Genomic DNA, 144,179 nt, shown 5'->3' with positions numbered 1-144,179 from the left:
GTTAAGGCCAATTGGCCTCTTGTTTCATATGGTTGACCGTTTGTTAGATATATATAAAGCACAGAGAAATTCACTTTTGTTGGAGCTTCACCTTCCGCCCATGACGAACGGAACCTATATCTATATCATTCACTATGGGCAGGTATATGTCCATTTGAGAGTTATTGCAATGTTTGTGCTCATTATATAAGTGTATCTATGCAATGTGTATCGTTCCGATCCTCTCAAATTGTCGTTTAACTGTATTCCACCTGTTCCTTAAAAGATGGTGAAATGATCTTCAAGCATAAATTATATGGATAAGGAATGAGGATCTCAAAAGTTATCAAAATATACAGTGTATCATCATTTCCTATTTCATAAAAGTAGAGGGGGTGAAAGACAAACCCTGGGGATCATGTAATTTACACCATTTGATGCATCATAATTACATTAGAAGATATTTTGTATTTTTCTGTTTCATGGGGTCAGAACAATCCCATAGGGTCATGGCCTACATCGTATTTGATGCATTATAATACATTAAGAAAGAAAGACCCCTTCCTTCCTATTATAACTCATATAAAAATGATACATCTCTACACTTACTTATACATTTAATACACTAATTTAATACGAAATTGTTACAGGGGTCAACTCAATAGTGTTAGTCTGACAAATAAATAACTTTTCCAATTAAAATGACAGAAACTTTACAAATGCTATAGGATAGGTAACGATGATAAGCTTATTTAAATATTAAAGATGATGATACAGTATGCTTGCAAAGGGAGATCCCTTATCTAGAACGTGAAAGTAATACTTATTTACTTATAACAGTGTGCTACTATAATACTCACTATACATGTATTATGCTGACCTATATTGGTCAACATCAAAACGATAATCCAATTAGAGCACAATATGAATCCTTTAGCTGATTATCACAAAAGAAATGTTTCTGCATGTTAAATAATCCTTTTTTGCATATGGAAAATACATACATGTATGTATACACCACTTGAAACCTATCTAATCGAAGTGCTTGGTAAACCTAGTACCCGCTATTCAGACCTGTAGACCTGTGTTGTGTACGTAACTTCAGACAAAGATCAGTTACTTGTAACGTGCATGTTTTTATGACCTATTCTTCAAATTTATCAGGTAAATAACAGCTTTAAGGTGGTGCAGGACACCTGCATATTGTGAGGTATACTTCCTATTGAAATAAACAATACAATATAAATATAATATTTTCCCCCAAAATAATGTTACCTAACATTGAAGCGCAATGGGTTAGAGCAATTACATATCTGTAAGGTCATTGGCGTCCGAGGTGTATTTTTAGTAATTTTACTATTGATATAAATGAATTTTCATGGGAGGGGGGTCTGGAATCCTTACTTCCACCCCTTCTCTAAGCCGTGCACACGATTATGTACATGTAGGCACAGAGAAGCAAATCTAAAGCTGGCAACCGCCGCGGAGAGGGAGCATAATTCAACTTTGTTTGTAATAATTATATAGACCATTATACTTTCTATGACATGAAATGTTAAGATTATTGATTAACTTAAAATTCACATGCAAACAGTTCAACCCAAAATTGTACATTAGGTGCTGCTCATGTGTATTATCATATGGGAAGGGATCTCATCCTTCAGTTATGAAAATTATAATTTTCAAATGCATTACGGGAACTTGCATGTGGCCTTCATTTTTAATTAAACTGGTACAAAACAGTGTTATTTTAGGGCAAACACTTGGTGCGGGTGTCACTGTCTATTGACAGCATCTAGTATTATTTTATTTGCAAAATGGATTCATTTTCTGATTTCTGAATTGTTACCAGTATCGTGAAAAATAATATTTCCCAAATTTAATTTTTTTCAGCACTTCCGAGAAAAGTACACATCTATAATCGCATATTGCATGATATGGTTCATGATTTTTGTTGTCTCTTTCTACGTATTTTTAAATCCAAATTTAGAGCAATGTTACATATTGCGTTAAATGGATCAGAAAAGAATCATTCAAAAAAAAAGTTGATTCTTAGTAAGACTGACATGAAAGGGAAACAGCAGCTGTTTCCTTTATATAAATTAACTTAGATGAAGGTTTAACACATGTGCTAAAAGTTTCTAATTTTATACGTCAACTACATCGTTTTTTGCAATTCTTATTAAAATATGATTTATTAAAAAACTTTTTAAAATGATAGATTAAAAGACTCTGGTCTCAACTTGACTTTTATTGTTTGCGTTAGTGTTTTAAACATCTCATATACTGGTATGGAAAATCATTAAGAACATTTGTAATTTTAAGATAGATCAATTTGATGTTTGAAAACCATCCGTGATGCTACATTACTAAAAGTAACTGTTAAAAACTGTGGGTTACCACTGTTTCTATTTATAAAAAAGAAGAATGTTGTAAAATTCGAATGTCGGTATTTATGGTATAATGTGATGTACATTTAAATCAAACAATACGTACATTTTTAATAATACGCTGTTTCTTTTACAAAGATGTGGAATTTCAAGCTTCAACACAAACAATTGTTCAACGCCTGTACGTAAATTCATGATTAAATTGCTAGTAATTTTCTTCGTGCCGATAGATTGTCCAAAGATTGCAGGTTTGTTTACGTTCGGGTTGCGGTGATCGCCTTTTTAAAAAAAATATTAAATAGCCTTTTAATTGTTTAAAGAATTGAAATATTTCACGATTTACACCCATATAGGTTTAACATTTGCAGTATATTTTGAGTTTAATATCTTTATGTATTTTTATTCCACTTTTTAAAATATTAAAATAAACATCTTATTAGATAAAATATCAAACTGAAACTTTCCTACATAAATTTTGTAGTGAAACATGTCCAAATAAAACATCCATAAAAACGCCATTATTTACACATTTTCCTTGTTAAGTTTTTTTTGTCGGTTGTTTTTTTTTTAATTTGCATAAGGCTTGACATCAAAATTAATCTAATTAATTAATACATTTTTATTAACCATTTTACTACGCAGTGACAAATGTTATACTACATTGTTTCTGAGAGCATTTGTGAATGTTTTAAACACTATCTCACTACGAAAATTCTTAGAAGTAAAATAAAAGGAGGCTGTTTGGATTTGGTGCAGCGGTTCCAGAGTTAACGAAATGTAAAGGACATCGCAATTGATGATGACAACAAAAATGACTGAACCAATTGGATAAGGAAAGGGTATGTGGACCTTTTGATAAGTAACGCTAAAATAGAAAATGGATTTTCATTGGTTTAATACGTCCTCTGACAAATCAAGATTTGAATATGTTACATGGGTTGCTTATAGATATAAATGTGGATCAGGATGAAATATCAAATTATTACAGTTTACTAGCCGAAATGGTCGTCCTAAAAGTTCTTCTACCTTTGATTGCTGTCCTCGGAACATTCAAACAAGTAAGATATAAATATATATTTGTGGGGTTTTATATTGTTTTACAAATCATACTTTGCAAAATTCAGATCACTTTGGACAAAAAGTTTTTTTTAAATTCAGATAACATCGATACAAAAAACAAACTTTCAATGTAAGACAATTTTGTAAAAATACCTGTCACTGGTTGTACAATTAGCTAACCATTGATAAGTTCATATTTTCCAAAAAAGAAAACATGCTCCTTACTGTTAAGTATTGGCAGAGCCTTTTCACTTATCTTTTGTAGTCCTTCTAGGACCTCCTCTTGAATGAAACTTCTAAATATTGTTTTTGGTCTTATAAATCAAGCACATTTTAATATAAAAAGATAAATTCTATAACGGAATCACGAACAGTAAGACTTAACTTTTATTGATTAGAATATAGTTTTGGAACTTTAGAACTGATTCCTTTATTAATGACCTTTATCTTGATCAAGTCTCTTAAAAACGACAATTGTTGTTTTTAGATTTCTGGCGCTTCATTCATTTGGTACCATTACATGACTGGTCAACCATTAGACCAAGATCATGTAATCTTACATTACACCGAAGTTGGATTGGAAGGGGGAATCCGCATGTTTGAAAAAACATATGACGGGTAAAAAGTTCTTTATCTCTACATGGTATATATTTATATATCTTTAAATTCCATTTTTGGATTAACGTTAGCCGTTTTTGACAGGTCGCAGTGTTACACCGATTCTAATTATTCGTTGAAAGTGGTAGATGGTGATCCAAATTACACTTTGGAAAAATCGATGAACAACTGTGAGTGTTTCAACATTTTTCAATATATTTGAATTGATTTAAATTACCAACGTTTGTTTGTTTGAAATATATGTATAACTGTTAAGGAAACAATATTACAAGTGTCATAACAGACTTGATAAATAACTTCACAGATTAATTCTTTTAAATCGAACATATCTATGTATTGATGAGCAGACGCCTGTTATAGCATTTCAATATACACTTGTACTTTTAAAAATACCCACATGTATCGAAATTTCTATGTGTAATACAATATCAGAAGATACAATGTATGTTTTATGTTTATGCAACAATTGATACATTTATGTGTTTGTCTAATATTGTGATTTTAAGGAATGGTGTGTGATAAGATATAATATGATAAAATAAATTAACAACTAAAACTTCTTCATTTGAAATCAGTTTTTAATGAAATTATTATTGCAGATCTTATTTGTGCATTTTGAACCCATTCACACTTTTTTATTTGTAGATTATGCAACATTTTAAGATTTATTACAACTAAGTATGCTCCAATTATGTTCTAATGTATTTAAGATAGAACGAGCTAAAACTATGCTACTTTGAAATGTTGTACCTATATCTTCACTTTTGAATTGTAGGTAAACTATATCGCATAGTCGTATTTCATAATGAAACCAACGAGGAACCTTATAAAATCGTCAATGTGAATGTCTCAAACACCTTCAATTTTAAATCGAACGAATGTATTTCCGCTTCCGGTACCTATCACGTGGTGATGACCAAGACTCGGAACCCATCTGTTGAAGATCAACAGAAAATATCGGAAGATCTGGAAAATCTTGGCGTAAACGAACTCAAACTGACAGACCTTTCAGGTTGAAGGACAATTTGACTAAATACCTATTATGTTGTTCTCCATTTATCATCATACATATTTTGTTTTTAACTTGTAAAAATAACTAAAATAATTATTCAATGCATAAATGGTTTTTTTTTTTTTACAAAAATGCAATAAGGATCAATTTTTCTAATAATTGTTTTCTGTTTCAGTTTGTCCTGACCCAGTCTGAATTGAGCAGTCCAAAGAAACTGTCTGTAAATTGAATAAAATTACCAAAAAATTGTACAACAATGTTGCAAGTATTTGGTTATCATCATAAATAAATATGACACTACCTTTGACAAGACAACACTTTTTTATTATCATAAAGTGAAACAGAGAAGAAAATTCACTTGTGCAATTAAAAAAAAACAACGATTAAAGCTTGGCGGAATAGAATGGTACACCTTATGTTGAAGTTACAGAGCGGTTGGAAATTTGAAAACAAAGCGATTAAAAGTTGAGTTAGAGTCTACTTTGACAAATTGCGATTGTAATTTTCAAGAACGCCTCGTTTCGATGTCGATCCATAAACATTATTCTGCTTACAGACATATTTAACATGAATCTTTTTATAGTTTATCCCCCACAATTAATGTTATATTTTATTAAGAAAATGAATGTATAAAACTTCGTATCATAAAATACAGATGGGCTAATTTTTTTATGCCAAAATTAAGTTTTCATTTCGATATCTACGTTGCGTGTTTCAGCACAAATCGATTAGTTTGAGCACATAGAAAAAAAACTGATCTAGATTATTTAGATTATTCATGCACTCCTTTGACCTCTTGACCGATAGTGATGTTCACAGGGCAAAAAACAAGCTTTAAGCAAGTTCTTAACGGTTACCTGAGGGTGGCGTAAAGGTTGCTTAAATGATATACAATCTTTAAGCCACCTTTAAGTCACATTTATGCTGAGCTTATTTAATAAACTCATAATAATTTTGGTCGGGGCATGATCAAATCCAATAAAGCCCGAAGGGCTTTATGATAGATTTGATCACGCTCGGACCGAAATTATCACTTCATAATATTCAAAGAATGATTCCTTATTTCTTATATTTATATAATTTTATGCCATTGTACGATTAAATATTTAAATATAAATAAGCAAACCCCGCTGGCGTCTCAATTATGCGTCATTTGAAGTTATGGGTTTTATAGTACAAAATCGATACGTAGTGTTATCACAGACAAAGACACTGGGAAATGTAAATATAGGTCTGTAATGTCCAAACTTCTTTAAGCCTTAAGCCACCTTTAAGTGCCTTTAAGTGGCATTTACTGTCCCTTTAAGTTGTCTTTACACCATCTTTAAGTTCCTTTTAAGTCAAGTTAAATCAAGCTAAACAGATTCATCTTGAATACATAAATTAAATACAAAAGTCATTATATAGGGATGGGAGGGAGTGATCCGAGTGATTAATAATTTCCAAGGAAGGAGGGGGGTGTTCCAGGCGGCTTTAATTGTCGCTCCATTATAACTATAACCACTATAAAATTCTTTTTTATTTCTTTTTTGTTTTTTGGTTTCAAAATTATTGTAGGCGCGAGCGCAGTCTCTGTATCTAAATCTGCGCATGAAATTATATTAAGGACGTTGTTTACTCAGGGTTTGAGTTCTCAAATTCGGATTGCTATAAAGTTCAATGCCATGATTAAAATTTGTTCTAAACAGTAACGATATTTATTATAAATGGATTATTATTGATAAACCATTCGATATTTTTACTATTTTATGGAAGTAGGCTCAAAATTGGACTTTTAGCCAAACAGAGGAAATTCGGACTAAAATTTTCAGATTTTGTTTTTCACTGAAATATTTTTGGTAGTACTGTAATATTCAAAGTTATGATTTATTTGTTAGTGAACACAATTTTGCACATTTTCTGTTGGTTTTATCTCATTTTTTCGTTCATATATTCGAATGGCACACACTACAAAAATATTGAAAAATGCTTAAAAACGAAAAAAGACACCATATCTCAAAATCTTGATCATCGACCTCACATAACTTTTATGCCAGCAGAGTAAGGTCAATATGCCTACTTTAATGCTATAAATGTTTTAGTATTATCATCATTCAATTTTTTGTAAAATTGAATCAAAAAAGGGTAGGAATTTGAAAACTGATAGAGGAAATTCGGACTGGAATATTCATAAAATTTGTGAATGAAAACTTGCTTTGTGTTTATTAAGTGTCACTGCCATTCATAATCTGTATTTCATTTTAAAAGAGTATAGCAATTTGTATTATTTTCACAATCAAGAAAATTTCAATCATAGTGTAAAATTCTAGGGATTTTTCTTAAATTTTTCAAAAAATATTCAGTGGCCATAATCTCAAAAATAGGTCATTGACCTACTTTTATGAAAGTGAAAATAGCACTACAATGATAGGTCTATAATACACAATTGATAGATTTTCATTATCATCAGTGGAATTTTTTTCCATTCTGAGTAAACGTTTACCTAAAAGTATGTTTGTTTCCTATTATAAATTAAGCAGTGAAATCTCTCTCTCTCTCTCTCTCTCTCTCTCTCTCTCTCTCTCTCTCTCTCTCTCTCTCTCTCGTTCATCCGATTATTAAAAATTATTTCTAGGTCTAATTCTAGATCTGCTAGATACATGTTAGAGATGAAGAGACTCTCAATTGCCTTTGTTATATAGGGCGGGATATTACTGCTTTTTTGTCTAGACAGAGTTTTGTTCGTGTGTGTATAATACAGTATCTAATTAGAATGTATTGTTTGTCCAACTTAAGAAAACCCCTCGAACTAACACAGAATATACAAGATATGCACAACAAGTGTGTCGTGTGCCCAGGTGCACGTCAGGGTTTCTAAAGGCGTTATCATGTTCGTGTATACGATAAGTCCAGTGAATGAAAGTTTATTTACATTTGTAATTCATTCTCAAAGTATTATTTCCTAACTTTGGGTTTTAGAAATATGAATGTATATAAGAGTAAAATATAGAGACTAATTAATTATTGTTCGGTGATCATAAATGGTAGTTAATTATTTAAATATATGTATAAGGGTAAATATGTCACATACCCGGCCGGGTACATCATACAATTGTTAATGCTGGAATGGTGCCGTTATCGCGAAAACCGGGAGATTGCGTAGAACTAATACCCTAATAGTTTCAATGCATTTAAAAATAGTTTCATCTTCTTCCTTGCGTTTCATTTACATGTAGTTATGAAATAGGTGAACGTACCCGGTTTAAATTTATTAACTAAGTACTAGTAAGCCTAACAGTTTCCATTCAGGTATAATATATTTTTTTCACTGAAGACCAAGTACCGTATTTCATTCTAAATACATGCATGCATGTAATTTATAAAGGACTATATATGATATGGGCCTAAAATGGCCCCCTTAAATGAACATCATCATTTTACTGTAATTATTTGTTTTCTTTATACAGATATATATGTGATGTTTTTACATTATGTTCATTTTGATTCAAGTGTCCACAATTTAGAAATATGATATCATAGAGACAACCTTTTCCCGCCATTTTTACAATTTTAGCATAAAACGGCTTGTTTTCAAGCAGTTTTTCTTTCAGAAAACATAGAGCACATGCTTGAACAAACAAAATATTTTAGTTAGAGATGTAACTACCCAAGACTAATAACTGACAAAAAAATTTTCCTTGTTCAAGCATGCGCTCTATATTTCCCATTCGTTAAAAGATGGGGAAAATGTCAATTTTTGACTGAACTTGATTGAATTATAGAAATAGCGTCACTTCTGACGTCATATACTGCAAGTGAGTGCAAATAATTCAAACAAATAGGCGAAAAATATATTTCATATCAACTCTTCTAAAAATTAACATAACATTTTATAGTTCCCGAAACACTTTAAAAAATTGCGAATTATGGGGGCCAAATTCAACTCATATCATATATAGTTCTTAGATATAATTGATTGTTACAAACTGAATGGAAGTCAAAATCTTTTCAAGTAAAAAATACACACTCATTACATTGAATCAATAGCCACCAATTTATAGGACATAAAAACCATTTAAGATTAAAGATATTAGTAGCTGTGGCGCAGATGGAGTGAGTTGATACTTGTAAACGAAGGGCTCTGGGTTCAATCCTCGTCTTGGGCGTTTTGAATTTTTTTTCCATTTTTTTTTCTATTGCAAAACCCGTTTTAAAAACCTTTTCTATCTTGCCATTTTTGAAACTTGCGACTTAATATACATTATTTACTTATCTACCATACATGTTCATGTATAATCGATTTCTCTTGTTAAAATCGCTGCGTTGTGTGTCTAGAAATGTTTTTTTTCTTAGTGTTTATCTAATTAAAATCAGGGTTTTTTTTCCAGACGCAAGGCCATGCTTTTTTATAATAAAGACTTCGCATATAGGTTGAATATATTTGTACATTGAACACAGCTGATTAAATTGTCATAAATGTAGTATATTTTGTTGGTAAATTAAGCACAATATTGAATTAGAAGATTTTTAATGGCATAAAGGTGGCTTAATGAAGTTTGGACATTAAGGATCTATAAGTTGTCCTTAAAGGTGGCTTAAAGATAGTCTTTAAGCTGCCTTTAAGCACCTTTTAACCATCTTTACGCTTTCTTTAAGCCCCCTTTAAGCCACCTTGAACCACCTTTAATAGCTTAAAGGTGGCTTAAAGATCGTCTTTAAGCTACCTTTAAGCACCTTTAAGCTATTTTAAAGGAGAACTTAAAGATGGTCAGTCATCAGTATTGGATTATCATAGGCTGAAACAAATTATATATGATGAAAATTAAAAACATCTTCTGGACGGCAGTCGGCAGAAGGAAAAGGGGCAAGCCAAACTCAATATGGCAAAGAACAGTAGAGAAGTGATCTAAAAAATAGATACTTCTGGACGGCCGTCGGCAGAAGGAAAAGGGGCAAGCCAAAATCAATTATGCAAAGAACAGTAGAGAAGTGATCTAAAAAAAGATAAAGTTCTCGTGGTAAACAGTGATGGCAAAAACAAAAGATCGGACTGGGTGAAAAGATTGTGTGGCTGTCCTATTTGCCATCTGGCATGAGGAGGCCGAAGTATGATTGTAAGTAATAAAGTATAATTATATACATCATGCAAGCATGCGCTTGATGTTTTTCAGCCAAAAAACCATTAAAAACACATATTTTTGCATGTTATAACTATAAAATGACGTTAATAGGTTAACACCTTTTACATACGTATTTTAACTATAATTACCAATAACTTCAATCATATTTTTAAAGCTTTTTATCAAACATAAATTTTGGGGAAGGATATGCATATTACTGCATGTAATCCTTTGCATTTGTATACCACTGTGACTTTTCAAAAGACGACAAACGTTTAATAATGAATATGTCAAAAGACATACACTTGTTTCATGCTAAACTATAATAAAACAATAAGTCCCAATTAAGAGGTGTTTGATTCGATTGGTCGATAAATGACTTTTGTTATTTCCGGCTTCATGACCTTTTTCAAGCAGTTTTGTTCGGAAAGATACCAGTTTCCAAATAAGATAATACAAGACATTGGCGGCCAGCGAACAGTCTAAAACGAAACGAAAAATCTAAAACAGGAGCAGTTCTAACACCAACATAGAGGTAGGATCATGTGCCATGGAGCCATGGAGGAGTAAGCATCCTTTGTTGACCGGTCACATCTGCCGCGTGCTCGTATGCTTTGCTTTGCCTTGGTCGGAAAACGAGGAAAACGGGAACAATTAGGTGATTATATTGTGGTCTGACAAGAAGTATGAAAAACGCCAGTCAGCATGCGACCCAGCGGAAGATAGTTCTATCATATAATTGTGAAAAAATGAGAATGTATTAACATATCCAAAGTTGGAAATATGTCTAAAACTAAAGCACCTTGTTCCAGACGCTTTGTATGGAAAGCATTTCCAACTATAGACGAAAAGAATTAAACGCTGAGGTTTGTAGTGTACCCAACGTTTCTAGCGTATCTCTACAAACTAAACAAAGAAGAAATATCAGCGTAATAACCCATATAGAACGAGGAGGACATCGTCCTGAAAAAAGCATATGAAGGTTCGATAATAGTATTGATGAATAAAAACAAATACCTTGCTGAATCATACAGACAATTATCAGATGAACGTTTTTACCAAAAGCTTGACGCTGATCCTACAGATAACATCTCAGATACTATTACCAAAACACTACATACTATGTTTAAAATTAATGAAATTGGTAATAATGTATATTGAAAACCTCTTTCTACTAAATGTAAGACCAGCCAATTTCATGTGATTCCGAGAATTCACAAATAAGGATTGCCAGGACGTCCCAGAGTAAGTGCCATTAGATATTTCACTGAAAAAAACCCCAGAATTCATTGACCTCGACCTCCGTCCACATGTTGAAAACTTACCATCACGTCTAAAAGACAAAGCAGATTATCTTAACAAAACACCATCTTCAATTAAAATCTAGTATGCGAAACAATTCTTATAACAATGGATGTTACATCTCTGAACACTAACATCCCGCATGACGAAGGTATTGAAACCTGTATTGCAATCTGTAAAGGAGTATAGTTCAATTGAATTTCTCATCAAGCTCCAAGGACATGTCCTGAAATTCAAAAAATTTATGTTAAATGGAGAACATTATCTTCAAATCAATCGCAATGCTATCCTATGTTAATACCGGTATATTCATGAGTAATCTAGAGCGCGACCTACTAACAAAGTCACCTTTCAAACCTCCTAGTTGTATGACATTGAAACGAAGTGGCAAACTCGATTTCAATCTTCATACCAAACCTACATTAATCAAAATGTTTTATTAAAATAACGTTAACCATGTTGTCGAACTTGCTAGTTCAGCATAAGTAGCACGGCAATGTTTATTATTCATCGGCGCTCGGTTTAGTTAATATCGAATAAAAATAACAGCAACTGCATGGCTCACAACAGTTAACCAAGGTAAAAGGTAAATCAATCTAATAAAGATTAGATATTAGATCCGCTCACGTACGATCGCCACATATGTGTAGCGTATCACAGAGAAAAGGATTTATACGTGTTAATTTTAATTAGGTTGAAGGTAAATCAACCTGCAGGGAGAAAGTTCAACCATCCGTCTGGTAGTGATGAATATACAGACCTACTATAAACTAATTTGCGTGCACATTGTTGGTTGTCTAGGGTAACTATACGGGCTCATGGAGCTTTCATTTGTCAAAGTGACATTTAACAGTAGTCTTCCTAACTGTTTTTCTCGCCATTTTCTCATTTTTAGCTTAAAATGGGTCGTTTTTAAGCCGTTTTTCTTTAAGATAACACTGAGCGATTACTTGAACAAACACAATATTTTCACCAAAGATGTATCTATTCAGTACTTATAAGCGACGAAAAGTTTGTTCTTGTTCAAAGCGTCGCTCTATATTTCTCATTCTAAAAAAGATAAGAAAAATGTCAATAAATGAATGATTCTGATTGATTTATAAAAAAGCGTCACTTCTGATGTCATATACGGCCAATAAGTGCAAAAACTGAAATAATTAAGTGAAAAATATATTTTATATCAAATCTTCTAGAAAATAACAAAACAATTAAACGTTCCTGAAACGCTTTAAAAATTTGCGAAATACGGGGGCCAAATTTGACTAATTTCATATACAGCTGCTGTATCGCCTTGCTATCAATTATAGCCAGGGTAAATATAGTTATGTGATAAATCATTACACATAACTACGAATAGAATTATTGTTAAATTATCAGATTTACAAAATCATATATCTATAAAATGCAAGGGGGTGTGTACTCCACTTAGGCACCTAATCCCATTCTTATATTTTTTCGAGGTCCATGCTTGCTGTGCTTTGAATTTGTTTTTCGCTATATAGTTTTTTCATATGGTTGACTGTTTGTTATTGTTATACTCGCACTTTCTAAAGAAAGTTACGGTATATTGTTGTTATCCTGTTCCGTCGGTCCGTCCGTTTGTCACGTTATACTTTCTCAAACGGCTCTTACATCTTATAAACCAGCAAACTGAACTCTTGAAGTTTGATTTGGGGTGTCACGTTGTTTTGTAAAAAGGTTTCAAAAATTCTCTGTTAGTCCTGGGGGCCAAATAATTGGTAAAAAATGACGTTTTCTCACAAAAAACCTTCTTTCTCGAACTCCTCCTACATTTTCAACAGTAGACAAATCATCTCTTGGAATATGTTTTAGGGTATCCTATAGATGCGCAATAAGGTTTCGGAAATTTAAATTTTGTCCTGGGGGTCATTTAATGGCTGAAAAATGAAGTTTGTTTTTTTTTTTTTACAGAAAAACTGGTTTAAAAAACGTAATTTTTTTTGGCAGTAGCTTAATGATCTTCTAGAAAATTATTGGGGGTGTCATATTGAAGTGTGATCAAGTTTCAGATTTTTTTTTCATAAGAGGATCAGTGGGCAACAAAACATTACGGTTTTTTTGGCCAAAAAAGTATGGTTCCCATAACTCCTCTTACAACTTTTGGAGTAGCTACGTCCTCTCTTGGTATATAATTGGGGCTGTCCTATGGATGTGCAATAGGGTTTTAAAAATTTAAATTTCATCCAGGGAGTCAAATAGTAGCAGAAAATTGACGTTAATCGCTAAAAAAAACCCATAGATTCAAGAGTTTCTCTTATGATTTAATGGATATACACATCATATCTTGGGATATAATAGAGACTATTCTATAGATGTGCAGTAAGGTTTTAAAAATTTAAATTTCATCCAGGGAGTCATAAAGTAGCAGAATATTGACGTTTTTCACTTCAAAAAAACATAGATCCTAGAACTCCTTTCATGATTTAATGGATAAACACATCATATCTTAGGATATGAGAGGAACTGTTCCATAGATGTGTGTTTTGAAAAATTAAATTTAACCCTGAGGCCCATTACCTGCATACCTTTTGGTGCCCCTTAAGGATCAATAATATATATGGTTAAGGGGTGGGGATCTCAACCGTTTTCGAGATATTCGTGCACTTCCTGTCCGAGGGGCCCTTGACCTACATACTGTTTGATGCCTCTTGACCCAACGAACAAGAATATATATATATGGTTTGAGGGTTGGGATCTTAACTGTTTTGAAGATATTAAGGGGCCTGCTGTTTGAGTGGGTCAGGACCACCCACAAGGTCCATAACCTACATAACATCAGAAACATGAATATATATGGTTTAGTGGTCATGATTATATATGGTAATTTCAAATTCCTGGGTGGTGGGGATGACCCCAGGGGTCAGATCTAATAAACCCTATATATTGCCAGTAACAGTCAATATATGGTTACAAAAAACCCTATATTGTTATCTTTGTCCGTTTTCAAGTTACCATTTACAATAGAGTCTACGATTCTTCCTACAAAGTTCAATGTTAGACCCCACACTCTTTTGTCCCCCCCCCCCCCCTCCCCGAAAAGTGGTTGTCTAACCCAAAAGGAGAAAAATCAAACCAAGGTGCACAACTAGATATGCAGGCCTATCATATCCTAGAGTTTTGTACAATTCTGTTCAGCCATCTCTGGGAAACAAGTTAAATTCAGAGCGGGAAAGAAGAAAAAGAAGTAGAAGAATAATACATGTATTAAGAACCGTACAAAAACAATAAGTCTCCAAATTTCATTTGAGAGACTTAATGATAAAGATTAAATAGAGATAGAATCATCAAACATCAATAATTTAAAGATAATTGACAATTTCTGATTCTAAGGGGGTCAGGATGACCCCTTAGGGTCATGACTTACATGTCATAATGATCTGATGCGCCATGAGCTAAGGAGGAATAATATCTTTGGATTAAGGTGGGGATTACAATGGTTTTTATGGTATTTGATAATTTCAGGAAGAGCACTTGGGATCATGACATACATACCATCTGAAATGCCTTGAACAAAGAAACAATAATATAATATGTACATGATATATGATTTAATTTAAGAACCCAGATATAGATCAATCATCTATGTTTTGTAATACTTCCTATGTATATATACATGTATTAGTTTGTGTTTTGTTCTATACTATTCATGTTCATGACTGTAGTATGGCTTAGTCTTATTTTAAATTACATTAAAAAAATTGTCAAATATATGACTTGGAACCCCCATCCCCAAACAAACCCAAATATAAACTGTTCTCCCCTCCCCCTTAATTGTCGAATTATCTATTAAAATCAAAATATAATTTGGGTGTCTAAAAACTTTTATTAACTGGAAAAAATGTTATTCTTAAAAACAATTACATTACACCTTGCAAAATTGACAAATGATCTATTGAGATATGATCAGAGGGGGTTAAACATAACACCTGGGGGTCATTAATGTACTTAGCACACTTTGATGCATGATAATGACATTAGAAGATATTTTGTATTTTCTTGTTTCGTGGGGCCAGAACAGTCCCATAAGGTCATGACCTACATTGTATTTGATGCATTGTAATACATTAAGAAAGCAATACTCCTTTCTTCCTATTATAACTCATATAAAAATGATAAGTGTCTACACTTACTTACATGTAATACACAAATTTAATACGAAATTGTTTATACAGGGTCAAGATGGGGTCAACTCAAGAGAGTAAGTCTAACAAATGAATGAAAAAAATAACTTTTGCAATTAAAATGACAGAAACTTTACAAATGCGATAGGATAGGTAACGATGATACGATTATTTAAATATTAAAAGATGATGATACAGTATGCTGTCAAAGGGAGATCACATTCAGAAAGTGAAAGTAAAACTTATGTATGCTGGCATCTCATTATACTGTGCTACTGCTACTACATGTATTATGCTCACCTATATTGGTCAACATCATAATGATAATCCAATTAAAACACAATAATGAATTCCTTAATCTTAACTAATCCTTTTCTGCATATGGAAAACACATACATGTATGTATACACGTGAAACCATCTAATCGAAGAGCTGGGTAAAACTAGTACCTGCTATTGAGACCTGCAGACCTGTGTTGTGTACGTAACTTCAGACAAAGATAAGTTATTAGTAAAATGAATGTATTTTTATGACCTATTCTTCAAATCTACTTGCACTATTTTATTAGGTTAATAACAGCTTTAAGGTGGTGCAGGACACCTTCATATTGTGATGTATACTTCCTATTGAGATAAACAATAAAGTATCAATATTAATTAAATATTTACCCCCCAAATAATGTTACCTAACATTGAAGCGCAATGGGTCAGAGCGATTACATGTCTGTAAGAGCATTGGGGTCCAAGGTGTATTTTTGGTTATTTTACTATTGATATAAATGAATTTTAATGGGGAGGGGGGGGGGTCTGGACCCCTCACTCCCACCCCTTTTCTAAATCTGTGCACACAATGATGTACATGTAGGCACACAGAAGCAAATCTAAAACCGGCAATCGCCACATAGAGGGGGCATAATTTAATTTTTAATTTTGTTTATAATAATCATATAGACCATTATACTTTCTATAACATGAACTGTTAAGATTATTGATTAACTTTAAATTCACTGCAAACAGTTCAACCTCAAATTGCACATAAAGTGCTGCTCGTGTATATTATCATATGGGAAGGGATCTCATCCTTCAGGTATGAAAATTATAATTTTTAAATGTATTACAGGAGCTTGCATGTAGCCTTCATTTTTAATTAAACTGGTACAATACAGTGTTATTCAGGGGCAAACAGTTGGTGCGGGTATTACTGTCTATTGACAGCATCTAGTTATATTTTATTTGCAAAATGGATTCATTTTCTGATTTTTATTTGTTACCAACATCGTAAAATATAATATTTTCCAGATTCGATTTTTTCAGCACTTCCGATAAAAGCACACATCTATGGTCGCATATTGCATGATATGGTCCATGATTTTTGTTGTCTCTTTCTACGTATTTTAAAATCCAAATTTAGAGCAATGTTACATATTACGTTAAATGGATCAGAAAAGAATCATTCAAAGGAAAAGTTGATTCTTAGTAAGACTGACATGAAAGGGAAACAGCAGCTGTTTTCTTTTTATAGATTAACTTCGAAGAAAGTTTAACACATGTGCTGAAAATTTCTAATTTTATACGTCAACTATATCGTTTTCTTGCAATTCTTTTTTATAATATGACTCATTAAAATCTTTTAAAAATAATAGACTAAAAGACTCTGGTCTAAGCTTGACTTTTATTGCTTGCAACGGTGTTTTTAACATCTCATATACTGGTATGGAAAATCAATAAGAACATTTGTAATTTTAAAATAGATTAATTTGATATATGAAAAGCATAAGTGATGTTATATTACTAAAAGTAACTGTTAACAACTGTGGATTACTACTGTTTCTATCTATAAAAAAGAAGTATGTTGTAAAGTTCGAATGTCGGTATTTATGGTATAATGTAATGTAGATTTACATCAAACAACAAATACAATTTTAATAATACGCTGTTTCTTTTCTGGAATTTCAAGCTTCAACACAAACAATTTTTCGCGCCTGTACATAAATTCATGATTAAATTGCAACTTATTTTGTTCTTGCCGTACAAAGTGTCCAAAGATTGCATGTTTGTTTACGTTTAGGTTGCAGTGATCGCCTTTTTTAAATATTAAATAGCCTTATAATTGTTTAAAAAATTGAAATATTTCACGACTTACACCCATATAGGTTTAACATTTGCTGTATATTTTGAGTTTATGAAACGTCAAAATAAAACACCCATAAAAACGCCATTATTTTCACATTTTCCTTTGTTTAGGTTTGGGTTTTTTTTATTTTGCATAAGGCTTGACATCAAAATTAATCTAATTAATTAATACATTTTTATTAACCAGTTTTACTACGCAGTGACAAATGTTATACTACATTGTTTCTGAGAGCATTTGTTAATGTTTTAAACACTATCTCACTACGAAAATTCTTAGAAGTAAAATAGAAGGAGGCTGTTTGGATTTGGTGCAGCGGTTCCAGAGTAAACGAAATTTAAAGGACATCGCAATTGATGACGACAACAAAAACGACTGAAGCAATTGGTTAAGGAAAGGGTGTGTGGGCCTTTTGATAAGTAAAGCTAAAAAAGAAAATGGATTTTCATTGGTTTAATACGGTCTCTGACAAATCAAGATTTAAATATGTTACATGGGTTGCCTGTAGATATAAATGTAGATCAGGATGAAATATCCAATTATTAAGTTTACTAGCCGAAATGGTCGTCCTAAAAGTTCTTCTACCTTTGATTTCTGTCCTTGGAGCATTCAAACAAGTAAGATATAAATATATATTTGTGGGGTTTTATATTGTTTTACAGATCATACTTTGCAAAATTCAGATCACTTTAGACAAAGTTTCTTTTTAAAATTAAGATAACATCAATACAAATAAAAACTTTTAATGTAAGACAATTTTGTAAAAATACCTGTCACTGGTTGTACAATCAACTAAACATTGATAAGTTCATATTTTCCAAATAAGAGAACATGTTCCTTACTTTTAAGTAATGGCAGAGCTTTTTCACTTACCTTTTGTAGTCCTTAGCATCTCTACTTGAATGAAACTTCTCAATATTGTTTTTGGTCTTATGAATCAAGCACATTTTATTATAAAAAGATAAATTCTATAATGGAATCACGAACAGTAGGACTTTACTTTTATTTATGAGAATATAGTTTTGGAACTTTAGAACTGATTCCTTTATTAACGACCTATATCTTGATCAAGTCTCTTAAAAACGACACTTGTTGTTTTTAGATTTCTGGCGCTTCAATCATTTGGTACCATTACATGACTGGTCAACCATTAGACCAAGATCATGTAATCTTACATTACACCGAAGTTGGATTGGAAGGGGGAATCCGCATGTTTGAAAAAACATATGACGGGTAAACAGTTCTTTATCTCTACATCGTATATATTTATATATCTTTAAATTCCATTTTTGGATTAACGTTAGCCGTTTTTGACAGGTCGCAGTGTTACACCGATTCTAATTATTCGTTGAAAGTAGTAGATGGTGAACCAAATTACACTTTGGAAAAATCGATGAACAACTGTGAGTGTTTCAACTTTTTTCAATATATTTGAATTGATTTAAATTACCAAAGTTGTGGTTTAAAATATATGTATAACTGTTATATTACCAGTGTCATAACAGACTTAACAAATAACTAAACAGATTATTTCTTAAAATATGAACATATCTATGTAATGATGGGGAGACGCCTGTTATAGCATTTCAATATACACTTTTACTTTAGAAAATACTCCCATTTATCGAACGTTTTATGTGTAATATCATATCAAAAGATACAATGTATGTTTATGCAATAATTGTTACATTTATGGGTTTGTTGTTTGTCTATAGCTAATTTTGTGATTTCCATTTTATGTAATAGTGTGTGATAAGATATATTGTTATAAAAGAAATTAACAAGTAACACTTCTGCATTTGAAATCAAGTTTTAATGAAATTATCATTGCAGATCTTATTTGTGCACTTTGAACCCATTCACACATATTTTGTTTGTAGATTATGCACCATTTTAAGATTCATTACAACTAAGTTACTCCAATTATGTTCTAATGCATTTAATATAGAACGAGCTAAAACTATGCTACTTAGAAATGTTGTCCCTATATCTTCACGTTTGAATTGTAGGTAAACTATATCGCATAGTCGTATTTCATAATGAAACCAACGAAGAACCTTATAAAATCGTCAATGTGATTGTCTCAAATACCTTCAATCTTAAATCGAGCGAATGTATTACCACTTCCGGTACCTATCACGTGGTGATGACCAAGACTCGGAACCCATCTGTTGAAGATCAACAGAAAATATCGGAAGATCTGGAAAATCTTGGCATAAACGGACTCAAACTGACAGACCTTTCAGGTTGAAGGACAATTTGATTAAATATTTATTATGTTGTTCTTTATTTATCATCACATAAATTTTGTTTTTAACTTGTAAAAATAACTAAAATTATTATTCAATGCACAAATGGTTTTTTTTATAAAAATTGCAATTAGGATCAATTTTTCTAATAATTGTTTTCTGTTTCAGTTTGTCCTGACCCAGTCTGAATTGAGCAATCCAGAGAAATCGCTGTAAATTAAATAAATCTTACCAAAAAATAGTACAACAATGTTGCAAGTATTTTGTTATTATCATAAATAAATATGACACTACCTTTGACAAGACAACACTTTTTTATTATCATAACGTGAAACAGAAGAAATTTCACTTGTACAATTGAAAACAAAAACCCATTAAAGCTTGGCGGAATGGAATAGTACGCCTTCTGTTGAAGTAGCAAAGCGGTTGGAAATTTAAAAAACATTGGAAGTTGAGCTAGAGTCTACTTTGACAAATTGCGATTGTATTTTTCAAGAACTTCTCGTTACTATGTCGATCCATAAACATTATTTTGTTTACAGGATATTATTATGAATTATTTTATAGTTTATCCCCCGCAATTAATGTTATATTTTATTAAGAAAATCAATGTACAAAACTTTTGTTAAAACTAATGTTTCACATTACGATATCTAAGTTGCGTGTTTCAGCACAAGTCGATTTGTTTGAGCACATAGAAAAATTAGTGATCTAGATTATTCATGCACTACTTTGACCTCTTGACCCATTATGATGTTATGCAGGAATATTAGTGGGTTGCGCAAACAGTGTGTATAAGGGAAAACAATTGCAAGTCTAAATATACCTAGATCTCGTTACGAGTAAAGACTAGGTCTTCCGTCCGCTTTGTTGTATGTGGTACGATGAAATATCGATACTCTCTGCCAAATCTGAGATCCTGTTGAAACTAGGTTTTTTTATCTTGAGAACGGACACGGAAGAACGGAAGCGATTAATTAAAAAAAGCTAGTGGTTCTTGTACATTTGCCTAGTGAACATCACTGTTTATCATATGAGATGAAACACGTAAGAAACCCTGTTTTTGTTAAAAACATGAATTGTTTGAACCCTCCCGGTGAGCACCGAAAGTGACGATTGACAAAACAAAACAATCAATCAATCAATTGCCTATCATTCATAGAAGTTTCATGTCTCGATAACTTACAGTGACTAAAATCTCGCAGGTATTTGTAAAAAGAATAGGTACGTAAGATATTTGATATAACTCTCCGGAAGTAGAATATGTTTGCTAATTTAACAATGTATAGTTAACATATATAAGATCGTGCACTGATATACTTATTCCATGTAAAATATACAAAATAAGAAAAAAAATATTTAAGTGCTTCTCGTGACGAATGGGAGTGACGACCAATCTAACAAAATAAAGTTAACACAGATACATACATAGGGCTATTATCCAACAAAGTTTGATTGTTCAAGTCGTCATCGTTTTTCAGATATCGTGAAGTCATTGTTTTTTATCCTTGACAGGAAATGGACAAACGGAAATGATCAGTGAAAATAAAAGTTAGTATTTCTTAAAAAATGAGACAATTGTACTTTATTGTTAATTAATTTTACTAAGATTGTCAAAGAAAAACAGTTTAACTTTCAAACAGCTTGATTTGTTTAAACTCTTCCGATGAGGATCGGCAGTGACGGTTTACAAAATGAAAGTGGTTTAACACATTTTCTATCAAATGTCTATCATCTATCTTAGTTAAGGTCTTCTGTTTCCAACGGAAGACCTTATAGTTTTCGTACAGTTTCTTCTTATTATTTTTTTTCCACAAATTTTGTGCACGTGATTTCTCGGAAACTATCCAACCGATTTAAACCATTTTTTCTCAGATGATTGAAAGTGATCTGAATTTATTTTGTTTTTTAATATTTTTGCCGTTGTCACTTCCGGTACCGATTTATCGCTGGTTTTGTAACTTTTACGATCCATTTGGTCGCTTCTTCTCAAAAAGTATCAGAGATATGAATATGAAATTTTCAGTATAGGTAGACCATAGTCTGAAGCTGTGCCTATTGTTTTGGTTTTACGCCAGTGGCGCCATTCTTAAGTATTACGTTAACTCAGGGTTTGAGATTTAAAAAAATATTTTTACAAAGTTTAATATCTGAAGTCCAAAGTTGTTTTAAAAAACAAAATAACAACGTTATTAACAAATCTCGATTTTGATATCCATGATTTGTTTATTTGAGGAAGATATGTTTCGACAAAGGTAGATTAAAATTGAAACAGAGGAAATTCGGACTAATAATTTAATTTTCTTATTTTCTCTTAAAAGCTTTCTGTTGCAGTGTAATTGCAAAAGTTAAGTTTTTATACGTTTTTTCATATACATCATACATATTTTATGGTTGTATTTACTCGTCTTTAAATTCATATTATTGGCTGGCACGCGATTGGAAAAATCTTTAAAATTCATAAAATCGATTCAAGATAAAATATCTCGAAATTTTGAACATTGACCTTATATAATGTTAATGACAACATAATACAGACAATAAAAACAGTATTAGGCAATCAATGGTTTGGAGCTCCTATTAGTCAGTTTTTTTGTAAAACTCGACCAAAAAATGGGTATAATTTTGGAAATTGATAGAGGAAATTCGGACTAAATTAAATTAAAATATAAGCTTAAAACGATTGATTTCAATATGAAATTAGTAAAGATATTCGTATTTTATCATTTCCGAACCTACAAATTGTTTTATTATTTTTAATGATTAAAAAATAAAGAAAACCTTGAAAATGGTGGACAATTTTGACAATTTTTTCAAAAAAAACATTTAGAGGTCACTAGCAGAAAAATTAAGTCATTGACCTAGTTATTTGAAAGTGAAAAATACCACCACAATAGTGGAGCTACAATGAACAATAAGTAGTTTTTCGTTCCTTATAGAGGATTTTTTTTCGCCCTTGAGTAAACGTAATCCTTAAGGGCTCACTATGGCTCGAAAGTTGGGTACAAATTTTGTCCCCTTTTTTTACACACGATTTTTCTGAGAGGACTCGATAGATTTTCTTGAAATTTTCTCGAGTATTCATTTTCATTTTTTCAAAGTTCATTTCCTGTTGTCCGTTTCCTGTCCCGCAACAAAAAGCTTGTGACATTGAGATCTAAAAAATGATGAGGATTTGAGCATTCACACTTCATAGGATTATAGACCTATACTTGTAGATGTCTTTAAACTATTTTGTTTTGTCCGTCATAACTTCTGGTCGTCACCGAAAGCACTTCAAAAAATTTTTTTTTTTGCATTTAATTTGTTTCATATAGAAATGAAATATAAGTAATAATCCTTATATATGTCATGTATCCGATGTTAAATAAAAACAAAAAATTATACTTCCGGTGAGATATTTAAAACATTTGAAAAATCGTTTTTTGAATAAATGTTTTACCCACAAGATCTCAGAAAGTCAAGTGATCAATACACGAAACTGATATAGATAATAGACATTCAATAGAAAATGCGTTTAATCGCTTTCATTTTGTCAACCTTCATTTCCGGTCCTCACCGGAATGGTTCAAACAAATCAAGCTGTTTGAAAGTTTAACTGTTTTTCTTTGATAATTTTAGTAAAATTGATCAACAATAAAGCACAAGTGTCTTATGTTCAAGAAATATTAATTTTTTTTGTTTTCACTGAGCATTTCCGTTTGTCCGTTTCCTCTCAAGAGACAAAAAAAAAAATGACTCCACGAGATCTCAAAAACTGTGATGACTTGAACAACCAAACCAACCTAGCCCTTAGTATGTATCCGTGTTTACATTATTTTGTTTGAATCGTCGTCACTGCCGGTCGTCACCGGAAGCACTTAAAATTGTTTCCTTAATTTTTTTTTTACATGGAATGAATACCGGTATATCATTACACGATCTTATATATGTTAAATAAGCAAACATATTCTACTTTTAGTGAGTTATATCATATATCTTAGGTACCTATCCTTTTTACAAACTTGATACCCGCGAGATTTTAGTCACTGTAAGTGATTGAAACACAAACTTTTATGAATGATGACAATTGATTGAAGATGTAAATAACGGGTTTTATTTTGTCAACCGACACTTCCGGTACTCACCAGAAGAGTTCAAACAATTCATGTTTTTAACAAATTTAATCGATTGACTTTTGTGTTTCATCTAGCATGATAAACAGTGACGTAAACTAGGAAAATGAATATTTAAAAAAACCTTTATTTTCATCAATCACTTTCATTCGTCCGTTTCCGGTCTCGAGACAAAAAACCTAGTTTCACCAGGATCTCAGATTTGGCAGAGAGTATTGATATTTCATTGTATCATATAGAACAAATCGGACAGAAGATCTACTCGTTACTCGTAACGAGATCTAGTTTTGTGTATTATTCCCTTGACTTTCTGAGATCTTGTGGGTAAAACATTTATTTAAAAAGACTATCTAAGAAATTTGAAACATAACACCCGAATTTTTTTTAAATTTATTTAACATCGGATAAATGCTATATGTAAGGATTAATACTTTAATTCAATTCTTTACAAAACAAATCTTATGCAAAAAAAAATATTTTTGAAGTGTTTCCGGTGACGACCGGAAGTTATGACGAACAAAACAAAATAGTTTAAGGTATACGTTTACTCAGAAGGAAAAAAAATTCCACTTATGATAGTGAAAAATCATATATTGTGTGTTAAAGTCCTATTATGGTAGTGCTATTTTTCACTTTCAAAAAAGTAGGTTAATGACCTACTTTCTGAGATAATGGCCATTGAATATTTTTTCAAAATTCAAGAAAAGTCCCTAAAAATTTTACACTATGATTGAGATTTTCTGAATTGTGAAAATAATACAAATTGCTAAACTCTTTTATAAATGAAATACAGTTTATGAATGGCAGTGACACTAAACGGACATAAAACATTAAGTTTTCATTCACAATTTTTATAAATATTCCACTCCGAATTTCCTCTGTTAGTTTTTTCAAATTCCTACCCTTTATTGATTCAATTTAACAAAAAAACTGAATGATGATAATACTTAAAGATTTTTTGCATTAAACTAGGTATATTGACCTTACTCTGCAGGCATAAAACTTATAAGAGGTCAATGATCAAAATTTTGAGATATGGCGTCTTTTATCGTTTTTAAGCATTTTTCAATGTTTTTGTAATGCTTGTAATTCGATTATCTAAACGAAAAAATGAGATAAAACCAACAGAAATATGCACAATTATGTTGACTACAAAGTTGGGGTCAATTAATTTGAAAAGTGATTAATTACTTTCAAATAAATTGACAATTTTATCAATTACTTGCAATTACATGTACAATTACATTGATTTTTCAAAATGTAATTAATTACTCTCAATTACTTTGATAAATGTAATTAATTACATTTCAAATACTTAAGTTTTATTTTTTTTAATCTTGAGATCATATACATATATTAACAGCATTAAGATATACAGAGCTTTATATACGGTAATGTTTTGAAAGGTTGTATAGTTCAGTACAGATCAGATTTCTTAAAAATTTCTAGAAAAATTTTCTTTAACATTAAATTCATTAAGTACCATTGAGTTCATTTTTGGTTCTGAATAATATTTTCTCTATAGTGAATTAATTTTTATTCACATATTAAAACTATGTTTATTCAGAAAGTACAACTTTCGGCAGTACAGCATATCAGTATATAAATAATAATGGCTATAATTCACAAGAATGAGACATTTTGACTTCCTTAAGTCTAAAATCAATGGAGGTTCTTGGGTATTAGAGGAGTTCACACCTCCACAAAATTAGATCTTTACCTATCGCCCTGGGCAGTTTGTTATGCTGTATAAACATATGAAACATTATGGGACATTTAATTATTGTATAAACAAAAGTCCATGCCAAACCTGTATAAAATCTATTTATCATTATAAGACACCTTTTTTATATTTTAAACTTGGAAAAAAAGTAATTGAGATGCAATTGAAAATACACAATATTTTTGGAATGTATTTAAATACATTCAATTACTTGTAATTGAAGACAGACTCAATTACAAATTACTTTCAATTACTTTGAAAAATGTGATTAATTACATTCAATTACAAATACTTTTTTCAATTACCCCATCCCTGGTTGACTAACAAATAAATTCTTAACTTTGAATATTGCAGTACTACCAAAAATATTTCAGTGAAAAACAAAATCTAAAATTTCAATCCGAATTTCCTCTGTTTTGCTAAAAGTCCAACTTTGTTTGAGCCTAATTCCATAATATAGTAAAAATATCGAATGGTTTGTCAATAAATTTTTACTTCATGAATACTTTTAGTGTTTAGAACAAATTTTACTCATGACAATGAACTATATAAGAATCCGAATTTGAGAACTCAAACCCTGAGTAAACAACGTCCTTAAAGACACCAACAACTATAGATCTAAAATCCTACAAAGTCTGAATATTCAAGTCATTATTGAGATCTCAATGTCACAAGCTTTTTGTCGCGGGATAGGAAACGGGCGACAGGAAAGGAAATGCACTTTGGAAAAAATGAAATAAATTTCTGAGGATATAGTTTTGTTCTATCACTCCTGCAAATTTCAAGAAATCTATCAAGCCATCTCTGAGAAATTTTGTGGACAAAAAAAGGGGGGGGGGGATTCATACCCAATTTTCGAGCCGAGGTGAGCTCTTAAGAATGGCGCCACTTGTGTAAAACCAAAACAATAGGCTCAACTTCAGAATATGGTCTACCTATCCTGAAAATGTCATATCCATGTTTCTGATAGTTTCAGAGTTTTAGTGTGCACAAAATAGGTCGTAAAAATAAACGAAATTAATTCGGTACCGGAAGTAACGACAAAAAAAATAACACAACTGTATTAAGTTCATATCAAGTGTAATCATCTGTGAAAAAATTGTGTAAATCGGTTAGGTAGTTTCATAGAAATTGCGTGCACAAAATTTGTGGAAAAAAATAACTAGATTCTCGTTACGAGTAACGAGTAGGTCTTCCGTCCGATTCGTTTTATGCAATACAATGAAATATCGACACTCTCTGCCAAATCTTATATCTTGTTGAAACTAGTTTTTTTTGTCTCGGTACCGGAAACGGACGAACGGAAGTGAATAATGGAAATAAAAGCATTTCTTGTACGTTTGCTTAGTGTATATCACTGTTTATCACGATAGATAAAACACCCAAGAAAGTCTATTAAATTTGTTAAAAACATGAATTGTTTGAACCTTTCTGATGAGTACCAGAAGTAAGGGTTGACAAATTATAACTCATTAAACATATCTTCAATCAATTGTCTATCATTCAGAAAAGTTTTGTGTCTCAACCACTTACAGTGACTAAAATCTCGCGGGTATCAAATTTGTAAAAAGGAGAGTCACCTAAGAAATTTGATATATCTTACCGGTAGTAGAATATGATTGCTTATTAAACATTGTATAGTTTACATATATAAGATTTTATAGTGATATAAACATTCCAAAAATAAATAAAATAAGAATTTTTTTTTAAATGCTTCCGGTGACGAGCGGAAGTGATGACGAATAAAACAAAATAATGTCAACACGTATACATACATAGGGCTAGAATCCCAGAAAATTTGCTTGTTCAAGTCATCACCGTTTTTGAGATCTCATGGAGTCAATGTTTTTTGATAATTGACAGGAAACAGACAAAACGGAAATGCTTAATAAAAATTAACGTTTGTATTTCTTGAACATTAGACAGCTGTACATTTTTTTATTAATTTTGATAAACATTTCTAATTAAAACAGTTAATTTTTCAAACAACTTAATTAGCTTAAACCCTTCCTGTGAGGACTGGAAGTGACGGTTGACAAAATGAGACCAGTCAAACGAATTTTTTATTTAAAATCTATCATCCATTTTAGTTTTGTGTCTTGATCACATGCACTTTCTGAGATCTCGCGGGTAAAACATTTGTTTAAAAAATGCTACCTGAGATAATTGAGATCTCACCGGAAGCAGAACTTTTTGATTGATTCAACATCGCATAAATGACATATGTAAAGATTTATACTAGTATATTCATTCAAGGTTTTTTTGTCGCGGGATAGGAAACGGACACTGGAAATGATTTTTTTTATTGACAAAAAAGGCTGGAGAAATAATCAGAATCTATTCTCACTCAAACTTTCAGGCAATTCTATGCAGTTATCTCGGAGTTATTCTGCCGACAAAAAAGTGGGGGGAAAAGAAAAACACAATTCGTACCCAAATTTCGTGCCTCGTTGAGCTCCATGGAATAACGCCACTGGCATAAAACTTGATAGTGCTTAACTTCAATCTATCCTCTACATATCCTGAGAATTTAAACGTCATGTCTTAAATAGTTTCTGAGATCACCGCTGCACAAAATAGGTCGTACAAATTACAAAAATTGGTACCGGAAGTGACGACGTCAAAAATTTATCAAAATCATATAAAATTCAGGTCACGTTTCATCATCTGTCAAAAAATTGTTGAAATCGGTGGAATAGGTTTTGAGAAATCGCGTGCACAAAACTTGGAAAATAATAATAACTAGATACAATCCGTTCAATTTTTTAAACTATACGATTAAAATATTAATGAAATTCCCCCTCAACTAGGCCTACTCCCTTTCAGATAATGTATAAGTTTAAGTACTTTGTCCCCTAATCTACGGGACCAGTCCCTTTTTCTTGATTTCCTTGAAAAGCTCTTATGAATACTAACATTTTTGTTCTTATACCCATCTATAATTGTTTCGCATTTTTGAGATACAAATAATTGAATATTTTAGGGACCAGTCCTGTAGATCCTTAATGGGGACAGACGTTGATGTTTTGATTTGTGGAGTCGATTAGAATCATCAATACAAACATTTTCTCTTTTACAATGCTTAACAGAATATGCCTCCTTCTCTAGATATTTTGCGTCAAAGTACTTTGGCCCCTAAAATCCCTAATTACGTCATAAATGGGCGTGGCAGTCATTTTTCCTGATAAGCATTGTTACGATCAACAACCTTGCTTCTATAATGCATTACAAAATCTTTATCATGTTTAAGTAATTTGTAAAATAGTTTACGAGTGCCTTAGCCCCTAAAAAAAGGGGGCCAGCCCCTTTTTCTTAATTTCGTTGTAAAGAACTTTTGATTATCTAACACTTTTGTTATATATTTTAACAAAATATTAACTGATAAAAAGATACATATCAAAACGTATGAAAAGAACTTAATATGATATGAGGTGAATTTGGCCAGTATATTTTGGCATTTTTTAAAGTGTTTCGGGAACAATAAAATGTAATGTTATTTTTTAGAAAAGTTGATATGAAATATACCGTTCACCCCTTTATTTGATTTATTTGTACTCACCTGCAGTATATGACGTAACAGGTGACGCTATTTCTATAATTAAATCAAAATCAATCAAAAATTGACTTTTTTTTTTCTTTTAACGAATGGGAAACATAGAGCGCATGCTTGAACAAGGAAACTTTTTGGTTGGTTATAAGTCTTGGCTAGTTACATCTCTGATTAGAATATTTTGTTTGTTCCAGCTTGCGCTCAATGTTTTCTGAAAGAAAAACTGCTTGAAAACAAGCTGTTTTATGCTAAAACTGCAAAAAATTGCGGGAAAAGGTTGTCTTTATTATATCATATTTCTAAATTGTGGGCACTTGAATCAAAATGAACATAATGTAAAAACATCACATATATATCTGTACAAAGAAAACATAGAATTAAAGTAAAATGATAGTGTTCATTTTAGGGGGTCATTTTAGGCCCATATCATATATAGTCCTTTTGAATGAAAATTCGTACCCAAATTTTGAGCTCCATGGAATACAGACACTAGCATAAAACTTTATAGGGCCTAACTTCAAGCTATACTCGACATATCCTGAAAGTTTCAAAGTCATTTCTGTGATAATTTCTGCGATCATCTCTGCACAAAATAGGTCGTAAAAATTACAAAATTGGCCGTAAATCGGTACCAGAAGTGACGACGTCAAAAATTTCAAAATCATATAAAATTCAAGTCACGTGCCATCATCTGTGGGAAAAATTGTTGAAATTGGTTCAATAGTTTGCGAGAAATCGCTTGCACAAAATTTGTAAAAAAAAAAAAAATAATAATAACTAGATACGATCTCGTTACGAGTAACGAGTAGGTCTTCCGTTCAATTTTTAAACGATACGATTAAATATCAATGAAATTACAGAATTCCTCCCCCCCCCCCCCCCCTCAACGACTCCCTTTTAGATAATGTATACGATTATCAATATCCTTTAAAATGCTTAACAAAGAGTTTTGCTTTTTCACATAAAGCACATTAAAGATTAAAGATTTTAGTCCCCTAAAATACCTTATTACGTCATCAATGGGTGGTGCAATCAGTTTAGTTTACAAACTGATATTGTTACGATCGTAACTTTGTTCCTATAATGCATTACAGAATCTTTGCAGTTTGTGTAATAGAATTTACGAGTGTCTTGGCCCCTAATATAAGGGGCTAGCACTTTTTTCCTGAATTCATTCGAAAGGTCTTATGAATAATAACATTTTTTGTTCTAACGCTTATCTAGAATTGTTGTTCATTTTTCAGATACAAATGATTGAATATTTTAGGGGCCAGACCTCTATATCCTTAATGAGGACAGATATTAGTGTTTTTAATCATGTAATCGAATAGAATCATCAATACAAACATTTTGTCATCTACAATGCTAAACAAATTATGTCCTCTTCTCCAGATATATTGCGTCAAAGTTTAATTACTTTGGCCCCTAAAAATCCCTAATTACATAATAAATGGGAGTGGCAATGATTTTTTTCTGATAGATATTGTAACGATCAACAACTCTGCTTCTATAATGCATTACAATATCTTGATCGTTTTTAAGTTATCTGCAATAGAGTTTACGAGAGTATTGGCCCCTAATTTAAGGGGCCAGCCCTTTTTTTGAGTTCATTCGAAAAGTATTACAAATACTGATATTTTTTGTTCTTACACCCATCTAAAATTGTTGATCATTTTTGAGATACAAATGATTGAATATTTTAAGGGCCAGCTCTTTAGATCCTTTATGGGGACAGACATTTGTGTTTTGATTAATGGAATCGATTAGAATCATCAATGCAAACTTTTTTTTCTTCTACATTGCCTAACAAAACATGTCTCCTTCTCTAGATATAATGCGTCAAAGTTTAAGTACTTTGGCAGCTAAAACTCCCTAATTAAGTAATAAATGGGCGTGGCAATGATTATACCTGATAGATATTGTAATAATCAACAACTTTGCTTCTATAATGCATAACAAAATCTTTATCGTTTTTAAGTTATTTGTAATAGAGTTTACGAGTGTCTTGGCCCCTAAATAAAGGGGTGAGCCCCTTTTTCTTGATTTTGTTAGAACGGTCTTAAGAATACAAATATTTTTGGTTCTTCAACCTATCAAAAATTGTTGTTCATTTTTGAGATACAAATGATTGAATATTTAAGGGGCCAGCCCTCTAGATCCACAATGGCGACAAACATCGTTCTTTGATTAATGGAATCGATTAGAATCATCAATGCAAACATTTTCTCTTCTACAATGTTTAAGGTTAGCAAAATATGTCTCCTCTCTAGATAAATTGCGTCAAAGTTTAAGTACTTTCGCCCCTAAAACTCTAATTACGTAATAAATGGGAGTGAAAATGATTTTTCCTGATTTATATTGTTACAATTAACAACTTTGCTTCTACAATGCAGTTCAAAATCTTTATCGTTTTTAAGTTATTTGTAATAGAGTTTACGAGTGTCTTGGCCCCTAAATAAAGGGGTGAGCCCCTTTTTCTTGATTTTGTTAGAACGGTCTTAAGAATACAAATATTTTTGGTTCTTCAACCTATCAAAAATTGTTGTTCATTTTTGAGATACAAATGATTGAATATTTAAGGGGCCAGCCCTCTAGATCCACAATGGCGACAAACATCGGTCTTTTGATTAATGGAATCGATTAGAATCATCAATGCAAACATTTTCTCTTCTACAATGTTTAAGGTTAGCAAAATATGTCTCCTCTCTAGATAAATTGCGTCAAAGTTTAAGTACTTTCGCACCTAAAACTCTAATTACGTAATAAATGGGAGTGAAAATGATTTTTCCTGATTTATATTGTTACAATTAACAATTTTGCTTCTACAATGCAGTTCAAAATCCTTATCATTTTTAAGTTATTTGTAATAGAGTTTACGAGTGTCTTGGTCCCTAAATAAAGGGGCCAGCCCCTTTTTCTTGATTTTGTTGGAAAGAACTTCTGATTATCTACCACTTATGTTAAATACGTTTTAACAAAATATCAACTGATAAAAAGATACAGATCAAAACGGATGAAAATTTTAATTAAAAATGTTTACCCAATTTTTGTGCGTAGGCGAGCTCCAAGAAATGGCGCCATTGGCGTAAAACAACATAATAGTGCACAACTTCAAAATATAGACTACCTATCCTGAAAATTTCTTAGTCATATTTCTGATGGTTTCTGAGATCAGCTCTGCGCAAAATATGTCGTAAAAATGTGCAAAATGGCCGATAAATCGGTACCAGAAGTGATATTTTAAATAAGATATTTTTAGTTACATAAGTATATAAAAATTATAATAGATGTAATCTAGCTTAAACATTTTAATGCATTATTAAATGCTCACAGAGAACTCTTCTTAACAAGAAGATCAATATCGTCTCAAAATGGCCACGACTATCTTAACTAAATGTCACGGCATAAAACAAGATTATCGCAAGAATAAGGTGACGTGGCATTCCTTAAAGAAACATACAGTGTAGATCTGTTGAAGCATTTCCACGTGTGGCATGCAAAAAAAAGGTTATTACTTTAAATTTGAGTAAGATTAAAAGAACACAAGTGGCGTATATTTATGAGCAGCAGAAAGGGCAAAAACTACATTTTTACAAAATGAATGGTTATTTAAATTCAACAATGCAAATTGTTATCATCAATGATCATAAATGCAAAAACAACTGTCTTCTTTGCAACATAAATATACATAAAATCAACCAAAGGTGTCTTTATGCAAATTCAACAAACAAAAAGTAAAACCAACATACATAAATGCAAAACGAACAGAGATCAACATGGTACAAGCGGACGCACAAAAACAAACGCCAGGTGGCGTTTTGGAGTATCAATATGCGCGGTGTCCAGTCAAGTCGCACACAGACCATCTTGTACATGGTTCATGTCGACTACAAAAAGTCAACTCGTATACAAAACCAAGAAGTCAAGTCATATACAAAAATATACTCGTATGCACGGCTTACAAATGTTTTATGTATTATGGGAAGTTTGTATGCAAAACAGAAAGTATACTTTAAGATAAATTAAATACTTTCTTTTACTGTAATTTACAGTTGGATTAAATAATTGATATTTTAATAGAAAAAAATGTGATTTTCAGTTAAGATTTCAAAGATACATGTATAGGAATTAATCACAAAAATATCTGTTTTAAATTAGTTAATTATTGTTAAACATCGTAAAATCAATTCAGATATTCCTTTTTATGATTAACTTTTTCGTAATTGAAAGATTGTGGAATCAAAGAAATAAAGTTATAGTATTTCGTGTAGAACTACTAAATTATGGAAATCGTGTAATTGTCGTGTTTAGAAAGCGAAACAATTTCAATTGTCATAGGGAAAACTGTTATGATTTTCGTTCCGCTGTAAATAATATTTTAGAAAAAGAATGCAGTGTGCAGAGGTTGATTTCATGTTTTAAATGTATACTTCATGATTGGTTTTAGATATTAAAAAAACACACATTTAGTTCAAAGTTAGCTATTAAACTCTAACCCCTTACACGCGATTCAAAAGCTTATAAATGTGTGCACTTAAAGAAACCAGTTTTCCGCTCTCTTAGCTATATTCCTAGTTTCCTGTGTAAAGTTTTTTAAAAAATCTTTTATTCTTCTAAAATCCAGTGATAGGCAGCATCATCTGTAAAACTCGTACACTTCATGTAAATCCGCTCTATTTTCATAAAATGTTTCTATGTGAAGCGAAAGCCTTGGCGATTACAAGGTTCAAATTCATTCCGGTTCAAATTTTGGATTTTGCTGATAATTAATTATTTACTTAATTAACACTAATAATTTTATTCAGTAGTATAGATATATCTGTTTTATTGAGGAATTTTAAAGCAAATTCATTAGATCATCGGAATGTTCAACTGCATATACTAGAACATGTTTAAGCCATTTGTGTAAAACATGATTCAATCTACAAAAAAAAAGTTGTGTAAGATTGAAACTTCCTTCTCTGTTTTGTATACGAGTTGATTTTTGTATAGGAGATGACCTGTGTACTAGATGGTCTGTGTAAGACTTATTTGGACACCGCGCGTGTTGCTTCCCTAACACGCCACCTGGCGTTTATTTTTGTGCGTCCGCTTGTTTTATGTTGATGTCTGTTCGTTTCGCATTTATGTATGTTGGTTTAACATTTTCATTGTTGATATGTATAAAGACACATTTGGTTGATTTTATGTATATTCATATTGCAAAGAAGACAGTTGTTTTTGCATTTAGGGTCATTGATGATATTATTTTTTATTGTTAAATATAAATTACCATTGATTTTGTAAAAATGTATTTTTTGCCCTATCCACTGCCCATATATATTCCATATAGGCTAAAAGGCTGCAGCCTACACAACACTTTATCTAGGGTATGTATTTATAAATATATCGTATAATAAGAAAAAATAAACAGTAAAGTCATGATAAAATTTATTTGAAAATAAGTCTTGCCTATTCATTTTATTTCATTTGACGTCAAATGTCCAAAAAAGTTGTCATAGCAAACAGCTTTTTACTTAATCTTACCATCTTTTTATAACCGAAGAATTGATTCTGATACATTGGTCGCCATTCAAGGTGAAATTTTAATACTTACCTTGAAGTCTGTAACAGAACATTTTTTAAAAATCAGTAACTAAGGAACAGGGCAAGAAACATAAGAGAAATTCAAAGGTAGTTAGATCATGCAATAATACAAAGTGTTTTGCATGAGCCAGTGTACATATTATCAATTTTTGGGTACTAACGATTGATTAAAGTTGCGTTTTTCTTAGAAAACTCCTATCTTAATATAAAGTAATGAAACAAACAGAAAGATCTTCTTTTAAATTTTGGTTATCCGAATCATCAACAATCAATATTGAGCCATATATATCTTCAAATAAATTATTACATGTATTTGAATTTGGAATAATTATCAGGAGGGAAGCATTCACAACAATTTGGACTGATTTTTATGGAGGAAAGTTTCTGTCTTGTAGCTACTAAAATGTTCAAATGTATGCTGTTGATTTTGTCAAATGGTACGACGAATTTGATTTCTTAATCATGATAATCTAAAATATAATAACGTTATTTTTTCATAATCACTGGGCAAATAACAATAAGGATGTCTTCAAATTCGCATAATGAAAAATCTAAATTTTCCTAGGACACGATTTTTCCTTTTCCTTTTTTGTGGCACAACAACAAGAATTTATATACATGTATACTGTCCTTGTATATAATTTCTAACAGACTAATTTTCAATCTTGATATCATAAAATCGCGTGATTTTGTGTTTAATTTTCGTTGTTTTCGGGGGAAGGGGGGCTAGAACCTCCTAAACGGGAGGGAGCAACCCCACCCCGTACCTGCCCCCTTTCGGTGCTTCATGTACGCGCCTCATGCAGGTGAATCTAACTTTGATTCACATTAGCCTGCACATGAACAGAAGGAAATATACTGATCACCTTTCTTATTTGAATAATCAGTCTATTAAAAGTCAACTAACCATTGAAATAGACCAATCTGTAATCATTTCAATTTCTTTTCACTTATTACATATACCTGAATCTTATTGAGTATATAAGAATTAAAGTTTACGCGAAGGTCAAAAGTCAATGATGTTAGGTTGTCAAAAAATTAAGCATCACATCCACCATAATATTTTCGGGTGTTTTCTTAAACCTTAAGTGGCTCACTATACCATAAAATAGTTGATCAAGTCAGCAGATAACGACTCGATGTTAATTAATTACAAGATAGTTGCACAATATTTCATGATACTCCACAATTAAATTATGTGTCTGCGATTTTGATGAATTCCTTATGAAAATGTAATTGAAATGATGAATTGAAGTTATGAAAAGGCCATATTATTTATCTAAGAGGAAAACTTCGTTGATCTTTGAAAATACTGTTTTCTTCCTCGACAAATAACAGACAAAACGATTGCATGATTAGAATGAACACCGAAGTCTCTATGAAAATTAAAATCCATGACCTCAAAAATGTCTAAATGTGAGCTGTTAGCAAGGCCGTACAAATTATGAAGCTAAAATGCAGTTTTTTTTTTAAAAACGTTTGACCTCGCTTTAAATGAAACGAAAACATTCTATATGGAAATGATTTTCGTTCAGCATGATAAAAACAACAAACGTTTCAAAAATTTATTAACAGCCTCTTGAATAGATCGTTTCCTCCTAGCAAATTTGTTTTTACAGTTTTAGTAACAGAATCATGCTGAACAAAAAATCATGGACCTTCATACTGTGATTTTTTTTACAATTTTAACACAATTATACAATAAAACTAAATGATATTTTACATGTTTCATCTTCAACACTGAATAAGTCCAGCAGGTTAAATTAGAATGTTTTAGAGGTTCTGATGATTTGTCAGAAACGTGAACAGTTGCATCCTGATATGTACCAAAAACAAGGCCTTTTTTCATGCTAGTATGGGTGATGTTGATTTTTTGTCCTTATAGCCAAATAAATACTACATGAGAGCTTGGAAAACATTAACATCAATGTTATTTTTTAAACCTATTGCAACGTATCACTTATTGACAGCATGGTTGCACTTAATCAGTTGACTGACATTATTCAATCGCATCACACAAAATTATAGACAAATAATCTGATTTGAAGACTGGCGATTTTTTTAATTTTTTTTTAGGAATAATCTTCCCGCTCCCCAACATTCAGGATTTTATGATTTCATTCTGAAAATGATTTTTAAAAAACCATAAGTAATATATAAGTCAAACAAACAGGTGGAATATCAATAAGGTGTCATTATTATTGCAGATTGTTTCATTCTTGGGTACCAAAAGAGGTTGAATTGCTTCCTTACAAAACCAAACTGTTTTGCGTTTGCAAGATAAAGCATTTTAATCTCAGTACACTGTTTAAAATGTTTTTGTTCAAGTATGTTGTTGAGTTTGCCAGTTCAGAGTAAGTTACATAATTCATTTCAACTGTTCATTAGCACTCGGTCTTGTTGATTTACCTGCAATATACCTTCATTGCTTGAATATCAAGTTTTTGTTTCTCAGTTAATTCGATACGCAACGGCGTGGTCTTCGTATGAACAGTTTTTAAGGCAAGGCAAGCTACTGACAAAAAGGTTGATAAAACAGGACTATCAACATTCTCGATTGAAATCATCTTTTGTAAAATCAATGGTCGATACAACGACCTTGTCAGCAAATACAGTCTTCCACTGGGTCGCATGCTGACTGACGTTTTTCATACTAATTGTTAGACCATAATTAATTACCTAACTGTCTATGGACTTTTCTGGGGTTTTCCCCGATGACTACAAGGAGCACACGGCGGGTGTGACCAGTCAGCAGAGGATGCTTATTTCTCCAAGGCACTTGATCCTACTTCTATCTATTTAGAGGTCTGTGTTGCTCTGCTTTGAATTTGTATTTCGTTTTATGGATTTTTGAAATGGTTGAAAGTTTGTTATTGTCATTTTTTAATTTAATTTCTTCTCAGCAAACACGTTTTATACAATCTTCCACTGGGTCGTATTATGTTCACTCTGTTTCATATTAATTTCTAGATCATGATTAATGAATTGATTTTCTATGGACTTTTCCGTTTTGGGTCGTATTCTGAGTGACGATTTCATGTTAATTTCTAGATCATGATTAATAAATTGATTTTCTACGGACTTTTCCGTTTTTCCCGATTATGACAAAGACCACACGGTGGGTGTGACTTGCAGCAGAGGATGCTCACTCCTCCATGACACCTGATCCTACCTCTATTTTCTAAGAGGTCCGTGTTTGCTCTGCTCCTGTTTTGTGTTGCTCCTTTGGTCTTTTGAATTTGAACACTGGTATCACCACGTGTCATTTACACAGTTCATCTAGCTCACAAATAACCATAGGTAATTAGGTTCCATACACAATCTAGTTACATCCCCACTTGTAACTCAAATTTGGTAAATGGTAAATCAATCTATAGGGCGGTTTAAACATCCGTCTGCTAGTGATAATGAATAGCCTCAGTAAACATTAGTTGCGTGTACATTATTTGGTTGTCTAGGATAAATATACTGGGTCATGGAGCTATCAGTGGTCAAAGTTACATTTAACAGTGGTCTTCCTCACTTTATGTTTCACTCTATTTCAAAACATGTCTGTTTCACCTTGTTATTAATTCTTTACAGGATATGTATAGCTATGTCATAAACTATTACACAAAACTACTAAGAGAAAAAATCACTTCTAAAATGATCAGCTTAACAAAACTACATACCTTTATTATGCTACGCAAATTGAATACATTTTCTGATTTCTGAATGGTTAACAACAATAGAAACAAAGAATATTTACCAGATTGAATTTATTTAGCACTATTAAGTAAAAAGGAACTTCTATGGTCGTAAAATGAATGATATGGTCCAAGATTTCTGTTGTCTCTTTCTACGTATTTCTAAATCAAAATTTAATACAATGTTATACATTTTGCGTTAAATTGACAAGAAAAGTCAAACAGAAATGATTGATTTTTTATGAGACTAATAACAAATGGAGCCACATTCATTTTTCCTAGAAATGTTCAATTCAATATTAAAGTGATATGAAAGGAAAACAGAAGCCTTTTTTGTATAAATAGACTCATCACAAGAGGGTTTAATAGAATGATAGCCTAAAACGCTCTGGTATCAGCTAGACTCTTATTGCTTGCGTTTTCTTTTTATAGAATTACTTAATGCCAGAATGTTTAACATATGTGCTGAAAGTTTCTAAATTTTTACGTCAACCAAAAAAAAAACCAAACTAAGGACTATTTAAAGTATGATAGACTATAAGGCTCTGGTCTCAGCTGGACTCTTATTGCTTGTCTTTGTCTTTTAACATTTCATATACAACACTAAAATCAACATAACATTTGTAGTTTTAAAATAGATCAAAGTTGTGTAGCTATACATTTGAAAACAATCAGTAATGCTACATTACTAACAGTAATGGTTAAAACCTGTGGTTTACTACTGCTTTTATTTACGAATAAGAAGTTTGTTGTAAAAATCGAATGTCGGTATTCATGGTATAATATGATGTAGATTTATATCAAACAATAAGTACAGTTTGAATAATACGTTGTTTCTTTTACAAAGATGTGGAATTTCAATCTTCAACACGAACAATTTTTTAAACTCATGATTAAATTGCAATTGATTATGTTCGTGCCATACAAAGTGTCCAGAGATTTCATGTTAGTATACAGTTAAGTCGCGGTGATCGCCTTTTTTAAGATTTTAAACGATCTTATAATATTTCAAAGAATTGAAATATTGAAATTTCACGACACTCACCATATTTTTACAGAATTTGTATTATATTATGAGTATATATATCTTTAATGTATGTTTTATTCCACTATTTATAACATTAAAATGTACAGCAAAGAGAAAATATTAGACTAAAAATTCACTACTTAAATTTGTTAAAACGTATCAAAACAATTCAAATATTATGATTTAATTTTTCAGGAGGTAAAAATGATAAAACATTTATTAAAAACGTCTTTATTTACACGTTTTTGTTTTATAATTTTTTTTTTTTTTTGGTTTTGCATATGGCATCAAAATTTATATATTCAAATAATACATTTTATAAACCGTCTTAACAATGATGTGGCAAATGTAATACAACATTGTTTAAGAGAGCATAATTATGTGAAAGTTTTAAACAATGTTCCTATCAATCTGAAAATTGAATTCTTAAAAATAAAATTAAAATGAGGCTGGTTTGACTTGTTTCAGTCGTTCCAGAGTAAACAAAACTGTGAAGGACAGCGCAATAGATGACGATAACAAAAATGACTAAACCAATTAGATAAGGAAAGGATATTCGGGCCTTTTGATGAGTAAAGCTAAAACAGAAATAAATTTTTATTGGTTTAATTCGTTCTCTGACAAATCAATATTTAAAGATGTTACATGTGTTGCCTTTAAATAGGATAAAATCTCAAATCATTACAGTTAACTATCCTAAATGGTCGTCTTAAAAGTTGTTCTACCTTTGATTGCTGTCCTCGGAGCATTTAAACAAGTACGATAGAACTTATATATCTGTGGGTTTTTAAGTTGTTTTAGAAATCATACTTCTCAGAATTTAGATAACTTTTGCTCAAAACTTTCTTTTCAATTCATATGAAAACGATACCAAAAATTTTTTCAATGTAAGAACATTTTGTTAAAAATATATGCCACTGTTTGTACAATCACTTGACCATTGATAAGTTCATACCTTCCGAAATAAGGAAACCTGCGCCTTACAGTTCAGCAAAGACAGAACCTTTTAACTTAGCTATTGGTGTCCTTCTAGGATTTCTTTTTGGATAAAATTTTTCATTTTCGTTTTTTGTTTTTTTTTTAAATCAAGCGCATCTTATTTTTAAAGTAAACAATATATACTGATTTATCAAACATTTTTTACCCTTCATTTCTCAAAGTCACAAAAGGTATGACTTTACTTTCATTAGAATATATTTTTTGGTATTTTCGGGTGGGTGACAAACGAAAATTATTATAAGCCTCTCACGAATCCAAACAATGCTTCTTCACCATCATTTTACTAACCTTCATCTTTATCAAATCTCTTATTCACAGATTGTTGTTTGCAGATTTCTGGCACTTTCATCATTTGGCACCATGACATGACTGGTCAACCATTAGACCAAAATCATGTACTCTAACATTACACCAAAGTTGGATCGGAAGGTGAAATCCGCATGATTGAAAAAGCATACGACGGGTAATATATATATATATATATATATATATATATATATATATATATATAGAGGATATCTATATTGTGTGATTTTATATTTGCTTTATCCAACGAGTTGAAATGGTGTATATATTTGCGAGGCTTGCCGAGCGAATATAACCATTTCAACGAGTTGGATAAAGCAAATATAAAATCACACAATTATAGATGTTCTATTTATCTCATACAATTTGATTTATATTATGAAGCCTTTGAGACAGTCCCTTATATGACCCGAATTTATTTTTTTTCAAAGATTAAAAACGATGATGCAACGTTGTGTTATCCGGTTATTGTGACCTTGCGCAATACAATTTAGTACGTCATTTATGAGATAAATCTAACTGTTTTAATGTAAAGTATCACTGAAATAAACCTTGAACTGATTTTTTAGCTCTAAATAATTTTTCTTAGAGCTTATTCATTTGATTAAATGGAAATACTGATCAGGAGACCTGATATTATCAAGTTTGTTGACATACACAAAGTGGCGAATGCACTTTAGTTTGAATTGACTCAACAAGGAACAGTTGTTGATGTTTTATAACACAAACACCAGCCTAATGATTAGGGATTGAAATTAGTGAATAAGGATGCTTACTGGTGGTGGAATCAAAGTCTTATGAAACATTATTTCGGTAAGGTCTTGTATATAAACACAATTTGCACAACCAGTACGCTCTGTTTCCATCGCGTCGTCAGGATGAACTTGTTGATAGTTAACGTAAGTTGCAGTTTTATAAACTACACAAAGCAAATTGAAAGTTTGAATGGGGCTAAACTTATCAAAAATCTTGACAAACAAGGAAAAAAGGTCTTTTGGTTACAGTTATGTATAACTTTGTAAAAAAGAGTTGGGTGTGGGGGGGGGGGGGAGGGCTAAGCCCCCCCCCCCCCCCCAATAGCCCGGGTTCCGACGCCTATGCTACGCAGTTATGTGTTTTCCTTCATATTTGTAAGTAATTGAAGTCTTTGACAAAATCCATTTGATATAACTTATTGTAGTTGATATAGTTATGTTGAAAGTACTAGCAAATCTTCGAAAATAGGTCACTGAAGCGTTGAAGCGAGGGGCTGTGTCAAAAGTAGTTCCGACCGGAAGTATTTGATATAGCATTACCCGTGTGATATAGCAAAGGTTTATCACACGGGTAATATACACCACACGTATGAGATAAATATATATATATATATATATATATATATATATATATATATATATATATATATATATATATATATATATATACCATTTTTTCTATTTTTTATTTTTCTATTTAATAAAGCATTGTTTCTTCAAGGTTGAAAGATTCAGTTACGGAAGCCTTGTTGCTTGGGATTGGGAAATAAAATTTCGATAAATTGTGTGCATAATCCTAGTGTGAATGATTTTTTTCAAATACATAAAGTAAAGTCGATAGTAATGAAAAACATGTCGATAGCAATCCGGAGATGTTTTTGGTTTATTCCAACCTTTATATTATTGGACAGTAAAACCCTGTTTCCAAACAAAGGAAACCCGGCCTAGATTAAACCACTATTAGACAAAACACATAAATATTTAGATAAAATATTTTCTCTATGCAGTAGGTGTTCTGACTGAATTTTAACTGCTCTTGGAGGTTTTTTTTTTTGGATTTAAATAGTGCAAAAGTATTGTGAATTCTTGTCTTGTGAATTGATGTAACATAATTTTTTTATGCAATAATTGGTCTCTTCATAATCTGCATGATTTATCAAAGAAAGCCTTTTATTGTTAGCTAAAAAACCTCAGCCAAGTCGTATCCATTGGGAATTTTAATCCAACATCATCTTAATTAAACGTGATTTTTCTGCAGTCGCTGAAGGTTTGGACTAATTTATAAACGGGGTGTATAGATTTCAGTCATATCAGTTTCCGCTCAGTTTCATTTGCTGTAGATTTCGACCAATTATTAAACATGGCGTGTAGATTTCAGTTTATTTGATTCAAAAGAGGTATACCTATAAGTTTTCGTAAGAAATAGAGGAAATCATACTCGATAGATGTTAATATACTGTATAAAAATGTAAAATACAGTAACCTGTAAACTTTAACACGTAGATATGTGATCTCTTCTACACAGTTAAACATATTTTCATCCAAAACATATTACCTTGATTCAGCATTTAACCTTGATATGTTTTATATCTAAAGATGCATCGTCGATCTGTATCAAAAAGTGACTGCAGGTGTAGATGTTGCAGTCACAGGGCATCTGTTCGATAAAAATGACCTGCTCTAAAAAACACTCCACCTCCTCCAGATTCTCATTCCTATAACGCAAATTCAGAATCGAAGCTAGTCAAGTGCATTTATTCATGACATGGACCATATAGACAAATTAAGTTATTGTTGATCATATAGTAAGTTAAAAGTAGCTATCAAGAGATATATGCTTAACAATACCCTGCTAGGCTCACCCCAGCATCTGAAATCTTTAAGTAACTATTTAAGATGAAAACCCCTCAAGCTATTTAGTAGCATTTATACATGTTTAGTAAAGTTGGTATTAAATTTAATAGAAAAAAACCTATTTAGCTGGTGAAAATTATCATTTATGTTATAATTCTCCATTAGGCAAACTCAAAAGGGGAAAACATCCCAAAAAATTGGTGTTCATGTCAAATGTGTTAGATTTTATTGAAATGACACTTCTTGTATTAGCCAAAATATTTTACATCGAATTAAAACCTGGCTCATGTTTCGTCGTTCAGAACTGATCCTGGTCATTATTTTACAGGAGTCAGTATTCTTCTTTGAATATGTCGTCCATATTTTAAACCTCCAAAACAAATTTGCTGACAAATAGGAATAAAATTATCGGTGAAAGTAGAAACATGTTAAAATTTTAAAGTGTTTTGTGTTGAGGCAAATTTTCTCTATCCTACTCTTTCTCTGTTACTTATAACAACGCTCATATTTTAAAGTCCCTATCAGAGTTGTTATTTTCGGATAGGCAATAAATAAACAGACATCAACAATAACTTTTAAGGACGTTGTTTACTCAGGGTTTGAGTTCTCAAATTCCGATTGTTATAAAGTTCAATGTCATGAGCAAAATTTGTTCTAAACACAAAGTATTTATGAAAAGAATTATTATTGACAAACTATTCGATATTTATACTTTATTATGGAATTAGGCTCAAACAAAGTTGGACTTTAAGCATAACAGAGGAAATTCGGACTAAAATTTTCAGATTTTGTTTTTCACTGAATTATTTTTGGTAGTACTGTAGTATTCAAGTTAAGATTTTATTTGTTAGTTAACATAATTTGCATATTTTATGTTGTTTTTTTTCTCACTTTTTCGTTTCGATATTTGAATGGCACCCACTTCAAAAATATTGAAAAATGCTAAAAAAAAAAAACGATAAAAGACACCATATCTCAAAATTTTGATCATTAACCTCATATCACTTTTATGCCTGCAGAGTAAGGTCAATTTACCTAGTTTAATGCTATAAATGTTTAAGTATTATCGTCATTCAGTTTTTTGTAAAATTGAATCAAAAAAGGGTAGGAATTTTAAAAATAATAGAGGAAATTCGGACTGGACAATTCATATAAATTTGTGTCTGTTTAGTGTCATTGCCATTCATTAACTATATTTTATTTTTAAAAGAGTTTAGCAATTTGTATTATTTTCGCAATTAAGAAAATTTCAGTCATAGTGTAAAATTTTTGGTGACTTTTCTTAAATTTTCAAAAAATATTCAATGGCCATCATCTCAAAAAGTAGGTCACTGACCTACTTTTTTGAAAGTGAAAAATAGCACTACCATGATTGGTCTTTAACACACAATAGATGGTTTTTCATTATCATCAGTGGATTTTTTTTTCATTCTGAGTAAATGTATACCTTAATACCATTGAATAAAGTTATTGAGTTAATAATTTTGAAACTTTGCAATTCAGAACAAATTTAGCTCACAACTTAATCAATATATTTTATTTTGGTAACATATAAGATTCAAACTGGGTCAGGACAAACTGAAAAAGAAAAAAATCAGTGTATTCATAATTTTCGATTGTTATATGCATGTAAGTATATGTTAAGCTTTTATAAAAATGACATAAATTGATATAAGTTGTTTTCATTAACCGATACATGTGAATCGGTTAAAAATGACAAGCACCACACACTTTGCCTACTTAAATACACAATAAAGGTAAAAGTAATAACCAGACTTATTGTAGTCTTACCTGAAAGATTTGTCAGGTAAAGTCCACTAATGCCCAGTGTTTTCAAATCATGCGATATTTTCCGTTTTTCTTGTTTTGAAGGAGTCCGCGTTTTGGTCAAAACCACGTGATATGACCCAGAGGTGGAAACACATTCTTCAGTATTTCTATTAAAGTTGTTTGAAACAATAACTTTGACGATCCTGTACGGTTCAATGGCGGTTTCATTGTGCAGTCTGACAACACGATACAATTTACCTATAGATGCAACATGAAAGTTAAATAATTAGCGTCTAGCTAATGACAGATAAGATATCACATTTGCCAACCATACAAACATTAGAATATTCATAATTTGTGGAGTAAATTTTAATAGAAAATAATTTCTTCATCGATTCATCAAAGCTTAGCTCATCATGGAAGTGATTTACATGTAGTTGCTCAATTCTTTTTCCTTGTCCTTTAACATAAGCCCGAGAATTATGCATATGAAAAATCTAGAGATGTCAATTATACCCGAAGAGATTAGTCTAATAATGAAACGTTACATATTTGAAACATTGTCCTTTTCATATTAAATAAATATCAAATAAAGTGCTACTGTCACATACACAGTATGTTTCACTCAAAAGCATTTAAAAACTAAAAATTAAAAGTAACTGATGTCTTCGATTTAAAAAAAACTGATTATATTATGTAAATATCCGATAGCAGACATCCTGGCTTTTTTCACTTTTGACGCGTACACATAGATGTAATGGAGCTACATGTCATCTAAGGCAAACTAAACGTGCCTTGTTTCATGCTAAGGCATTGTCCCGTGCGTAATCAACGATTAAAGTTGAATACTATGTGTGTTTATCTTACATTACACAAGTTACTTTGATTTTGCATGCATATATATACTTTTCATTTTTATTTCCATATCTAGGTTTTCATCCAGTAAGCTATATGCACAAACATCCTGCTAAGAAATAGGTTACATTATATTTTTTTTACTTTTCCTAATGTGGTTAGAATCTAATAATAATTCATAATACAATTTCATAAAAATGAAATATAAAGCATCAGAAAACTTACAATCGCCGAGTGACTTGTCCAAAGTAAAATCTGGTTCCCCATCAACCACTCTTAAGGTAAAGTTGGTAATGGTGTAACACTCAGTGCTGTTAATAGGTGATCAACTTTCATAAACCAATTCAACGGGCTTTCATAAATATAATCAAAATTGTAATTCTCAAATCTATCTCTTCTTTTATATTGTGAGAAATATAGACCAAACGCCAACAATGTTTCATTTTCGTTCAATATCAATCAAGACCTACTGAATAACATTAAAATTGGTATTTTATTGTTAAAATGCAGAACCAAAGAAAATTAAAGGGGTTAAAAGGACACAGTATAAATGCGAGGTTTTTTTCAGGTAGGGGTCTTCTAATTCTTCTTGCTACATAATGCATAATTTTTTTCATAGGCAAACAGACAGTATTAAAAATCTCGCAGTAAAGTCAGGTCAATGTTATTGTCTCTTCTTCAACTTGAATGATGTTATATTGAATAAATATTATTTGGCCTTCACATCTACTATACGGTATTAAGTTTCTTACAATCAATAAAGTAATAAATACACAAAATGTGTAAATACTGCTCAATTGAGATAAATATTTGAGTTAAAATTGATACTGCTTAGCCCGCATTTCCTCTAGTTTTCATAGGTATTGAATATATTTGGGGTTTTTTCAATGCTTCTTGAAAGACTTATACACAGATATAAATTGATAGAAAGAGTAACGCATTGACCATATGTTTAAAGAGAATATTCAGTTTTAATGGGTTTTTGCACACAAAACTATTTATAAAAAGAACACTTAAAAATTAACAAAATTTTCATTCACTTGAAAATTCCTATTTTGAAATCGCATTCTGAAACCCAAGTTTCTTATTATTAGGTCACACCGACATGATTTCTTGTTCGTAAAAAAAAGTACGAGTGGGCGAGCGATTAAATAATAAAATTATTATTTTTTGTAGGAAAAATTTCTACTTGTTTCTAATTTATGAATCAAAACTATTCAAAATACAAGAAAAGAGCAAAAAAAAAAAAACCAAAAAACAGCGCAAAATTGTCTGGATGCGGAAAATTAATAAAAAAAAATATTCATATACTCTTATTTAAATATGAGTGCACGGGGTCCGACAAACAAGAAATTATTCATGTGTTGCCTTATTTCACATGGCATGAACAATCACGTATTATTTGTTCACAAATCTTCGGCAATTTTGAGTAAAAAGCAGTATTTGTATATTTTATAATGAAACAAATGTAGGTTTTACCCATCATATCTTGCTTCATAAGAGCTGACTACCATTCCATCTTCAAAGTCGAAATAATGAAAGACCTTATAATCTTGGCCTTTCGGTTGGCTAGTCTGATAATGGTACCAAATAACAGAAGAGCCTGCAATCTACAAAGCAAACAACACTAAAAATAAATTGTGAGATTTGAATGTTGATGATTATCTTATTCAAGAACAGGTAACATACTTGTAGCTATTTTATATATTTACACTTGCAAATGTTTTCTTTATATAACACTGTTTGAGCAATCCGCTGTTATTCCTGCATAACATCATTATGGATCAAGAGGTCAAAGTAGCGCATAAATAATTTAGGTCACTACTGTTTCTGTGTGTTCAAACTAACCGACTTGTGCTGAAACACGCCTATTATATATCGTAATGAAAACATAATTTAGGTATAAAGAAAAACGTTTCTGTATTTTGTTATACGAAATTTTATTCATTCATTTTCTTAAAAAATATAACATTAATTGCGGGGGATAAATGAATGGACAACACGTGTTAGGTTTGTAAACAGAATGTTTATGAATCGACATCGTATCGAGGCGTTCTTGAAAATTACAATCGCAATTTGCCAAAGGAGTTAATTCAGTTAAAATTCATTTCTGATTTATTAAAAGCCTCGATCAAAATTGCAAACGCAATATCACAGATCTTTCGTGTTTAGTCCATTCACGGATCACGGTCAAATTTAACTCCTTGTGCTTTTCTGTCCGTTTCGTTTCGTAAAAAAGAATTTCGAAGTTAAAATTGCTTTCCTCTATAATGTCGGAGGATATCATTATGCTCTTGAATCTGATTCTGCAATAGAGTTTTCTCTGAAAATGCCTAAGTAGACCCTAACTCAACTTTCCATCGCTTTGTTTTCAAATTTCTAACCGCTCTGTTACTGGTACTATTACGCCAAGTTTAAATCGGGTTTTTTTTTCAATTGTACACGTGAATTTTCTTTTCTGTTTCCCTTTCTAAGAATAAAAAAGTGTTGTCTTGTCAAAGGTAGTGTCATATTTATTTATCATGATAATCAAGTACTTGCAACATTGTTGTACTATTTTTTGTTACGCCATCTTAATCGTAGCGGCTTTCTAGGTCATCACAGTAGAGAAAGTATGGAGCATTGTTATTGTCATAATTTGCAACAAATGTAAATTTAAGAAAGAAGGTATCATTTTTGGATGTATATCGGGATATAAATACGGGTTGGTACGTGATCAAATGATTTGATCACATACTAATCGTAGTAAGTGCTACAAAGGCAACGTAACCTCATTGCCATATTCAATATGAATATATATAAAAAATAATCAAAAATTATCATAAAAGTTTATCATCCAGATCAGTTTTATATTAAATTCCATGGAAATGCATTTACCAAAAAGCATTGCGAAAGATAGATCATCAAATATTAATTTAAATGAGCGAATTCCAGATAAATAAAAAAAATGATGCTATAAAAGAGTAACGCAGAAAATAAAACATAAGTAGTATCCCTTTTCGAGCTATAAAAAATTAATAAAACAACAAACATTTATGACGTTTTTGTTGACGATAGTTGATCAAGCCTGAAGGGGGAGTGTTTCTTAAAAGTTATTCTTGCAATTTTAAAAATATCAACCAACTTTTTTTTACATTGATAACCAGTAAGGAAAATCGTAAGATTTTCACTGATTCATTCAATATGCATTGATATACAAATTTAAAATAGTTCTAAATATTCTTTAATGTCTGCTATTTTACCACATTATTTACTTTATATTTTCTTGTTACACGGCAATGGTTTAGGTAAAACTACCTTAAAGTAAAACTTATAAGGAAACAATACTCTTCTTTATAATGGATACCATATAAATGGCTAAGTACCAAGTGCAGTACCAATATATGGGTACATATTATATCTATTTCGTGTATACATCCAAATATGGCGACTCTTAACTATTCATAAAAAAGAGATGAACTGTTGAACACAGGCTAAACACACAAAACCTTCAGTTGAATTTACATCATGATGTCTCTTTCAAAACAAGATTTGAAAACGTGGTCTAATGGATGACCTCCTATATTAAAAATGATAAAGTTGCATAGTGCAATTAATTATTGATGTCTTATAAAAAGAAAACCGTTAATATATCTAAAAACTCAAATCAACTCGTAATAACTTACCAGCTTAAAAACTCCAATGACAGCAATCAAAGAAAGAAGAACTTTAAGGTTGACCATTTCGTTTGCCAGGTTGTTGATGTCTAAAGCGAGATCTCATAGAACATCATTATATATTCTCCTGTTAAAAGATAAAAAAAAAAAACAACGCCTTCTAATATCAATATTTCTAATTTATAAAAATCTTACCTATCAAAATCCCATTCCGATGGAAATAGTGATGTAAATTACATTACTTTGCCGAAGGCTTTTCGTATCCAAATGGCACAGCTTACTAAGTAATCGATGAAATGGTTTCATCCAAATCTGAGGGGAAAATTACAGAAGTTATTTTTAAACCAGTCTCATTATGCTTTTGCGAGTATTAAAATGATGCATTCGGCAAACGTGTTTACACATTGCACAATTCACTACATGTATTTACATTTTATTTTGGATTGAACATTTTGTAAAATATCAAAGTGCATGCTGTTTTCTAGGGAACATTATTTGATGTACAGTATTTATTGTGATATGCAAACATATACAGCTATTAAGCTATTATCATCAAGCTCCAGTTTTTCTTGCATGCACAAGAAATTTATTCGATTCATTTCTCCAAAGTAAAAATTCTTATTCCAGAGAAAAATAATGCATCTAATATTGAAGAACACGAACAGTCTTTATATGTCTATATATAGAGTCTTTACTTTCAGAAAATTAAATCTAAATAGCATATTTGATTTTAGTTCAGGTCGTTTAATCGATACGAGACAATGTAATACAAATTTTAATCTCAAAACAATCATGTAATCTGGTATACCTTTGATCATCAAACGTAACCAATGATGGTATATGTAACAGAAATAGGTTAACCTAAAGGAACAATCTCAAAGAACATCTCAAATGTTCAACAAAGTTGCGGCACCCCCCCCCCCCCCTTCACCAAACAAGAACAAAGAACAGGGACCATAAAAATATTTAAAATCATCATACAAATTGTTTACTTATTTGGGCTTAACGAGGCCGAGTACAGAACGAGTACGCACGCTTTCGCGCAGCGTTTCATTTGTATTGTGACGTCATCTTTTTGCTTGTTTGACGCCATGGCGTGAGAGTTTTATCTGCAGATATTCAGCGAAATTTGTTGAAAATGGCTCGTTTAATGCGTAAAATTAATGTTATATTGTGGAATAAACATAACTGTCTCGAAGTATAAGCTATATTTGGGCTCGGGTCGAAAAAGTGAAGAGGGTTCAGCAGGCCAAACCCTCTGTCACGTTTTCTTAACCCGCCTAAATATAGCTTAATTCATATATTTCAAGACAGTAACCATGTATTTTATATTAATGACCCTTAATACGTGATGTTATATATTTTTTTATTACTTAAATATGTCTGAAGGCTTTAATAATACTATAAAGATCACCTTTTCCGCCTTTGTCAAATAAAAAATAGCCATTATCTGACAAATCTGGGAAATTGGGCATACAAAAATCAACTTTGATAAGAACCCTGGAACAAACCAGGAGGTAAAAGGTTTTTTATTTATTTGACCATTTGATGTCTGTTAGCAATAACTTTAATATGTAGAAAGGAAAAAGAAATCCCTAGGGCAGAAGTTAAAAAAAATGTGCAAAATTGATACATTTCAAGCAAAATCCCATAGGGTCCAATGTTAAAGATTAACAAACTTTGAGATGACCCCCTAAACAAACGGTGTGGTAAATATCTTATTTTTTAATCTTAAAATAATAATTATATCAGTAGAAATTCAGGTAAAAAATTTCATTAAAAAATCTAGGGCAGAACTAATTAGACCCGGCCTCGTTAAGTCGTCGAATTCTCATATTTTCATTCGAAATAAAATTATTAAGCGGTATTAAAAGTAAGAAAAAGACAATCACTGCAACCCAATAACATCACTGCACAAGTAATCTTCGGAAACTTTCTAAGGCACAATAATAAGTTGCAATTTATTCATGACTTTACCCGGAGACGTTGATGAATTATATTTGTTGAAGCTTAAATCTCCATATCTTTGTAAACGAAGCGGTGTTTTACTTGAATTGTACTTTTTGTTTAATATTAATCCGCATCACATTACACCATTACTACGGACATTCGATTTCATACTCCTATACTGTAAATAGGAGCAGTTGTAAATCACATTCTTAACAATTATTGCGTGTATTGTAGAAAAACTGGTGGTTTTTCAATGTAAAACAGATGACGCCGATTTGATATATTTTTAAATCAAATGTTAATAACATAATCGTAAGCACTTAGAGACCGGCTGTGACCAAAGCTTTTAAGCCTTTTATTTTGTAAGTTTTATTTTCATGAGTCATATTTTATTCCGAATTGCTATTAATGATGTGGTTGACGTAATGAACTACAAACTTTCTGCACATATGTTTAACCCTCTGACGATATGTAAATTTATACAAAGATAATTAATACTTTTATCCTTTCATCTCATTTTTTATAAATTGAACATTTATTTTTTAAAGTAAATATAAATGTCGCTTTATTTGCTATCAGTGTTATATACTAAAAATCAACTTTTCTTTGAATTTGACTTTTCTGATGCATTTGACTCAATATGTAACATTGTTATAAATTTAAATTCAATAATTGGATACATATTTCCTTGAATTAGACTTTTCTGATCCATGTAACACAATATGTTACATTGTACTAAATTTGGAGAAAACGTAGAAAGAAACAACAGAAACCACGCAATATTGGACCATAGGAGTTAAAAAATAATTGTGCTGAATAGATTCAATCCGGTAAATATTCTTTGTGTACGTTCAATGCAGAAATAAAGATAAGATTAAAAGTGATTCTATCCCTGGAATATTAAGATACCCAAACAAACTGAGCTAAACTGCCGTGTAAAGAAAAAATAATAACCTCTGTAGAGTAATCACCAGGGGTCATTTCTCGGCGTAGAATAATGACATCCCCATCAGTTGAATAACTGAAATATTTCGAAGAAAAAAGATCTAAGGGTCATTTTTCTTCAAGTTAAACATAAGGAGAAATGATTCCTGTAGAAAAATGACTACTGTAGTAAATAAGACTGGATATCCAAGCTATCCAACTTCTAAATTAGGTTAATTATTAGTTCAGGTGTAGTTCGCATTCTATGTCTTATTTTTTTGCGTATAGAAAGTTTGCAATTTTATGTAAAAAGAAAATACAATGCATCTGCGGTCATCGTAAAGGAACGGAAGTATAGTTTTACATCACACACAGTTCTTAAGGAGGCCAGGTGTTCAACAAAATAACCATAGGGTCTACCTTAAACTTTAAAATAAGATATTTTTGTCCATATACTAACATTTAGTAAAGAAAAAATCCAAAATTTTAAAATTTAATATTTCCTTTTATCCATTCTCCTTAAAAGATTCAAATATTATAAAAATGGCCACAACCATTGAATCATCTTAGTATTCAGATATAAGGCTCCTCGACACACCAACATTTTATTTGATGGATCGATCAAGAATCTTTCTTAAATAGGATTTCGCAAAATCAATACCAATATCGGTTTCGATTTATTTCAAGTGAACGTTTATATCAATATCTTGTTATATTACCTATGAATTTTTGCTTTCTGAAATATACCCCTTCTTTTACTGTAAGTCAAATTGAATATCAATTATAGCGAGCGAAACGAGCTGTAAGAACCAGCTGAGCGCGCGAAAAAGAACAAGCTTAACCTACATATTCATCAAGAAATGTTTTTGCAGCAAACCTAAATGCTTTCTAAAATAGTTTAGCTCCCGTAGTGCTATGCCAAAAATGGCTGACATTTAATTCTTAATTTATGGTACCTTGAGGATTTAAGACACGTTTTAAGTATCGCACAAGCTTTGGTGAGAAAGTTTACACGCTTACATTCCTTCGAAAGTCAAAAAACTTAAACAAATGAGGTGGATCAAATATCTGTAATGCGTGTACAAAATATTTCAGTATAAACTGGAATAGCTGCCTCAGATGATAAGTTTTTAAATTGTTTTGGCTTTGATGGAGAGATTATATATAATATACTTTGCCGGATAGTTAGCGAGGGCCAAGGTAGTATTTTTGAGAATGTATCGAAAAATTCAAATATGCCATATGGTAGATCATTGCTTCAAGAGTTTATTTAAACATTAAATGCTTTCTTTGGTGGTGATTCATTCAGGATATGAAGGTAGCAAAATTGCAGAAAAAAACATAACCCGCGTTAACGGGTAAAGTAATTTTTTCACTAAATTAAACTTAATGTACATAAGTACGTTAGCTAAAAGAAACAGCTTGTTCCTCTCATGTGAGACTTTGAGTCTGACATCATCATGATTATTTCGTGCAGTCCATGATATTTCGTAGGTCGATAAAGAGGGCGTGTCAATTTCAGTTCTGTCAATCTCTTGTCAGTTTCAGCCCTGTAGATTTCGACCAATCGATAAACGGGGCGTGTAGATTTCAGTCTTGCTGTTTCTATAGGGCTACATGTATGAATTAACTATAAGTTTTCATAAGAAATAGTGGGAATAATAATTGACAGGTGTAAATATAACCAAGGTAATATGAGTTATTGGTGTATCTCACCTGTCATGTGAGATATTTACCTTTAAAAACCAAATTTCTACAGGAAAAAAAATTTCCCTTAGAAAAACAAATTTCCTATGGGATATTTGGATTTTCCTTCCGAAATATAATCTCTTCAGATGGAATTTGAACAATTTGAACAAAACTTCTAGGATTTTTAAATGCGATAGGAAAATGTTAAAAAAGCTACATGTATATATTGTACATGACTGAATCAAGTTCCAGCAGGAAATGCTTTTCTCCTATATGAATATATAATTTCCCAAAGGATGTTTTAAAAATCCTCTAGGATTTTCAATATCTTCGGTAGGAAAATTATTTCTCCAATGGAAATTATTATTTACCTATTCATATTAGATATTATTTTTAAAGGCTATTATCTAACCTGTCAGGTGAGACCAAATTAATACTAATGTGGTTATACACTCTAGACAATGGTCTATCGTTTCGTATATTAAATGAATTTTTACGAAACATCATCTTAAGTAAGCGGATGCAAAAATGCAATTTTGGTACTTGCATAATTATCCGGCACAGTGCTAAATATACAAGCAAAACCTATATTTTATTCACCGTCGTATTGATCCAATTTATAGCTGATTTTCCATGCATATACAGTAAGTAAAAGTACGGAAGAAATTTTTAAAAATATACTGCTATTAAAGTTCCAGCCTCGTCATTTTGAAATAAAGAGAAAAAATAAAAAGTTAAAAAATCTGTGTAGATATTACATGTTGAAAAATGAGAAATTACACATCTTCAAACAGGGACCGGGGGAGGCACTTAGAACTTATACATTTAGATTGCAAAAATAAACAAAATAAAGAAGATATTGACCAGGAAAACAATTAAAGTCAGAAAACAACACGGTACAATATATATATATATATATATATATATATATATATATATATATATATATATATATATATATATATATATATATATATATGTGTGTCAAAAGTGTTGTGTCAAGTCTTGTTGACAGGCGTGGAGTGGATAATCAGACCAAACTTGATGCTCTTGACAATAACACGACTCTTTGGATCAAGTTATTATTAATATCTGTTATTAATAACTGTTGATAAACTCTGAGTTAATTTAAAATTTATTTATTTACAATAACAAAACGTTTCACAAAAGTTGAAGGATAACTCTCTACCCATCGTTACCATCCATTAAGTTTAATTTACCAGTTTAGATTCCATACAGTTAGACAGTTTAACTACAAATCAACATAATGTGTTAATGGACGTCGGATCATATCTGTTATTCCATTGCCTCTATGTTAAGGGCACTGGTAGATTAATCAGTATAGAACCATTTTAACAAGAGCTTGGTATTTAGGTAGTTGTGCCATACAAGAATGTGACGTATATGCATATCTTTTTCATTGCTATCCTAGCCACTCAGTCATGTCTCTTGGAAATCGACAAGATTTGTCTGGCTTTTTAGCGAATACTATGGAATCAGTGTATATTTCGCTTGAACCCAGCGTCATTTTTAACTTGTTTTGACGCAAGCAATAGATTGTTACGTCCTACTGAAAGTCCAAGGCCTTGTTAAAATGGTTCTTATTTCTTCACATTCCAGTTATTCCTTATGGAATTTTGTATTTATGAAATACAGGATAACTGCACACCTTGAAAAAAAAAAACAACCCCCAGCATTTAATGTCAATACATATTAAATGCACAAAACCTCCTTTTAAACAGGAAACTATTCTTTAGAATATGATATCAAACGGGAATATCATTGACAATATATCTATAACCGGCCAAAAAACTAAATGGGATTTGGGGTAAAAGACAGTCATAATGAAAATGGAATCGCATGTTTAATTACATCATCGTGTATGTTTCTTTTTCCATTATTAACGAGACACTTAAACAGACGCAGTAAACATAGCAACTTCTTGAAATCTTTACCGTAAGCACATCGCGATATCTTTGGCAGCACGTTGTCGTACTTCGTATCTGGTGTTCGTATCAATTGCAAATACCGTCGTCAACGGGGTTTCAAATGCTGCATGGCTTATCTTCAAATAAAATACAGGTTCGTTCAGACTTTGCCCAAAACCAATACCAATATGCATGGAAACAAGACACCATATCATTTTCTGTTTTACGAAATGGTGTATTTTAGATTTTGTCCGCTATCTATTTCCTATGCATTCCTGAAGATGTTCAAAATCGCCAATCTTTATTGAGGTCTTAGTGTTTATCTTGTCATTTGACCTTGTTGACCTAAATAAATGAACTAAAGTTTATAACATGACAAACTTCTGCACATTTTCTGAAAATTACGCAAAGATAGCGACGCTGACAGTATGGCCCCCAGTGGATGTTTTATATTTTATATGTTGATACAAATGCTTAACGAAGTCAAGTTGATATAATATGGATCAAACTAAAGGAGCCATTTAATAGCTCTATCAGAAGTAAATACAGATATTCCAAACATAGTTTGACTGTGTTGAGATGTTGTGTAAATTATAACATGATTTGGGATGTACGACGCCTAGTAACCTCACTTGACCTCTCGTGAGGTTAAACCCAGGCTCGTAAACCCAAACCATAATATAATTTTCATAACACCAAAAAAACGGTAAAGCTGTATGCAATATCTATTACTTAATCCTATTTTCGTTTAATGACTTTTTTGACAAAAATTTTTATAACTGACTGGTTTTATTTTACATTATTTTGTACAAACAACGCAATTGACGATCTCGTTGTTGGTGAAAGGAGGACACTGCAAAGCTCCACATTGGTAGGAGACGGGGTAGAATAATGCTCCATCGACGCCGTTTTGTCCAGCATTAAGATAGTCTGGAGACTGATCCACACAGACATATTCCTTTGCTCCTGGATGAGTCAAATAGGTGGTTCCCAGGTAGCCATTGTATTGCTTTGTCCATCCGGGGTAACAGGAGTTTCTTCCTGGAATCATAAGAAGCGTTGATTCCGAGGCAGCTGAGCAGACGGCACAAGGAGCGTCCTCGTCTTGTGAATGTGTCCCCCAAAAGTTGGTCTCATATTCGACACCGAACAGATGGTTGTTGTATCCACTACTTAAAGATTTTCCACTGGAGATAGGATCTGGGGGTAGACAGAGATAATTGGTCGGACTTCCTTTATCGTTATACCATCCTCCTGCGGCATATCCTACAATTGTGCATGCACGTTTATACTGTTTGACAACTAATTACTAAACAGAAATTTGTTGTTAACAGAAAAAACCGAAAGTTTCATTGGATACTGTTTCGATTATAAATTGATATAACCAGCGATTTCAATAATGTATTGAAAAAATTGTGTATATATATATATATATATATATATATATATATATATATATATATATATATATATATATATATTTTTTTTTTTTTTAAGAAACCTAAATCATATATCTAAATTACAGTAGTGATATTATTAAACTCCACCTTAATACTAGTATGATTGTTTATGTGCTAAAATTAATCTTTTTGCAAATACTCTATTCACTGTTTAAACCGACTATAACCAAATTTATTTTATAAATTATTGGTTTTCTTACCGGAATAAATTTCAATAGAAACGTTATTCGGACAATGTTTTCGTCCCCACCGTGTATAAATGGCGCCTTTAATAGCTATTGAATAAAACAAAACTTACTGATTAATATGTCGCATAATCATAATTATGATTATTACTAAAACTTATGTTATAAGTCATTTAAATCATTATTTTTTTCCATTATGTCATTATTAAATTGATCTGTAATTTCTCTACTGGATTATGTTATACTTGGTCATTGTAGATATCTTAGGAGAAAGCTTAGTTGTTTTTTTTGCAATTTCACCGTTTGGAATCAAAACGCAACAATATAAAATAGCGAGCGCCGAATACTTTTTTTAATTACATATAGTAAATATTCACTGAATATGATATCTAAATGCGTCGACTTAAGAAACCTTACCTGATCTAGCAGTCTCATACTGGTTTATTCTATCCTTAAGCTGCTGGTTTTCACTTTTCATCGTCTGTATTTCGTGTTCCAGATGAGTCAATCTCTGTTCAATGAGCCCTGGGTCATTTAAAAGAATCCTTTTCTCACCCCTCCCTGGCTGAAAAAAGTGCACAAGGACAATAAGATATAAAAATAGTTTAAATATAATGAACATCTTGAACAAGCTAGTCCCTTAGTCTTATCTTTTCGTAAAAATACCGAAGCTTGTTATCTTTAATTTTACGTCATACATGGTATTCATAATGCACTGAATTTGTCCTATTTGGGGCGCCTGTAAAGTGCGAAACGAAATCGAAACGAAACGAAACCGAACTGAACGAAACGAAACCAATCGAAACGAAACGAAACCAATCGAAGCGAAACGAGACTAATGAAACGAAACGAAACCATCAACACGGAATAAACAAAACCAAACAAAACTGAAAATCAATAATGACTACATAAAAGTGATGAAATATATTCAATTAAAAAAAATTAAACCATAAACATAATGGCTTGTATCTTTCAGATTGTTGTTTTGAATTCTCAAGCCGCTTACCCGGTATTTGCAAAAATTATAGAATGAAGTAAATAATGTACATTCTGATTTTTTTAATGCTTCCGATTTATTTCATTAAAGGGATAGTCAGACTTTTTGGTGAACATGCTGCACTAGAAAATTAATGATCGAAATCGGTTATGAATTAAGTAACAACGGAATAAACATAAGCTTTATCTACCCTGAAGTATTAGTATAATTATATTGTACACTATGCATTAAATGGTATAATCTGAATGTATGATGTAATCTTTTCTAATCCATATTTTCTTTCTCAAAATATTGAATACAAATAATAAATATCAGTATCAAAAAATTGCTATCGAAAAACCATTCAATATTGAAATTAAGTGTAGCCGAACAGGGTTTTTTTGTATTAGCGCAAAGCTACTGTATTTCTGGGAGGTTTTTGCTTTAATTGCCCCCTTTCTAAAACAAAAAATTATCTTGTTTTCGAAAAAATTTTGACTGTTCAACTTTATCTCAAGAAAGTACCTACTGATGTGCATGCTACATTTTAAGAACAACATTAATTTAAAAACAGCTTTATATCAGATCCATATAAAACAAAAAAATGAATATAATAATTATAAGGAAGGTCAATCTCTTCTGCCTGGAATGTTTTATACAAAAGAAATTTTACAGTTCAAATAACTAGCCAGGGATAATGCAGGTAAGATGCAAGATAAGTTACACGCTAATCCCCATTGACGATAATCTGTCCTTCACCTCCTTTGGAACGACTCAAACAGTTTCTTTTGCGATAGTTAAAAGTTCTTTACGGTATTCCGGAAACCTTTTCTTAAAACAATTGTTTTGAAGATGGAAATATGCAAATTGCCAGTAACGCCACGTACACTTGAATTTACAGGCACGTAGCATCGTTTTTGAAATGGGGGAGGGGGGGGGACTCATCCAAAAATCTTGAGAAGCAATAAAAAAAGGGACTTTTTTATTTTCCCAAAATGGGGGGGGGGGGGGGGGGGGGGGGGCTGGCGTAGTATATCTTTAGCTTTAATTTCACTCCTTATTTTCATACCAATTTTTACATACTCCCAAAAAAGTGGGGGGGGGGGGGGGTAACTCCATGGTAATTCAATTTTTTATATGTAAATTTAAAAAAATTAGTTGCTGCGGGAAAAAATGGGGGGGGGGGGGCAGCCCCCTCCCCCTTGATGCTACGTGCCTGATTTAATATTGTATATTGTCTTATTGTACAGTGTAGGCCTATATACACAATTTACAATATTTAAAATGCAGTTTGTTTTTACACTAAATAATTATATACAAAACAAATCAACAAAACATTTTGTTTAATTCCGTTTCGTTGGGGTTTATTTTGTTTTGTTGGTTTCGTTTTATTTCGATTTTTGGTTTCGTTTCGTTTGGTTTCGATTGGTTTCGTTTCATTTCGATTGGTTTCGTTTCATTTCGTTTCGTTTCGTTTCGATTAGTTTCGTTTCGATTTCGTTTCGCACATTACAGGCGCCCCCTGTTGGGCTGATCATAGCAACACGATAACTGAAAATGAAATAAATCAGTGAAAATAAAAGTAATAATCCGGTTCAAACACTTTTTTCTTTAACGCCAATTTAAATCATGCTAATATTTACAAAGGCTTAATTTAAAAAAAAAAAGGGGGGGGGGGGTGTCTTGCTATCTTTTTTTTCATTTAACTTCATATAATCACCAAAGGATCTATAATTACGAATAACAATTGAATTGACTTATAGGGCCAGTATTGGTTTCTGTCTTTACAAAAAAACATATCGATTTCCGTTCCACTTCTTGATTTTAGGCCATACACTGTAAATTCTTAGGTTCTAGTTCTCATTATGTATAGTGATTGAAAAAAAAGTTTTACATTCGTTGTCCGAGCAGTATAAGTTACGGTTGCTTTTTTTAACTTTATTATCTATAAAGGGGCATGCATGGTCACAATTTTTGTCAAATTTCATTTCTCTGTTTTGATTATTTTCAATGCTTTAGAAATGCATTTCTAATAATCAAATGAAATTTGGGTGCCAGTCGATGAGGTTTAAGCAAGATACAGGGCTCACAATTCTTCATCATGTAAACAAGGCTCGGCCCTGTTTTTGTTTACATAGGTTCAATATACCAGTAAAAAATCTTTTTCAAGCTGATCTGTCTATCTTCTTATTCATTTTAAGCTTAAATAAACAGTTCCTAACGATTAACACATTAATTTTAGATCTAAACTGGAATTTTCAGTTAAACATTCAAAATGTAAACAAAAGCTTTGTTTACATAGTGAAGAATTGTAAGCTCTGTAACTCGCTTATAACTCAACAAATGACTCTCAAATTTTGGTTGCCTATTAAAAATGCCTTACTGAAGCACTGTAAACATTAAAATCGAAAAAAATAATTTTTGACCAAAATCGTGACCATGCCCCTTTAAAGTTTGTTTTCAGTTTACTTTCTATAAAACGATACATGTTCCTTATATGTGTTTATTAACAACCAGGGTCATATTATATAAATAGTGCCTGTTTGGGAGGGTAACAGTTGAAATTGACACCCCGAGAAAACCATTGTCAACCGACGCGAAGCGGAGGTTGACAATGGTTTTCGAGGGGTGTCAATTTCAACTGTTATCCTCCCAAACAGGCACTATTTATTTTGTTATACTGAATGTCTTTTTTAAAATTTTTAAGAAAATTTTACTGCTTTTATATAGGAATAACGTGAATTCTACAGCGAACCGTACGCGCATAATTTTCGCGCATGTAACATTTTTTAATGTTACCCGTTGCCAAGTGCGTTGCTAACGCTGAGGGTAATAGTAAATATTATTAACTGCGTCTTAACCAATCAGATTTCGGTATTTAACATGAAAGTATAACAATAGAAACTATCGTAAATCTCGCGTTACGCGATTTCAAAGGTCGCAAACCCTTTGACTGTTTGCTACAAATAATGCACGTCGCCTTAGTTTTTGGGAGTTGATTTTAATCAACTCTCCTATGCAGTTACTCAGGCAAACCGAAAGTAAAACAGTGTTTGGACCTTAGAACAAATCAACACCGCTGACAAAATTTAGTTCTAATCAATAAATCCGATGTAATGAGTTCTTAAGCATTGTTCTTTAAGGAAACTCATTTATAGATACCTTGTAAATAGTCAGATTTTAAATGGTAGGAACAATTTAGATATTTTTTTAAGTCGTACATTTTATGTATTACTACGCCAGAGTTCAATATAGTCTCGTTCAACCAGACGCTCGGCTGTCTCCGTAAATCTCCGAAAAGCATAGAGTCTCTCTTGCTTCTCGGAGATTAACGGATACAGCTGAGAGTCAGGTTAAACGAGACTTGAGTTCAATTTTGCTTGGATCCATACAATTTCTCATAACTATTTCGATTACTGATACGTAGTTTGATGGATAATTCTACACAACATGATTGATATTGGGTTTTCACAAAATTCCTATAGGATTCATAATTTTAAAAATGTGAGTAAATCAAATACTTATAGGAATTTACTTGCATGCAAAATAACATATCGTTGATTTTAAGATATATAACAATCGATAAAATCAACTCCCGTCAGTACTTCAGTACTTTGATTTCAACAGAAATTACAGGAAGAGTAACGTCTGTAGATGTAGAAGAATTTTTACGAGGCGTTCGAACACTATCACCATTCACTGTACATTCAACTGAACTCTTTCCCGTATTAACAGCTGCATTCTTTGAATAAGGGGACGTACCTCATGCCGGCAAGGGGACGGAAAACTCGATTTGATCCACCCACCCCCCATTTTTGTCTAATTTATAAACCTCCCTCCTGCATTTTTCGCAATTTTTCCCAATGCACACGTTCTTTGCAAAAACTGAACTACATCTACTTTACAGTACTTGTTACACAATTGTACCATTTCCTATTGATGTTCTGGAAAGGCAAACACAGTTTTTGCTCGGCATGATATTTTTTGTGTGGCACCTGTCTTAAGTAAATATAGACCAGTTTGATAGAAACCAGTTTCCGGAATTTTGGTCGGTTTTTGTTTGGGTTTTTTTTTTGGTTTGTTTGTTTTTTCTTTTTTTCTTTTTTTTGCAAAATTTGACCTCAGGACCGTGGTGCCGTTAAAAAATTATATCTTAATTTATGCCTTTGAATTAAACCTATCAAAATATCTAAGATTTTTTAAGGGCAGATCTGTCCTGAAGGATATCTAGGCCAAAAAGCATGCAGAAATATACCATTTTAGGTTTTGGAGGTCTCGAATTAGACAACTCGTTCTCACAGATTATTAGATCGTTCCCTCGATTTAAACAATGCTCAATAAAACATTTCTGTGATTGGCTACGGCAGTTGTGTCTGTTAGAGGCATCCGGCGAATTTTTCTATTTGCGTACGCAGTGCGCCGCGCACTTCTTTGTTTTTTATGCAGTGACAAATGAAATCTTAATGTAAATTTTAAATTACAAGTAGATTACTAAAACATTATTATAATGTGTTTACCTTGAGATTTAAACATTAAATTTTACACAATTACCTAATAATTCGAATCACGTTTTTCTTACATGTGTAAGGATCTAAATCGGTAGTAAACTTACTTTACTAGAGAAAAGATTATTCATATCTTGTATTGCGAAAATCAACAAAACAGTGCTATATATCCTATTTATCATGTTTATTGTAAGTAATACATTCGCAATATACAAAAAGCTGACCAATGATACCATATGCCGAGCATTCCTATAAAAGGAATACTTGTTTTCACCTGGCATTAATAGGTTTCTACGGCGATGTGGAAGGACCAGATAAGTGGTTCCTCAGATAAACAATGTGACCCATTGGTTTTGTATAGATGTAGTTTTAATTTGGAAAAAAATAGACATAATGCATAGAGCTTAACCTGTAAAACTAATCAATTCACAAATAAATTGTCAGATCACTTTTGGGAAATCAATTCATAAATATATATATGTGCAAATACAACGTAGTCTTGGGTTTCAATATATTTATTATAATACGCATTTAGATTTACAGTCTGTGTAAAGTACCTCATGACGGTTAAGCAAATGTCTCTGACAATTATATTTTTACGCTATGAGAACAACAACATTGCCGTATATTCATTTCCTGGCCGCCTGTTGGTTGTCCCACCCCCTTCCGGCACACGTTCTACAGCAGACCCTGCGGACGGCGGCAAACTGACACGCCTGTTCTCCCTGTCTGTCCAGTAGGGTCCGACAGTACACCTCGTCCTCCGTCCCACCACTGCACGACTCTGTAACACAAACCAGTGGGTACTCCATCATGACTTCATCGTTATTAATTTTGTTTTGGGTTTTTTTGTGTTCTTGAATCCTTTTCAATCCAATTCCAAGTATTTGGCTAATAACCGGAAAATTCATAGCCAATTTCAAATAATGGCGTCCGTCTATTCTTTTTTATCATGAGCAAAGGTGTGCTTTTTTGTATACATTTTGTGAAATCTATTTTTTTATGAGGAAAGATGGTTTTGAGTTTTGAGTCTTACAAAGGACAGGTCTATATGCAAATTGACGTTGCGAACCTTTTTTTCATGTTTAAAGCTGCTTGGCCCGATTTTATATAAAATTTTGGGTACGTTTTTAGGCGATGGTGATGCTAAGTATGTGTATAATGATAGACATTTCAGTTATTTTCCCGGTCAATTACGCCAAATTTCAATGAAAAAAAATTGTGTACAAAATTTGTTAACAAAACAAGCGACAAAAAAGGGAATCGCGTTATTTCGCCTCATGTTAAAATTCACCCCTGACGTAGAGACCGGTATGGTTGTATTACGACTTTGACATCGCTATAAATAAAGATCATAATGTTCAGGTAAATTTTAAAAAATGTGGACATTTTGTTCGCTAATATTTATGAAGTTTGCTTTGTTTACAATCGAACCAAACGGTTCCCTTTTCTAAACATTCCCGTGATGCATTTTGGTTTGTTTTTTCGTTTGCCCAAAAAGAAATTATTTTATTTACTTTAAATATTTCTAACTTTGAAAGGAGACCAATTCTGCTGGTGTAAATAGGAGAAAGTCCATAACTTTCATAGATAATTGGTTTGTATTGAAAATTATTTGATACTGTAAAAACCAAAAAACCGGACCAAGCAGCTTAAACATACATGTGTAATAAAATTCTAAGTACGTGTATCTTGAGTTCAAATTACACTCTCTGTTCCTCGTGATTTATATTTACATTTTGTTAATACATAGTCGAGCGATGGGTCTAATTTAAATTACATCTGACTAAGAATTTATAAATGTATATAAGTTATATTGTACTTCATGTATCATTTTAATGGTTTGAGTGAAGAAACTGAATTGAATTGAGTTCCAGAATGAATTATTCAGACAAACAAACACTTACCAATTTGTATTTCTTTTGGAACACAATTCCCCTTTCTGCAAATCTGCAAAAAAGCAACATCGTCTTGAATGACAACAGGCTATCTAGTTAATAAAATCAACGTATGCATCACTTTTTGTCCGGATTAGTTTTGTTTTTGTTTTTTGTTTTTTGTTTTTTTTTTGGGGGGGGGGGATATATACTTAAATTTCTCGAAGAAAGAAAAATCAGTTCCAATACTTTTTTTCTTCAATTATACTCCTATGCTTTCTTTTGCTGTAAACTTTACCATAAAAGTATAAACCATGTTTAAACATGAACGTTGGACCTTTAAAAGACCTTCAGCATCCGATTACAAAACACACTACCTGGATCATCCTGTCTTGCTAAACTACTTTGCCAATGCCCGTACTTTTTCTTAATTTAAAAAAACAATTCTGACTTATTAAAATAGCAGTAACCCGGTCTGCTCCTCTGTTTCCTTCCGGTCGCTAAAGCTACGTCATTTGAAATTTATACGCAGCCTTTAATTCACATCTTTAATGATTTTCAAGTCAATGCCACGTGGTTTGTGACGTACCTTGTTTTCTCCACAGTTCGTGCCTGGTAACGTGACCAGCCTCGCTTTGGTTTGACACATGCTGGGGTTGGTTGGATTATGGCACCAGACATTAGAACAGAACACATCAGTATCAGAGGACGATGTAATATACTGTGAAGAGAAAATTCCAAATATAGATTGGTTCTGTTAACTCCAACGTCAGTGTGATCACGTTTAAACTTACGTGACAGAGCGTGGAGTTGTCACCAAACACAAGCTTGCACTGAGTATCCCGTGTGATGACCTCTCCCGGGGGTCGAAGGTCAAGGTCGTATGAGTACCGGAAATCATGGTTGTCATCATACAAACACTGAGGTGCTTCTGATCTAATTGATGAGAGAGCATATGTATTAGCTTTGTTATGTTAATACTTATATAATTGTTTGTACAGCGCAATGGACAATGAACTATATACTCGTAACTGAAGTTACAGTGTAGAGAAAATACTTATGTACAGTATGTACAAAGAAGATGAGGGGATAAGATAGCGCAAATGCCCATTCAGTTTAGTCGTAAAATACAATTTTGAATTTATTTTTTTCCAATTGAATCTATTCAAATATATTTTAGTTCAAGTTTGCAATCGCACAATTTCTAACTATATTCAGTTTTTAGTATATTTAACAAATTATACGACAAAAATATTGCATTAAATTTCTGTGGAATCGAACCCATAACATAAAAACTCTGGATATATAAGGTTAGCTTATGTCGGGTGCTCAAACCACTGAGCCATTTCAGACACCAACAAAGTAGGCTGTTTAAATGCTACGTGTCACTTTCGCCTCGAATTTACGGACTTGTATTATTTTTTCAAAATGATCAATTGTTGGGATACAACATGATATTTTTAATGTATAGTGGGTCACCTCTCCACGTTTTTGTTGATTGAAATCGGTTTGTTTTCCTTTAGACCTTATTTAGGCTATGAGAAAAATATGGAGCACATACCCACTCTATATAAGAAAATGCATTAAAGTTCTAAAAAATGACACTTTCTGCGGGTTTTGATTCGTAAACGCCTCTTTGAGTCAATATAATTCCGGTAGTGAACATATTTATAGGTTAAAAATCAATGATATGTTAAATATATATTGTTTTAAATGATACTAAAATAATATCTGACAGATTGATTTGATATTTTAATTTTTCAGTATCTTGTCCTACTGTGCATGAGCATTTTACACGCCTTATCCACCCATCTTCTTTAATATAATTGATGAAAATTATTGGTACAAGCATGACGAAGGGATAATTTACCCCAAAAAGAAATCATTCTGACTTCGACATTAATTATTCGGGGCATAATTCTTAGTTCCCCCATATACATGTACAATAACGTTTGGCGTTGAGGATCTCAAGCAAGCATAATATCAACATGGTTAATATGCTTTTAAATGTTATTTCAAACAATATGAGCTATTCGCAAGTCATTTTAAATCAACAGTTGAAATATTGTGAATGATGAGACCACTCTCCCTCTATCTACATGAGATTTTCAAGTGTATTCTAAGAAAGATAACTCCAAAAATTATGAATTAAAACATCGTTAATTAGCTATAGTATATACTGTACGTCTATTGTTACCTATCATAATGGTGCATCTTGGCTTTCAATATTCAATTGAAAGTCTGTGTAAATATAATGCTGGACAAACCTAAAATGTTGTAATATCTGTGAGCTTGTACATGATGAAAACTGGAGAAGATTTCTAACTTTCTTTGGGTCCATCTGATGTCGAGGAGCCATTATGTAGTTATCGTCTGCTGAACAATTCCCGCCACCGCTACCGTCATGAGATGCACCGAGACTTAAAGAAAATAGGTGATTAAACAATAATTATATCGAATCGATTTTTAGAACACTAAACGGAAAAGAAAACCTTACGTTAAAAAAAATTTAGGTCAACTTTCATGTAACATTTAAGCATTCAGTATAGAATTATCTCTATTCCAAGTATATGAAAAATGTATTAAATACATTGAAATTTTACAGGGGTGATTATTAGGATGTATTTGTAAGAAACTAGTATTAAAAATTGGTGTTCAAGTCCTGTTACCTGTGAGCTATTTCATGAGCGACCAAAGTCCTATTACCTGTGAGCTATTTCATGGGCGACCAAAGTTCTGTTACGTGTGAGCTTTTTCATGGGCGACCAAAATCTGTTACCTGTGAGCTATTTCATGAGCGACCAAAGTTCTGTTACCTGTGAGCTATTTCATGAGCGACCAAAGTCCTGTACCTGTAAGCTATTTCATGAGCGACCAAAGTGCTGTTACCTGTGAGCTATTTCATGGGCGAACAAAGTTCTTTTACTTGTGAGCTATTTCATGAGCGACCAAAGTTCTGTTACCTGTGAGCTATTTCATGAGCGACCACTCCCACGCTCATGAAGTCTCCGTTTTCTCCAACGATGGACGATGACCGACCCTGTCTGTCACAAACTTTACTCATGTACGCCAAACCTGCAACAAAAGTTGGTTTCTCAGTCTTAGAACAAATGTGCAGGCACGTAGCATCAGCCCCCCCCCCCCCCCCCCCACACTTTTTCTCGCAGCAACTAATTTTTTAAAATTTACATATAAAAAAAATTGAATTACCAAGGAGTTCCCCCCCCCCACCTTTTTTTGGAGGATGTAAAAAAATTGATATGAAAAGAAAAAAATTGTAGTTATATACTTCGCCAGCCCCCCCCCCCCCCCCCCCCCCCTCCACGGATTAGGATTTTGACGACTTTGGGAAAGTCCTAACTTCCTTTTTTATTTTATTTTATTTTTTTTTTTTTTTTTGCTTGTCAATATTTTTTGGATGAGTCTGCCCCCCCCCCCCCCCCCCACTTTCAAAAACGATGCTACGTGCCTGATGTGCGATTTCAAATTGTCTGTATCCCAATTTGAAGTTTCAAAATGATATTTTTATCTTATACGTGGTTTAAGTACATCTGTTTATTTTTTCTTATGAAAAACCTACCGTCAATTTTCCGCGAATTTTTCACCAGCGTGTACCTGCAATTAATTCATGACATATGGTTATAATTGATATAACCCGCACCTGCCACTAATTTTACGTCAATCATTAGCTCCGGTAATTGATTTTTAATGGGCGTCTTCAAAATGACACTCTAATTATCAGAGAGCATTCCTCTTTTTAATTACTTTCAGAATCTATATAAGACCTGCACACAATACTAATGGTATGAAGCGAGAAGTAATCTCAAAGAGAAGGTAGCGTGTTTAATGATCAAAGTTGGCAATTTTACCATGGAGTTTAAAGAAAAAATATACTTTTTAGTAATATCAGGGAGGAGATAAAGTTAAATTTTTCAAAAATACTTTTGTTGGTAAAATTAGGACCTCATAGTTTATATGTCCCTGATTATATATATTTTTTAATTAGTTTAAAAAAGTTATTTCAAAGATTCCAGGAGTTAAGATTTTTTTGACAATTTGGTGAAAGAAATTAAATAGGGATTTTTTACACAATGAAAGCATACTGCCCAGCGTTATAAAATTGTACAAAACCCTAGTTTTGAAGGATAATATCGATATTATCACGCTAAATGTAGATCTATGCGGAATTCTTGTCATGTTTGCCTGGTTATACGCAGCTATTATGTCGTGTGTTTTATATTCCGAACGCGGATGCTAATCTTAGAAACCCTTTCGTTTGCAGACCATCATGACAAAAAGATAATCTTTGTCACATAATCAGACAAAACCTGTTCTGACGAGAGATGCGATGAATCGCCTACATGCAATCGACGTCTTTGAGGAAGTGAAAGTGATCTAACGGGACAGGAGTTTTGCTTCAAGCTATATAAAAGTCACGTGTCGATTGAGCCAAAGTTACCAAGACTCGCCAAGCTCTCTAACTGTGAGAATGCTGGAGGTAGTTGCCCCACCCCAACGCCGGGGAGGGTCCACGCCAGAGAAGTGGAATTAGGGGTCGCGAATGTCCAGCAGCTTATCATAAGAGTAAAGACTTATGGAAAACACCACAGTTCGGAAGGCTGTGAAAGACTTTTTAAACTCAAAGTGAGCGTCAAAAACGAGAAAGTTCGACGAAAGAGATGGGGAATTTGGCGGGAGGCTTGCCATCGCTCGATGCTACGAATGGAAGATTTAGTACCAACAATTACTGGTAAACGAACCAACAATTTAAAACTCGGCGAAGACATATACAAAAGGACATTCAGCCCCTCCAAAGACGCGCGGATACGACATATATTACAGCCTATGTGTGAGGCGTGGAGGAGATATTTAAACGCGTGATAAAACCAGCCAGGATTAAATATTGGTGGATATTAAATGATCACGATTGATAGACTGATTGATAGTCGGTTGATTTATTGTCCATAAATTGATCACTCATCAGTTTCCTATTTGATTGGATGTGTTTTTAAGAGAATGAGAGAACTGAAATTTAGCCGTTCGTATTAAACAGTCAAAGACTCATAGAAATAAACATTTTTTTAATTAAATGTAATGTAATGTGATCTACACAAGGCCATGAATTAATCCGAAAAGCAAGGATAAATAATAGTAGATAATATCGACAAATTATTTTTTTTTAAATCAGTTGTAAACTGCATGTTACTGGATATAGGCCAATTTCAATTAATAAAAGACTATTTATTCAGATGAAAGATTCTATGCTCATATAGCTTTTGCGGAATCGTAGGAACTTTCCAAAAATTGGCGGAAATGTAGTACATGTATATCTAAATTCACATGTTCTGGATTACTTATAACGTACAAAATAAAACTGACATAGTCCTTTACAAAAATTATTATTTGATTAATTTGTACATGAAAAAATTCCAAATACAATATTTTAAATAATAAATACTAAAATCATTATAGGACAACTGGCATTACACAAAACTTTAACACGGAATATGTTGGCGTGTTACTAAATATACATTTTTTCTTGATGACGTCACCAGGCTTACCCTGTGAACCCCACGGCGTGGTCGTATTCAGGGAGACCACTGCTCTGAAGCCATGTTGTAAAGTCCCGAAGTGCTGACTCCACGTCAACCATCGCCTCACTGGTGTAGGCGGGCCGCCGAACGTGACCCCGCACCCAGGGGGAATCCGGGTCCCTCTGACAAATATTTAGATTAATTTTTCTCAATTGCTAAATATGGCCAGGAATGTATATGTCCGTAATATGGCTATATGGATTTTTTAAATTCAATTCTTGCTGGATTAAAATGATGCAAATTTTTATTTCTGAAATTCATAATGGAATATGAGCCGTATTGACAAATATTGATAAATTCATACAGTTGTACCTGTTAAATAAATAATTCATGTAGTTCTAGACTGGTTTCATTAGACTTTAACTAATACAACTCTCTCCAAAACAAGCACAATGCCTTTTAACACTGTGATGGCTTCTCTTAGAAATTTTTCTCTAAATGTTCCTCACCTCCTCTATGACAATAGCAGCTAGCTTTATTGCAATATCGAGTCCATGCCTCCTCATAGTTTGGAATCTTTCGTTCACCTAGAAACAAATTATCTATGTAAATAGCTTGATGTACGTATCATATTTCAATTAATTTTGCAGCTTCTGTATATTTCAATCTTATCTCAAATGATTCCACATTCCAATGATTACTGTAATGAACAGCCCTTTTATTCCCTGTGTATTTTGCGGCATGCAATGCAGATGAATGAAAAACAGCAAAAAGGCAGAGGGAAATATCATGCATGTTGCACCACTTATATATTGGAGACCAGAGGAGCATTTCTTGTTTGCAAAAACAATAACCTCCCGAGATTTCTTGACTGGACGAGCCATGGAATCGATAAAAACTTTATAGAGCTCACAACAATCTTCACACGTGACTTGCCGAGCACATTTCTTTACTTCCCCGTTGCGCCCGCCATATGAATTATTATTAGCCAAGAGCCCGGTTTCCGCTGATACTTAGATGCGGCGCTTTACTCAGTTCACGCCCTGCCTAGTTATCTACAGCTGTAATCGCTGCTGTATTTCGGCACATTAACGTTTGGGATTGTTTACTCATTACCTACAACTTCTGTATCATAAGTGACGCTGGGGACAACATTTAAAGTGACGTCGTTTCTGGGTCTCCGTCGAACAATGACGAGATCGATATCCTGGGTATAGAGTTCCTGTTTACATTGGTGACCACCGCCAGAGACGAGAAGCATATTCACACCACCAGTCTATACCTACCACTATACGTCACTGTCGTCTGCCAGTTTCTGATTGACAATTTAAAGGTACGTTCAAAGGTTCAAACGACAATGTAGGTTTTTACACATTTGTCATGCACTGCATAAATGATTAAGAATAAAACAATGCAATACTAAGGAGGAACTTATTGCGTAATTGTATTTTAATCGCTGGCGTTAATTACTGTCTTTCAGAATAATCGGCTGCAATATGGCGACTGGCGAAGAAAACTACGATATCGATGCCTTGACAGAAAAGCTAAAGGCCTTTGCCTTGACACAGACCAAATCAGCAGCAAAGATGGATAGCAAAACAGTGGGCAAGGTTTGTAAGGAATGCTGGCCAAAAGCCCTACAGACGAGGGTGGACTCCAGTGTGTTTCCAAAAGTCATGGATAAAACCACAAAGTAAGCACTTTTGCTTTTTGAAGCATCAGTATCCATCTACTTAGATCCCATTACATTAGGTGGGGAACACGATTAATTATTCATGTAATCTGATCTGATTATTAATACAAATTGCTATCGGTATAATTCATGATATCGGTGTGTCAATAGTGCACTTCTGTGAGTTGAATTATTATATTATGAGGAAAATGGGATTTTTGTTTATAACTGTTTCAATTGTCAGTAAAATTGTAGGGGTATGGTTTGGAATCCATTTACATAGATAATCTGTGTATCTAGGTCTATAAGCCTTGAAAACAAGGAACAAATCCGAAAGTTTATCTCAGAAGCCGCCATTCAGTATGACGACATTAAAGAGAAGAGCAAAGATTTTAAAAAACACGAAAAATTCCTGGCCGAAAAGATTATTGAATCTCAGCTGGGGATAAAGAAAACGGTATATTTGGTTCTTTGCATGACCTTACAAACAACATCCAATTGATGTACTTTCCACCAAGTTCGGCAATATTAAAGATTCAATAACGTAACAATATGATGCTGTCTGTTCTATTTTAGGAAGTTTCCAAGACAGGGGCAATAGATCGTCTGACCGACACCTCCAAATACACGGGGTCACACAAGGAGAGGTTTGATGAGGCGGGGAAGGGTAAAGGTGTGGAGGGCCGAGTGGACAAGGTAGATAAATCCGGATATGTCGGCAACTACAAAGGACAGGGCACTTATGACGAGAAACACTGAGTAACGTAGAACGACCATCACTTTGTGTCTTATCAACTCCACCTAACCTCCAGTTTTGAAAGTTTTATTGCATGATGTATTCTTACTTTTATGAATACTTACTCAAATATTTTGTAAATTTTATCAAATCTCGAACTTAGATTTTGTGAGCGTAAAAAATATGTGTAGTAAACTTAGTGTAAACATTAGATACCTCTTGTATCTTTAATCTAGTAAACTTATAACTGTAACAACCAAGTAGAATGTATATTACTCATGGTATAAAGATAGAAATAGTACAATCCATGTGAACAACAGTGCAATAAAAGAAATATGGTTGTATCTTTAGTAAATGTCAGTACTGAGATAATAAATAGACAACCTGATATATATGTTCTATGTTGATTTTTTTTTTAATAATTCTGATCTTACCATGGCGAATATCATGCTGAAGTAGAGAACAATGGCGTTGTGAGTCTGTCTGACATCATCCTGGTTCCTACTGAGGAATTTACGAAACAACTGAGAGTCGACAACCGCCATCACGTGGAGATTTAACGACGTGGCCGGCGTATCTTCCGCTGCCTGGAAGATATCCTCTGTTCCTTCTATTTCCATGTCGGTGATGACGTCATCTTTTATATCAGAAGCAAAATTTATCTGTTGAGAAAAGTTAATTAGTAATCTGCATATCTATATGTGACTTTTACAGTCTTGATAATTTAAACGGTAATGCAGTTTGAGATAATTTAAGCGTGTCTGTCGAGTTTACAAGTTTATCTTTTTCTTGTTGTATGATGTCCCAGTCAATGTCTACATAACCGATGTCTGTTTTGTCCGCCGTGATGACGTCATCCAACGCCATTCTATTAACAGGCTTCCTAAACTCATAACCATGGCTACCACCACCATTTTTATCTGAAATGAATAAAATTCAATGACAGACATAGACAAAACAAAGTAGCAACATTTGGGATTAAAGATAAAGTCATCAAATAGATGCATGTTTCAAGAAAAACTAGAAGTAGTAGCATTTACATAGATTAAGGCTATACCTTTTCTACTTAAAAGATAACAGTAGTGTAAATTGTTGAAATTTGCAAGGTCTATATAGCTGTCTATTATCCAAAAAAATTTCACAATAAAAAAAAGAGACATGCAGAAATAGAAAAAAGAAACTTACCAGGTTTTAAAATCGTAAAACACTGTACGACTAAAGTCAACATTGATACCGGGAGAACGGAGAGACATACCCTGACCATTGCAGCCATTGTTCATTGTCCACTGACAAACCAATGATTGAATACAGGGTCTCCGGAGTTTATTCTTAGAGGGCCATCAGATGGCTAGACACTATTACTTAGGGAAGCAATCCGATTTCTTTTGGTTTCTTGCTGGTTTGAACACATTTGACCGGCCAGTGACTATGTCTTGTTCTTCCTGACACACTGTATATTTAGTTTTCCGACATGAATGCTTGGATATCAATGACATGTACATGTATATTTGGTAACGTGACGTTTTACCGGTATCCTACGTAATTAATACTTATTAATAATTATATATATTACCTTTTGAAGGAAAATGACCATCGAATCATTCTATTATGAAATTGACAGAATGTAATGAATTCAAATAGAAATTCTATAGCTTGTAAAACAACAATCGAATGAAGTCAGACAGTATGGTTATCTGAGTAATGATATGTAGGATGTATTGAACTGTTATCTGAGTAATGATACGTAGGATGTATTGAACTGTTATCTGAGTAATGATATGTAGGATGTATTGAACTGTTATCTGAGTAATGATACGTAGGATGTATTGAACTGTTATCTGAGTAATGATACGTAGGATGTATTGAACTGTTATCTGAGTAATGATACGTAGGATGTATTGAACTGTTATCTGAGTAATGATACGTAGGATGTATTGAACTGTTATCTGAGTAATGATACGTAGGATGTATTGAACTGTTATCTGAGTAATGATATGTAGGATGTATTGTCAGACAGTATGGTTATCTGAGTAATGATATGTAGGATGTATTGAACTGCAACCACTTTTGGCGGCTCCCTGTATAAAACAAACACTGCAAACCTTTTACCCAGATAGCATGACTACGTTGGGCCAACTTAGGCCCAACAATGTTGTTTACATCGGGCCAATGTTGGCAAACTTTGTTCGCCCAATGTTATTTTGCTCATCGGCTCTACGTTGGGCCAACGTGTAGGACCAACATTGGCCCAACTTGGTGGCCCTACGTTGGTCCAACGCATTGATCTAACTATGGCCCACCACGTTGGTCCAACACTGGCCCAACATGTTGGTCCAACATTGACCCAGCATGTTGTAATAACATTGGCCCAACATACGAAACCTCAATGGTCCACAATAGCAAACAATGTTGGACCTACGTTGGTTCAACACAAAGGCCACTGTAATTTTTTGATAAACTTCACTGACCCATTATGGTGAGCCTACGTTGGTCCTGTGGCCCTATGTGACCTATTATTACCTGACCACCAATGCAATGTAACTCAACATTTTGTTTTTCTGGTTAAAATCAATTCACCATTTAAAATATATTTCTCAATGCTATTATAACCATAAAAACAATCAAATTAACTTGGTATGAGACAGAAAAATAATGCATATTTAAGTGGAAAAATTCTATTTTTAATCAGTTTGTTCAATTGTATATTTTTTAAAAACAACATGTAAACAAAACCCCTATATATCTGACAGAAATTAAACAAATTTTAATTAGACAAGTATGATCGATTCATTTTCTATTACTGAATTTTTCAAAGTAGCTAGGACATTAAAAAGTTCATGTTATGAAGAATTTTATCTTGAGTGGCATCCTCTGGCTCACTCCCCGGCCTCCTGTTCCCGATTGGTTTCGTTTTGTGGTGGGGAAAAACTCTTTTTCTCTGTCCTTTTCTTTCTCCCTCCCTCCCAATCACTGGCAAATCTGAACCAGTATTTGGCAATAGAATACACATGTATTTCTGCATCGGTAGCATTGGGGCAGAGATGATTTTTCATCACTGTTTCTAAAAAAAGAGAAATAATTAAAATATATATATGTTTTTTTCCTAGCCTGATTTATCAAGTCTATCTCTTTCTTTCCACCTCTCTCTATTTACATACCTTTCAATACTTCCTTTAATTTCAAGGAAGAGAAAGCAATTTTTCCCCTTTTCCGACCCGGTTGATTTTGGTAGCTAGTAGATTTTTTATCATGTGCGATAAGAGTCTCCTAACTGTTGCCTTTGTATTTTCCTCACCAATTGTTGATAATGATCTCACCTGCATAATGCAAAATACAAAAAGATGGAGAAATAACTGCACTGTATCTTTACATCATGATAATTCAAAATGTTCTTAAAACAACAGATAAGTAGCACTTTAAATCAGTTATATCAAATGCACCAGTAAATAATCATACATATACCGGTACCCCTATGCGTCTATAGATCAACATACTTTATAGACTATATGTAAAAAAATACATTATAATGTATAATACTTACATTGTTGTTGAATGGTTTTCCTCCAGTATTCACAGTTTTCTTTGTTCTGCTCTGTTCTCTCTAACAGGCGGGAAAATGTTGTAAAGCAAGTGAATTTCTTTGTCTTTAGTTTGACCATCCTTATCTCTGGATCAAATTTCACACTTTTCTCCAGAAACTGACCAGTCTCCCGCTGATAATCTCATTGCCTTATTGCATTTGGCTGAAAGTGTGCTCTTATCTTCTACTAAGTGTCCAGTTACTGATGTAAACTTTGGGGTGAAATACAACTTCAACTTGTCTGTTTACCAAGCACTGACATTAAATATTGCATTTTTAAAAAATGTAAAAAATGAATCAACCGAATATGGGACAACTAACATTTGAACATTCAATTACAATTCATTAAATTTTGAAAACATATTCATGGGGCTAGTATTTCTCTGTCCCCAAGCTATGATACGCATAACGTACCACACTATTAGATGATGTCGTTTGGTCAACGCTAGACCAGCGCCAATGGCCCATCGGAGAATACTCAACACTTTTTTCTAGAACGATATCTGTTGATCTCCATTGAGGCAACCTCATCATTGATAGGTATAATGTCGGTTGATCTTTGTTAGGCCAACGTTGGGCCTTTGTTTAACTCCCAACTTCATATTGATAGGTATTAATATTGGTTGATCTACGTTAAGCCAACGTTGGGCCTTTGTTTAACTCCCAACTTCATATTGATAGGTATTAACATTGGTTGATCTACGTTAGGCCAGCGTTGGGCCTTTTATTAACTCCCAACGTTATATTGATGGGTATTAATATCGGTTGGTCTATGCTGGGCCAACATTGGCCCAACTAAGAATTCTCAACTTCATTTAACTATTAATTTACATCGATTTGCTTCCGTTGGGCCAACGTTGAGCCATTGTTGTACACACAACATAACGATATAGCATCACTTACAAACATATGCTTACATTGGCCCAACAAAGGCCCAACGTTGTATGCCCAACGCCAACCATCTACCAACAGTACAACCATTAGCCAACGTTGGCCCTACGTAGTCATGCTATCTGGGTATTAGCCCAACATTCGTGGAGATTTATTTTCGCGAACACGTAAACACTTAGTGTTCATTTACTAATATAAGTTTGTGGAAAGAAATGGTGGCAAAAACATGGCTCTCTCCATTAAACTCGCCAACTTTTTCATACGTATTTGGATAAAGGTTAGTTGACAGAAATTTTGCTTTTGAATGTCTTTACAATTACAGATCACTTTACATACACTGATCTATATACTAGTACGTTGTATTCCATCACAATATCTTGCAATTGTTTTACCTGTATACGTACATCTTACGTGATCTTGTAAAACACACTCCTCCTACTGCCTTGTTAACACAAAAAATACTTGGCCTCTCTTTTGTAATTTATTTCATAATACAAATTTATTATCACCGGTTTGTATCGTATAACTATTGTCACTGGTATGTTATGTATGATAACGATGCTTTCTATACAAAATCGAACATTGTTCTCTATCACTATTTTCCATATACTAATGAAGCTGGACAATGGTCACACCGTTACACTAGCAGTTTGTACACAGATACAGCTTCATATTATATATTATTTATTTTCCTTAAGGACTTCTTCAGTTCTTGGTTAGCCATCAGGATTCTGGACTCGTTAGACTGTGTCTTTAATAAAATTAAGACAATAAAATGTTCAGTACAAGATATATTCGTAAGGAACCATAAAACTGTATCGTTGATATGGGTTGTTTTAATAAGGATTGAAACAAAAGTCGTGATTACAACCAATGGAAATACTAAATCACCTGAATTGAAATACATTTACTATAGTTAAAGTATGTTGCTTGTACTTTATTTCTTCTTTCTTTTTGAAATTATTTTACTTTGATATAAACACAACTAGAATTGTAGTGGCATTTCGTGGGGGTTTCTTCTTTACTTTCGCTCAAATTATCTTTTCAGTACATATAATGTTAATAACAAAACAAGATATTTACGGGTCTTTTTTTTTTTTTTTTTTTTTTTTTACAAAGAAAGATGTTTGTACTTTGCATCTCGATTGTAACTCAATCCAAAATTTGTCATTCACTAGAAATATTCAGTTTAATCGTTTTAGGAATTGAACATGAACAAAAATAAAATTGGAACTTTCTCAGCTAAAAAGTGGCAACGTTTAAAATGATAATCATTCATTCTCAATCTGGCACAAACCTTGTAGTTGATTCGATCTATCTGTCTGTTTTGGTACTCGATCTCACTGACCATGTCAACCGCCATGTCTCTCAAATTACCCACAATGCCACTGACACACAGAAGGTTCTCTTCCATTTCATCCTCTCGCGCGTCGTTGGTTATTCTTTACATAAAAAAAGTATTGGTGAAAACTTTTAAGACTTCGATTTTTAACTAGAGAAACGTTGGGGTTTTTTAACCTGGGTTTATTTTACTGTTCTGAAAACTCGGACCTTTGGTTCCGTTTCATTTAATTTCATTTACTGAGTGGCAGGGGCTAATAATTGGTTGTAATGGCACGGATTGATTGATTTGTTGGTTGTTTCCTTTTATAGAAGAATATGTTAACACTTATTATTAGAAGTAACTAAGCCATTGTGCCAGATAAAAATGCCAATTTTGCGTCCATCATAGGCTTATTTTCACAAATATCCATATATGCTATATGATAGACCATTGCACAGGGAATATAACCTCGTTTGGGGGAGGGGAGGTCTCGTCTCAAAGGTTTATACCTTTAACATGCAATATTCCATTGGAAAATAATGGTTCATAGGGATACCGGTAAAACAATTCTGCAAGATGATACAGAGAGAAAATTGGAGGATTTTCCATCAACCTTTCAAGGAATGTATTTCATATATTTTATTAAGTAAAATTATTTTAAATTGATTTCGGACCGATAACTTTTCATAGAAATTTCTTCCTATAGGATTGTAAATTCTTAAGAGTTTTTTAATCATATCAGAATTGAAATTTCTATATAAAAATTCATTCATTCGGTAGGAAATTCCTGTTGCTTTAGGAAAATTGCTTCCCATAAGAATTATTTTTTCCAATATGATATTTTTGGAACCCGCATCTTAAAAGAGGCCAATATTGGCACTGGCATAATCATCAGACAAAGAATCCCTTCTTCCGGTATTCGGTAAAACAAGTGAGTTAAGTTGAGAAATTTAATTCGTCTAGTTTTACGTCATTTGCTTATAACATTGCCTTTGCAATGGTGTTTTGCATAAGTAATACTAATGTACTAGGCAAAAATCAGTAGTTTAGCATCTTATAACTTTACCGGGTTATCATGGTGCCATTGGATTGTGCGTTTCTGCCCATGGCCATCCGAGTTATTTGAGAGTTCACTTTGCCGTCCTCTGAAATTCTCCAAGTCTTCTCGTATTCTCCACCCCTCCGAAATTTTTTTGACCTGCAAAATGAATACATTTTTTAATTTACATTAACAGGGAACAAAATTTCATTAATCATATCAAACGAGACAATTTTTACCGTTTCCATGGCAATACACACAGTCCACAGCATTTTTCAAGTCCCTCCAGATTTTTCTCAGCATCCTCCATATCTACACTGATCTGATTCGTCCCCTCCTCGATCCGATCCAGTTGTTCTAAATATAACGTGACAATTTATGGTTTTTATTATCAAGTCATTGGAAGAAACTGTCTCGAAAAACGAGTTTCGAAAATTTCGTTAACATACAGTAGTGTTTTATGTGTAAAATAAAGTCATGCGTTACGTGATGGGACGTCATCATTGCAATAGGGCCTAGATAATCAACATGTAATATTGTTCGTTGTCAAACACAGTTGCTTTGGTTTGGAGTATGAAAGCCAATGACAATGGCGCAATAAACAGTGCATTTATATTACCTGTATACTTTTTCTTTAAAAACTTTCATTCAACAGAAAAATGTCTCGGTTTTTCTGTCCAAGAAAGGGATAATCTCAACACGTTAGTATGTTTAATTTCCCTGTGTAGTTATATACGTGAAATATGACAAAAGGCCCGGGTGTGGTTGAGTGAAATTTTAAGCAAACTCACCCCCTTGTTCGTCAATCAAAACCAGGGACCGAATACCTGCTTCTTTGGCCTAGGTGGAAGAAGAATTCATATTTTAAAACTTCATTGTCAATAAAACGATAACTATTGATTCGTATATCGTTTGTTCCAAACATGGTTCCATTTAATTGGTGTAAAAAAAGAGTTTTACACTTTAGGGAATGGGATTTGAGTTCAGAAAACATACGATATTCTACTATAATCGCTGCTCAAAGAAAGTAATGTCTTTTTGTTTCAGGTTACAATCATCATTTCCCGAATTCGTGGAATGGTCCCTATGTGCCTGGGGGATGGGTCAAATGACTTCACCGACTCAATGAAATGGCTCTGTTACTCCACTGTACATTACTATTAGAGATATTTTCCTCACGAATTCACCAAAAAGAACGAAATGCATCGTAAAAAGATTGGTTTTAGAATAGAAATTAATTTGGTTGAGGTCAATATGCCATTAGTGGAGCTAATTTACCGTTACTATACGGTGTTAAACTATCAGTTACATTATGTCAAGGAACCACGGTAGGGGAAACAAGAGAATCCCGGAATGCGGTCTTTTCATTGAGGACTCCAATGACTCACTCGTTAAAACAGATGTAACTAGTTCTAGTATATTACCCTATCCACCAGTTCTGTCATTCTCCTTGTGCTCTCCAGAGACTGAAAAAGAAAATTCAATTCGGGGTTTTTAATCAAGATTTATCTTTAGTAAGCCTTTGATGAAATTGATGAGATGGTATTGTTTCTTTATACATGTATATTATTTGATCAACATGTGTATATTTTTTTTACCAACCTCGTCCACAATCTGGTCACACTTGGCCTGCACTGCTTGTTTTTCAGATTTGTCCTGTCTTGACGTTCTGTCTCCATTTTTATCTTTAAAATGTAAATTATTTACATCTAACATTAATTGATATCAAAACTCATAAAAATATTTTCTAACTATATCTAAATTTAGTTGTCCTTTTATCCAACGGTTTTATCTATAATGGTTCATTTTAGAAGTCTGTTTACATATTTCTATACAAATTAAAAATAAATAAACAAAGTACATTTTGGACATTTTCATGATTGCGCCCGAAAATTTATATCCGCAGCGATATTACGATCAGAAGGACCTTTTAAACCATCAAGTTGTTCGACAAAATTAACAATATTTTTCTTTTCTAAATGATACATGTACAACACATGGGTTGCAAAGGTTTTAACAGTAAAATGTCCTTTTTCCGGTTATCAGGGCGGACATACGTGTGGCAATCATTGCATGCAGAAAAAATTGCGCGGAGGTGTTAAGGAAGCATATGGGCAATTTAGCGTCTTATTTTGACTGTTATATTCAAAATCGTGAAATTAAATAACTATTTTGAATACGATCAAAAACTTTGTATTATCCTTTGAAATAGATGTCAGTGCAATAAAATCGGGTAGTACATTACTGCCACATTGGTGCATGATCACGTGACAACTATAAATAGCTTACGTATATTCCTTAAAGGGACTTGGACACGATTTGAGATCAAAAATTTTATTTTTATTTTTTATGTATAAAATGGTTTACTGGTGCATTTTAAATGATTGACCAAAATATTGAATGTTAAAGTCAAGTTACGTGTGAGATACAGAGGTGAGAATTGGTTGTAAAGTAAACAAAGCTCGAGTCTTATAGTTGTTTACAAAAAATGTATTGTAGAGAATTACCATTTCTTAGACAAAATGACATGTAAAAACAATTTAAACTAATTCAGTACCTTCATAAATACCATTATAAACAAAAGAAAGATACATCTGATTGAAACTTACACCAATACAACACATATGTAAAAATGACAATATTCCAGCTTTGTTTACAAAACAAAGAATTATGAACTCTGTAACTTGCTTATAACTTGATATTTGACTCTCAAATTTTGACATAGCACTATAAACTTCTATATTTATCAGTATAAACATTGAAAATGGAAAAATAAAATTTGAAAATTTTTAGTCAAATCGTGTCCAAGTCCCTTTAACATAAAATGAGATAGAACAACACTACCCCGCAGTTTCCAAAATAAAATAAACATACTAAGTGAAGGCAAAACATCTCAGTTTAATCAAAACTGCTGCTAGAATCCTATGTTTTTCTTGATTCAATAGTTATTCATCCGCCATGATCCGGTTCTCGTAAAACCCAACTTTAATAAAGTTTGTACGGAAAACGGCAGGTTGCATCAAAACAACACACAACATGGGATTCTAGCAGCACTTTTCAATTCAAGCATTGATCAAACTAACGATACATATAAAATTCTAAGTTCAATATATGCGGGGTAGTGTTGTTCTAGTCGGATTTTTATATCGTAAACAACGACAGAGGAAAGCCTGGCCGAGAAATAAAAGCAAATTTACATACCTTTTAGCGAATGATTGATAAAACTATTATCTCTCCCAGTATTCTTATGTTCCATTCTCAATAAATCACACCACAATATTTTATTAGAGTTCTTAGATTAGTTATTTTTTGAATATGTTTACAATGCCTTCCGATCAAATTCACACGACATTCAACTTTTAGTCATGACGTCATCAATGTGTAAATCTACGTAATACAAACTAATTTCTGAAAAAAAATTGACTTCAGTATTTTTATTTGCTTTTGTTCTACGTTTCGTTGCTTAGATAATTAAATATGTACATAATAACTAAGATTTGTGATTTCACAAAATTACATGTAACTCAGAATCCATATGCTTCCTTAACACCCCCGCGTGGGGTTTTTTTTTTTTTTATTATAGGTATGACCACAACCGAAGATAGTTTTTTTTTTTTACTGTTTACATATACATCTTTCTTTTAATAAATTACCAAATGAACAACTATAAAGTGAGTCAGAGTGACTAAATTATTGTTAGTGTACATCAGTACGATCTAGTATATTTTTCAATGTATAAGAATATGAGTCTGGCGTCATTTGGTATTTTTTTTATTTTATTTTTTTTTCGTAGGTTGCTGAAAGTTTTAATGGATCGATAAACTGGTTGGAACTGGATCCTGTAGATTTCAGCCCTTTCAGTTTCTATAGAGCTATGAATGAATCACGAACAGTTTTCTAAAATATAGGATAAATACCCAGTAAATGTGGTTAAATGTTAATTCCGATATGTTTAATTGAATCAAATCGTATTCACTGTAAAGGGTTTATCTCTAATACGTGTATATGTTGGGGTTTTTTTGTTTGTTTTTTTTTTGTTTGTTTGTTTTTTTTTTGGGGGGGGGTGGCATTAATATCTTATTGATTACAAAAATTCCATAAATGAATGATATTTGGGACAACCCTCGCCTTCGGACCAATTCGAACATATTTCTATACACTAAAGACTTTTAGTTCTTTTATGGCATGCCAAATTCACAAAAATAGCTAAACGTAGTTTCACAATGACACTCAATAAACTAGGTTTATCGACTGCAAATCATAGCTTTCAAAACGTAAACTATAGTTAACGATTCGTTAAATATAATCTGTAAAACAATATTTCACAGTTGTAAACTACGGTTTACGAATGCTACTAAAGTTTATTTGTCTGTAAATAACGTTATCAAAATAGGTTTTGCTAATAGATATAGGTTCATATCTGTAAAGTATAATTTACATTCGTTAACTATAATTAAGAGCTGTTTATCATGGTTTCACAAATCGTAAAACTATATATTTATCAGATTGTTATCTAGTTCACAAATCATGAAACTATATCTATCAGATAAAATAACTAAATTCATTTGTCAAGTTGATTGAGATTTGAAATAATAAATTTGTTCCATTCAAAAAAATCATCATCCTTTCATCCATTTATCAATATCTTATTTATTTTCCTTATATAAAATCTAATATCATATCTGAAGTGATAATAAATAAAGAATGATCCAAATTTACCTCTTGTCGTCATGTGTCCACTATTATGGGTGGTCCGATAGTTTATAGTTTTTCTGAATTTCACTCATAAAAGAACCATCTTCCTTATATATGTGTGGGCACGCATGATGACCGCCAGAAAATTCTCAACCAGTTTCCTAGGCTAACATCCAATGAGGAAAGGTTTCGTATCTTCTATATATAGTCGAGGAATACATACGATAAGAGTACAGTAGTCTTAACTGAAGCACGTGCTTCCTCATTTAATTTGTAACGTAAAAAGTAAAATATATTAAAGTAAAATTATAATATCTCTAATACTTATAAGCATACTATATAGGGGCTAATTTTATTAGACTGAAATGGGACTTGGTTTAACTGACAAAGTCTCATTGATTTAGATACTTTATTTGTTATTTTACTTACATTTTTCATTTTCTTACTTCTTTTTTTTTATTCTACACTACAGTATGGTATGGCATATCTTATTTTATGATCTTTTGGCTTAATGTGGTATGGGACATCTGTCGATATTAATGTGGATTAAAGTACATTATAATTGAAATACTTTCGCCGGTTTAGAATTTTCAAATTTTACAATATCTAACCAAAAATAGCTTTTAAAAATATTTTGAATGGTAAAAATTGTAAAACCCACAGTGGGATTCGAACTCATGACTTACAGTTTCGTAGTAAACCCTCTAACTCACTACTCTACGCGGTTAGATGATAATAATGGGAAAGAAACTACTTATATAACTGCACTTAATTTTATTGTTTATTTTGATAAACAATACGTCACAACATGGAAGTGTCCCATACCACCTTAATGAATTGATTACATCCTGGCTTCTTGTATATAATGCACTTTTTAAAAAAAATATATGATCATATATAATTTACTTAGACGCTGAAAATGAAGAAAATTTTTAATGACATTATTTTTCAAATCACATCGCAATAAATCTAATGAAATTGTTCTTCTTTTAGGATAATAAAAATCACATGCTCAGATCAATAAAAACTTTCCGGATATCCGTACTTGATGGGTTCTTTCTTTCAGAAGAGGATGACGTCAGGATATTGACAATATTATTCCGTCGAAAACGACAGATATTTGGGGGCGGAATATTTCTTGTTGTATCAAGTTTATGTATTCTTCACTTAAAACAGAAAGGGTAAGAAAGAAAGTGTATTTTTCTGTATGTAATTTAAGAAAAAACTGATGAGCAAGAGGAAACCGTTTGATTTCTATTCGGGAGTAGTCGTTCTTTGATCTCGTCTGACATTTGTCATGATTTGGGATGTGACATGCTATCACAAATGAAATATTGTATTGTGTACGAATGAATCACTGGCCTATTATGGGGTTGTAGTAAAAGTTATGAGGTAGAAAATAGAACACAGCAATGTTTTTGAGTACAGAGGTGGTGTACCATGTTGCCCTGTAGCTGTATATATAATCAGATTTGGTTCATTTGTTACCGGTTCAGTCATTTTGCAGATTGAAACGGTTTCGTCGTGTGCAATCATAGCCTATCCAAGTCTTAAATCCTTTTGTTGCTAAGTGATTCTTTCTTTAATAACCATGCATTAATTTTTATTATAAATCGCAATGAAATGATACACACGTGCTTCTCAAATGATACCAATTATGGCAATGGTTTTCTACCCCACTCATCACATGCTCTGACACCACTTAATCTATTAAAAATAATAATTAGCTTGTGCGTGTGTGATGAAACTTCCTTTTAGGAATGCACTTTTTAAACATGCATCATACATCACACAGAAAGTTTGAGAGATCTGGCAAATGATGCTTCATCATAGTACATGTAGGTATACACATTGGTATGCCAATCCACTGCTATCAACTGAACTGGAGTACTGGCAGTGATTTTTTTTTATATTTTAGAATTCCTTTTTATATATAATATATAAAACTTTTCACTTTAAATGTACATGCATGTATATATTACAAGCAGTAATTACCTATAGTGATACTAAGGCTAAGTCAAATCTGCTCTTTTTAAAACCTTGAAGAGCTTTTAATATGTAAACGGTGTGACCGTTGGACCGAGCGCAGATTTAACACAGTGCAGTTTGATTTTTGTAAAATAAAATCTATTTCAAACGCACACAGTAAGATCCGCCTGCATGGTTGCCTACTCAAATCATTCGTAAAAATTAAACTAAACGTCGCGTGCTCAGTCTACATTATGACGTCATATTTCAGACGTAAAACGTTCAAGTTTTGTCTTCGGAAAAAGCCGAAGACAGTTACGTGATTCCGAATTTTTTTTATTTCTTGTTTTATTGTTCATCAATTTAATTCATATGAATGCCGCTGTAATAAAATTGCATACTTTGTTCAGTATCTAAAAGATCAGTTCCTTGACGTTAATGTTTTAATTTTCCATCTGATAATTTGATAAGACATACATAGAACAAGTCGTGTTTCTTGATTCAAGCACTATTAAAACTTATCTGGTTTCCTTTTTAATTTCTTTTAATTCAGATTCACTTCTATTGAAACACTGGAACTTATTAAAGCGAGTTTAGGGGCAATAAACATCGAAAAGTACCGGTCAATCAATGATCGAACTAACTTTTTAAAAACAAAATGGCTGCCAATATGGCGGCGCCCAGGGCTGGAAGAAATTTTTTTTGGCCTTAGTACCCCTGATTCAACATTCATTTTTCACTGATTTTCTTATATATACGTGTTACCATTAATCCTCGCTTCGCGAGGCGGGCTTCGCCCGCCTCTCGCTGCGCTCGGTATAAATATATCTATAGAGAACTTCATGGCCAGGTTTATGTTTTCAGGTGGTAGCTCTAATGATTTTGATCTTTATAAAGATCTGCAAGGATATTATGCACATTTTGTGTCTATTCTGACTAAAATATGCAAATCATAGAAAAAAAGACGTATTGAGACAAGCATATGGTTCATGATACATGTTAGATATAGTATGTACAATTGATTGAGGCTGATTGCTTTGTTATTAAACTCAAGGGCATGCATAAGTTGTTTTTTTCTCACAGACATAATAAATTAAATGTTCCCAGTTCATGGTAATCAGTTAAAAACCAGACTCAACTGTGTTGTAAATGTCACATATGTGAAATGCAAATTGTATAAAGTTATCTGTGTAGACTGTGTTCACTGTTGATTCAGAGATTGTATTTATTTTAGCCATTGAAATGGACTGCTGTGTATTGATTTACTTACTACAAACTTTTAGTTGGTATGAAAGGCATTTGGGGTTGTTTTTGTTTATTCTTTGCAATAGTGAAAATGTCATAAAACAACTTTATTCCCAGCCCTTTGAGTTTGAATTTGCACCACTTTAATGTGGTATGGGAACCTCCATGTTGTGATTTTCTATTTATCGAAACAAACAATAAAATCAATTGTAATTTCATAAATAGTTTCTTTCCAAATATTGTCACCTAACAGCGTGATGCAGTGGGTTAGAGTTTTCTCTACGAATCTGTATTCATGAGTTCGAATCCCGCCAGAGATTTTAAAATTTCTTTTTTAAGTTTCCAAAAATATTTAAGAACTTATTTTTTGGTTAAGTATTGTAAAATTCGAAATTTTAACCTGATAGAAATAATTTAATTACAATGAACTTTAATGAACATTAATATCAACATATGTCCCATAACACCTTAACATATAGTACTTTAAGTACAAGTACAAGGAAATAATTATAATCCATTGTCACTTTTGTACTAAGGTTAGCTTCCTGTAGCATATGAAATTGAAAAGTCTGCATTTTAACTCAAGTGGGCTGTCATTTTTTGTTTTTAACCGGGTTTTCCGAAGGAAAAATCCGGTTATTAAAATGGTGAAAATGGCGGGCGAGTGGGCGGCTGCCAAAAGGGTACCCTCATTGTACGGATAACTCCTACAGTTTTCAAGATAGGAAGTTGTTCTTTTGCAGATCAATTGTACTTATATCAGAGGTGTGCATATTGCAAGGATTTTGATTTTCGATAATTTATGAAAAAAATACCAGCTTTTGAACTTCGTCATTTTTTGGCAAAATATTGCATATAGGGTACCCTCAATGTACGGATAACTCCTCCTACAGTTTTCAAGATAGGAAGTTGTTCTTTTGCAGATCAATTGTACATGTATCAGAGGTGTGCATATTGCTAGGATTTTGATTTCCGATAATTTATGAAAAAAATACCAGCTTTTGATATATATTGCATATAGGGTACACCATTTCACTGGATATGGGTTGACATGGATTATGGATACAGTTTACAGAAAAGAAAAACCGGTTTGCTGTCACATTGACAGCTTTTCACTTGTTAATTCATTAAGTAATGCATTTAGTGGTGTTTTTGGTGAGTGGTGACTCCGATAGTCAAGTTATTGTGTTTGTTATCTGATAAAAAGATTATAGAATGATTCATTAAATTCAGTAAATTCTCTGTGAGCAAGATTAAAATAATCTTGATACGTGTAGGGAGATAATATGTCAGTTTCGTTATGCTATTTTATTTTGTTTCTTTACTAGTACATCATTGAAAGATTGAAATACATTTACATGTAACATGTACATGTATTTCAATCTATCAATAAATGATTTTTTATTGAAAAGAACAGCCCATATTTATTTATGGTCAACGAATAAATGTATGTTCAAGAAATCTTGAATAATTCATATAAGACAGGAAATCTTTTGTAGAACATGATATATGAGTAAAAATTGACATATTATTTTCAGCTTTTCAAAACTAGTAGGAAAAATTCATTCACTTAAACAGTGTGTTAAATTAAATACAAAATTGAAATTGTAACAATAGTAGATTAATATTTTACTACAGTCAAGGCAATGGGGGTAACTAGTGCACAAATGTAACAGTTGATTAATCAGTGGAATTTTGTCTGAGTGATGTTCTGGTATTGCATTGAAAGCATGTGAGTGTTATACATTGGAATCAAGTGATAATAAACTGCATTATGGAAGCATATTCTTTTTTATTATTAATAATAATTTGAAGGACACTGATTCATAACCCTCTTGATAGGCGTTATTGATCCTTTTATTGTTTGACACATCTGTTGGACATAGAGGAGGGATGCATAGAGTTTTTGATGGGGTAGGTGTTTTTAATCAATGAATAATAGATGCAGAGAAGGGGAGCCTGATTCTGGAATCTCACTTTCATTGATTTATTGACTTCTGTCACATTGAGTAATCAGCTATGTATATTGGAATCTGTCGTCTGCAACAGTCTCCCAGCAGACAACCTCTGACTAAGGATGAATGAAGAGAGCCCTCTCATTCATATAAGGTGTAAATCTTGTTAGAAGTCCAGTCTCTTAATTGTGTTTACATGGGGAAAAGCATCAAATAAAAGATATAAATAAAATAAACATTCTGGCATGTATAACTGATTGTTTGGTGGGCTGCTCCATGCAGAGTTAAAGATTTTTACAGTGGGAGAATGAAACACTGCCATTGATTGATATATCAACAATAGTCTGTTTATCCTGCAGTTGATGTAAGTGAGATTTTGAACAGCCTTGTAGTTATACAAACATGTACAGCAGCTAAGTTTGATGATCAAAGAATAACTATTATATAATTATGTAATTTATTTATTGCTTTAACGTTCACTCTTGATACATTGGAGGAGGCTTGGTTCTCCAGATCGTTGCTAGCAGTACTTCTGTACTTTCACATGACAGGGAAGGGTATAGATTTATCATGTTTTGTGAAGATATCTTTTGTCTGTAATTTTAGCCATTTCTCTTCCTCTGTTTTTTGCTTTCTCGCTTTTAAAATTTCACACTTGGGACATCTGTTGCATCCAGATTTACTGTTGATGTACATGTAATACAATGTGTGTGAATTGTAATGAGAAAGAGGAAAAAAGTATCCTTGGTACATGTATTGTTTTCAATTGTGTATATGTAAATTTAGAATTCATTCATAATATTCAGTATGTTTATTCTTGTATACGGTAATCTTTAATACCTGTAACAAATGTGTAACAGACAAGTAAATATCTAAATTTGGCCCCGATAGTTTATAAATTTGAGATTCTGCTTATTAGTCAAGGAAAAAGATTGACTTAAATATTGATTAAACGGATTTATGTTCATTCTTATACCTTGAATTCTAGATAATAAAAGAGATATTTTCTCTGTGTAATATTGATAATACACTGTAAAATACTATCTTTTGAAATGAACTTTCACATCTTTTTTGTTCACAGGTTCGAAGGTAAATTCTACAAACTGTCAAAATGTCGTCACCAGTAAACGGAGTTCCTGCATCCAATAGCGACGATGACATGCGTCGTGACCTACAGAACATACAGATGCAGAGCAACCAAGTCACCGATGAGGTAAGGGTGCACAGCTGAAATAAAAATGAAGAGTTTTGAAATTCGGCCTCAAGAAAGCGGTCAGGCCTTAGCGTTATTGCCAAGAAAAATAGGTTTTGAACATTTAGGAAGGAGATTTTCCGTTTCTATATTGCCCCTGTCTTGAGAGCATTTATTAGTATCTTAGACCAAAACAACATTACATGGCATATCTATTGGAAAACCATTTGCATTGCCTGATGAAGTCCAAAAATATTCCTATCTGGAGATCTGTAAGTGGAACAGTTATTGATTATGGACATAAAAGTAGGGAATTTCATCCATCTCACGCCGAAAAGGGTGCTGTTTGAAGACTGTGAGCAATAGAAGTGACTCTTCAAGCCAGATTATATATTGATTGTTTGTCAAAAATAGAAAAAAAGATTTCTCACGTACCATTATCCTCTGTTAAATAGTTTATTACCATTCTGGCATCCTTTTATGCTAATGTTTACTCTAGACATGCCTAGCTATCTTTGCTGAATTTATGAATGTATTGTGTTATTGAAAATTGAATGAGTTAAGGCTGAAAATCTCAACCCGACTTTAAGACAGTAACAATATAACAGGGTTATCTCTCTTTGATTGCAAGCTTCTGTCACATTTATTGATTTTGACATCAAAGCATCGTAATGTCACCTAATTGAAATTTAAGGCAGTTATCGATGAATAAAATCAGAATACTAAGTCATTTAAGGTTATATGTTTATAAACGGAGGACAGATTTTTATCATCAAAAGTCATTAGGTGTTTTAGTGAGCAATGATGGAGTCTCAGTCAGTTACATGCTTTCTGATAAATTTTTACAGCAAGTTGATTCCCGATATTTTCAAAAATTTTCACCTGGAAAATAGTTTTCATGATACATATATGATTTATTTATAAGATGACTTTGTTGTGTTGAACTGCAATGTCCTTAATTTGGAACAATGTACCTTTCCTGTTCATGGTATCAGGCCCCGCCGTCACCAATTTTTTTCTATCACTCAACTCATTCCTTAACTCAAATCCTTAAAGGAAAAGTGCAAGAACTTGAGGTAAAAACTCAGACTTAAGGCTGGGTATTCAAATATTTACTTGAGGAAAGTTTGTGATGGCGGGGCCTGATAGGTTTTCCACTACAATTTCCATCAGCAACCAGAGAATACAAAGATGTAAACATTCAAACAAACAATTTTTTGTGGGTAACAATTTAAATACAATATAAAAATTGTACCAACTGACGTTAAGATGTATGAAAAAGCCATTAGAAGGAAAGCAAGCCTGATCCTTTTATTGACTAACAAACTAGATATATTTTCCTAGACTGTTAGTAACAAATTTTTTAACAGACTAAAACTTTGTGTGTGCTACTACATGTATATTGTTGTAAATTTTGCAACCCACCATTCAAAGAAACAGACTTCAATAATTAACTCGGATGCACATTTTATCTAATGATAGAGCATCATTCATATGCAATACAAAATGGTCACATATTGTAGACAGATGTGGGAGGTATAATGAAGATGTGGTTGTCTGAAGAGTATTTATGTCTTTGAAAGATTCAAGAAATTTCTTTACAATGTGAAAATATAATTTATCAGCAAAATGGATATTTGAGACATTTTTAGCTCACCTGAGCCAAAGGTTTGGCGTCGTCGTTTTTGTAAACTTTTCACATTTTCATCTTCTTCTCCAGAACCACAGAGCCAATTTCAACAAAACTTGGCACAAAGCATACTTGGGAAAAGGGCTTTCAAATTTGTTCAAATGAAGAGCTAGGTCCCCTCTAATGGGAATATAATTTAGAATTATTGAAAATTTGTTGGTATTTTTCAAAAATCTTCTAAAAAAAAAAACCCTTTTGGCCAGAAAAGCTGAAACTTGTGTGGAAGCATCACCAAGTAGTGCAGATTCAAGTTTTTAAAAATCATGATTCTTGGGGTTGGGTGGGGGCCACAATTAGGGGGGTGTAATTTTTACATTGGAATACATTTTTTACAAAACCCTTCTTTTTATGCCCCCTTTCGAAGAAGGGAGGGCATATTGCTTTGCTGCTGTCTGTCGGTTGGTTTGTCCACCAACTGTTTCCGTTTTTTTTCTTTGCAGAGGATGAACATATTGAAATGAAATTTTGGTATAAGGGTTTAATATGATAACTAAGTCAAGTTTGATATTGGGTACGATCGAGCAATTTTCGACAGAGTTATGGCCCTTTGACGTAGAAAAATTTCAGTTATTTGCAGATTCCGCTCATTTTCTTCGCAGAGAATGAACATATTGCAATGAAATTTAGTATACAGGTTTATCATGATAATTTCTAGGTGAAGTTTCGATATTGGGTACCATCAAGCAATTTTTGACAGAGTTATGGCCCTTTGACATAAAAATATTCCAGTTATTTGCAGTTTCCACTCAATTCTTTACAGAGGATGAACATATTGGAATGAAATTTGGTAAACAGGTTTATCATGATAATTTCTAGGTGAAGTTCGATATTGGGTACGATCGAGCAATTTTCGACAGAGTTATGGCTCTTGGACATAGAAAAATTCCAGTTATTTGCAGTTTACGTTCATTTTCTTTGTGGATGTTTCCAAGGGAGGGGGGCATAAGTGTTTCACAAACATCTCTTGTTTTTTTAAATCTTATTCTCAAAAACTGAAACATCAAAGGAGCTCTTTGTTTAACTTGAGAGTATTTGGAGAAAAAAATTAAAAATCTTTATAAACAAGATATACTATAGAGGACATTTTCTTATTCCTTGATTACATATTGAAATTACACACTTTGAACTATATACCAATGTAATTTTTTCTCCAATAAAAAGTTTAAGGATTTAATTATTTCTCTCTGAAGATTTCTGGAAGCGACTTGTAACATGGAGATGGTATGTCATCTAATGATGTGACTAACAAACTGTGTGTTTTGGAGGACAGTAAATTACTTACTTGGCTTCCTTTCATATGTCGTTGATTATTTGTATGAGCTCAGGGAGGTTTGATCTGCTGAATGTTCCTGACACTTCATTTGTCCAATTACTTTCCAACATCAGCAGAATCAGTAACCAAATTTAGTAGAGGAACAAAACCGCAAGGTTTTAAAAAGATATACTCTAAGTCAGACATATGCTACCTCTTTGCACCACTATTAGTATTTTTTTAAAATTTTAATCAGTGAGCTTCTTTAACTTTATCATTCATTACATGTACATGCAGTACCATTACATGTTACATGAAATCAGTGACACAATCTAACAAAGTACAGTAAGGTCTTTTTTTAGTATTAATGTGCATGTTATGGCCTGCGTTATTCAACCATTTGCCCTTATCCTTCAAAAACAAATCGGACACTTTTTGACATATTTATGCATATGAAATTACACTGGTTGCTGATGTTAAGAAAGGACCTGTCAAGAAAAATGAGCCGCATGCAATGGATAGTCAAAGAATTTCTATGATGTATCTATTTTAGGAACCAGAAAAATTATGGAATAATGCGAAGAAAAAAAAAATCACTTACTTTTATATGCATGTGCTGCATTTTTAGATAACAAATGCTTCTAAGGAACAAATCGACTGGTTTTTTGCAGATTTCATCATCTTCTGCTGTAAAAAAGGCCAGTCACTTTAAAATGGGAACAAAAGTTATGCAGGCATGTTGTGTATATTTTCTGGCTGATCCCGTTCATCTCTGTTAATAATGCATGTTTTGGGTGTATTTGAACAGTAATTCCTTGTAATTATAGTGTCATGGGTAATCAAGTGAAGAACTTTTAGACAATATCAACTGCATCAGTGGCATTGTAAAACCCATAGACTCTGGGGGCCTTAGGTCATGGCCAAAGAGCATCCGTTTGTTTTACATACATCCTTATCTTTACTTTTGGAGGCAGCTCCATTTGAAATAATGCTGCTCGAGCTGCACATATCCTAAAATATTAATGGATCAGCGGAATCTTGCTGGTCCTCAAAGCCTGTGAATTCATTGTCAACCCTCTGTTTTATCTATTAATTCTAAAAATAAAACAAGAAAAGGAAATTGGATAATTTCAGCTTCAGTCAGTTTTTAGTCTCCAATCTCTTCATCCTGTACGATATTGACACATTTCTCCCATAATGAGACAGACACTTAGCATTGCAGCAGTTAAACAAGGAAAGGGTGCAACCATATCAAAGACTTTCCTACAGAAAAAGTGGCCCTAAATAAAAGCCAGAGCATTGATTTATCTGACTTACCTATAGAGCTAAACTCTTAAGGATATTGGAAAATTGCTTTGAATGAGAGGTGTAGGTTAACCATTTGGTTGAGCCTGCTTTCATGTGTAAGAAATGTTAGTAAGACAGGAACAGTTCTGCAGAGAGCAATCTCCCTGTGGTTTTGTGGTCAAGCTAGCCTAAGGTCCTAATGATAAAAAAAAAATAACTTCCAACTTTCATCAATTAAAACACCTTCCTACACTTGCTTTAATTTAAACTATTACCGGTACAACATATTTTGAATTAGTATTTTATAAAAAAAAAAATTAATTGGATTGTTCAGCACCATTCCATTTTTATTATTTTTTAAATAAACTGAAATCCTACAAACATTTGTTTAAAGTTATATATTATCAAAAGTATAGATTTTCAGCCAATTAATTGCAGTGCACATGAACAATACTCAGGTAGATTTTGGGATCTTAACATGTTCATTCCTATGGATAAAAAGTAAAGATTTTGGGATGTTTGATTCTTGTTGTTTTCTATCAAGCCAACAGCTTTGCAATTTTGCAGTTCTGCTAGACAGAAAAAAATATGATGTACATTCCTGTATAAATGAAATTTGAAAATTTCCATAAAGGCTCTTTATATCTAAATATTATGTATTAAAAATAAGATAAATGGCTTACCCTCTATTAGTTGAACATTTTGATGTAAAAGAAAATTTAGCCAATATATATCTGAGTATTTGAGATATCGAGGGTAAAATACTTAAAAGATAAGTGGTTGGGACTTATAAATCACTTCGACATATCCATTGCATTCAAGATAACAGTATTCGAGATAAAGTTCAACTGTATTTTGCTTCTTTAAAAATTAATAAAGAACATCAATTAAAAGAGGATTTCTTAAAATCTTGACTTTTTTGTGGTAGTTGTTGTCACTACTTTTTATGCCAGTGATCAATATTTTAATATTTGTTCAGCATCTAAATGATAGCAATGAGCAAAAATTAGTGCAAGATTTTTTTTTAAAGTTTATGGCAGAAATTTGTAAGCTGTTAAAATGCTTCTGATTATATAACCAAGATTGTTGTTTGACCTTGCAAAGGCCAGGTTGTGTAAAAGTAAATTCATGGTCCTGTGAAAATTTGGTCACAATATTCCTTCTATATATTATTAATGATCAAGCTATCTGTTTAATCGGGTTTTTTTAAGTTGCTTTTTGATTATGAAAGAATTAGGTCAAAACAAGGAAAAAGTGGAACATATTTTATGCACTCAGATGTAATCAATAAAAGGTTAATGATATTTTATTTCATAATATCTGTTCATGACCAGGATGAACATTTCATTTTCATAAAATCCAAATTTTTTATGAAAGCAGTATTTCCTGGACTCATATTCATTAATAAAATATACTGACTATTATGTTCCACTTGCACTGGCCTCAATATTGTTGCAACTCCAGTAAAGTTTGTCTTATTCGAGGGTGGCGTGATGTAGAAATGTGCCCTGTTCTTGCCAGTTGGCACTTTGGGGATTACCATACAATTTGCATCTGTTGTCTGACTGATGCTACACAGGAATTGCACAATACTTGACTCCTCAAGTCTTTGTAGATCAATAGTCATTGATGCAGCTATTTAATTGGGGAGGGAGCGTTAGCTTAAGCATACGCTGGCTTGTTATTGGATTAGAAAGCAGGCTGCTGTGACATCAAGTTTGTTTGTCTTATATTTAAAATCTATCAAAGGAATAAATGGAAATTTAAACACCTGTCAATAAGAAAGTTTAATTGGCAAAAAAGTTTAAGAAGTTATTGTTCCAAAACTAGCTAAAAGCTTTGCTTGGGTAGACTGTACATGGATATTTATGATATTATCCAAGTGAATATGTGAAACGAAAATCATCACAAGACAAGTATGTGAATTTAAAAGACCAAAAAATTTATGAAAATTGAGAGCTTAAACCTTGGTGGATTTTTTGTGGATTTGTGATCGTAACTCTGATCCACATGAATGATGACAAGGAACCAGTGGAACAGACTGAGGGTGGGGAGGGTGGAGAGAATGGTCAGATCACCCAGGAAACGCTGGACAATGCCAACGTGGAAGTAGGTCACTGCAAACATTGGGCTTTGTACAAAAGTCTTGCTTATTCACTCTAATTTTGCCATGGTTTTTACTTTACCTTTTTAGACCATATTTGAAGTCACAATTCTCTCAGATAAGCTTCTTAGCTATAATATACTTGGTGAACTTGAAGTAATTTTTAGAAAAAAAGATTATCAAAGTAGCTAGGGTGTTTAGAGAAGGGTGTTTTGCTGGTTGTCATTTGCATGTTTAAGAGTCATTTTACTGAATTACCACTTTCAAAATGGAGCATCTTCCAGAGTTTTGCAACTTTAACAATTTAAGGTTGCAAAAAGTGGTGCAATTCTGTTTAAAGTTAAAGCTCTAGCTGTTAAAATCAATTTAGAATTTATTTTAAAAATAACAGGGAATTTGAAAATATCCTTGTTCCTGTATAGCAATCATTGAATGAAGAAAAACTGTAAAAATGAACAGGTCTGGCCTGACTTAAGTACCAAAAGAGACAACAACATATAAAAGTCTATTGGCAGCTTCTAGTTGTTTTGTGTGGAAATGTAGTATTTAAGACAGCTATACATTAAAGTGCTCTCTGCTGACAGATAATATTCTCCGCACTGGATGCACTCTTCTAGTGGAGGCTGAATGACTATTTTGGTCCAGAACAAGCACCTGCTTAATTTGTCCCTGGAGCAGGAGGTGACAGTGATAATTCTCCCTACAGATATATCTCAATACACCCTCTGTCAAGCTTGTATTTTGCACAGAAGTGAAACTCAATATTGCTGGTGATTAATGGCTTGTTTTCAGCATCTTCATTTGACAACTTTGCATTTTTTTTTCTGGGTAAAAAAGTTTTCTTTGACAGTTGCTCTTTTAGCAATCATTTTGTGGCTAAATCTCTGAATCTTTGTTTTTTGTTTTGCAATAATTTAGTGAAGCAAATTAATTTAGAAAAAGCCTTTTGGTTCATTCAGCTCAAAAAATATTACTTAACTGCTGCAAATTCAGAAAGGCTAAATTATTATTGTTATTGCCATGTAATAAATTACATGGCCCCAAAATAAGCATAGAGTGATATCAGTTAAGTTTTTAGCTCCAGCATTTGCCTATTAAGAAAAAATTAGGTTCATAAAATATACCTTATAATGCTGCTGGATTGCTATTTTTGGATAAATGCTTTAAATCTGGGCATAAAAAAAAATGACAAAATGTTCACTTTTTTAGCCTGTTGCATCTCCTTGTGTCTGAATGCTTTTAGGTTTTTTTATAGGACAGGATTTAAGGAGTTAAAAGGTGGTGTGCGGCCTGATTGATGATCGGTGGTAGTGTGGTTATAATTAGTTGTGATATTGATTAGGATTCTATATCACAAAGAAGAAAGATATATGCTCTAGGGAGCTCTTCTAGAGATTTAATGCATTCTTGTGGAGTTCAGACTTCATGTATAAACCCTGCAGACATAAGCAACCTTTAATACAACTAATTATTGTCAAATACAAGATGATGAACAAATCCAGACAGATTCAGTATTTGGAAATGAAATGACAAGCACAGGGTGATGGCACAGTATGTATGTCAGCTGATTAATACATAAAGAAACAGTTAGTGTGGAAATCTGTCCCATTTTTCTTCTGTTTTCTCCTTGACCTTGGCCTTAAATGAAATTTTATGACATTGATTATTCTTTTAAAGAGTGGGAGATAATAAAGGTGTAGGAAGATTGAACAGTATAATGGTGCTTTGGAGACAATTTACTGGCACTGAAGTCTTAAACTGTGGTTGAAGCAGTTCATATCGACACTAGGTTGCAATCTTTCACACATTAAACATGGGTATAATCTAGCTTTTAAGGCCATTGATAATTTTATGAGATTTGACACTGATACCAGAATTTTTCCGTACTTCTGGGTGAAGAAAAGTACATTGATATAAATTTTTTTTCTTTAAGATTTTAACTTATTACCAGTGTCTCATTATTTCCAAAAGTTTTTAAGCTATTCTTACTTTCGCTTTGAACTAGGCACATTATGACTTTTTCCAATGAAACTAAAGAATCCACTTTTTCTAGGAAGATTTATGTTTTTAGAATGATAAATTTGTTGTCCGTAGGATAAGGCCTGTCTCAACTTTTCATATTAACAAAGTCATCTTCAATGTTGGATAAATTTTAACCAAACTTTTAAGTCATTCTGAGACTGCTAGAAGTTTTATTAATGCCAAAGGAGTTTCTGTATACAATGGTTCATCATAGCAGATCTACAAATTGTCAATTAAAATATGGTCTATAATTGCTTACACTGTAACAAAGAGACTGGGCTATAGTGCAAAGCAACAATGTAACAAAGAGACTGGGCAATAGTGCAAAGCAACACTGTAACAAAGAGACTGGGCAATAGTACAAAGCAACAATGTAACAAAGAGACTGGGCAATAGTGCAAAGCAACACTGTAACAAAGAGACTGGGCAATAGTGCAAAGCAACACTGTAACAAAGAGACTGGGCAATAGTGCAAAGCAACACTGTAACAAAGAGACTGGGCAATAGTGCAAAGCAAAACTGTAACAAAGAGACTGGGCAATAGTGCAAAGCAACACTGTAACAAAAAGACTGGGCAATAGTACAAAGCAACACTATAACAAAGAGACTGGGCAATAGTGCAAAGCAACACTGTAACAAAGAGACTGGGCAATAGTGCAAAGCAACACTATAACAAAGAGACTGGGCAATAGTGCAAAGCAACACTGTAACAAAGAGACTGGGCAATAGTGCAAAGCAACACTGTAACAAAGAGACTGGGCAATAGTGCAAAGCAACACTGTAATAAAGAGACTAATATAGTCTAAAAGCTTAAAAAGTATTTACACAGCAACATAACTCAGCTATAGTGTATGTGTGCTCCCAAACACAGTCACTTGTAGTCTAGATTAAATACAAACACAGATATAAAAAAAACTTATGTTTTACATGGGATAATATTAATATAGGTGCTCCCACTTTATAACATTTTAAGAGATATTTGTAGTACATAGCACTATAACAGTGAAAGTTTTTACACACAGAGCAATAGTGTATAAAGGTGCTCGCACACTGTAACAATACAGTGTTCAGGTCCCTCACTTTATAACACTATGGTTTACAGATGCTTATACACTTCAACATAAAGATTAAAATATAGTGTAATTGTGCTTACACAGTGTAACAAAAAGATCGAGATATATTGTGAAGGTTCTCACTGTAGCTATGAGACTGAGATATATTCAATTCATAGTGTAAAGTTTACACATTGTAACTAAAAGACTGAGATATAAAGTTTAAAGGTTCTAAGACTCTATGATAAAGAGATTGAGATGTAAATTGTTATGGTATTCTACTATAACTAAGAGACTTTGATATATTCATAGTGTAAGTGGCATACTTACTGTAACAAATGGTTCTCACTCATTGTAATAAAGAGACTGAGGTACATAGTAAAAGGTTTCACACACTGAGAGACTGACTTGTATAAATAGTGTTAAGGTTCTTGCACACTGTAACAAAGAGACTGAGATATAAAGTGTAAAGATTCTCAAACACTGTAACGAAGAGACTGAGATAAAAAGTGTAAAGATTCTCAAACACTGTAACAAAGAGACTGAGATAGAAAGTGTAAAGATTCTTACGCTCTGTATCAAAGAGACTGAGATATAAAGTGTAAAGATTCTCACACACTGTAACAAAGAGACTGAGATATAAAGTGTAAAGATTCTCACACACTGTAACAAAGAGACTGAGATATAAAGTGTAAAGATTCTTACGCTCTGTAACAAAGAGACTGAGATATAAAGTGTAAAGATTCTCACACACTGTAACAAAGAGACTGAGATAGAAAGTGTAAAGATTCTTACGCTCTGTATCAAAGAGACTGAGATATAAAGTGTAAAGATTCTCACACACTGTAACAAAGAGACTGAGATATAAAGTGTAAAGATTCTCACACACTGTATCAAAGAGACTGAGATATAAAGTGTTACGATTCTCACACACTGTAACAAAGAGACTGAGATAAAAAGTGTAAAGATTTTCACACACTGTAACAAAGAGACTGAGATATAAAGTGTAAAGTTTCTTACGCTCTGTAACAAAGAGACTGAGATATAAAATGTAAAGATTCTCACACACTGTAACAAAGAGACTGCGATATAAAGTGTAAAGGCGCTCACACAACATGACACTAAGATTGAGATATAAAGTGTAAAGTAACTACATTGTAAGAAACTGAGATATGAAATACAAAAATTTACACACACTGTAACTTAGAGAATTTGAAATATATTTAATTTATAGAGGAGTAAAGATGTTAACCCCTTTACACAGAGACAAATACATGTATAGGGTTTATCTGTTTGCATACTGAACATTGATAGAAACCAATTATAGTGTAAAGGCATTTGTACATGAATTACATTGTATTGCAATTGATGTATATATTCATTAACTTTTATTTTATTTTTCAGTCCTTGGAGAGCACAAGGCGAATGCTTAATATGTGTGAAGAGGTAAGAACTGACCAAGATCATTTAGGTCTTGCTTTGTGTATGTAAGTTTTGAAGATCATTTAATAGATGAAACAAAGGGTCTGAGAATTTGTGAAATATTAAGATATTAATTTGTAGCTTAAGTCAGCATAACAATGTAATTTCAGTCAAAGATAATGAAACGTTCAACAAATGTAAAAAATGAAATAGAAATTACATTCAGATATAAATCAAATAGTGTTTATTAATTAATGAGTAAAGTTGTCAAAGTCAACAACAACTTCAAAATTATCAATTTTATTAACCTTAGCTTGAAAAATAAAGGAAAACTGATTTGATATTGATATGATATAAAGTTCTAATTTTTACCATTTTCAGTCATCATAGTAAAATTCTTGCAAGAGAATTTGATGCAAATTGAGCCAAAAAATTCAGGGATTGTTATAAATGTCTGTTTTCCGAAGAAGCTGAAGTTCTAAGTAAATGAGATAGGCTATGCAAGATTTCCAGCTTTTGATCAAAAACAGAGGACATGAAAGTTTTATTAGAGGCTTGTAACGCACAATGTTCGCAATCTGTAACATATTTTATTCAGAAGAAAGGCCTGCTGGAATGTCAGTAGAAATCACACAATGAAGCCTCTCTAATTCTCTTTGAAACCAAATCAAGAACTTGGTTGTGAAATATTCATTTCACTTTTATGAGTTGTTTTTAATACAGGATTACATTTTCTGATATTTCCTGTAGCATTTATTAGATTATTTTTTGATAAGAATCGGCTATAACTGATTCCGGGAGATCAGTTAAAGTGTTAGAGGATTAGTTTTAAATGTCATACATGTAAGCTAACAGAAATGGTTCACTTTTATGATTTTGGACAGATTCATTTTTTATGTGTAATGTGAGTATATTTACAGAAGCAAATTGATTTCATCTTTTTGGTGTTATGATTTTTCCCCTGAACTCCTATCAATGACTCTATGAATAATATTTGAATTTTGTCGGAAAATGTTTGATTCTGTTATGATGCTCATCTCTCTCTCTTTTTTAAGTGAATTGAAATCCAAGGCATAAGTAATATTTGTTAATGCAAACTTTGAAAATTACTTTCACTTTAATGATCAAATTCTATCCTAAGTCCCATGAGCCTTTGAATTTCTTGGAATGGTAACTACATATATTCATTAATATATATTGTTCTTTTATGGGTGTTTTTGGAAAATTTTATTTCAAAGCCAGTCCACTTTTACCTTGAAAAATGATTTTTTAAAAATGTTTTGTCATGCAACAGGCCAAAGAAGCAGGCATTCAAACTCTTGTTATGATAGATGAACAGGGAGGTAAGCAGAAGAGCCTACTTTTATTGGCTGTTCTGTTTGTTAGACACTTGATATGTATTAGTTGTTTTTGTCACATTCACAGTTTGAGTGCATTTTAGTATATACTAAGTTTTATGGACCGTGGTTTGTGATTTAAGTTAAGATTGTATATGTACTGTAGTAAAAATATTTGTTTCCATGTGTATATAAACAGAAATTTATAATAACACATTGAAACAAGTACTTTTTAATACCTTTATGTCTCAATGTTACCCACAAGGGAATGGCAAAAAATAAAAATTCACAATGGATACCAAAAAAGAAAACTGTAAACAGAGAGTAATGAAATTGTTTATGGATTTGTTTGTGCTTAATAATGAGACATTAATTGGTAAACTTTTGGCCAGAAAGCTGCTGTGTTAAATCAGATTGTGAATTTTTGTGTAGGTTCTTGAATGTGTTGATCCTCAATGTTTTCTATCCTCTGTCCTCATTTAGAGTAAGGAAGCAGGAATCAAAACATTAGTAATGCTTGATGAACAAGGAGGTAAGATTACCATGGAAACTAGACATTGTGGTGGCCGTCCCTCTGCTTACGTGTAGACACACACACAGTTCTGTGCTTTTGGAATTTCGATGTTCATTTCTTTTTATTAACTTATAAGAGGTCACAATCTGATATAAGTCAGTTTCCATTCACTTATGGTGCTTATGCAGTTGAATTTTGATCAGACTGATGGAAAGTATATATATATTTTCTTATCAAAAAAATACACAGTACACATTACCTGTATATATGATTAAAGAAAAGTTAAAATCTCTTAAAGATTTTGTAATCAGGATTAAATATCTACAAAAATTATTCGATAACTTAGTAATTCCATTTGAAACTTCACAAATCACTTAAAGAAAGAAATGCTTGTTAATCACAATTAGGATACACCAATCAGAAGTTACAAGTAAGGTTTGGAAATACCTGTATATATAAAAAGAATTGAACATCTCTTTGACTGAAACTATTTTTTATAATGATACCTGATCCTCAGCAATGTGTGAATTTACTGTAGGATTATCCAAAAATTATTGATAATTTATTTCAAATTGGCATATTGTCATTGACTTAATTTGATTGACACATTGGTATCAGAGAGAACAGAAACAAAATATACCGGTACCTGAATGTTAATTCCACACTACAATTTTATGATTTAACAATTTTACAAAAATTTCCATCTTTCATATATGTTTTCCATTACAACACAGTTTTTGCAAATATGCTAATTAACTTCATAAATTGCCTGGACACTGTAGCTGAACCTTTTTGAAATTACTTAATATTTATCATATGAAAAACATCTTCAGGATCATGATAATACAAATGTACTGAATTATAATGTAGGCTGAGGATCAGAGGACCTTATTGTTATTTTCCAAAGGCATACAATGAACTGAGTGTCATCTTCGTATTAGTGTGATATTGTAATAAACTACAAGTATAAATTTTGTCTCTACTGCCAAAGTATAACAGCCTGGACATATCAAATAAAGCAGTGAAGTGGTAGCTGTCCTGATCCATTTTGTGATTTAGCTTTTGATTTTGTTGGGTTTTTTTTTTCTTTTTCTCTGTGTTGTAAACCTTTTGTTGATTTTCCTTTTTATATCAGTTAGAACTTCAACCATAAAAATAAGAATACTTTGTGATAAATTGCTCTCCAAAATATGATATTACAAATATACTGTTCATTGGTACTTTTTGTGATAATGAAGTAGTAAAGGATATAAATTTATGGAAAATTTTTATACCAGAAACTACCCTATTAAACAAAACCATATTAATTTGAAAATCTAGTCGGTAATGGAGTTGCCAGCTTCTGGTATTACATGTACTGGGGTTCTTGGCTAGGCTCCCCTGTCAAAAGGGAATAGGGCTTGAACACATACATGTACATGTATAAACCACATATCAAAAATGAGAGATTGGTGCATCACAGATTGCACACTTAAAGATTGATGTATGGGACATTTGTCTGAGACCTGTAATAGCCCTGGTAAACTACTGGAGATTTATAACAGAGAACCCAAGCCTTGTTGAGGAATTACCCATCTTTCTTCCACTTCCCTTCAATATGAACCAATCATGCATTTCTCCTGGAAAGGAAATGCACTTTTGTGTGAGAGTTTTGTATGACTTCTGCCGCTGTGATGACCCATCATGAGCCGTATAAAGTACACCTGATTTAGGTACTCCAGCTCCACAGTCTGTCAATGCTTTATCACTGGCATTCATTTGTTCTAGTAATGAAGCAACTATTTTCGGCCTTCCGGTGCCCCGATTTGGCTGCACTGACTGAGTGATTATTGATTCTGTCAGTGGGGACACTAACGGTGCAGGAAGTCAAGGGAAGGTCCCCTTCGCTCACAAAATGAAATAAACAAAGGAGTAGGATACACTCGTTCCTCTGACCAGATTTTTCATATTTTTTATACAGAAAGTCCATAAAGCACCATGAATAATTGACTTCAGTTGGAGGAATTAATACAAAACTTGTTCTTTATTTAGTAATTATTTCTATTTTTGACCATGCATTTTGAGGTCCTTAACCATCCCCACCCCACCGTACCCCTCCCCCCCCCCTCTCAAAAAAAAAAGTAAGCAAAAAAGTTAAGGATATTTTAGTCTTTCTTTTTTTCCATTTATAAGAAGATGACAACTCTATGAATAGGAGTAAGAAAAGTCCTTGGAATAATTGTAAATGTTTTGTTTTATAGTCTAATGGCCAAAGATGCTACTTCTATTTTTAGAAAGTACATTTTGCAAACAAAAGTACTACATTTTAACTGCACATATATGAACATGCATATTTGTTCATTACTGTAAATGGTTGGTTGTTGTTATGCTTTTTATTAAAATCTTTTTTATCTGTACCTTTTTCTTTTTTACATACACCAGCATATTAGATTTGTTTTTTTACTTTTTCTTTTGCATGTTGTGTAGATGTTGTCATTTTATTTCTGAAATCTTTCAGTCTCAAGACGTTGGCATTAAAACCATTGTTATGTTGGACCAACAAGGGGGTAAGACAGCATGTTTCTGAGGCAAGCCGGTGTCATATAATATTTTGATACCGCGAAATATTGAACCGGGCAGTGCATTTAAATTCATCTCATGTGTTACTTTAACTAACTGGAAATTCTAACATTTACCCACACATTACATTCATATGTTAATGAATTGCTCATATGACAATTAGGGGTAAGTTATCCCCATTATCCTCTTGTTGATGGTGCAATTGTATGCACAGCCTTCTACTTATTTAGCTCTTCATTTATATATATTTTTGTAGCACATAAAAAGTTATCAACCATCAGAAATATATGTACATGTAATAAATTTGTGTAATGGGCCTCTGAATTACTTTCTATTTCACATGTTAGGCAGGATAAGAACTTAATTCACTAATGCATATGGTAACAGGAATACCAGTCAATTTTTTTCAACTCTAAAACAATGCATGCTTGACTTATTTCATTGACTTTTTACTAATAATACATTTTATAATTTCATTATCAAATCAATTTAATGAGATATCTCTTTAATTCTTATTTTTTTAAATCTTAATTTCTTAGAATTAAAACAACAACCTCCTATAATAATTGTGTTTCGTTTTGTTGATTTCACTCTCTTCATTAATCAGAACAATTGGATCGAATTGAGGAGGGTATGGACCAAATCAACCAGGACATGAGGGACGCAGAAAAAAACTTGGAGGGCCTGGAAAAATGCTGTGGGCTCTGTGTGTTACCATGGAAACGGTAAATATCTTCTTTATTAGGTATAAACACCTCTTGTGTGAAATCTCAAGTCTTTTTTTAATCATTAGCAGATTGCAATAACATAGTTTAAGTCATCCATGATTATTTAATGATCAAATGATCGAATCATTTGAATATAAGAAGTTATACAAGAGCATAAATAAATCATACATATTCACCAAAGTATCTCTGCATAAGTCAATCAAAGTTGTTATTCCACTTCTCTTCTCCTTCAAAAACTCCCCTGTTCAGAGATTGCCTTTATTTGACAGAGCTAAGAACTTTGAGAGGGGAGGTGACTATGACAAGACATGGAAGGCCTCTGAGGACGGGAAAGTAAACACGAATGGACCTAGAGTGATAGTGGGGGAGAACGCTGGACCCCAGGGACCAATCATCACCAGGTAAGGGAGATCACTGCCATGTCTGTTTAATTGTTTCTTACATCTCAGTATGATTATTTGGTACATTTGTTACCTGTTGGTAGCACTTACTGATATTTCATGAAATGAAGATTCAGTGAAAGATTGGAAGTCCCAAACTGTCTTTATTGTTCTAAGAATATCAGTTATTTTAACTTGATGGATATTCATATAGCTTCATTCCTATATGCGCTAACTGTATATACCTTTGAAATATCAAGCGTTTGCTGTAATATAGCATGGTACATCATTAACATGGGGACCCAAGGCAATAGATGAATACAATTCACTCAGTACATGCTTAGATTTTTTTTATATTTTTTTGTTTCGATAGGATAACTAATGATGCTAGAGAGGATGAAATGGAGGAAAACCTGACGCAAGTCAGCGGTATGCTGGGTAATCTGAGGAACATGGCCATTGACATGGGCAGTGAGATCGAGTCCCAGAACAGACAGATCGACCGCATTAACAACAAGGTCAGTGTCGCAGCACTCGGCACAGAGTGTATCAAGACTTGTTTGTATCCTTGTATGACTGTTATATATATTATGGTCCAATTCAATTAACATTTCACCATTGACTAATTGCTTCATGTCTGTTTTGCTGATCTATCTTTTTATAGGGAGGATCCAATGTGGAGCGTATTATTGAGGCCAATAAACGAGCCAATCTTTTGCTTAAAGATTAACAACAGACATCAACAGTGTATATATGCATTATATCTCTATGGTGTTTTCTTCTGTCCAGATCACTCCATTTTATACTGCTTCATTGATGAGATAATCTCTAGAAAAGTGATGCTTGCTTAATGATTAATGGGGATTGCAAAACTGTAATCTTTTGTAAATGGATTTAAAGATATTGTTCATTAAAAAGAAAATTCTGTCTATTGATTTGTTAATGTATTGTGCCTAAATTTGGGGATGGGTTGTTAAACGAACATAGATTAATATTTGTACCTTTGGCTATTCCCTGCATATCAGAAAATTTAAATGTAATTGAACTTGAAAACATGAATCAATAAAGCAGTACTTTACTGTAATTTCTTAATTTGTGTACCACTCATTCTTTTTCAGTGGCATGATTTTAGAGACAATTATGATTTTTTTTTTGTTTATTATTTTAGCATGAAAACATGAAAGGAATATGTACCACAAAATTTGACACGTTATATCAATTATAGACGTATGCATCATATTGTACGTATTGAATTATAACACATACAAGAATGGTCACTGCTCGGTGAGATCACGGTCAATACAAAAGATGGCGGATGTCACTGTTGTACATGTTCCTTGCGTGTCTTCACGTCTAGCATAGGGCAGGCTGACCCTGATATCATTTCTGGCCGAGTTTGGCAGATTTCAGACACCTACTAGATGTCAGTTCAACAGCATCTTTTCAGTTTTGATTGGTTTGCCTCAGCACATTTTTTGATATCCCTCTATTCTTTATATACATGTACATGTGTTTTTCATTATGCCTATGAATAGATTAGGTTATGTGTTTTTATCAACACATCAATTAAACAACGTTCTGGGTATATGATAGAATTCCAAATTGGACCTTCATGTATTCAATTATGCATGTACATTATAAGATTTATTGTCAAAACCTTGTTAAGCTATTTGAGAGAATGTTAGGACAGTAACATTGAATTTCAAAGAAAGGTATAAATTAAGAATTTTCCAAAGTTTAGAAATGGAGGTTATTTATCTTTTCTGAAATTGTTAACTTTGAAGATTTCATGCACACTCAAAATTCAGGATGAATTTAATATTTATTTCTTGTTTATTAGCCAGCAGAAAACTTTGAATAATTAATACCTGCAAATATTTAGGTGTTGAGGCCATGATAACCTGTAATATTTTAATTCCAGACACAGTCGAATGAATCTAGGATTCAGGAAGCAAACCAGAGAGCAAGAAAGATCCTAAAGGATAACTAACTCTTACTGTTGATGTTGCATTCCTTTCATTGATTGTTTTACAGTAGATAATGTCATTATTTTCTCTACTTGCTGTGTCAGTATATTTATACATATTCATGTAACAATGTTTAGATCATTAGGCAAACCATTTCATGTTCCAAGTCATGTCTGAGATATGGTCATTGTTCAGTGCACAATAGTTGTGATGCAGAATCTTGAGTAAGTTACGGTTTTACTTCGAGCTGTCCCAGGGTTAATAAGGTCAAGTCCCTACCCCCAGGCTGAGGGGGTATGGGGGAGGGGTAGTGCTGTTTGTGTTTTGTTGTTTTTGTGTATAAATTTCCAAGTCTTTATTGAATGGAGTCACATAGATTAAATAAAATTCTTCTCCAACTTTGGTTACATATAAATGGTAAATTTAAAAGAAAAAAATTGGATAAGAAAAAGCTGCAGCAATGTTATAAATAGTAAAACAAAGCGAATGTCAACACAAAAAAATCATGCATCTATGTGGGTCTAGTTTTTGTTGTGAATATATATGTGTTTTCCCAACAAAACTCCTCAGTTTTATTTTACAAGGGAAGTATGTATTCTCAATTGTTAAATATGTAAAAAAAAAAAAATTAATATTGCATAAGGTATTTTGGAATTATTAAAGGCTAGTGTATAAGAACTGCTTTAATCTAGAACCTATCATATTCTTTAATTTGATAAACACATATCAAATAATTTAATTCTCTTTCATAACAAGCTGCATATTGAATATACATATACTTCCCTTTGTATTTTTGTATTGATTTGATAGTTGCCTTTTATTTTCAGTAATTATATTCAATCTCAACTGAAAACATGTCTTCTTCAAAATCCTTGATTTAAAAAAAAAATTGAACAAAATGACAAGATGGAAAAACAAATAAAAAGATATATGTTTTAAAATTACATAAAGCCAGCTGCAGAAGACATTTTAGCCTGACTGTTATGTAGTTGGCATGTTTTAAATTTTGAGGGTTTTTTTATCAGTTGAGTAAGTTTCAGACACATAATCTCTCGAAATATTTTAAATGCAAATTAAAATGATGGGTTTTTTTTAAAGACAATATGCTATACTTTTCAGAATTGTGTCTTTATACATGTATTTTCATGACTTGAAAACATTGGGGTTTTTTGGATTGAAAGCAGTGGTTTTATTTTGTGTCTGAAACTTCACACTAGATCTGTATTGTTTGTGTTTTTCGTTGCAATGCATGGGTTTTACCTTCTTGTTTCTTTTATTTTTGCACCACAGGGTACTCATTTGAACGATCGTGTAGACGCAGCCAACAAGAGAGCAGTCAAAATTCTTCGTGACCAATGAAATCTCTCCTTCTACATGTTAAACAAATTCTGTGCTCCAAGATGCCAAATCAAAAATTATGTTTATAAAACCAGTCTGTTAAGGGACACAACTCATGAACAAACTTTATACTTGAGATTGTTAAGTACGACTTGCTCCATCATTTGATTTATGAGTTTAAATTCATTTACCATTACATGAATCGATGAACGATATCTTAAGTTTTTGCAAATTTCTCGGTTTCACAGATGTGATACAGTTAAAAGTACATTTAGCTGATCAGTATCAAATGAAACTTTCTAAGCAAGATTATCATCTGTATCCGTTTACTGAGTTAGAACTATACTGGTATTTGTTAGACAATTTAGCTTCCTTTTTTCTTTGAAATGAAATAGATTACCGTAGTTTAATTATTTATATTATAGACATTTATCTATCAGTAAAGTACAGGTACCCCCATAAGATATGTGTTGTTGCTGTTGCATGCATAACTTTTCTGTGTCCTGAAGCTTCATTTATATAAAGTTCATGTGGGGCATACAATGTGCAATATGCTAATTCCAATTACCGTATAATTTGCATTTTTTTCATCTACGATGACTATATCAATCAGAAATAGGATCAGGTGATAGAATTAGAGTAGTCACCCATTCCATCTCATGCAAATGTCAAGTTTGTTTTATTGTAGATATTTTTATTTTTATTTTTTCATTCATGTTGAACACCTTGTGGTTAGATAGTATAAATTAGATTATGCAAACTGTTGTTTTGCGTGAAATCTGATTTATCATGTAAAAGCTCAGAATTGCCGTATACGTTACAGTATGTAATCATGAACAACATAAAGAATCGAAACATTCAATTACAGATGTAAAATGTACAGAACTGTTATTTAGTATTATTAATATTTAGCAGTACTGTATCTGTATTAAATTTGTTCACTATTTATAGATGGATCTTTTCAAATATTGTAAAGTTTGTGATAAATTGCTGCTTGTTATTATAAAGTATCTCTTAGTAAGAACTACACATTAAATAGATTGGTGATCCATAGAGGTGCATCAAATGAAAAGCTGCTTTCAAATACTATGTAAGAGAACACATTTTTAACACTATGATTTTATGTATACTCATGTTATAAAATTAAACATTTCATGATGCAAGAATTGTTTTTGTGATGTTTAAAGTTGGTTGAGTGAGTTGGGTTATCTGCAATACAGATTGCATAAAAGACAACTTATGAACTGGTTCAGCCTATTCTAGCTAGATAAGTTATCTCTTCAGCTTTTCACAATTTTCCAACCATCTCATGTCTGATTTTCATTCCTATACAGTAAATGTACATCAGCTGATATTTACTGAAATCATGGGGGCTTCGACCCCTAGCCCCCATTTGTCCAAGGATCCAATGCCCCTTAACTAGCTGCCCAAATTAATCCTTTCTTAATTTTTAAATCTAATGTTTTCAGGAGAAGGAAAAATCTAGGGTAAGGTTGGGGGGCTACACTATTGAAGCTTTTTCTTATCAACTGACTGGGTTTTCTCACACTGACAAAGTTTTAATTGCTGTACAACATTTTTCATGCCTTTGGAAATTTAACCATTTTTTGTTCTAAAATAAATATGTCATTATATTTTTTAAGACATATTTTTTTGCAATTTCTGTAATAATGACTTTATTAATAAAAATTATATTAAGGTGGAATAACACTCCTGGAAAAAGTCCATCATTTTAAACAGTAAATTATTTCATTATAAAAAAAAAATAATGATGAATAAATTGTACAATTATGTCAAATAAGTGAAAAATTTGTAGATTGGGGATAAAAATGAATAAACAAAATCAATTCAGCATGGAACAACAAAAGCCCTTGCCGGATTCGAACTTAGAATGTACAGATCACCTTATCTATCGGCTATGGAGTAAATTTCATTTAGCTGTCGATGAAATCTTTTAAATAAAACAAAAGGTCGTTTCGATCAGAAGTCATCCATTTTGTGATATCATGCATTATTCCATCTTTTTCATATGTGTACTGAAAGAATTTGGACCAAAAAAACCCAGATACAATAGATCATGATGTCAGGCTATCCTGAGTTCATGCAGACTTTGCTGTTTAGTTTGTTATTAAGTTGTTTATACAGTATATTGAATATTCCTAAGAGTCTGTTTTTTTTTTAGATTTGTACAACAAGAAGAATTGGATAAATTTTTAAAACATGCATTTAATATGTTGATTGTATGTATCTAAACTACATAACATTTTCACTCTTCCAGTTTCTTTAAAATATAAAAAAAACAACTCGTCACATAATAAAGCTTACATTTACACAATATTGTACATATAAATTAAAATAATATCTTAGTTAATAAACTGTATCTTGTAGCATCTATAACAGGGGTGGAAAACAAATAAAAATATTTTGGTTCATATTGACATACAACAAATCCCCTCCCCCCAAAAATGACCAAAGTTAAATAATCTGTACAATAGGCCCATCTTCACATTCCTGCATTGACAATAATGAAGACTGACTGATTCTTTTTATATCCAATGTCAACTCGTATCATTAGGAACATTGACACAATCTTGTAATTTTTCAATATTTACGGTAAGCCTTCTTTCTTCTTGATATCAACAAACTAATTATTATAGAACAAGTCTACCATATGCAACAAGATACCAGATGCTATTAATCATGAATGTATAAAAAACATGGAAAAAAAGTCAACATAATGATTTTCCAAGGGGAACAACTCTTTGGTGGTGGAAATCTAATTTGTTGCCATATTATTATAAAAGACAAAGTCACAAATTATCATGTAATTCAAAAGGGAATTATTAGAAAAGTTCTACACTCACAAAGACAATGTAAAATTAAAATAAATGTCCAAAGAAAGCAGCTCTGCATGGAATAAATAGAATTCGGAATAATCCAGGAACGTTTGATGTTTCATTTACATGGCATCAATAAGTCAAGATACCGGTAACTCAATCCCGATTCTTCTTCTTTGTTTCTGTGAATCTCTCCATATACTAAAAAGATAATAATACTCAATTTAAATTTTTTATACATTTACACGAAAGAGGAATGGTAACAATTTTTGCTCTAATTCTTTGTTTTTTAACATGATAGCAAAGTTTTCATTTAATTTTTTTTTCTCTTTTGAAAAGGTATTGATGAACAAAATGAAAAAGTTTATCATGTCTTTCACCAGTTTTTTTGTTTAAAATATGTTAATTTGTAAACAAAACCATGATGCACTAAATTATCTTCCTTGTAACTCAACTTTGAGCATTCAAATTTTGGTCATGCAACCATAAGGAACAACTAATCTAGACATGAAAAATGGAAGATAAAACTTTAAAACAATTGAACCGTTTGATATGAGCTTAAAAACCAATACCCACCTCATCATAACCCTCCAAGTTGTGGAAAGCTTTCATGTCAAAGACATTGCCCTCCACAGCAAACAAAGCGATTTTAGATTCCTTTAGAATTTTGGGAGTAAATGCAGAAATGTTGAGGCAGTTTTCTTCCAGTCTTAGGACCTTTAGCCTAGGACATTGAGATATATTCTCTGAGAGGCAAGATATCTGGAATATTAAAGTTTGAAAATTAAGATGCATCAATGAAACAGCGCATTTAATTCATTCACTGTCAGTTGTAAATAATTATGTATTGTTTTGTAGATTGGGTTAGCTTTTACTTGAAACATAATGAATAATTGATGGATTTAAATTGCATTATCCAGTGCTGTGCTGAAAGTACAGATAAAGATGCAGATCTAGAGAAAAGTAAAATGATATATTAAAAACACGTATACAGACACATTTTAAAAGCATATCATTTTATCAGTGTATTTAATCACAAAACAATATGACAGTCTACAAGTTTTGACTTAAGTCTAAGACTGCTTCATGATCCTGGGACCAAGGGTATAACAAATATACCTGTACCCTAGCTACTACATGTAGTAGGGTACTTCTCCCTAAAAATAAGAAGACTGTATCCAGGGTGTGTACCTGGTTTTGGTTAAGATTGAGCTCAATAGCTTGGCATGTGCCAACAGATCCGGGAATTTCTGTAATCTTGTTCCTTGACAAGTTCACAGCATCCAGGTTTTTCAGAGTATTGATTGCCTCTGGAAAATGGGTCAATTTGTTCTCCGCCACATTCAGAGTTCGTAAGTTTGACAATTGCGACATAGAATCCGGAAGTCTGGTCAACAAGTTCCCATCCAAAGATAAATGCTCTAGTCCTTTCAGATTTCCTATTTCATTTGGAATGATTTCTGAAAAGAAACAAAATAACAAAGTCTTAGAGATTTGTATTACATTAATTTTTGCATCATTCAACATATGCTAATAACTAAGTTTTGATTCATATTATGGTTTCATAGTCTTTGTTGTCCAACTCTAGAGTTCACTTTTTTTGATTGGTTTATCCAAGTACATGCTTTGAACGTCTTACATTTATTTATCAGAAACTCTTCTAGTAATTTTTAATTACCTATTTTGTTCCTGACCAGGACTAGTTTCTTCAGAAGTTTATATGAACCAATGGAGGGTGGAATATCTGGTAGTTTGTTGTCAGATAAATCTAGAGATCTCAAGTTTTTAGTTAATTTTTCTAGATCTTTAGGAAACTAAAATTAGAAGAAAAAATCCAAATACAAAACTTAAATACATTAAGATATAAATATACTAAACATGACATTTTGACAAGATTTACAGCATACATATGGTGCACAACAATTAACAAATAATAATCACATATATAAAGTTTTTACATATTTTTATGTCATACAAAGTCTCACCTGATCAACATGATCAATGGATCAATGAGATAATTACTAAATATTACTTGTGATTTTTTTCTACAGAATCAACCAACAGAAGATGAAATGTGTATGGGATTTTTTTTTAAATAAAAATGTATTAACACTTTTATTATGTTTCTTAACTATGAATTATTCAAGGAGTAAACAGGTCCAGTACAATCACTAGATTTAGCTACGTAGCTTGATTTACCTATAGAGCTTTATTTACCTACCTGAAGTAGGTTTGTTTAGCTACTCAATCATACTTTTGTCTTAAACTGGCATTTGTACTAACAGTCGCACAAAGGTGCAGCAGTAATTTTCAACTTTGAACTGATCTGAAAACAATTCATCAAAAAATCAGCTCTTTTTGCGCAAATGCAGTCAAAGTTTTAAAAGTTTTGGGGCTATGTATAACTGTTTATGTGTTACCAAACAGCTATTTTCTAAATGGGACAACAAAGAAAAACAGTTCTGGTTAACATGATGATTAACTGGTAATAATTCAGCACAATATGAAGCAATCACACTTATCCGGCACGTCTTTTAACCCCAAGGAACCCCAAGGAACCCCAAGGAAACCCCAAGGAACCCCAAGGAAACCCCAAGGAACCCCAATTATAGAATTTAATAACTATTAATACCCTAGGGGTCTCATTAGAGTGCAATGGTCACCCCTCGGTACTCCAAGGATACCCCATGGATACCCCAAGGAACCCCAAAGATGCCGAAATAATACAGATTTATAACTCTTGATACACCATAGAACCCAAAGGAACCTCAAGGATACCCTAAAAATAAAAAAATTAAACTCTTGGTACCTCTGGGAACTCATTAGTATCCAAGACCCACCTCTAAGAACCCCAGGGAATCCCATGGATATCCAAGGAACTCCAAGGATACCCTAATAATACAGATTTATAACTTCTGATACACCATTGAACCCAAAGGATACCAGAATAATACAAAATTAAAACTCTTGATACCCCTGGGGACTCATTGACTTTCCAGACACACCTGTAAGAACCACAGGGATATCCCAAGGAACTCCAAGAATACCCCAATAATACAGAATCATAATTCTTGATACTCCATAGAACCCCAAAGATATCTCAAGGAACCCCAAAATTACCCCAAGGATACCCTAATAATACAAATTTAAAATTCTTGATACCCCTTAGGACTCATTGTTATCCCTTACACATCCTACAGATACTTCAAGGAACTCCAAGGATACCAGTACACCAGTAATTTAAATTTTATAATTTTTGATATCCCAAGGAACCCTAAGGATACCCTAATAACACAATTTTATATCTCTTGATACACCTTGGGGTCTTTTTGATATCCCAAACACCACAAGGTATCCCATGGATACCCCATGGAACTTAAAGGATACCCTTTTAATACAGATTCATAAAAGTTGATACCCCATAGAACCCAATGGAACCCCAAGTGGACTCATTGGTATCCAAGACTTACCTCTAAAAAGCCTAGGGAACCCCACGGAAATCCCAAGAAACTCTAAAAGATACCCTAATAAAACAGACTTATAAATCTTAATACACCATAGAAAAGGATACCCTAATAATACAAATTTAAAACACTTCATAGGTCATCACTAGGTATCCGAAGGAACCTTATGGAACTCCAATGATACATCCATACATTTATGACCTTTGATACACCAGGGCACTTGGTGTATACCATTAATACTCTGTGTAATTTGGTTCAATTGAAGACCATAATACATCATATGCTTTATATGCATTGTTTTTCAATGCCTATTTGTGACGACTTTATTACCCAAATAACCTAAGATAAACTCATCTATGGTGACTTATTTTTGCGATCAACCTTAATCTACAACTGTGTTGTTCTTACACCTATAGGGCAAGAACTGATTCTTAGCAAGAAATATTTGTGAGGATGAGGTTCCCGGGACCTCTTGAAAAATTCTTTCCCGCAAGTAAAAGTTAATTGCTTTCCAGTATTTGATAAACACACATGAACAAAATGACATTCTCAAAAAAATGTCAACCCAAAGAACCTTAAATATACTCTAATGTACTCGAACAACACTCCAATTGTATGGTATTTACATGTACCTAGTATTACCTAAATTGATAAACTAAAACAAGATGCACTGATTATTTGAATGACTCATTTTAGGAAAAAGGAACAACTAGCTTTCGGTCTTTATACACAAGTTATTTACTGATGATATCTGTTTAAGCTTAAATAATAAACTTAAAATGGTTGATATAAATCAATGTGGTTTTTTTTAATCCTTATTTTTAGTTTAGTATGTAAAGTTCTACTATGTAGTGGGGGGGGGGGGGGGGTATATTTTTTTCGCACAGTAAACAGCACTCTTTGCACACGCTTTTCACCGCTGCAACCCGAGTTTGATCCCCGTGATCGACAGTGGTTGTATGTGATAGGGTATAGCGGTCGCCCGCTTGGACACGTGGGTTCTCTCCGGGTACTCCGGCTTCTTCCCACACCAATGACCCCCTCGTGTTAACATCTGTGCCAACGAGAGATATTAATATAAGTTGTAAAACTTGCTTATTAATCGTTGTAAAATAAAAAAAGTTCAGTTTTTTAAACAGCATTTTTTGAAACATATTTTCCAAGTTTTTGCTTTTCCTTTGATTTTTATGCACATCATAAGTTTAATGTACCTCAAATACAACCAGGCTGGTATATCCTTTTTATTATTCTTTCTCCTTGTAATTTTATTCAAATTGTTTATTGTCTTATAAAAAAAACCACTTTTTTAAGGATTTTAAGTAAGAGAGAGGAAGAGAGGGGGGGGGGGGGGAGAGAGAAAGAGAGTATTAATAAAATTGTTTGATATCGTCAATTATCAATCAATGGCCTACATGTCTATGACTAAACAAGTTAATGAGAGTAATATGATAGTTCAGATTTTATCTTTGTGAAAAAGGGCTAAAACTATTCATTGTGTTTTAATTTGAATTTTGATAAACAATTTGCTGTAGGGATTCTCCAGATGTACATTTTTATTAAACATAATTAATCAATACAAATTCAGCAACAATTAATAAGGATTGTCTTGGGTCCAAACTGTGTACTGCTTTTGCTTTGAATTCCCCTTGTAATCCAGACAAAAAGTCCATTGGAGCTAACCAAACTTCATTAGGGTTGTCTACCCCCAATAAACAAGGAGATGTAGGTATAGGTAAATATATTGCAACAGTGATGGTGAAGCCATTGTGTCTACATGTAAAGGGTGATGTTGGCCCTTTAATCCCTGTCCAAGAGCTACTACGAATATACAAGGGGTGTCTACCTGCAATTAACAGGTACCTAGGTGCCTGTCAGGTGAACATTCTGCACCCCTAATGGGTCAATCCATTGTGTTGCACCCATGGAGGGGAGATAGCCCCACTCCACACTCCAATGATCACTTCTTGTCTTTTCTCAAAAGTACTCCCAAAGAAGGGTAACACCCCTCTATGCAAATGAACTCAAAGTAGAATATCCCTTGCATTGCTCCATCATATCTTCCTTTCATCGCCTAATTCTTTTCATCTCCCTATGTCAAGTGCTTCTGGCATACTCCGAGTAGTGGAGGGATCGGAAACCCTTGACTTAGGAAGATGAATTCATCTATTCTCTATATTGCTTCAAAACAGTTTGAATTATAAGATGGTTTATACCTGATGTGTATACACAACTTGCAAAAGCATTGTTAATAGTGTTGTCAAGATGATTTTTAATCATTGATCTGTTAAAAAGGTTTACATAATCGATTTTGATACTAAGATCAATTCTATTTAAGAATCAAAATTCGGTGGCCCCGCATAGTCACTGATTATCTTCGTACTTTAAAATTTGATAGATTTTAATAAGTAATAAAGCCTAATAACATTTATTTGTTGCTATGTGGTCCTGTTGTCATGGTAACAGAGCATAAAGATGTAAAAATGACATTTTAATGCTTATTAGAGATATTATTGTAAGTTATGTACATAACATGGGGCTTTTAGGAATGAATAAATTATTGAACAAAATTGTCATTTTTCAAGTAAAACATTTATCATGTTTATGGGGAAACACATCTTTTAAAAGTGTTTCCTTGGTAACTAAAGAGAAATTTCAAAATATGATTTTATCTTTTAATTTGAATAATAATTGTAAATTTCTGTTTTTTGGTACACACTATCATGGTTTTTCAATTCAGATTTCAAAAATAAAAATTGAAAACCGTTGCTATGGTAACAAGCTGAAAAATAAAGTATTTTTAAAAATAAGGTTACCCAGAGAAGTTTTTATGATATTCCATTGAGTCATTCGGTATTAATTAGAAATATGTTTTACAGTAAAACCATTGGGGTGGTTATTAGATTGTTATTAAATTGTATCATTTAAGTACCTTGGGGTTCCTAACTTCCTACAGGTATCCTTGGGGTACCAACAGTTGACCCGTAGACTCCAATAAGTATCCTTGGGTATCAATAGTTATCAATTTTTATCATTGTGGTATCCTTGGGGTTCCTTGAGGTGACCCTTGATATCAATGAGACTCCTGGGGTATCACTTGTTACTAATTTCTATTATTGGGGTTCTTACGAGTATCCTTGGGGTTCCTAGGGGTATCCTTGGGATACTTGGAGGTGACCCTTGGATTCCAGTGAGATCCCTTCGGTATTAATAGTTATTAATTTCTATCATTGGGGGTACCTTGGGGTGAGCCTTGGATTTGAATAAGACCCCTGGATTTTCAGTGGTTAATACCGAGCGCAGCGAGAGGCGGGCGAAGCCCGCCTCGCGAAGCGAGGATTAATGGTAACACGTATATATAAGAAAATCAGTGAAAAATGAATGTTGAATCAGGGGTACTAAGGCCAAAAAAAATTTCTTCCAGCCCTGGGCGCCGCCATATTGGCAGCCATTTTGTTTTTAAAAAGTTAGTTCGATCATTGATTGACTGGTACTTATCGATGTTTATTGCCCCTGAACTCGATTAAATAAGTTCCAGTGTTTTAATAGAAATTAATTTGAATTAAAATAAATTAAAAAGGAAACCAGATAAGTTTCAGTAGTGCTTCAATCAAGAAACACGACTTGCTCTATGTATGTCTTATCAAATTATCAGATGGAAAATAAAAACATTAACGTCAAGGAACTGATCTTTTAGATACTGAACAAAGTATGCAATTTTATTACATCGGCATTCATATGAATTAAATAGATGAACAATGAAAGAAGAAATAAAAAACAATCGGAATCACGTAACTCTCTTCGGCTATTTCCGAAGACAAAACTTGAACGTTTTACGTCTGAAATATGACGTCATAATGAAGACTGAGCACGCGACGTTTAGTTTAACTTTGACGAATGGTATGAGTAGGCAACCATGCAGGCGGATCCTACGGTGTGCGTTTTAAATAGATTTTATCATACAAAAATCCAACCTCACTGTGTTAAATCTGCGCTCGATTCAACGGTCACACCGTTTACATATTAATTTCTATCATTGGGGTTCGTAGGGGTATCCTAGGGTTTCCTTGTGGTGTCCTGTGGTACTAAGAGGTGATCCGTGAACTCCAATGAGACCCCTTGGGTATTAATAGTTATTAATTTCTATCATTGGGGTTCCTTGGGGTTCCTTGGGGTTTCCTTGGGGTTCCTTGGGGTTTCCTTGGGGTTCCTTGGGGTTCCTTGGGGTTAAAAGACGCACCCCACTTATCCATGCCTCATCGCACACAAGGTGTCATACAGTTAATCAAACAATAGAAATGCATGTTTTCCTTAAAACTGCTCAAATGCAGCGATGTTTTTACTATTTTTCCTGTGAGTTGCTTTTATAAACCTACACAGAACAAATATAGATTGACAGTTACTTGCGACTTTTTGTCTGTTTTACATAAAATGCAAAAATGCAGAAAGGTAGCTAAATAAACCTACTTTAGGTAGGTAAATTAAGCTATGTAGGTAAATCAAGCTACGTAGCTAAATCTAGTGATTGTACTGGACCTGGTAAATATGATTAAACAATGTCCAGCAACTTTTATCCACCTAATTCACTGAAATTGATTTACATCCGAATTTCTATAAAAATAGCCAAATAGAATCAAAAGATTCCTAAAGAGATTGTTCTATATTACATGTAGTTTTGAAACTGTGGCAAAGTCTTAAACCAGTGCTACACATAATGACATATCCCCTTACTCAGCCATTTAACCAACGTCCTAAAATTAAAAGATTTACACCCCACCTCTTTCAGTCCAACTTTGCAGAGCTGACAGACCCCAGTTTTCTGAGCTGTCTCAATGTGCTGTGTTACGTTTGAATTTCCCATTGTGCCTGTGTCACATCATAATTAAAATTATGCACATTAATTTTTTTCCAGCCACACAAATAGCGGAAATGCAAATGGTGAATTAAATTTAAAGCCAAACCCATATACACGTCAATTTCCGATTTTAAAAAGTACTCGTTTTAGAGCACAAGAGGGAAAATTGAAGAATTTCATATCTTTCTAATTATCTATTGTTATTGTCTAATGTATCTTGAAACACTTATTATTTACTGTTGCGAAGTAAATGGAATCTTTCGTCTCGTTTGACTTTTATAATCTACTTTCACTTTCATTTTAATCCACACGTCGAAAATGTGAAGATTTGAATACTAGTAATCATAAGCTGCTATCGTTGCAATGGCAACAAGTGCTTCAAATCGAGGAATCCGACATGTGGCATTAACAGGAAGACCAGGTTGGTATCATTTTCGGTATAGATTGTTTTACCAAACATGTATGTCACATTCTAGGCCTACTGCTGTAAACATTGTTAACAAAAAGCAGACTACATTGTATTTGTACATGTTTGTCCGTTTCGCTGGGTTTTTTGATGAGCTCATCTGCTGTATCTGGCCTTGCATGCATGGTGATCAAACCAGTATGTCCGATTGCATATTTGTCTCATTTAATTAATAAATGAGCTTCCCGGGTTCTTCTTTTACCCAGCAGGAGTTAACCTGTCAGTTAAAGGGGTTGGTCATCACGTCACCAAATGTTATGGAGTGGTAAAAATAATGATAGATCAGACAAATGAATCTCTTGTCAGGTGGTCTAGATATATTAACTGAGCTAGCTATCTGGTGCAGAGGATTGATCGGGTCTAGCTCACAATGATTTCTTATGATTCCTTATTTGTATCAGGAAAAAGGATTGGTCAGAACACTTGTACCAAAGACTGAATTCTGGTTGTCAGACACCAGAAATGTAAAAATATCAAAACCAGGTATAGGTTGATTATTAATCATCCCTACAAATATGTAAAATAATCATGAGTTTGTGAACCATTATAATGAAATGATGTACATTTAAGGGATAGGAAAAACAACTTTGATAAAGAAAATCCACAGTGCTCTTAGCAAAACTGGAGTGGAGGTGAGAGGGTTCTATACAGAGGAGCTTCGTGAAAGTGGGCAGCGAATAGGATTTGATGTTGTAACCTTAGATGGTAACCGAGGACCGCTTGCCAGAGTACAAGAGAGTGAGAGGTTTCCTTTTTATTAATTATCTTTTTGCATTTGATTTTTTAAAATTTTATTTGAGTGTTTTATTGGGGGGGGGGGGGGGGGAGTCATATCACATGACATATTATATTTTCTTTCTGATTTTTATATGCAATCAAGTTCTTAATTCTTTACTCCTTAATGCTACCTTTTGATGCATCTGCCATAATAGAGTCCATTAGTTGGAGCAGTCTTAATTGCCATCTTATCTAATTTAGGCAGTCATCAAAAATGCATCATCTCATGCCACAGCCTGGAGTCAGTATATTTCTCTCCAAACTATGGCTGTTTGAACACCTAAATCATCAAAATCTTGAAAATTTACAATTTATGCATGAAATCACATTTTAATAATTAAAATAATTTTATTGTTTTTAAACTAATGAAAGTTTGATGGATTGCATTATTGTTGCAGTTAATTACAGTATATTACGCAAACTGCGATTTGATGCATGATCAAAGGTTACATCAAAGGCTGACTATGCTTTACTCACATTAGTCAATACTTTAATGAACAACATGATATTTTCATCTAATGCAACCACAGCCAGATGGGAGGAAGTGCATATTGACCGTGGTTTCCAACAAAGTCAAAAATGTAAATCCCACTATACCAACCAAGATTGTAAAATACCTAGATTTTCTAAATATATATAGAAATATTTTTTACAACAAATTTTTACAACAAATGTTTTGGGCATTTCTACTAAATGTACATATTCTGGTGAGTGTAGGCAACATCAGACATTTTCATGCAATGATCTTGAAAGCTAATCAAAATGAAAAAATAAAATGCTGCTTTTTATACCAAAATTAATCTTTAATACATATAGGATTGTTCATATATTAAACAAAATGTTCATAATGACATAATATAATGCCGTTATTGTTAACTATGGGAAGTAATTAAATGGCATAAAAAAACAGAAATGAGCAATAGCATGCATGCCTGCAGATGAGATGTGTATTTATTGGGTAAAATTCAGGTTGACAGACCCAGGAGTTACAGTTCCTCCAATACTTAGACTCGCAATTTACAACCCGCCAAAAATCGTACAAGTTTTAGACTTATTTAACTAGCTTACAGTATATTATTTTCAGTTGATGGGAAAATTTCAATTCAGTTTGTTAATGTTGGCAATGCTTAATTGAACTCACCCACATCAGAGTAAAATCAACAGGAACAGAATCTATTTTAATTACCAAATATTGTGGAATGGTTTTCTTGAAGTTTGTTATAGCTAAAAATTGCAAATTTTTTTAAAGTCCTTTGAAGATTTTCAAAAGCTACAACGTATAAATAATGAATTGTTTTCCTTTGTGAGTGTAACCAAGAATTTCTGTGTCTCATAAAAAAACAAAATAAAAAACATTGGTTTAATTTACTAGATTTTAATTTCCCTTGTGGTTATAATTTCAGAAATAAACAAAACTGCCCAAGGCAAAAATGTATGAATATATACATGTAGAACATGTTAACCTGCTAGATTAAGGGTGACAGGTTCCTTTAGCTCACCGAGACGAAGTCGGGGGGAGCTTATCGAATACCTCCGGCATCAACATCGGTTTTTAATTGTATAAATATGAATACTGATGGGCTGTATAGCCTAAAGTGAATAAAGAATGAAACAAGTATTATGAATTATACAGTACATTATAAAAATATGTTTGTCCTTTTTGGAAACACTGATTATTTACAAAGTTATTAATTGCAATATACCACCTCTGCAATTTCAAAACTAAGATAATATACTTACTTACCTTTATGATACCTGACTAATAGTTTATTGTGTACCAAATAGATTTTGTTTAGAATGAAGCATGGTAACACATTTTATCCAATGGCATGCAATTCTTTCTAGTGGGACTGTTTCAAATAAACGGAGCTATTTGGTTGGAAAGTATGAAGTACAACCCAACTCTTTTGAAAACACAGCACTTCCTACCCTGAGGATTCCAAAGAATGCACAGGTATTAATTAGGCATACACGTACATGTATCTTTAAATTTTATTCAACTTTATTTCTTCTTTACAGAGATTTTGAAAAGATTAATAGCAACAAAATTAGAAGTCAATAGAAAATGTGATAAACTATATACAAATACATATTTACATATAGTAAACAGTAAGTGAATGTCAATAAATAAATAAAATGCAAAGAAGTTTAAGTACACCAATCACTGGCTTATGAGCAGAAGAAATTAGAGACGACAATACTACTACACACCATAACATTATCATGTAAGAAATACATACACGTTTATTAGGAAGCGTTTATGATATAAGTAATTTCTGTAATTACCAATACTGTGAAGTTTAAAAAAATGATTAATGTCTGTTTCACTTTTAAAATTTTCTACTCTCTGTAATTTTGCAGAGTACAATGTATCAGTATATTTGAAACATTAAAACCAGATTACAAAAAACCATTAAACACCATGATAATTATGATCAAAGCAACCATTAGATCTATACAGAAGTTTGCATAAAGTACAATGAATTATTTACTTGGTTTTTCAATTTACTGCTATTATAATTATTCCTCCATTAATTTGGTTCCGCATGAAGTACTATGGTTTCATTCATATATTCAAGGGTTTCAATTTTCGTGGATAAAGTGAAAATCACATGTTCAAGGATACGTAAATTCGTGACCAATGATCCTTTCAATACAAATTGATAGTAGAAATTGCACTTCAATGAACATTTAATTTCATGGATAAACTTAAAAACGAAATCCACAAAAATTGGTATTCAACAGATATTGATGAAACCACAGTAACACCTGATGTTTGAATCATCTAGACAGAATCCAAGTCTCAAGTGTTTATCATCGATGAGATAGGGAAAATGGAACTCTTCAGTCAATCTTTTGTATCTATGGTAAGGGACGTTCTAAAGAATCCAAAATCAACCATCATTGCTACAATACCTGTTCCCAAAGGCCGACCAATACCTTTTGTGGAAGAAATCAGGAACCATACACAAGTTCAAGTTTTTACAGTAAGAGAGCAAAAGTAATATATGATCTCTAGTTCAAGACATTAAAACAGAATATCTCCTATGTATGAAGAGAGAATTTCTACCATTTATAAGCTGTTTACTGTAGATTTTAACAGATTTGCAAACCCTTCTTATTATGGATTTATTTCAGTCAAGATAAATTTTTTCTTGAAATCCATTTCATTTCTTAATTTTTTAGGCTGTCTGATTATTTCATTTTACAAAGAAAACTTCTCAGTTTTTCTTTGATTAATTTTTAAGAATAGAAAGAAGCATGATGGATATGACATAAAGCATCAATAAATTGATATCTATCTTGCAATCAAGTTGTGTTTAAAGATCTGTGATTCTCATATGTTTTCATGGTCATTTCTCCTCTCAACAGGTTACCATGGAAAACAGAGACAAGTTACTTGAGGACATTATGGGAACATTACACAATGTGACTGGATAGGGGAGACTACTGTACAGGGGGGAGGGCATCTTTGTAAATATAGAAAAATAAAGTTGTTTGAAAAAGAAAAATGTGGTATATTTCATTTTACAAATTACAACTGATCAGAAAATGAAAATGCTATGGGAAGTTTGTTTTCAACAAATATTTTTGTTAGCTCACTTTCTCTCATATATACCGAGTGATGGATTCAATTCTGCTGGGTTTTCGAAGAAAAGGCTAAAATGCCACATTGCTCACCTGAATCCAATGTCAACTGTGGCTAACAATTTTACCAATACAATCATCAATAGCCAAAAAGCCTTCACCCACCCACAAACAAACAAAAGAAGAACAAAAAATAACACAGAAATAACATTATACTTTCTTTAAAGTATCATGAATTTAATTATCCCTGTAATTTGAAAAATTATTTAGTCTCGATTTCCATATGCATTGGAGCAATTTCGGGATTCTCCAACTTGTGACCTTTCCAGTGGCGGAAATGAGAAGAAATATAACGAAAGTCTGACTTTAAAGACTTCATTTTAACAGTAAAAAAATCTCTAGAGTCTGGAAGCCTTCCCCTCGCCCCTGGACCCAAACCAGGGATTTATCCTGGACCCACTTGGGACTTCAAAGCAGCCCACAGACCCCATGCATACAACTTGCACCCTCTTTATCTCCAAATCCTGGATCTGCTCCTGCTTTTCATAACGGTTTATAGGAGAGGAATTTGAAAAAAATATTTATTCATATATTAGGAGGGTTTTCTAAAAGTTTTTGATATTGCTTGCTATTTGGTTCTTATTCTTTTCACTTAAGTTTTGGTAGTCTTTACGTAATGAGACATTATCGTTATTGTCGTCAAAAGATATCCACAGTATCAAAGATTCAATGATACTCGCTTTGCTCCACGGTTACCCTGAATTATCCATGGGAGAGTTTCCTGGTTCCTCAGATGTTCAAACTTATGACAAATGTCTATAAGAAAACGTGACACAAAGTTAATGGCATGCCTTTTATTTTGTTTATTGACTTTTTACCCAAACCTTTGTAATTTTACACTTCAAGTAATGCATGTATATTGTTAATTATTTATAAAGGTTTCTAAGAACACGGCTTAATTATTATGGGATTCGATATACGACAGCCAGCTGTCGGCTGCCAACTGCTGACTGCCACATGCAGACTGCTTACTGCCAACTGCTTCATGCTTACCGCCAGCTGCTTACTGCCGAAATGCTTTTGTGCATATACAAAAAATGTTATTTAGGTAATGGTATCAAATATTTAGTCAACGCATCTAGGCTGCATTCAAGATCGTAGCAGCTAGCCTAGTCGCTAGGTCATAGATATCTGGTCTATTGAACGGACCGCTAGGTTAGCCGCTAGGTCTCAGATTTGAAGTTTGAAATATTAAACTAAAGACTAATTACATTGACATGATTTGTTAATTTCTAGCGGAAATATACATGTTAAAATTCATTATAACTAATAGGATGAACAAAACATCACCAAGTAAATAGATGTCATGTTGTTACAAAGTGGTAACTAAGGTGTCCATCTTGAATTTGATGCCTAGCATAAAATATTTAGGCTACGCATATCTACGTAGCAGCTACCATCTTGAACGCAGCCCCAATATAGGAGCTATCTCTGCACACTGGCACTGATCATTTCAGGGTGATTTTGGGTATAGTTTAGTTGTTTGGGTTTTTTGAGGGGGGGGGGGGTTAAAATAGGGGGAAAAAACATTCTACTGGTTTTTTTCCATAATTTGTAATCAAATAAGTGCTTTAAAACGTTAGAGTTGACAATGCAGGACAAAGTAATCCAAAGTATACTTTGTTTTAAGGCAATTTTTTTTTCTAGGTACTTTGGAAAATACGGCACATACATGTACCCTGTTAAAAATTAACAAATAACTTTACAATATAAAGATAACCTTTTCAGGTTGATAACCTTATCAACACTTACGCAGAATCAATCACATGCAGGGACTCGTGTTGTTGTTTTTTGTTTGGTTTTTTTTTTTTGGGGGGGGGGGGTTAAATACTAAATGAAAGGCTTTTTTTATGAATAGCTTTTATCGATCAGTATAGTCAAGTGGGGTTTTTCAAACCCTCACCATAAATTTATAATTTTTCTTCTTTGAAATCATTAAACCGAAACTAGACTTCATCAATAACCCATTTACTCATTAACAATATATAGCATCCTAGCTATAGATGTCCAGGAAGTCTATTGTTCGCTGCATCATGAGAATACTTTTCAAAATGTTTTCGAAGTCTGAGTTGTTACAATAGACTTTCCTTGTTGTTTTTTTTTACCTGAACAAAAACGCTCTCTATGTGTGCCCATTATTTCATATTTTCACAATTACATATATGTAGTTATCGCTGGTTTATCGATTTTATTCAATTTCATGTCAGAAAAGTATTTTTGAGTACCGGATTATATTCAATGGTGTGTATATGAAGTTCAATATTTAAGCTGTGCAGCGTTTGTTTATCTTTCTACATATAGAATAAATATAAAGATGTCTAGTTTTTTTCAAAGCCCTGCAGTTGAAGTCTTAATACAACTTTGTTACTGGATTATTTTTCAAAATATGGTTCATGGAAACACGTTCAAACTCATAATATAACAATGTTTCTAATTCAATTGCCGAACGGTATTCGAAATTCGCACAATTATGGCGCCGCTTAACACGAAAATGAGTAGCTCCACACCCCAATGTCCATGCACGTCATCACCGGCGGCTCGGCCGGGGGCGCACTACAGTTGAAGTGCACGGTGTCCCCCGTGCCCCAGGGGTAGGAATCGGGGTCAGCAAAGTTCACGACGGCATTGGTCACACTAGGCGGCCCAGAACAACGCTCGCCTGAAAAAGATAAATTATTCAATATTCAATTCAATTCAATTCAATACAATTCTATTCATTTCAATTTATTTCACTCAAACCGTCAACGTGACGGCACAATTAGAGAAAAATAATTCATGAAAGAGAATTATATTCTAATATAAAGTGCATTTCATCGGCTATTTGATTGTTATTACAAAATGTACAACATCTTTCATTAAGATGAATTCCTTTTAGTTTCTACAGGAAGTCGGTGATTTTTTTACGTTCGAAATTTATAACAAGTATTTTTCGAAGTTTCGATAGTAAAATACTCAAGTACTTTTCATATCCAAAAGTTAATTTAAAAGTTTTATATATATATATATATAATATTAATAAAATTATTAACAAAAATATTTTCATTATTATTCAATTAAGCCCTCTGAATACGACGTTTATCACACCTGCTATCATAGTTTATGAACCTAACTCCGTCACCTACATGATCTATGATACGCCAGGGAATATGAAGACACATTAACAATTTAGTTTAAACTCAACTTGTATATAGGCCAAGTTAAAATAAGTAAAATCGGTGTATACAATTAAAATTGTATTTAATTTCATCAAAGTGAAATGATCGCCAGAATTAAAAAATGGGTCCTTCAATCACAATGACCTTTTCAGAATGTATGGAAGCCGTTTGATTTCTGTCCTTACATATTTCAAAAATATCATATCAATAATGAATATATTGATGATTACATTATTTATTTATTACATTTTTAATAAATGTTGCATATTCTAAATACCGACAGACCGTATATATCTGTAACCCTGTATAAGACAAAAATTACGGCTTGAGCGATTTGACGTTATTATCAAGTGTAGTGCATGAATGCTATTGCGGACTGAAAAAAATGTATTAATAACCTTAATAAAAAATAAATTACATGTGAAATGTTTCATCTTGACCTCTCTTAAAATGACTGAACACCGTAAATCATCGAATGGGCCCGCATATCAGAAATATCGTTATTTTAGTGCACCCATGAAAAAGTGTTAGCTGATTTCACGCAATTATTGTTGCATAAAATGAACAAGGTGTAATTTTGTTATTTTTGAACACATTCTTAAATTTAACCGTTGTAAATTGTTGACATTTGATTGAAGTTTTTTGACATTCAAAAAATGACGTCATAACCGCACTTGATTTTAAACGGCGAGGAGTTTCCCGAAAGTGACGGAGTTGGGGTAGTAACGGAGTTAGGGGGCTATGCGATAGCATAATTGATTTTAATATGCAGTGTTGTTCTCATGAAAAATTAAAAAAAAATCAAAATAGCCAAGACATATTTTTGCATATTAACTGAATACTTAAAAATATATCAAAAATTTATGAAATCTCATATTTCGTTGAAATTAGACCTGTTGATGATTTTGAAATGCATTTATCAAAGTAATTGCAATTTGTACGGTACTATATACACCATTTGTATCCATATGATTCAAGTACTATAGTATTTATTGCACTATTGGGCGCTAAATATCGATATACTAAGTATACTAAAGTACATCCTAAAGGAAAAATTCTTACATGTGTTGGTGTTTTCATTTTTTTCCCAGTTTCCTTGCCCATCGTTTTATATAAAACGTAACATTCTGGGTTAATGTGCAATTTCGCTTGGCAGACTGGGTCTGTTTTCTGCTGAGCATTTCTACTTCTGCCCAAGGCTCGTTTTAATTTATTACACACTGACAACAAAGTATGTTCAACATCAAGCTCTTTCAATCTTGTTTAAAAACATAAATAATGAACGTTGTTCTACAGTAACATCAGAGTCTACACCTACCTCCATACACCGGAATACATTGATAGCCCGTGTCTTTCTCGATGCAAAGATCGTTTTCCCCGCAAGTGTGTCCGCTACACTTCCCCGCAATCCCCTGTGTATAGAGTAGGAGAGAATCAGTTTAAGGTTCTACCAATCATACAATACGCGGTCTTGTTTCAAAGTGTTATAAATCGGTTTTCGAAGTTTTAAATTTTGTCCGTAGGTTTCCTGTTCTTGCCATCTTTATACCTTCTGTACCCCCTTACGCTCATATTTTGAGCTGAAAATCTTCAAATTTTATTTTTACAGTTTTACTGATGGTGGCTGTTAATTTTCCAATTGATTTCATTTCCACACATATGCCCGTGTTGGACGTCTGATTTTGACATTAATAATATGATGTTATATAATTCAATAGCAAGAAACACAGGCATCTGACGTTATATATCTTTCTCATAACCTATATCTAATAATGTATTAGTATATTAGATATAGGGTATTTATTATTATCATGAGAAAAACATAACGTCAGGAGCTTGTGTTACGAAGATGAAAGGATGCGTTGCCAAATAATCAATAAAATGAATTCATATTTACCGGTTTGTGTTTTCAAATGTTTAAATCAACCAAGATTATGATTTATTGCGCTTACTGTCTAAGAAGTATTCATTAAACATGCATGCATGTACTATTTATTATACCATTAATGTCATAACATTGCCATGACATAAACTACATGTAGGTCATCAATATGATAATAGCATCAATAGAATTTTACTTTTAATTCAGTATATTTTATTGCATGATTGTGTGGGAAATATGAAGATTTATCCCCCTTAGAAAATCATATTTCCCGAGGGCAACACCCGAAGGAAATATGATTTTTCTGGGTGAATAAATCTTCATATTTCCCAAACGTTCATGCAGTAAATTGTTTATTATACCGAACGATATGTGATAATTTAGAAAACATCGGTTTCCAATCGTTTTTCAATTCCAGTAAAGCAATAACGTAGTAAATGTTTACCGGTTTCTTTCTATGACGTAAAAAGGATTTAAAACGATTTAAATAGAATTACCCATTTGATTACATTGTATGCTCATTCTCGGAATTTTTCATAATAATAGAATGAAAATTCGAGGGGCTGAGTTATGAATAAACGGAAGTTACGTTTCGTATAGTTATTAGCATTTGTATACTTAGTGATAGCCAATGAAATAAGAGTCGAAAATGACGTGTTTGAGTAGTTTTCTGAAAGTTCTGGTGGTCAGTTTCTAGCGCACGCTCTAACCGAGCAAGTCAAGTTTATTTTAAAGTTTAATGTTTAATAATAAATTAGGTTTGTGAGAATGAATCCGCCATTCATTTTTGTTTACCTCGCAAATTTAATGCTGCGGATACAGGTTTCCATTGTTTTTCTACACAAAATATTGTGAAATTTGTATCTATGGTTTTTCCTGGGCGTCGAGGGAAGCATAGTTGTGTTGTGTTTATATAATGTACTAGTATTTTGTATTATTAATTACATGTGCATGGTTACATTAATATTGCTCTGTTTACGGTGAAATAAAATCCTAGCGTCCCACCACAGTGCGCTAAAATGCATCATATTGTTTGATGTTTTATTTATGTTAGTGAAGTAAAGTGTGGACTAATCATATTGAAGTACATTAATACAGCTAGTGTTTCTTTTTCTTTTACTAGGTAGGAATCGAAATTGTATGTACCAACATTTAATTAAGCAGTGCTTATAAATAACAGTGCAATTTAATACGATAATATTCTCTTTTGAGAAGTGGACAGGCATAGCTACTTCTCAAAAGAGAATAATACGATAAGTCACCGGGGGCGTTTTCTCGATGTGCAATGTTTTTGATTTATCAAACGTAATGTAGTGCGTTATTTCATCATTAAAAAATTCTAATCTGTGCATGTTTAAAGTAAATGCTGGTTCTAAAAATCATGAAAAATACATTAAACAAAAATTTCAAAGACATTGAAACGATTTCACTCCGTAGATACAATGTACGGCGATTTTACATCGAATTAGCGGGTTCATAATCATAGTAATACAATGCTTAAGTTTTGAGGAATGGAAAATACTAATATTACTATAGTAATTTCTGGAAATATGGTGCCTTGAAATATTCTTACTGTCATCGGCGAGGTCAGATCTGGGAACATTTTTTGTCAAATTCAAATGGAAGAAAACTTACTTTTTTAATCCATTATCCACTAGTCTTTCTAATTTTGTTGCTGTTGTTTTTGTCTCTTTTTTTTTTTTTTGGTTTTGTTTTGTCTCTTTTTTGAGAGGGGGGGGGGGTTAAAGATTTCTTTTCGTCCACTAAAGTGGCAATTGGTTTAGGATAATTTGTTAAAAAATAATGAATCAAAAGATTGCACCTGAAATCGACACAATGGATTTCAGAAATAATTATATATCTCTAAGGAAAGTTAGTTAAAAATAATCAAATTTCTAGGATACATAATCGAATAACCTTTTGTAAAATACTCTACTGTAAAAGTGGCTATTTACGCTGGTGGTTAAGTGCGCATTTTCTTTGTTCAGTCATTACACATGGGTATTATATACACGGATTTACAAGACTGAAGTTTTGATTCTTTTTTTTACCGCACGCGCGCGGGAGTATTAGTATTTTAAGAGGTTTTAAGCCTACCGCTTAACTTGCGTAAACTCCCCGTTGCGTAAATAACTGTATCTATTGAGAGAGAGAGAGAGAGAGAGAGAGAGAGAGAGAGAGAGAGAGAGCTACCGTCGGGATGCTCGATCGGCTGACGTAATACGTCCCCGTCTCGGGAATGACCAGGGTGGAGTCGTCCTCAAAGGACTTGGTGAACAGTTTACACTGTTTTGTCGATGTGTAACCCAGAGCCTTACACTTGGTCCCTCTCACACAGTGGGAGGAGCACTCCGTGAGGGTCCCCAGAACGAGAGTCTGGTACAAATAGCCCACATGGACAGTAGAGTTCGGAGTCTTGGAAACTGAGTACTCCACACAAGTATTGGCATCGGAGGGACCAAGCAATAACAGCAGCGGTAGAATCCAGTATACCTCCATTCTCAAATATAATAACTGATCTTAGGCGATAATCAATTGAAAATACTTTAAACTTTAAGGGTCCCGTTTTTTTTGGCCGTTCGTTGGATGGTTATAAGTGTTGTGATGGAATGAAAATGAAATTATTGATATTGTTATCAATATTTAAGATGTTAAGGACATGGATCAGTTCACTTTACTGGAAACTGGTAGATTCCAATCTGTATATTGATTAGACATTTTTAATTCAAAAGGATCGAAATGGTTTGTTTGAAACCCAGCTACGGTTGGCTAGATGCTTGTAGACAGTCAATTGTTTACATTTGCTTCCAATTTCTGCAATATGGTACGTTATATAAACATTCATTTTATAGATAAAGGAGTTACAGTTTCTATCAATATACAATATGCTCTAAAATTCAAAAGCTATTTAAATCTTATGAAAATACACATGTCAATTTGAACAAGTGTTTGTTCTGCAACAAAGTTATGCACTTTTATTCTGTTTTCTAGAAAATATATAATGTCTTCAACAATATGTCATATCTTTAGATGTAGTCAAATTTGATGGAATTTACGCTGATGGTTAAGTGAGCATTTAATTTCTTTGTTAAATCATTACACATGAGTATTTTTAAAATGCGCGGATATACCAAACTGTAGTTTTGATTCATTTTTTAAGAGGTTTTGAGCTTACCGCGTAACAAGCGTATTAACCCACGCGTAACCAACCACTTTTTCAATTCATGTAATTTAACTGTTTCTATTTTGAGAGAGAGAGAAAGATAGAGAACGAGAGAGAGCGCAATATGTCCCCGTCTCGGGAATGACCAGGGTGGAGTCGTCCTCAAAGGACTTGGTGAACAGTCTACATTGTTTTGTCGATGTGTAAGCCAGAGCCTTACACTTGGCCCCTCTCACACAATTGCGAAAAAGCAAAAATCTCAAAAACAAGAGAAGACCTCTTCACCAAATTTTCACGGTGGCAGTGGTATACCACCAGTAAATGCCCCTGAAAATTTCGGGCCCCAAATATGAATTCTAAATTTTGAATTGCGAACTGCGTTCTAGAACGCAGTTCATTATTCAATTGCATATAAGCCCGATTCTCAAAAACTATAGATAACTGCATCACCATATTTTCACATTTGAGGAAAAAGTGCGGAAGATCATTAGTTCTTATATTTGAGAATGGAGGTATACTGGATTCTGCCGCTACTGTTATTGCTTGGTCCCTCCGATGCCAATACTTGTGTGGAGTACTCAGTTTCCAAGACTCCGAACTCTACTGTCCATGTGGGCTATTTGTACCAGACTCTCGTTCTGGGGACCCTCGCGGAGTGCCCCCCCCCCCCCCACTGTGTGAGAGGGGCCAAGTGTAAGGCCCTGGCTTACACATAGACAAAACAGTGTAAACTGTTCATTATTTGAGATAGCCAGTATTGGCATCGGAGGGACCAAGCAATAACAGCAGCGGTAGAATCCAGTATACCTCCATTCTCAAATATAATAACTGATCTTACGCGATTTTCAATTGAAAATACATTAAACTTTAAGGGTCCCGATTTTCTTGCCGTTCGTTGGATGGTTATAAGTGTTGTGATGGAATGAAAAAAAAATGGATATTGTTTTAAATATTTAAGATGTTAGAGACATGGATCAATTCACTTTACTGAAAACTGGTAGATTCCAATCTGTATATTGATTAGACATTTTTAATTCAAAAGGATCGAAATGGTTTGTTTGAAATAAACCCAGCTACAATTGGCTAGATGCTTGTAAAAGTGCTTCAGTAGACACTCAATTGTTCACATTTGCTTTCAATTCTGCAATATGGTACGTTATATAAACATTCATTTTATAGGTAAAGAAGAAGTTACAGTTTCTATCAATAAACAATATGCTCTAAAATTCAAAAGCTATTTAAATCTTATGAAAATTTGAACGTGTTTGTATAAAGTACTAAGTTGTGCACTTTTATTCTGTTTTCTAGAGAATTATAATGGCTTCGATCAACACTATGTCATATCTTTAGATGTAGTCAAATTTGATGAAAAATGGCATAGGGAAATGTGTCTGCAGTCGTTGCACACAACTAAATAAAGTTATGAATTTCATTGTGGACGATAGTTTTCGAAAAAAAAACACGACTGAAGGGTTGATGTCTTCTGCTAAGTCTTAAGAAAAATACAAGAAAATACTTTCAGATTTTTTTTTGTAAATAAATCTTACATTTCCATTTTTTGTGATATTTATTAAAATCACTTTAAAACATGGCAAAATATGACCGTGAAACAGTACTGATTGATAATCTGTAAAATGGGCACTGGTTTTGGAGTTAATTTAAAACTGTTTCATGTATACCAAAAGATTCTATTATTAAAAGAAAATAAATTACATGTATATCATTATTAATAAAGAATTAAACTATTCATAAAAGCTTTTTTAATTTATTGGTCAAGTAAATTGATGAAGTGACTCTATATGGCATTAATGTAAATGAAATTAAAATTTTTGATGTGATTGTAGTGTTTCATCAATTTTAAAATTGTTTATAATATTAAATCCTCCTTTATACACATTTTACATGGTATGCTAATTATGATAATTTTTTGGGAGTTTATCCAAGTTTAACAAGTTAATCAAAGAAAACCATAGTCCTATAGGATCAAACCATAGTCCTATAGGATCAAACCATAGTCCTATAGGATCAAATTTGTAATATAGAGGTGCTTTGTACTGTAGAAGAAAATGAGGAAATTTTGAAACAACTAATTGCATCTGTCAAGACTCCGATTAGAAACATATTTAAGGTTTTGTCCAACGAAGAGCATTGCTTGGCTATTTTCATTTATTGCAAAGGGAGGGGGTCATTGTCACTGCTGTTTTTTTCTTTAAAACAATTCAATAAAAAATATCGATTACAGAAATTTTTAAATGTATTACTAATATGTATGAACAGTGAAGTTTTGACAATTTTTATTTTTTGTTCTTTTTTAACAACCTTTTTTTTTTTTACAATTCTAGAATTTTTCATTTATGTGTCGCAAACCTTTTTTATTCAGTTCAATCATCTTCCCATTTGAAGAAGATGGGTGGATAAGGCGTGTAAAATGCTCATACACGGTCGGACAAGCTACTGAAAATTTAAAATATCAATAAAACTAAAACAATATATATATCACATATCATTGATTCTAAATCTATAAATATGTTCAATACTTGGAATATGTTGACTCAAACAGGCGTATACGTATCAAACCTGCAAGTAATGTCATTTTTTAGAACTTTAAGGCATTTTCTTTTATAGAGTGAATCTGGGGTCCATATTTTTCTCATAGTCTAATAAAGGTCTAATGGAAAACAAACCGATTTCAATCAACAAAAACGTGGAGAGATGACCCACTATACATTAAAAATATTATTTTGTATCCAAACAATTGAACGTTTTGAAAAAATAATACAAGTCGGATTAGTCCGTGAATTCGTAGCCAAAGTGACACAAATTTTTTAAAGATCCTTCTTTGTTGTGTCTGAAATGGCTCAGTGGTTAGAGTTCCTGACATAAGGTACCCTTATATATCTCGGGTTTTTATGGTATGTGTTCCATACCACCAAAATTTCAGGCAATATTTTTTTTCTTATTTTTTGTTAAATATATTAAAAACTGAATATAGTTAGAAATTGTGCTTTGGCAAACTCGTATTATAATATATTTGAATAGATATAATTGAGAAAAAATAAATTCAAAATTGTATTTCACGACTAAACCGAAGGCGCAATTGCGCCATCTTATTCCCCCATCTTCTTAGCCTTGCGGGGGTATCAGTCCCATTAGGACATCGACAGTTATAGTCGATAGCTGTTTTTTTTAATAAAATTGGATCACGTAAATTTACTTACCTTGTCATCGGTCATTTGCAAAGTTATTTTGTTATCGATAAAAACCATTCGAGTACACAAATACTCTGAAGTGGATATTAAAAAGATGCTTGAGTTTCTGATAGACATAATCTATGTAGTTTTTGGAAATCAGATCTTCCATCAATCTTTTGGATTTCCCACGGGTATACCAGTTGCATGCGCCCCATTGTTAGCAGACCGATTATGTGAAGCAAAATTTATTTAAAAACTTTGTACGTCAAAACAATAAATCTGACCTGCGCATGGCCTTCAACTCAACATTCAGGTATATCGACGACATTTTAACAATATTAATAATTTTTCCTTCCATACTTCTGTCGACTCGATATATCCTAGTGAAGTTGAAATAAAAGATACTATAGAGTCTGTCATCTGTATTTTTACTGGAAAGGGACATTGATTGTAACATTCAACAAACCTTTATGATAAACGCGATGACTTTAATTTTTCTATAGTCAACTTTCCTTACTTATGTACACATGTAGCAATATACCTTAATTCATCACCTGCATATGAAGTATTGTCTCTCAGTTTATTCGATACGCAACGTCCCGATTATAGTCAACTTTTCGTAAGTTCTATGGTCGATACAATGAGCTTGTCAGCAACTACAATCGTCCAATGGGTCGCATGCTGAGGTCTGTGCTTGCTCTGCTCCTGTTTTGCATTTTTACTTTGGACTTTTGATATTTCGAACACTGTTCCTTATCACCACATGCATTATTTAGCATTTTATAAAGGGACAATTGACGTGATATCTAACACATACACATATATTGTTTACATTATTGAGCTATTTTATTTGATAAAATGACAGCATGGATTATCCGAACTCCACGGACTTGTGTTGATCGACTTACATATACTCTCCGAAAACCTCAGCTGCTTTTGTCAACTACATATCATTATGTTAGCTACGACCGCAGTGTGCCTTTGGACCTTCTGTTCTTCCATATACAGAAAAATTTGCCGTTCCCTTTATGTATATTTTCTGCAACGCCTGGTACCGTATTTGTAAACCACCACTCCACCAGCGAAAGCATTCAATTTGTTGTTTGTTTAGAACCATTTTAACAAGACCTTGGACTTTCGGTAGGATGTGACTATTTTTTTCTTGCGTCAAAACAAGTTAAATATACCGCTGGTTTCAAGTGAAATATACACAGATTGCATAGTCTTAACTCAAAAGCCAAATCTTGTTGATTTCAGAGAACCATGGCTGAGTGGCCAGAAATGCCTGAATAGACAGGCCTACGTCACAATGCTGTTTGACACAACTACCCAAAGTCCATGCTCCTGCTAAATTGGTTCTAGGTAATGGCAACTATAGGCCTAATGGCTTAAAAATTATAGAGCAATTTTACAGAGATATATAGGTACATAGATATATAGGTACATTTGGACAAATCAAACTAGGCATTAATAAGTTAAACAAACTTAAACGGGGGAAAGTCAGCGGAATGAACGTGAATACAAATATGTATATTTACATCTACCAAGTATTATTCCCTCTATTTCTTACGGAAACTTATATATAGTTAATTCATTTAGTTCTATAGAAACAGGCAGGCTGAAATTTACACGCTTTTTTTATCGATTGGTCGAAATCTACAGCGGCTGAAAATGACAAGAAACTGACAGGACAGATATCGACAGGCCCTGTTTATCGATTGGTCCAAATCTACAGCGACCTAGGAAATATTGCACGAAATATTGTTTCTTTTAGCTAACGTACTTATACGTACATTATCAGTAATTTAGGGAATTTTACTTTTCATAATCAATTCATTAATTAGCTAAAAGACAGATGTTAATATAAACAATAAAATACTTTCTTTGATGATTCATTTGGGTTATGAAGGTAGCGATCATTGCAGAAAAAATTTAGATAACCAGCTAACGCGGGTTGTGTATTTTTTCTGCAATGTCGCTAACATCATATCCCGAATGAATCACCAAAGAGGGCATTTTATTGTTTTAATAACGCGAAATGTATATTTAACTCGAAATAGATTCTTTTTTAAAGATTTCATTCATTTTTTTTCCACTGCAGAGTTTTGTAAGGAGTAAAATAAAAAAATATATATAGATTTAGAGGTATACGGACGGCATGAAGTGTTTTTTGGAATATAACTTTTAATGCGTATTTTGGATTTGGACACCGCATTTTTGTAATTTTACTTTAAATATTGCTTTTATCCCCAATGCGCATTATGACCGTCCGTAAATGTTCCGTAGCTAACATTATATATAACAGTAGATTCGCGATTTTTCGTCTTTCTACACTTCGTTTTGACAAATTTAAAACTGAAATCGTAAATATATAACAACTCAGGCATGTGCGTCCGCTTGCCGCCATTTTGAAACTCTGTGACCGTATGAAACTGACGCTCAGTATAAACAAGCAATTTATGGAATAACAAGGAATAATTGCGCTATTTTTAATATCTGTAAGCGGTTTGGATAAGGGAAGATGAGTGATATAGATCCAAACAAGCTGAAAGTTGTCGAACTGCGCGAGGAATTGAAATCGCGTGGGTTAGACACCAAAGGAACAAAACCGGTATTGGTCAAGCGTCTGAAGAAAGCGTTAAACGAGGAAAAAGGCGGATCGGGTAAGTGAATTTGCCGGTTTTTTTTTTTCAAAAATCTTATCACATTATAAATGTAAATAGACGTGCTGTAAGGATGTTTACCTATGCAACAACGTGAACGTTGTTTGCAAATAACATTGACCTTGACCTTTCAACAGCATGTACGATTTATTGTTACTTTTCAGTTGCTGATGAATCCACTGATTCAATTGCGGATGATTCACAAGAATCGTCTACATTAGACGATAGCACTGCACAAGAATCACCGACAAAGAATGATCAGGTTAGTTTATATATTTAAACAGGTTAGGACCACTCTCCCAAATGGGATATAATAGCCCGTTTGGGATATAATAGCCCAAATGGGATATAAATTTTAAGTGCAAAAAATAAAAAAATTTGATTTTGAAATTTTTGATATAAATCCGCATTAGAATTGATGTAATACAACAACTTTTGGTAAACAACTTTTTCTGTAGCTGTACTATTACGGAAATTGATCCCTCAGTTTATCCAAAACTTCTTGGGGATCAATCTTACAAACTATAGAAATATAGAAAAACTTCTTAACCAAAAGTTGTTGCATTTTATTCACATTAATGCGGAATTATTTCAAAAGTTTTAAAATTAAAAAAAAAAAAATTTGCACTTAAAATTTATATCCCATTTGGGCTATTATATCCCAAACGGGCTATTATATCCCATTTGGGAGAGTGGTCCCAACCTGTTAAATGAGGTTTGCTCAGATGTTCTCTGATACAGTATCAACCAGACATAACCTAACATTAAAAGCAGACCCCAAAGGCTGATCTGTCAGTTATGAGCAGACACAGAAAGCAGACCAGGGATTGGTTGGATTCTGCTCCGTTGGGTTGGGTTGGTACTGTAGTTTATAGGTATATGTCACATAATTCCTTGACAATTGGCATAAATATCCTGATAAACTTAAAATAAACATTGCAGTAACATATATTATAAAGTACCTCAATACTAACACAGTGTACCAAATACCCCAAAGATAAATGATGATATTCATACAGCATTAATGGAAATCGGTGAGATTTTCATAATTGAAAATCAGTTTCCCGCAACTAACTAATTATCGATTATATTTGGAGGTTTTTATATTTTATTGTTTCGTGCTAAAAAAATGTAAATAAACAAGTTACAATGAACAGATTCGTTTCTAGGCTTTCGTATTTTAATTTACTTTCTAGCCATATAAATTATATATTCAAAAGATTTTCTGTAGTAGGCAGTCCAATATTTAATTTTCTTGAAACCAAAATGCGTCCAAATTCAAGAATGTGCTATATTTCCTTAGTAAGAATATGGAGCTCGTCTGACATGTCAGCCAATTTCAGACTGTGCGTCTTTTTAGGGTTTAGATAGTTCGCATCTAGAATATTCTGTTTATGATATGCGCTGGTTGAAAGGGGATTAAACCTCAAGCGATTAATCGTAATGAAACTTTTTAAGATCTAGTGCTTAGAATGTGGTAACAATCGACTGATTTTCGATTACATTTGATGATTGGAACATCACTATCATACAAAGAGACTGGTTTTCAACAAATTTTGAAATATTGTTCAATATATTGCAGCTTGGATTAATTTTGTAAAAAATGGTTTTTGTTGAATTATTTGATTATTAAAAAAATAAATGTTACTTTGTGATACTGAACTTGAATATTGTTTGTTACAGACTGAAAATACTTCACAACAATCAGCGGAAGAATCTGTTGAGGTATCTACTCATAAAGTGTTTACATTACCTATTACTAACAGTATAACAGAAGCCCTTAACCATATATTAAGAGTAGTGTATTTTTGTTGCAATTTCCACAAGATTTTTTTGAATTATTTGAAAATTAAATTTTAATGCAAGTCTGTTCATGGACAAATGTAGGTAGTTCAGAACGATTTCAAAAGTATAAAGTACAATAGATTTACATGAATTTAATGCAATTTTTGCAGACGCCAGCAAAAACAGAGCCTGAACCAGAAGTTCAGCCTAAACCAGATGTCACAGAAGAAGTAGCACCAGCTCAGGCAGAGCCTGAACCTGTCGAAGTGGAGCCAGAAGTTGAGTCCAAATCAGAGCCAGTGAAAGCTGAACCAGAGCCGGCTCCAGCTGAACCAGAGCCGGCTCCAGCTGAGGAACCAATGTCAGCAGATGCGGAATCTGCAGAAGTGAAACAGGAAGAGGAAACGGCTAATGGGGTAGACGTCAAAAAAGAAGCCAAAGATGAGGAAATGAAAGCTGTGGAAGAACTCTCAGATGATGGTAAGACTAAACAAAGTGATTATTTTATGATATAGAAAAGATAAAATATAGGTGTATAAATGCATAGATTTGGTTGAAAATGAATTCTGACTTGCCATGAAGCAGCAGCAACTTGAGAATTATTTAAGTTTTTGATGATGTGAACTTTAAAAGATGAAAAGAAAAGAAACAGAAAAAGGTCAAGGAGTCGATCTCGTGAGAGACGCCACTCCCGGGAGGACAGACACAGATCTAGGTCAAGGTCACATGAGAGAAGGTAAGTTATTCTCTCTGTAAAGTTTGTAACATTTTGTCCTTTTACTCTTGCCATCATGGAGTTGTCAAAACAGTTCAAAGTATTTTTTGTTTTAATTAAAATAAACTTTGTTCAAATTGATTTTTTATATATTTCTTGACAGATATAAGAAAATAGAAATGGAGGATGATGCATGGGAGTCATCAACTGATGTTCTACTGGACAGATGTAAGTATTTGATTAGATTTTATATTCTATTTCATACCTCTCAAATAAAATACTACATGTATTAAGAGATCAGCATTGTAATTTATCAACTAAGTCCTCTTTTTCTGTTTTAATTAAACTACACAGTTAATGCTGACTTGAGTCTGAAAGTCAATGAGAACAATTTGTCTGCTTCCCCTTTTACGGAAGGAGGATTTGCCATGATGTGGACTGGAGTCCGCGCAACCTATGGGGTCAAAGCAGGAAAAGTTGCATATGAAGTGAAGGTATGTACACAGAATACCTCATTAGGCCAGCATTTTTTTATTTTTAGATTTACGAAATATTTTTCAAATTATTTGGTGAGGAGGAGGGAAAAAAAATAAAAATAAAATTGAAAAATTTGTCCGTCAAGAAAAAAAAATGAAAATAAAACAATTTTTCAACAATATTTTTTTTATTTTTAAAATAAGAACATGTGTCTAGGAGCTGCCATTTTTTAAAAATATCTAAGTAATTTTGGTTGTTGGTGATG

The 144,179-nt window shown here is 32.7% G+C and overlaps 11 protein-coding genes and 1 long non-coding RNA gene across 16 annotated transcripts in view; 6 read left to right on the top strand and 6 right to left on the bottom strand.

The window, feature by feature from the left end:
* The first annotated feature begins 3,313 nt into the window (after positions 1-3,313).
* Positions 3,314-5,253, top strand: LOC128175878 (uncharacterized). The gene is made up of 5 exons (XM_052841740.1): positions 3,314-3,427; positions 3,916-4,046; positions 4,131-4,216; positions 4,822-5,058; positions 5,234-5,253. Exons 1-5 carry the CDS (start codon positions 3,371-3,373, stop codon positions 5,251-5,253), a joined length of 531 nt encoding a protein of 176 aa, XP_052697700.1. The 5' UTR covers positions 3,314-3,370.
* A 13,038-nt stretch (positions 5,254-18,291) lies between these two features.
* Positions 18,292-20,168, top strand: LOC128175877 (uncharacterized). The gene is made up of 5 exons (XM_052841739.1): positions 18,292-18,348; positions 18,834-18,964; positions 19,049-19,134; positions 19,741-19,977; positions 20,149-20,168. Exons 1-5 carry the CDS (start codon positions 18,292-18,294, stop codon positions 20,166-20,168), a joined length of 531 nt encoding a protein of 176 aa, XP_052697699.1.
* A 24,971-nt stretch (positions 20,169-45,139) lies between these two features.
* Positions 45,140-50,006, bottom strand: LOC128176948 (uncharacterized). The gene is made up of 5 exons (XM_052843460.1): positions 49,872-50,006; positions 47,686-47,816; positions 46,432-46,517; positions 45,373-45,609; positions 45,140-45,159 (listed from the first exon to the last, which is right to left on the bottom strand). The coding sequence occupies exons 1-5, from the start codon at positions 49,926-49,928 to the stop codon at positions 45,140-45,142; spliced, it is 531 nt and encodes a 176-aa protein (XP_052699420.1). The 5' UTR covers positions 49,929-50,006.
* A 7,131-nt stretch (positions 50,007-57,137) lies between these two features.
* Positions 57,138-58,984, bottom strand: LOC128177457 (short-chain collagen C4-like). Its single transcript, XM_052844168.1, has 3 exons — positions 58,416-58,984; positions 58,014-58,088; positions 57,138-57,619 (listed from the first exon to the last, which is right to left on the bottom strand). The coding sequence occupies exons 1-3, from the start codon at positions 58,618-58,620 to the stop codon at positions 57,153-57,155; spliced, it is 747 nt and encodes a 248-aa protein (XP_052700128.1). The 5' UTR covers positions 58,621-58,984; the 3' UTR covers positions 57,138-57,152.
* A 4,669-nt stretch (positions 58,985-63,653) lies between these two features.
* On the bottom strand, positions 63,654-85,032 carry LOC128177459 (uncharacterized). Its single transcript, XM_052844170.1, has 19 exons — positions 84,852-85,032; positions 81,735-81,817; positions 81,557-81,598; positions 80,924-80,972; positions 80,372-80,489; positions 80,160-80,291; positions 79,067-79,211; positions 74,554-74,584; positions 74,073-74,218; positions 73,733-73,960; positions 71,400-71,477; positions 70,918-71,072; positions 68,937-68,971; positions 68,320-68,431; positions 67,624-67,776; positions 66,151-66,292; positions 65,946-66,077; positions 65,387-65,429; positions 63,654-64,263 (listed from the first exon to the last, which is right to left on the bottom strand). Exons 1-19 carry the CDS (start codon positions 84,862-84,864, stop codon positions 64,109-64,111), a joined length of 1,992 nt encoding a protein of 663 aa, XP_052700130.1. The 5' UTR covers positions 84,865-85,032; the 3' UTR covers positions 63,654-64,108.
* On the top strand, positions 71,836-73,686 carry LOC128177458 (tubulin polymerization-promoting protein family member 3-like). Its single transcript, XM_052844169.1, has 4 exons — positions 71,836-72,223; positions 72,371-72,583; positions 72,863-73,019; positions 73,139-73,686. Exons 2-4 carry the CDS (start codon positions 72,387-72,389, stop codon positions 73,319-73,321), a joined length of 537 nt encoding a protein of 178 aa, XP_052700129.1. The 5' UTR covers positions 71,836-72,223; positions 72,371-72,386; the 3' UTR covers positions 73,322-73,686.
* Positions 75,468-77,895, bottom strand: LOC128177460 (uncharacterized). The gene is made up of 3 exons (XR_008242835.1): positions 76,840-77,895; positions 76,457-76,615; positions 75,468-76,359 (listed from the first exon to the last, which is right to left on the bottom strand). It is a non-coding gene; the product is annotated as an uncharacterized LOC128177460 (long non-coding RNA).
* An 845-nt stretch (positions 85,033-85,877) lies between the features above and the next one.
* On the top strand, positions 85,878-112,005 carry LOC128178739 (synaptosomal-associated protein 25-like). Of its 5 annotated transcripts, none has more exons than XM_052846048.1 (9): positions 85,878-86,008; positions 91,077-91,208; positions 101,999-102,040; positions 106,365-106,413; positions 107,034-107,151; positions 107,424-107,555; positions 107,908-108,052; positions 108,199-108,281; positions 110,792-112,005. In XM_052846048.1, the coding sequence occupies exons 2-8, from the start codon at positions 91,107-91,109 to the stop codon at positions 108,262-108,264; spliced, it is 654 nt and encodes a 217-aa protein (XP_052702008.1). In that variant the 5' UTR covers positions 85,878-86,008; positions 91,077-91,106; the 3' UTR covers positions 108,265-108,281; positions 110,792-112,005. The 5 variants fall into 5 exon arrangements, with proteins under 5 accessions (XP_052702008.1, XP_052702007.1, XP_052702004.1 ...); XM_052846047.1 differs by having other exon boundaries at positions 109,456-112,005; XM_052846044.1 differs by lacking the exon at positions 108,199-108,281.
* Positions 112,006-113,045: 1,040 nt separating this feature from the next.
* Positions 113,046-122,082, bottom strand: LOC128178738 (leucine-rich repeat-containing protein 57-like). The gene is made up of 5 exons (XM_052846043.1): positions 121,915-122,082; positions 115,355-115,490; positions 114,868-115,136; positions 114,253-114,438; positions 113,046-113,877 (listed from the first exon to the last, which is right to left on the bottom strand). The coding sequence occupies exons 1-5, from the start codon at positions 121,996-121,998 to the stop codon at positions 113,833-113,835; spliced, it is 720 nt and encodes a 239-aa protein (XP_052702003.1). The 5' UTR covers positions 121,999-122,082; the 3' UTR covers positions 113,046-113,832.
* Positions 122,083-122,264: 182 nt separating this feature from the next.
* LOC128178740 (cancer-related nucleoside-triphosphatase-like) lies at positions 122,265-126,747 on the top strand. The gene is made up of 5 exons (XM_052846049.1): positions 122,265-122,413; positions 123,029-123,203; positions 125,081-125,189; positions 126,025-126,222; positions 126,608-126,747. The coding sequence occupies exons 1-5, from the start codon at positions 122,356-122,358 to the stop codon at positions 126,674-126,676; spliced, it is 609 nt and encodes a 202-aa protein (XP_052702009.1). The 5' UTR covers positions 122,265-122,355; the 3' UTR covers positions 126,677-126,747.
* Positions 126,748-128,835: 2,088 nt separating this feature from the next.
* LOC128178742 (uncharacterized) lies at positions 128,836-134,552 on the bottom strand. The gene is made up of 3 exons (XM_052846050.1): positions 134,114-134,552; positions 131,357-131,450; positions 128,836-129,542 (listed from the first exon to the last, which is right to left on the bottom strand). The coding sequence occupies exons 1-3, from the start codon at positions 134,417-134,419 to the stop codon at positions 129,364-129,366; spliced, it is 579 nt and encodes a 192-aa protein (XP_052702010.1). The 5' UTR covers positions 134,420-134,552; the 3' UTR covers positions 128,836-129,363.
* A 6,101-nt stretch (positions 134,553-140,653) lies between these two features.
* The window catches only part of LOC128176559 (heterogeneous nuclear ribonucleoprotein U-like), an 11,550-nt gene continuing 8,024 nt past the window's right edge, over positions 140,654-144,179 (top strand). The window contains exons 1-7 of the mRNA XM_052842970.1: positions 140,654-140,937; positions 141,102-141,199; positions 142,621-142,662; positions 142,893-143,202; positions 143,356-143,458; positions 143,601-143,665; positions 143,792-143,931. Of these exons, the coding sequence (XP_052698930.1) occupies positions 140,796-140,937; positions 141,102-141,199; positions 142,621-142,662; positions 142,893-143,202; positions 143,356-143,458; positions 143,601-143,665; positions 143,792-143,931 (900 nt within the window). The 5' untranslated portion in view covers positions 140,654-140,795. The remainder of the gene's footprint in view (positions 140,938-141,101; positions 141,200-142,620; positions 142,663-142,892; positions 143,203-143,355; positions 143,459-143,600; positions 143,666-143,791; positions 143,932-144,179) is intronic.

The sequence above is a fragment of the Crassostrea angulata genome, chromosome 3 (assembly GCF_025612915.1).
Source record: "Crassostrea angulata isolate pt1a10 chromosome 3, ASM2561291v2, whole genome shotgun sequence".
NCBI lineage: Eukaryota > Metazoa > Mollusca > Bivalvia > Ostreida > Ostreidae > Magallana > Magallana angulata.
This window is presented reverse-complemented; position numbering and strand designations above follow the sequence as displayed.

Bases quoted from the DNA above. Each gene is read 5' to 3' on its own strand.
- LOC128175878 (XM_052841740.1), top strand. From the start codon at position 3,371: ATGGTCGTCCTAAAAGTTCTTCTACCTTTGATTGCTGTCCTCGGAACA. The intron at 3,428-3,915 runs GTAAGATATAAA...TGTTGTTTTTAG, and splicing joins TCCTCGGAACATTCAAACAA to ATTTCTGGCGCTTCATTCAT. The intron at 5,059-5,233 runs GTTGAAGGACAA...TTTCTGTTTCAG, and splicing joins CAAACTGACAGACCTTTCAG to TTTGTCCTGACCCAGTCTGA.
- LOC128175877 (XM_052841739.1), top strand. From the start codon at position 18,292: ATGGTCGTCCTAAAAGTTCTTCTACCTTTGATTTCTGTCCTTGGAGCA. The intron at 18,965-19,048 runs GTAAACAGTTCT...CGTTTTTGACAG, and splicing joins TTTGAAAAAACATATGACGG to GTCGCAGTGTTACACCGATT. The intron at 19,135-19,740 runs GTGAGTGTTTCA...TTTGAATTGTAG, and splicing joins GGAAAAATCGATGAACAACT to GTAAACTATATCGCATAGTC.
- LOC128176948 (XM_052843460.1), bottom strand. From the start codon at position 49,928: ATGGTCAACCTTAAAGTTCTTCTTTCTTTGATTGCTGTCATTGGAGTT. The intron at 45,610-46,431 runs GTAAGTTTTCTG...TTGCATCTATAG, and splicing joins GGACAAGTCACTCGGCGATT to GTAAATTGTATCGTGTTGTC. The intron at 45,160-45,372 runs GTAAGACTACAA...TTTCTTTTTCAG, and splicing joins TTACCTGACAAATCTTTCAG to TTTGTCCTGACCCAGTTTGA.
- LOC128177457 (XM_052844168.1), bottom strand. From the start codon at position 58,620: ATGTTCATTATATTTAAACTATTTTTATATCTTATTGTCCTTGTGCAC. The intron at 58,089-58,415 runs GTAAGGTTTCTT...TTTATTCAATAG, and splicing joins GTATGAGACTGCTAGATCAG to CTATTAAAGGCGCCATTTAT. The intron at 57,620-58,013 runs GTAAGAAAACCA...GCACAATTGTAG, and splicing joins TTCTATTGAAATTTATTCCG to GATATGCCGCAGGAGGATGG.
- LOC128177458 (XM_052844169.1), top strand. From the start codon at position 72,387: ATGGCGACTGGCGAAGAAAACTACGATATCGATGCCTTGACAGAAAAG. The intron at 72,584-72,862 runs GTAAGCACTTTT...CTGTGTATCTAG, and splicing joins GTCATGGATAAAACCACAAA to GTCTATAAGCCTTGAAAACA. The intron at 73,020-73,138 runs GTATATTTGGTT...GTTCTATTTTAG, and splicing joins AGCTGGGGATAAAGAAAACG to GAAGTTTCCAAGACAGGGGC.
- LOC128177459 (XM_052844170.1), bottom strand. The intron at 66,293-67,623 runs GTTTGTCCAGCA...CTCATCAATTAG, and splicing joins CAGATATTACAACATTTTAG to ATCAGAAGCACCTCAGTGTT. The intron at 65,430-65,945 runs GTACGTCACAAA...GCTTTTTTGCAG, and splicing joins CGAACTGTGGAGAAAACAAG to ATTTGCAGAAAGGGGAATTG.
- LOC128178739 (XM_052846044.1), top strand. From the start codon at position 91,107: ATGTCGTCACCAGTAAACGGAGTTCCTGCATCCAATAGCGACGATGAC. The intron at 91,209-101,998 runs GTAAGGGTGCAC...TTTATTTTTCAG, and splicing joins GCAACCAAGTCACCGATGAG to TCCTTGGAGAGCACAAGGCG. The intron at 102,041-106,364 runs GTAAGAACTGAC...GAAATCTTTCAG, and splicing joins TGCTTAATATGTGTGAAGAG to TCTCAAGACGTTGGCATTAA.
- LOC128178738 (XM_052846043.1), bottom strand. From the start codon at position 121,998: ATGGGAAATTCAAACGTAACACAGCACATTGAGACAGCTCAGAAAACT. The intron at 115,137-115,354 runs GTAATTAAAAAT...GTTTCTTTTCAG, and splicing joins CCTGGTCAGGAACAAAATAG to AAATCATTCCAAATGAAATA. The intron at 113,878-114,252 runs GTGGGTATTGGT...TTATCTTTTTAG, and splicing joins ACTTGGAGGGTTATGATGAG to TATATGGAGAGATTCACAGA.
- LOC128178740 (XM_052846049.1), top strand. From the start codon at position 122,356: ATGGCAACAAGTGCTTCAAATCGAGGAATCCGACATGTGGCATTAACA. The intron at 122,414-123,028 runs GTTGGTATCATT...TGTACATTTAAG, and splicing joins GGCATTAACAGGAAGACCAG to GGATAGGAAAAACAACTTTG. The intron at 125,190-126,024 runs GTATTAATTAGG...TGAATCATCTAG, and splicing joins GGATTCCAAAGAATGCACAG to ACAGAATCCAAGTCTCAAGT.
- LOC128178742 (XM_052846050.1), bottom strand. From the start codon at position 134,419: ATGGAGGTATACTGGATTCTACCGCTGCTGTTATTGCTTGGTCCCTCC. The intron at 131,451-134,113 runs GTAGCTCTCTCT...CTCTATACACAG, and splicing joins GCCGATCGAGCATCCCGACG to GGGATTGCGGGGAAGTGTAG. The intron at 129,543-131,356 runs GTAGGTGTAGAC...TATCTTTTTCAG, and splicing joins ATGTATTCCGGTGTATGGAG to GCGAGCGTTGTTCTGGGCCG.